Source organism: Cervus canadensis, chromosome 11 (assembly GCF_019320065.1).
Source record: "Cervus canadensis isolate Bull #8, Minnesota chromosome 11, ASM1932006v1, whole genome shotgun sequence".
Classification (NCBI taxonomy): domain Eukaryota; kingdom Metazoa; phylum Chordata; class Mammalia; order Artiodactyla; family Cervidae; genus Cervus; species Cervus canadensis.
Window position 1 is genome coordinate 42,873,144 of NC_057396.1, and position 139,624 is coordinate 43,012,767.

The 139,624-nt window shown below is 48.8% G+C and overlaps 6 protein-coding genes and 1 long non-coding RNA gene across 13 annotated transcripts; 4 read left to right on the top strand and 3 right to left on the bottom strand.

Moving 5' to 3' along the window:
* Positions 1–5,419: 5,419 nt before the first annotated feature.
* On the bottom strand, positions 5,420–6,387 carry TIMM10B (translocase of inner mitochondrial membrane 10B). The gene is made up of 3 exons (XM_043481773.1): positions 6,241–6,387; positions 5,947–6,042; positions 5,420–5,759 (listed from the first exon to the last, which is right to left on the bottom strand). Exons 1-3 carry the CDS (start codon positions 6,277–6,279, stop codon positions 5,547–5,549), a joined length of 348 nt encoding a protein of 115 aa, XP_043337708.1. The 5' UTR covers positions 6,280–6,387; the 3' UTR covers positions 5,420–5,546.
* Positions 6,388–6,433: 46 nt separating this feature from the next.
* On the top strand, positions 6,434–11,551 carry ARFIP2 (ADP ribosylation factor interacting protein 2). Its single transcript, XM_043481772.1, has 8 exons — positions 6,434–6,576; positions 7,382–7,522; positions 7,778–7,874; positions 8,842–8,960; positions 9,137–9,358; positions 9,896–10,053; positions 10,201–10,375; positions 10,814–11,551. Exons 2-8 carry the CDS (start codon positions 7,424–7,426, stop codon positions 10,967–10,969), a joined length of 1,026 nt encoding a protein of 341 aa, XP_043337707.1. The 5' UTR covers positions 6,434–6,576; positions 7,382–7,423; the 3' UTR covers positions 10,970–11,551.
* Positions 11,552–13,731: 2,180 nt separating this feature from the next.
* Positions 13,732–39,074, top strand: TRIM3 (tripartite motif containing 3). 2 transcript variants are annotated; one of them, XM_043481780.1, is made up of 12 exons: positions 13,732–13,917; positions 22,323–22,488; positions 29,010–29,241; positions 29,469–29,620; positions 29,828–30,008; positions 30,289–31,021; positions 31,158–31,261; positions 36,383–36,550; positions 36,735–36,903; positions 37,156–37,226; positions 38,233–38,373; positions 38,497–39,074. In XM_043481780.1, exons 2-12 carry the CDS (start codon positions 22,358–22,360, stop codon positions 38,647–38,649), a joined length of 2,235 nt encoding a protein of 744 aa, XP_043337715.1. In that variant the 5' UTR covers positions 13,732–13,917; positions 22,323–22,357; the 3' UTR covers positions 38,650–39,074. The 2 variants fall into 2 exon arrangements, with proteins under 2 accessions (XP_043337715.1, XP_043337716.1); XM_043481781.1 differs by lacking the exons at positions 13,732–13,917; positions 22,323–22,488 and having other exon boundaries at positions 29,010–29,236.
* Positions 39,075–45,778: 6,704 nt separating this feature from the next.
* Positions 45,779–55,339, top strand: HPX (hemopexin). Its single transcript, XM_043481379.1, has 10 exons — positions 45,779–45,936; positions 46,305–46,375; positions 46,467–46,538; positions 46,710–46,831; positions 48,706–48,856; positions 49,557–49,769; positions 50,032–50,139; positions 54,501–54,631; positions 54,713–54,875; positions 54,996–55,339. The coding sequence occupies exons 1-10, from the start codon at positions 45,860–45,862 to the stop codon at positions 55,265–55,267; spliced, it is 1,380 nt and encodes a 459-aa protein (XP_043337314.1). The 5' UTR covers positions 45,779–45,859; the 3' UTR covers positions 55,268–55,339.
* Positions 55,340–55,455: 116 nt separating this feature from the next.
* Positions 55,456–63,388, bottom strand: LOC122449598. The gene is made up of 3 exons (XR_006271977.1): positions 63,328–63,388; positions 56,555–56,856; positions 55,456–55,918 (listed from the first exon to the last, which is right to left on the bottom strand). It is a non-coding gene; the product is annotated as an uncharacterized LOC122449598 (long non-coding RNA).
* A 1,848-nt stretch (positions 63,389–65,236) lies between these two features.
* Positions 65,237–88,332, top strand: APBB1 (amyloid beta precursor protein binding family B member 1). 6 transcript variants are annotated; one of them, XM_043481383.1, is made up of 15 exons: positions 65,237–65,413; positions 72,176–72,907; positions 79,350–79,525; positions 79,624–79,680; positions 79,764–79,849; positions 79,946–80,009; positions 80,424–80,573; positions 80,934–81,061; positions 81,166–81,171; positions 81,450–81,564; positions 81,714–81,798; positions 82,230–82,313; positions 87,238–87,353; positions 87,498–87,674; positions 87,757–88,332. In XM_043481383.1, the coding sequence occupies exons 2-15, from the start codon at positions 72,190–72,192 to the stop codon at positions 87,922–87,924; spliced, it is 2,130 nt and encodes a 709-aa protein (XP_043337318.1). In that variant the 5' UTR covers positions 65,237–65,413; positions 72,176–72,189; the 3' UTR covers positions 87,925–88,332. The 6 variants fall into 6 exon arrangements, with proteins under 6 accessions (XP_043337318.1, XP_043337319.1, XP_043337315.1 ...); XM_043481380.1 differs by lacking the exon at positions 65,237–65,413 and adding an exon at positions 65,485–65,781; XM_043481384.1 differs by lacking the exon at positions 81,166–81,171.
* Positions 88,333–88,464: 132 nt separating this feature from the next.
* On the bottom strand, positions 88,465–93,010 carry SMPD1 (sphingomyelin phosphodiesterase 1). Its single transcript, XM_043481387.1, has 6 exons — positions 92,528–93,010; positions 90,851–91,623; positions 90,128–90,299; positions 89,739–89,815; positions 89,385–89,530; positions 88,465–89,232 (listed from the first exon to the last, which is right to left on the bottom strand). Exons 1-6 carry the CDS (start codon positions 92,825–92,827, stop codon positions 88,823–88,825), a joined length of 1,878 nt encoding a protein of 625 aa, XP_043337322.1. The 5' UTR covers positions 92,828–93,010; the 3' UTR covers positions 88,465–88,822.
* Positions 93,011–139,624: the final 46,614 nt, after the last annotated feature.

Below are 139,624 nucleotides of genomic sequence, written 5' to 3' on the forward strand. Positions count from 1 at the left end.
CCACGCTTCAGTAGTTGTGGCATGCAGGCTTAGTTGTCCTGTGGCATGTGGCATATTCCCAGACCAGGGGTCAAACTCATATCCCCTACATTGGCAGGCAGATTCTTCACCACTGAGCTACCAGGGAAGCCCCAGAACCTCCCACTTTTAACTGGGTAAATGACTAGTAAGATTAAAGATAACATTTCCCAGCCTCCCACATAATAAGATCTGAATAATTTGCTGCAGACAGAGGTTTTTGGGTGTTGACTTATCTCATTAAGGAAGGAAGATACAAAAAGTGAAATTTTGAATGAAAAAAACTTCAAAATCATTGGCAAAATGTCAAATTTTGCCAGACAGCAGATTCATTGCTGTCCCTTTTGATTAAAAGCCTTTCTCTTATTATATAAATAGTTGATTGAGCTAGGAAGAGACTGAAAGACACTCATTCAACAAATATTTATCAAGCACTTTTATGTGCCAGGCAAGGTGATAAGGATACAATGGTGAGCAATACAGACATGGACTCTGACCTCATGGGGTTTATAATTACCAAGTGTACAAGCGCTACAAGCCAAAAGCAGAAGCACTTATGGGAACTGGAGTCTGGGATGAGTTATCTGAGGAAAGTATTTGAACTAAGTACTCAAGAATGAGTAGAAATGAGGTGGGTAAAGGGGGAAAGCACTGCAAGTCAGGAAACAAGAGGTACAAAGGCAAAAGCACTGCAAGTCAGGAAAAAACAGGTACAAAGGAATCAGGTATGACAGGTTAGAGGAATTGAAAGGCCAGGGTGGTTAGAACACACAGAGAGTGAGGTGTGTGGTTCATTTCAATTCAGCTCAACTCAACAGTTATTAACTGCCCATTAACTTGACAAGATTAATGTGACTGACAAGATTAAGCTGAGGTAGGCAGGGGCTGGATCATGCAGGGCCTTGTAGGTCACATACAGAATGTGTTTTTATTCTAAAAATGGGGAACTATTGCAAGGTCTTAAGCATCAGTTTGTGTCCTCTGGCTAACGCATGGAGAATAGATTGGAGGGCTGCAAAAGTGAGTATGAGAAGCAGCAGGAATTGCAATAATCCTGGTGAGAGATTGTGATGATGAAGAGAAGCAGACAGAATCAGGGATTTTTAGAAATTTAATCTGATAGGACTTTGGCAGTTGAGTGAAGGGATGAGTGAGGTTTCTAGTTTCTGCAACTGGTTGAGTACCAGGCATAGGAGGAAAAGTTTATCAGAAAACATGTTGAATTGGGATGTTTTTGAAACACCTAAGTGGAGACATCAATCAAGTAGCTCAGAGGAGAGATATGAGTCATCAGTAACTAGGGCTCAGCATGAGGATGAAACAATCCCAGAAAAATGACTGAGAAAGAACAGGACCTAGAGAAACTTTTAGATTTAATGGGTGGAGGCAGGTAATCCTACAAAGGAGGCTAAGAAGTTGTGGCCACAGGTAGTAGTAAAACCATGAGTGGAATCACAGATACCAGTGAGAGTGTTGATGAAGAACTAGTCAACAGTACCAGATGCCACTGAGAAATGAAGTAAGCTGGGGAAATAGCCACTGGATTCAGGGCTATGAAGGTCACTTGGTGAGCTAGGGTGAGCTCACAAACTATTTCAATAAAGGCTGCTGTTCTGTGCTCAGTCGTGTCTGACTCTTTGCAACCCCATGGATTGTAGCCCACCAGGTTCCTCTGTCTATGGGGTTTCCCAGGTAAGAATACTGGAGTGGGTTGCCATTTTCTTTTCCTCAATAAAGGTTACAGAAGTCAAAATAGTGGGAGGAGGAGTGGGAATAGAGGGGACCTAAGTATTAATATCCAACTGTTCTGAGAAGTTCAGCTGTAAAGTGGAAAAAAGTACATGGTACCTGAGAGATAAGAGGGGTCTGTTTGTTTTAATGGGAGCCTTCAGCACGTTTAGACACTTATGATAAGAATTTAGTAAAGTGGGGAAAAGTCAGAGGTCTCCAAAGAAGGAAGGACTAGGATTCAGGGCCCAGGCATTGGCACTGGCCTTGAGAAGGGATGCCTGTCCTGTTTAAATGGGAGGGAAAGAGGAAAATGGTGCAGATGGAGATGGGTGACCAAGTTATGAGTTGCAAGATGTTATCAGAGCTCCTAATTGATAGCTTCCATTTTCGCCTGTGAAGTAAATATGAGGTTACTTGCAGAAAGCGAACAGAATGGTGGAGATAAGAGGGTTAAGAATATTGGTTTGAAATAGTCATTGCAGGGAACAGGAGAAATGACTGGAAAGATCTACTGGGATTACAGGGGCAGAGACTCCATTTGAAGTTAACCATGAGCTTCCCTGGTGGCTCAGACAGTAAGGAATCCACGTGCAGTGTGGGAGACCTGGGTTCAATCCCTGGGTTGGGAAGATCCCCTGGAGGAGGGCATGGCAACCCACTCCGGTATTCTTGCCTGGAGAATCCCCATGAACAGAGGAGTCTGGCAGGCCACCGTCCATGGGGTCACAAAGGGTTGGATGTGACTGAGCAACTAAGTACACACAGCACACATGGATTCAGTGATAAAAATTTGCTCTATAGTGATTTCCTTGGGCAGTTTTTTTTTAAGACTCATTCTTTTGACATGAACATTATCTCTGCAGTTTGTCCCCAGTCTCTGTGTGTCTGCTCTTTAGTATGAAGACAGAATCCCCTATAGGTGGTAGGTAGCACAGCTGGGGTTAGAGTGTATGGGCAGGGGGTGGGGAGGGGTGACCCCTTCCCGGAGCTTTTCATTTGGCTGAGCTGGGTCTCAGTCGCAGCACACAGAATCTTGGATCTTCACTGCACTATGTGGGATTTTTCAGCTGAGGCATGTGAACTCTCAGTTGTGGCATGTGGGATCTAGCTCTCCAACCAGGGATTGAACCTGGGCCCCCTGAATCAGGAACATCAAGTCCTAGCCACCAGACCACCAGGGAAGTCCCCCTTGGTCAGCTTTTAGATGTCCAAAGGCAGGCACAAATGTTTCATTTTTATCAAAGTCCAACAGCGATGAAAGGAAATTCAGCTTATTCGAAAAGAAGGACTAGAATGGAAAAAAAAAAAAATGGTAGAGGAATAGTTCATTAAACAAAGTGGAAGGAATAGTCAGTGAATAAGATGCAATAGTGTTTTGAAGATGGAGCAGTTTAGGGTGGTGACAATGGCCAGCATATAACTAAGCGTGGCTAAGACAGAGCAGAAATCATTGGAGATTGGGCCAAGGAACTAAGAGACAGAAACACAGAATGGACTGTCTGTGTAACATTTAAAGTACCAAGGGATGGATAGGAAGATGAAGGTCTAACTAGAGGAAAGTAGGAGAGTGGCAGTTATTAAGGATAAGTTCTAAGAGAGGGTGGTAGAGTTGAATAGGCCCAAAGGAATTAGACTTGACAAATGAGCAGGCAGTTAAGTTCTAAAGCCACAATGGCAAGAATAACCCTGTCTCAAGTATGTTTGTGAAAAAATGATAAGGCTTTATCAATGTTTATCATTGTGTTGTGCTTGAAATGTCACATTGCTTTCATTATACCAATGGCTAACACTTTTTATGCCAAGACCTGAGGGAGGCTTCAGTGACAATTGAAGATGGATAGTAGGAGTAAGGTTCTTTTCATAAGTACTGAACATATTTATACACAGAAGAGATTGAAAGGTTAAGGAACTAACTCATGGATCAGACTGAGAAACACTTATTTTTCCATGCCTAGGGACAGGATGACTGCAGATGAGCAAACAAATACACACTGGAAGTTCGAAGAATATAGACTTGGTAATTCCTTGGTTGTCTAGTAGTTATGGTCAGGGGTTCACTGCCTGGTTAGGAAACTAAGAACCCAGCAAAGGACAAAAAAAGAACATAGGCTTTAAGAGTCAGACAGATCTGTGTTGTTAACCCTTCTCCAGCAATTACTCAATTATGTGACATGGGAACACAGATAATTCACATTGGAAGTTTATTGCAACATTTATTATATAAATATTGATGTGGAAGAATCTTTCGACCATCACCACAGTACTCCAGGTCCCTGTTCCCGATATCTTTGGGACTTGGGAAATTCACAAGTGGTTTCACCTGCATGTATACTTTCCAAGAGACTTTATTGGGCAAACAGGCCACTCAGTAGGAAAGTTCCAGTCAACAACTTTTTTGTTAAGAAAGGTTCTTAATAAACCTGTACAAGATTTGTTCCGATAAAGAGAGCTACTTTTCTCCACAGGTAACTGTGTATAAGGTGGGCTTCTGGTACATACTAAATTCTTGCTTCTTCACCTGTTGAGTGAGGGTAATACCTACATCAGAACCTATACAAAATGGGTACTCAAAAGATATTTTGAAAGGCAGCCTGGTGGAGTAAAGAAAACATGGATTTTAAAGTCAGATCTGCATTTTCAGACATGGTCTGTTACTAGAGAATTTCAACATCCTGATATATACAGGGGTGAAAATATCTGCTTTGGGGGTGGTTGTACTTAAAAAATGGCTACCGTGGGAGCCAATGTCTAAGAACTATTTCCATTTTAAAAATAAAACATGGTCACCTGATACGGAGGAACAGAAGAAAAGTTAAAACAGCTAGAATGACACAAAAAGGACACAAGAATGGCAAGAAAACTCAGTGATGGAGTGATAGGTCATTCAGATGGTTGAATACAGAAGTAAATTCCACGGAGGGCAATAATAAGGAAAGAGCAGAGGGGCTGGAATTAGAAATCGCAGAACAGGCACAGTGGGAACACATAGCGGTGGAGGAAGAGATGGAATTAGGAGATTACAGGCAGGAAGTGAGACATAAGGTGACATTCAAGAAGTCCTGAAGATTTTACTTTCTTCCCTTTTCTTTCCATAAGCATCACCACCTACTTCTCCCTTAGGTTTTTATCCCTCAAGTCTGAGTGTATTGCAGAACATGGTTTCACAAGTTTTCCCCTTCCTGACTGCTTCTGAAGACAAGAACACAGATTTTCTTTATTTAAAGATTTAACTGCTCATCCTAAGAAGACAGAAAATATTAAGTGAGTAACATCTTGAGGAAGTGGTTGATGTTCCAGAACAGCCCTGAATTCTTACAGGTTTCATCTCTGTCTGAGGCTACTGACTTCCCAGGAGGTAATGCCTAAACTCCCTGTGGATTCTTAATCTGTTTTCCAAGATATTTCCAAGCAAGCCATTTAAGTCAGACAGATTTAAGGACAGCTAGATAGAGTTCCCATTTTCTATCATCGGGGCAACCAACTTGTTGCTATTGCCAGTCTTAAAATTGTACCCTCAGCTCTTGCTTTATCCAGATGCCTGGTTATAGGCTTTCCTTCTACATACAGAAGGCAATTTCTCTGCTTCCAGGGCTGAAGCACTAACTGACAGAATAATAAAGATGGTGCCAACAATGCGGGCGAAACTTCCTTGCCCAGAATATAAACCAAACAGAGGAAAAGTGGGTTTATTAGCTCCAGGAAAAGGAGCAACAGTACCCATCTCTCGGACAACTCCTCACTTGCTATACACAGGCTGCACCCAGCCCTAGGTCCACTGGCTCCTTCAACTTGAGGCTTCATCCAGCGCCTCCTTTCCCGAGGTTTGCGGATGGCGAGCTGCTAGATGGAGAGGTTTCTGGTTGTTCAGCAGCTGCATGTGGCACAGCTGAGGCAGCCTCGTAGTCTGCCATGCGGCGCTGTACCAGGGCAGGCATGAGCTGCACGTAGGCGGCCATGAGGCGGTGATTAGAATGGATCAGCTTCCCGGCACAGCTGTGCAGACAGGCCTCCTAGAAGGAAGACAGGATGGAAGCAGAAGTCAAAGGAGTCCTGTCAGGTCCTGCCGTAACTCCAGCCTAGGGGCGAGGGTCATAGAAAGGCCGGGGCCAGAGGTAGGGGAAGCGGCGAAAGACAGAAGCAGTATACTGTTAACTCTAAGGATCGAGGGTAATTCCCCTACTCAGTTCCCCACCTAACCTCCTCAGCATCCAGAGCTCGGTGGTGCAGGCTGGGCACGCAGCGCTGGAAGCAGAGTTCCGTCATCCGATTGTAGACCAAAAGGAAGTCCCGCAGCTGAGAGGAAGGGGGACAAGGAACTCAGCAAAGAGGGGCCACATTTTAATTCAAGACCGCGCCGCCCGAGCTTTCCCAGGACCGCGCCCCACGGCCCGACTTTCCCTGCCCTCAGATGCTTGGCTATTTGGGGTTCCCGATATGCAGACAAGATGCTAGTTGAACGCATGGCCCTAAAGCGACTTAGCTCCCACTCACGTTTCTCAATTGCTGCTGCTGCTGCTGTTGCTGCTCCATCACGCCACCAGCGTGAGCTCTAGGTTATTTCCTTTTCAGCCTCTCGGTAACGCCCCGGAAGTGACGTCTCGTAGCTCCCCAGGGACAGAAGGGTTGGCTCCAGGATCGCCCTGCCCCAGATGTTAACGTCACTTCCGCCCTCATAATCTGCGACGTGGCCGGCTTCTTCTGCCCGGGTGGGGACGTCACTTCCGCCGAGTCCCTGACCTGCTGCTAGGATCGCGACGGGAACTGGAGCCGGAGGTCCCCGCGCTGCCCGGGCCTGGCGCCCTGAGGGGAAGAGCGGCCCGGCCCGAGGTGAGAGGGACATGCATGGGCGAGTGCAAGTTGAATGCACGAACCTGACCAGAGGGCAAGATGCCTCTGAGCCCTGGGGAAGGATGAGGACACACCTGATGCCCAGGTGTATGTGGGGGAGGGCGGAGACTCACACACCTGGGGAAACTAAACTGACTTTGGAAGGGATCACCTACCTATGTCCTGGGAAAAAAGAGGTTTTTCCTAGAGGTCAAGAACTTAGACCAACTGATTCAACTAAGGCCTCGGGGGGCAGGGCCCGAGGAAGACGAGGTGCATGGGATGGAGGAGGGGAAGACCACCTGCTGGAAAGGGGAAGAAACACGAAAGGAGCGTGAACAGCCAAACAGTGGTGAACATAACTGAATGGCAGTAGACACCTGAGCTCGGGGAAAGGGGTTAATCTCCTGATGGGGAGAAACACCTGCATGGGGATGAGTTTCTTGAGAACACAAACTTTCTCTCTCTTGTTTGCTGCTGTATCTCCATCGTCTGAGATAGTGTGTGACACATAGTAGGCACTCATTAAATGTATGTGGAGTGATTGAATGCGTGAATAATCAGCGGAGTTCTGGTAGGGTGAGGGGTTCATGGGGACGTGACCTCAGGTCAGGCACACTTGAGGCCTGGGTTTGCCTGTGTACAAATATGCACCTTGGAGGGGAGAAATACACAGAGTTCAGGGAAGAATGGTGGCCAAACCCCAGAACCCTGAAGCCCTGGGACAACCTCTTAAATGGTAGGGGAGACCTTCCTCTTTGGAGTACTGGCCAGTTTCCAGAGCTGTCTGTGTTGGGCTTTACAGGGCGCTGGGGTGGAGACCTTGACTCCAGTCCCTTCGCTCGCCATGACGGACGGGATCCTAGGGAAGGCAGCCACAATGGAGATCCCCATCCATGGGAACGGTGAAGCTGGGCAGCTTCCTGAGGATGATGGGCTGGAGCAGGTGCTTCTGTTTGATTCTTCATATTGTTTCAATTGAGGAATCTCAACTCATAAACCCTGAACTCTCACCTCTGTTCCAGTAACCTTCCCCTAACGTACCTAACTCCCTTCAGTCTTTTTACAAATCTTTGTTCTGATTTTGTGCAGACTTCCCTTGTGTGCTCTTTCTATGATGCTTCAATCCAAGCTTGTTTTCACCCCCAAAATGCTTCAGCTGCCCCTATGTTCCTGAAGCCCCCTCTTCTCTGGCCTATAGGACCTCCAGCAGGTGATGGTGTCAGGACCCAACCTCAATGAAACCAGCATTGTGTCTGGTGGCTATGGGGGCTCTGGTGACGGACTCATCCCCACAGGTATGAATGATCAGAACAGGACAGGGTGCTTGAGCAGAGATGGGGAGAGGGATGGTTCCAGGGAGCATCAAAAGTTCAAAGTTCAAAGTGAAGTTGCTCAGTTGTGTCCGACTCTTTGAGACCCCATGGATTGTAGCCTGCCAGGCTCCTCTGTCCATGGGATTTTCCAAGCTTGAGTACTGGAGTGGGTTGCCATTTCCTTCTCCAGGGGATCTTCCTGACCCAGGGATCGAACCCAGGTCTCCCGCACTGCAGGCAGACTCTTTGCTGTCTGAGCCACCAGGGAAGCCCTAGATTATGGGAGCATAGACTATGTCTAAGAAGGCTTGCATTTTGTTTGGAGATCCTTGGAACCTCTCCTAGTATGAGCCTTATGGAATCTCAGCCCAAAGCCAGCTCTCAGAGTTGGCCTTCTGCTCCCAGTTGCAGTTTAGCCCCACTTGTACCTTCCACTGCTGTCAGTACCTAAGACAAGCAAAGAACTCTGTTTCACAGCTCTCCTTCCCCCTAATCTGCTCTAGAGCCTGAATCTGATTTGGAACTTTGTGAGGCTTCTCAGAGTTTTAATTTGACTCTTAACGTTTAGAAGAACAGTTGTGAATCTCACACTGACTAGAATCAACATGGGAATTGTCAACCGGGTTTTCTGTTTGCCTGACTCACCATCCATGATCAGTCACCCATGCTGGGCCTACTTCCTGCTGTTTCCTCTACCCCTGTACACATGCCACTCCCTCTTCCCCCCTTTTCCAACCCTCACTTTAAGAAGAGGGCAACGTGTATTGGGATTTGGGTCTCAGGGCACAACGTATAAGTTCCTTCTAGTGACCAAGAGAATCTAATTGTCTCTAGCTTCTGCTCCTTCAGGGAAGTCATTTTCATGTGCTGGGAGGGGAGTGTGGGAGGAACCACAGAGGTGTCTGATTGTATCTGAGAGAGACTGGTGTCAGAGAACTTGGTCCTTTAGGGTCTGGCCGCCATCCATCTCACAATGCTACTCCTGCTGGCCCTGGAGATGAGGTGGCTCGGGGCATCGCTGGAGAGAAGTTCGACATCGTCAAGAAATGGGGCATCAATACATATAAGGTGGGATTCAAACACCTCTCCCTTCCCCCGAACTGTCCTGGGTACCTTTTCCCCATCTTCCAGATCCTAATATCCCAGCTATGGCTGAGACTCGGAAGCCTGGGGATGCTGGGGTAGGTGCCTTTTGCGGGGGCAGCGTGCTAGGGTCTCTGACCTGCTCCCCCACTTCCCATTAGTGCACAAAGCAGCTGTTATCAGAGCGATTTGGCCGAGGCTCCCGGACTGTGGACCTGGAGCTGGAGCTGCAGATCGAGCTGCTGCGTGAGACGAAGCGCAAGTATGAGAGTGTCCTGCAGCTGGGCCGGGCACTGACAGCCCACCTCTACAGCCTGCTGCAGACCCAGCATGCACTGGGGGACGCCTTTGCTGACCTCAGCCAGAAGTCCCCAGAGCTCCAGGTGCCTCGGTCAGGCCAAAGAGGGTGGGGGGACTGGGCCCAGGCCCTCCCAGGCAGTCACCCCTCAGCCTCCCTCCCTCCCTCCCTCCTGCAGCCCAGAGGGAGAACCCCTCCAGGGTGGGCCCAGCCCCGCCCCCAGCAGCACTCACCTGTGGAGGCAGCCTAAGGGTTTGTACAGAGGTCCAGAAGTGGGCGGCGGTGGGGGAGGCGGCACACCAGGTGCCTCACGAGTAACCCTTCTCTGCGTTGACGAGAATGCCTTCTGTGCTCAGCCTAATCAGAGCCCCTCCCTTGCCTGCTGCACTGGCTTTCCCTATTCCAGTCCTGTGAACTTATCTGAGACCCCCCCCACTCCCACATTCCTGCCCCAGGGTGGCCCCACTAACTTTCTGGCAAAGAGAGCCTTGCTGGAGGCAGTCCTGACTTGTTCCAGTGTCATTGGCTGTTTCCTCCCGGGAGAGAAGGGGGAGGACGGGCCCTTTAGCTCCAGTCAGGTGGTGACTGTTACTCAAGGCCTGTCCCTTCCTTCTGCCCGCAGGAGGAATTTGGCTACAACGCAGAGACGCAGAAGCTGCTGTGCAAGAACGGAGAGACATTGCTAGGGGCTGTGAACTTCTTTGTCTCTAGCATCAACACATTGGTAACCAAGACCATGGAAGACACTCTCATGACTGTCAAACAGTATGAGGCTGCCAGGTGTGGGCACTGGCAGGGCCTAGGGTTCTGGGAGTTGGCTGGCATGGGTGAAGGTTTGAGCTTTAGGGGCAAGAGAATTGAGAAAAGTAGGAGAGTATGTGTGGAGGGCAAAGGGGTGGAGACCAGCCCATATCACCCCCTCCCCAGGCTGGAATATGATGCCTACCGGACAGACTTAGAGGAGCTGAGCCTAGGCCCCCGGGATGCAGGGACGCGTGGTCGACTCGAGAGTGCCCAGGCCACTTTCCAGGCCCATCGGGACAAATATGAGAAGCTGCGGGGAGATGTGGCCATCAAGCTCAAGTTCCTGGAAGAAAACAAGGTGCTAACCCCACCCCTTTGACCCAGCCCACCTTTCCATCTGTACCACTGACCTTCCCCTCAAACTCCCCATCACTGAATGGGGAAATGCATCCTGGCTAAGGAGTGGGAACATCCCCCAGCCCACTCAATCCCTGGACGTTTCCCTGTCACCCTCCCTCTAATCCCTGGCCCTTTTCTATTAGAGGATTTGGCTGCTGACCCCAGGAACACAACTGGGAAAAAACCACCCCTTGAGCTTAGGTGCCGGAACCACTGGCCCAGCCAGTCAAGTTAGGTTTCTCCTATTACAAGGCTTTTTATCCCTTGGTGGAGCTCAGCCCCCACTCCAAAAGCAGAATCAGAGCAGAGTCCATGTGCCCCTGGTCTGGGTTCAGGCTCATAGCCCCTCAGAAAGGGTGTCTGAGTCCAGTCTCAGCTGATCCTGCTGGACCCCCAGATCAAGGTGATGCACAAGCAGCTGCTGCTCTTCCACAATGCCGTGTCCGCCTACTTTGCTGGGAACCAGAAACAACTGGAACAGACCCTGCAGCAGTTCAACATCAAGCTGCGGCCTCCAGGCGCTGAGAAGCCCTCCTGGCTAGAGGAGCAGTGAGCCACTCCAGCCCAACCTGGCTATCAAGAAGGACATCGGGAGGGGTAGTCCCAGGGTGGGGGAGATTTGGACATGGGACATCCCTTGCCACCTGCACTCTGGCTTGGGTTCCCTTTCCCTGGCTGGGGCCTGACAGGGGGCCTGCAGGCCCAGCAGCTGCAGCCCTGTCCTTTATCTTCCTGGCCACTGGGCTTCATTCCCAGATCTTTTCCTTTCACTCCACAGCCAAAGGCTATGACAAAACCACTCCCTGGCCAATGGCATCACTCCTCAGGCCTATCCCCAGTTTCTGGGGTGTGCCCCCTGACCAATGGCAGAGCCTCAAAAGGCCCTGTCAGCCAATGGCAGCTCTTCTTGGGCTCCCCTGGGCCAATGATGTTGCCTCCAGTACCCTTTGTCCCTCCTCAATGCGTGCCCATTGCAGAGAAGGGGACTGGGACCAAAAGGGTGGGGATATGGGGAGCCCCATTTTTGGCCGTGCATCTGAATGGGTCTCCCCTCACCTGCCCACCCAGTTTAATTGTGCTTAGAGCCCTGGAAGATTGGGACCTAGCACTAGGAATAAACCTTTCATAAAAGCAGGCCCAGTGAGGTCAATTTGTGGGGGATTCTAGGAGGGTGGTCTGGGTGAATAAATGCTCAGTCTAATCATACATCAAAATCCTACCATTTCAGGAGAGCTGGGGCCAGATAGCTGAAGTCACAGGTTTCTGGAGAGCCTAGTCCCCTCCCCCAGCCCCAACAGGAGCCAAAGCTTTATTTGCCCTTTAGGCTCTTGCCAGGATAACAGTGTATCTTAAAACACAGGGCCCAGAGGGGGTTGGGCCTACTGACCTCCATCATCTGTTCATTCATACAGCAAATATTTACTGTACTGAATGCTTTTATTTGCCAGGCACTGCGCGAGACCCTGGGGAGACATCAGGGAATAAAACACGGTCCCTGCCCACAGTGCTTATGGCCTAGTGGGGGATAGAGGCAAGTAACCAGGCAACTACAATACAGTGATAAATACTAGGATACAGAAGTACCGGGAGCTATGGAAGCATAGAGGATGATGGTGGATGGAGCCTAGATGGATGGAGGTGGGGATGTCAACTTGAAAGCTGAGACCTGAGGGTAACTAAATGACAGCCAGGTAAAGAGTAAGGGGAAGAGCATCTTAGGCAAAGATGACAGTGTATGTGAAGGTCCTGAGTAGGAATTGGGAGGAATTAGCTTGGCAGACATGAAGGGGGAATGGCTAGAGGATGGCTACAGAGGCAAGGTAGCAGATCATGCTGAGCGTTTTCAGGCTGCCTAAGGACTGCCCTTTGAACAGAGAGCTGTTGAAGCCTTATCAGCAGAAATTTGATGGTATGGGGGACATTTAGGTTTGAGGAAAGAAGTCTGTGAGGCTTAAAATAGTGATCTACAGACCCAAGTCACCCTGTATAGGGTAGTCTCCTAGCCCTGGCCCCAAATTACAGAGCAATCATGAACCCTGAGGCTCATTCACGGGCACCAGAGCATCTGTGTGAGAACTGAGGCAGGTGAAGTCAAGGCACTTCACAGGGTCCCTGCTGCACCCAGGTGTTGAGCCCAAACCTGAACCTTGTGCGTTGCAAGAAAGCTCCCTAACAGCATTTTTGTTTAGTCAGGGTCCAGGTACCATTGCCCTATATCCCTTGGCCAAGGAATGCTCCAGAATTCAGCATTGTCCTCTACCTCAAAAGGTGCAGTCATCTGACAAGTTTGAGTATTGAGTGGGGTGGTCCACGTACAGGCCCCCCTCCAGCTTATGGGTCACTGGGATACTTCAACATGAAACGTTCTGAGGCTCCTAGTGACTGGAGCCAGGACCTACAAGCAGAACTCAAACCCTGTTTCCAGCCCTTTCTACCTGAGTGATCAGCGTTACTGTCTGGGGAGCCGAGGGCCCTCAGTTCTTTCCGTTGCAAAACACGGATAACAAAAGAAGCTACCTATTAAGATGATGAGTATTAAAGAAGATCATATATTTAAGCTGATGCCTTATGTGTCTGGCACATAATAAGCAGTCCCTGCTAACAGTTACACTTTTTATTATTTTCCACCGGGACTGGTTTTCCACAATGCGATGATTCTGAGAATCGCTCTGGTCTTGGATGGTGGAAGGGAGTCGCTAGATGGCCTGAACCATAATTTCCTCGCGAGAGGCTCCTGAGGGAGAGCCAGGCACCTTGAGCCAAATCAAGCCCCATCTTTCTCGGTCGTCAGCCCCTTCTCCCAGAGCTCTGGGTACTGCCCTTCCACTTTGGGGCTCTTCCGTCGCCCAGAGATCCGCGCCGAGGCACGGGTGATCCCTGTCTCCCCCCGCTCAGCAGAGACCACACTAGCATAGTCCGTAGGAGCCCCCCAAGACAGCCTGGAAGGGCACCTCCAGGAGGCAGCCCTTACCCGCTCCCAGAGTCTGAACACCCTGCTGCCCAGCCGTCTTTTCCTAATGGAGCGTCCGCCCAGTCCCTGAGACCGACTAGGCTGCCGTTTCCTGGAACCGTCGGGAGTCAGAGGCAGCTGGCGGGGATCGAGGATCCGGGATCCGGGATCCGGGATCTGGCTCAAGGGTTGCCCAGCCCGACCGCGAAGGCACCTCCTGCAGGAACCTCAGGGGAGTCGGGGGATCTGAGCGGGTGGGGTAGGGGCGGGCGGGGCCTCCGCGGCGGCGGGCGGGGCGTGGGTGGGTCTTCGGTCTCCGAGCCGACCCCTCCCCCGGCTGGTCTGCAGCCCCGCCCCGGCCCCTCCCTCCGGCCTGTGCGGCGGGTCCGGCGGCGGCGGCGGCGCCGGCGCGGGGACAGGCGGAGGCGCGGGACGTGGGGCGGCGCCGCGGGCACGGCCGGGCGGACGGGCGCTGGCAGCAGGGGCAGCGCCGCGGGCTCCTCGGAGTGGCCGCAGTCCGGGTCTTGGCCCTCCCATCCTGCCTGGCCGCGGTGAGTGCGACGGGCGGCCCCCAGGGGTGCGTTTGTGTTCCTGTCTGCCCGGGTCCCGGTCTGGATCGGAGCGGTGATGTGTCTGTCCGAGTGGCTGTGGGTGGGGGCATAGATGCTTTTCAAAAGCTGTGCCTGTCTCTGTCCACGTGAGGCGTGTCCCTGTCCGTGAGAGCCGTGGGGGGATTCTTCGGGCTGTGGCTGCTCACGTGAGGTCCATGTTTGAGGGGGGAGGCGCGGGTGGATGGGTGATGGTTCCTTGGAAGAGCGCAGGGTTTGGGAGCTTGTGTATGTTGGCGGAGGGTGTCGAACCGTGCGGCCGAGGATGATGGGGGGTGGGGGCGCGGGTGGGGTTGCTGAGTGGGGCTCTGGAATCTAGTGGCCCAGCTTGTCTGAGGGTTCCTTTCTCCCTGGTGCAGACACTTCCACCCCTTGCTACCCCCTCCGTCCTCAGGCACCTAGAGGCCCATCGGAGGGTATAGAGGACACCCTTTCCTCCTCTAGCCCTGGCCTCAGGACGGGCAGCCTCATCCGGAGGTTGTTTCTTGTAGGAAAGGACCCTTCTGTTTCCCATGCAGCCAGGGCCCCGCCTGGAGGACCCCAGGCTCCTCCCTGGTTCTGGCCTCTTCCCTTCTGGACTTGGCTTCAGATCATGGGCTGCAATCCTGCAGGGACAGATGGTTGCAGGTTGGAGGGGCAGGCTGCACCCCAGGGAGGTCAGTCCGCTAAAGGCCGGTCCTGAGCTTGTTCTTGTGCAAGGGTCTCTGATGTGGAAAGCATAAACCAGGACTGGCCCCTGAAGGAAGATGAGATCTGGGAGGCTGGAGCAGGTGCAGAGGTCTTTTTCACAGGTCTCTCCCTGCCTGTCTGTCCAGCTCATCAGTGCCCATTCATCCCTAAGCAGGGCTGTGATTTGCTGCAGAATTGGAATCAGCTGCAGGCCTGACAGGTGCCCTGCCTCCCTTGGCTTGCATGCCTCCAGTGACAGAGCACTTACTACCTTCTGCTATGGGGAAGCTTCTTTATGTTGAGTGGAGGTCTTTTTCCTTGGAACTTTGTTCCCTTGTCTTGTTATTGCCTTTGATTTTGCCTCTCTGTCTGGTGAGAGGGAACTGCAGTGATTTAAACATGGCTCTCTCGTCACCAACATATACTGAGCACCTCTGCCTGCCAGGTGCTGCCTCAGCCACTCAGGGGACAATGGCATCCTTGCTGAGAGAAAAGCCTGAGCGAAGGCCCATAGTTTGTATAGTACTTGTGTTCAGAAAAATAGAGCAAAATCATTTTGCTAGGCTAGGGTAGAGGGGGTTCAGAAGGAGTGTCATTGGTGACCTCAACTCAGCAAGAGAGGTAGACAACTACAACCACTGTCTAACACACCTAGCCTTGCTGTGAAAACCAGAAATCAAATACTCAAGGTTGTACAAGGTTGGATTTGATCATGGACACATATTACAATCTGTAGAGATCTTTGGCTGGACAGAGAACCTTGGGAATCTCAGATTTGGGGAAGAAAAAGATATGCCCCCGCTCCCACACAGAATTTGCAAGTAAGGGGATGGAGTAGGAACTTGTCCAGAGTCTTACCTTGCATTAGTGAGGTTAGTGAGAGTCAGGACTAGCCCTTGAATCTCCTGACTTTTAACCAAGACACATTTTAGGAACAGAAGCAAGGATATAGTCATAGCGTATATCTGAAAATTGAAGGATGAGAAGGAATTGAGATGACTCCCAGGATTCTGGCTGATGTAGCTAGATGGATGGTGGTGGCTTTTATTGAGATGAGAGATGCAGCAAGATGAATAGGTTAGGGGAAAGTGAAGTCAGTTTTAGACTAGTCTCTAGCATCATCCCTGTACAGATGTCCTAGGTACAGCTAGATATACAGGTCTGGGTTCAAAAAAGTTTTCTGCATAGGAGATAAGACTTTGGGAGTTGTTGGCAAGTGGATGGTAACTGAAACCATGGGAGATGGTGAGATCTCCCAGAGTATGAAAGTGAGGGGAGAAAAGGCCCTAGAACAAAGCCCTGAGGAACTAGACAGATAAGGAATGGACAGTGAAGGAGCAGCCAGAGAGGCAAGTAGAGAACTCACATCAAGTGGGTCGTGATAACATCAAGTACAGCCACTGCCTTTTTGAGTCTTGCTCTCTTGCCCAACTGGTCCATGCTTCTTAATTTTTCATGCTTCTGTTCCTTGACTCACTGTTTTCCCAATGTATTTATCCTGTTTGTACCCTAAGATCCAGTTCATATATCCCTTCTTCTGCAAGTTTTCTTTATTCTCCTCCCCTATCTTCAGAGTTAGATACTTCCTCCTCTTTACTGCCACTGTAGTTTGAATATGTTAATATCATGACACTTATCACATTGTAGGTTATATATTTACAAGTCTGATTCCCACCCTAGTCTGAGAACTTGTAAAGGACAGGGAGTGTGTCTGTTTCAGCATTGTGTCTCCAGTAACTGTTTTAAGGACCTTGTCCAGAGTGCCCAGGAAATTTGATTGCTTGATAGGTTGATCAGCTGATTGAATGGTTCATTCACCGCTCAGTCTGGCATTAGGGGGCGAGGAGAGTGGTACTGCAGATTTCATCACTTTCCTTCCTTGCCAATCTTTCTACAAGGGTTCCTTGGCTTTGAGGACTTTACCTCCTCCAAGGTTTCAACTGTTCCAGAGAAACCCCAGAGACAGTAACCTGCAGCATTTGTCATTTTGCTGAGGCTTCAAATGATCAAGTACACTTGGAGGCTAGTGAACAGGAGAAAGTCATTTTCAGAAGTGAGTGAACGTAACTGGCCTCTTGCAGCCACTGTTTAACAAAGCCTTGGTCACCCACCTTTACTCACAGCTGTGTAAGTAATGTATACTGGGACTCCCGTGAGGTTGTAGGGGGAAGTCCTAGAGGAAATTAGATGCTGCTTGAGAATTTGGAGAAACTGAAAAGCCTTGAAACACATCCTTTGCAGATGTCAGAGATCTAGTGGAATCAGCACTGGCTGCCCTCATTTGCTCACAATTGACTTCCTCTTCAGTCCCCTGGATCTGGCTTCCTTTCCTCCTGTCCTTAGAAACCACACTCCCTGGGGTTAATACCAGCTTCTTTAGGGCTTTAGATCATGGGAACTCTTTGCAGCATTTCACAGTGAAGACTATTCTCTTATCCATGAAGCTCTCTTTTCCCTTTGCTTTCAGGATATCTTTCCTGATTCTCCTGCTTCTTTGGCCACATCTTTTCAGCTTGTTTGCAGGCTCTGCTTCCTTAAATGTTGAAGTTCCTTGGGGCACAGTCACAGGCTCTCCTTTCTCATATACCCTCTCTGGATGATGTCATTCACTTCCATGGCTTCAGGCACCATGTCTACACCAAGGACTCCAAATTCATTATCTCCAGTCGAGACCTCTTTCCTAGGCTCCAGCTTATCTTTCCAATTGCCAGCTGGATCTCCACTCGAAAGTCCTGAAGGCACCTCAGATTCCTTTTGCTAAACACTGAGCCTATCACCCTCCCATTCAAACTGCTTGTCTTTCAGAGTTTTCAAGCTAGAAAACTATGAATCATCTCTAATTCTTTCTTCTCCCTCTATTCTTCATATCTAATAACTGGTCACCAAGTTCTGTGATTTCTTGCTATGAAATCCACTTCTGTCACCTCCCCTTTGCTACTCCACTAATCAAGGTCACTCTCATCTCTCCTCTAGAATATCATGGCAGTGTCTTAACTTTCAACTTGTAACACCCTTCATCTTGTTTCCACACTGCAGTCAAAAATTTACTCTCCTCTCTCCCTCACCCTGTACTTAAACCCTCTCCACCTCCCCACTCTGCCTCTAAAAGGTTTCCTTTGCTCTTTGGATAAAGGCTTAACCCCCTACCAGTGTAGGGTAAAGTCTAAATTCCTTAATAAGACCAACAGAACATGTGATCTAACTGCTGCTTACCACTCCATCTTATTTCTTAGCCCTCCCCGTCACAGTGCTTGATTCAGTCTCCTGTTGCAAAAGACATGCTCTCTGTAAGTCTTACCCATCCTGGAGCTCTTGAATGGCCTTTTCTTCTAGAGAATTCCCTTGACCTCCAACCTTTAGTACCCTCTTCCCCTGCCCAGGATTTAGGTTAGGTGACTCTTGGCAATCTGTCCTTCCCCATCATAGCCCTCACCGTATTGCACTGTAGTAATCTATTTATTGGGCTTCCCTGGAGGTTCAGACAGTAAAGAATCCACCTACAATGCTGGAGACCTGGGTTTGATCCCTGGGTTGGGAAGATCCGCTGGAGAAGGGAATGGCTACCTACTCTTACTTATTAGATTGTGAAATCCATGAAGGCTAAGCTGTGGCTATTTATCTTTGTATCCCCAGACCTGGCAGAGGTGCTGAATAAATGCTGAAAGAGGAAATCTCAATTAAAAGATGGGAAGGATAAGGGATGCAGGGATGGCAGTAGGCAGCCTGAGGAAGCAGGGTGAAATCTCAGCTCTGAGTTCAAGATCTTCTGAGTGTCTGCTGTGATAAACAGTTCATTTAAACCACGGCCTATAGAACCTTGGGGGCAGTGAGGTGGGAGTAGTGGAGTAGAAGCCTAGGAGAGGAAGGGAGCCTAGTGATTTAGGGCAGGGCGGGGGCTGGGGGTGCTGGGGAGTGGGTATGACCTAAGCAGCTGCGTGCCCAGCACGTCTGGGTGGGGAACTGAAGCAGGAAGGGGAAGGGAGGGAGGAGCTGTCAGTGCCTGGATGGAGCCCAATCCCCGCCCCTGTGTGACTGGCTGGGAGAGCCCCTTGGGCTTGGAGAGAGGCGGAGCCTGACTTCCAGCTGCCCGAGAAGGGCCCGGTGGACCACTCCTACTCTTCCTCCCAGCCCTCCCCTTTGCCAAACAGAAGCATCAGCTTGGCCCTGGCCCTGTCCCTTCCGCCAACCCTCAATCTGTCCTCTTCCTGCTGGGTTGTTGTCTTTGTATTAAGTCTCCAGATTCAGAGCCCATCGTATCTGGAGAAGGAACCTCAGAATCCCAGTGCCCACATCAGGGGAGGATGCTCACAGGGATGCCTTCCACCCTACCCATGCCCACCCTCACATAAACATGAGACACATGCAGCCAAGCCTCTCTCCTGCCCCTCCACAAACCTGGAGAGGGCTCTGGACTGGCCCCATTGCATTCACTCATTCTTCATTCACTGATTGTCTTTAGAGAGGCCCATGCTACATTGAGCTGGGCACAGAAAGGGATGGCCTGCTCCTCGTCACTGTCTGTTTTGAAGTAGTCTGATTATCTTTCTGCCTCCTTTCATGGCCATGTTTCTCTCTTAAATGGTTTACATCCACTGTGTTAATTTCTTCATCTCCAGTCATCCTTCCATCACTCTGACTTGGCTTCTGCCGGTTCCTTTCCACCACATCCAAATCTGTTGGATACTCTCGGTCTTTATTTTCTTTCACTGCTTCTTCTTTCTTGAGTCACCCTCTTTCCTGGATTTCCTTGATCCCATACACTCTTGCAACCCACTCCAGTACTCCTGCCTGGAAAAACCCATGGACGGAGGAGCCTGGTGGGCTGCTGTCTATGGGGTCGAACAGAATCGGACACGACTGAAGTGACTTAGTGGCAGCAGCAGCAGCATACACTCTTGATCTTCCTCCCATCCCTCTGGGTTCTCCTTCACTCTTCACTCTCTGTCTCTAGATGGTCCCGTCCATTATCATTGCCGTGCGTGCATACTGTCACTTCAGTTGTGTCTCTTTGCGACCCTATGGACTGTAGCCCACCAGGCTCCTCTGTCCATGGGATTCTCCAGGAAAGAATACTGGAGCAGGTTGCCATGCCCTTCTTCAGGGGATCTTCCCAACCCAGGGATCGAACCCGAGTCTCTGGCATCTCCTGCATTGCAGGCAGATTCTATACCCACTGAGCCACCTGGGAAGCCCCACCATTGCCTTAAGTATCATTAATATGCCAGTGCTTCCAAGTCCAAAACCAGTCCAGATGTCTCCCTTGAGCTCCTATATTCTATTCCTTTCTTGACAACTCTACCTGGGTTATCACATCTCAACATAGTGTGGCTAAAACAGAATGGCCCAAACCAGTTCCTCAGCTTCAGTGTCTCTGGGCACAGTCCACCATCTGCTCAGGGGAGAAATCTGTGAGTCCTTATTGCCTTATTCCTTTCCCCTCCACATCTGGTCAATTGTGATATCCTTTTGACTCAACCTTATGGTTACTTCTCAGCTCAGTATACCATTTTGCTTATAGGCTGGTGGCTCAGATGGTAAAAAGTCTGCCTGCAAACTGGGAGAACTGGGTTCGATCCCTGGGTCAGGAAGATCCCCTGGAGAAGGAAGTGGTAACCCACTCCAGTATTCTTGCCTGGAAAATCCCATGGATGGAGGAGCCCGGAGAGCTACAGTTCACGGGATCACAAAGAGTCAGACACAATTGAGCAACTAACACACTGCTGATACCCAGCATCAGCCTACGTAAAGAACTGGGGTAGCCTCCCAAGGGGTCTTCCTGCTTCCACCTGGCTCTTCTTCAATCCTTGTAGCCACCAGAATAGCTTTTTAATTTATTTTTATTTTTTTGTAAATTGCATCATTTCCCTCCCAATTTGGGATAAAACCCAGATTCTTAACATCAAGGTCCTTTGTCATCTCATTCCCAGAGTTATCTCCAGTCTTTTATTCCTTTGTTCTAACCATGTGGTCCTTTTGGGTTCTCAATGACCTTTTTGCCTAAGAACTTTCCTTCATGCTGTTCCTTCAGCCTGGAATAAATTCCCTCCCTCACTCGCTAATGCCTCTACCCTCATCCCTGCCATTTACCTTCTAGCCCTCAATCCTCTGCTTAAAAGTCACCTGCTTGGAAAGGCTTTCTTCAGTCACCCAACTGAAACCTTATAACTTTCTCATAGCATCCTTTTCTTCTGTATAGCACTCCCCTCCCCCAGTTAGTAGTTATGTGTGTGTGTGTATATATATATATATATATATATATATATATATATTCATTTATTTTTTAAATATCTGTCACCACCTCCCCACCACAAGGACAGTGACCACATCTGTTCTGTTTATCACTCTATCCCCAGTGCTGGTACAAAGTAGGCACTTGGTAAATAGTTATTGAATTACTGAATTTCTTCAATAAATACAAACCAATCCTGATATCAGACTCTGTGCTAAGTGCTAGGATTAAAAATGAATAAAATATAATACCTCTCTTCAAGAACTCTGCATATAGTGGAGGAAACCAAGAAACAACAAGAAAATTACAGTGTAGTGTATAAGGGCCAAGAAGGAGGAAATAACAGGGTGCAGAATGGAGCAAAGGTGGAGCACCTCATCCAGACCTCAGGAAATCAGGGAAGGCCTTCTGGAGGAAGTGACATTTACACACAGACCTGAAAGATAAGCGAGAAATTAGTCAGACAAAGTAGGGGTTAGAAGAGGATCTCAGGCAGAGGGAACAGAATGTGTGACTGCCCAGAAGCAAAAGAGAATGAGTTTTCCAGGAACTGGAAAGAAACCAGTGTGACTGCTCACAGAATCATGAGATGTGAGGTTGTAGAGGGAGGTATGGGCCAGACAAAGCTAAGCCTTGTTGGCCATTTTAAGGAGTTTGGACTTTGTCCTCTGGACAATGGAGAACCATTGAAAGAATTTAAACAGGGAGTTAGTGACAAGATGGAATCTGTGTTTAGAAGCTTCATTCTGGCTGCAAGGGGGATTGATGAGAAACGGGCGAGGAGACCAGGACACCAGTTAGGTTGTTGCTGTATCGTTGGAGAGAATGGGTGGCAGCGTGAATTGAGGGTGGTATCTGTGCATTTGGAGTAAAGGGGATACCTTGCTTGGGAAGCAGAATCCATGAGACCTGGATACTGATTGGATGTGGAGAAGAATGCAACCCTGGGCATTTGTGCTGGGAGGTGGGTCAGAGAACAGCTGGAAGGGCTGTGGGTGGCCAGAGGAGAGACACTATCAGAGAAGCCTCCTGGGGTAGGGTTTAGGGAACGCAAAGGAGATAAAGGTGGGTGTGTCAGTGAAAATGGACATCCCTGTACGTGCACTTGACGGACACAAGTGTGAATCCTCAAAACAACCATTTGAAGTAGGGATTAGTATTCCCATAACTGTAAGTTATGGAAACTGAAGCTCAAAGAGGATATATGAATTGTCCAAGGTCACATAGCTGGGAAGAGGCTGAGCTGGGTTTGAAGTCCCGTCTAATCTGATGCCTGTGCTTTTGACCAGAGCAGCAGGCTCGGAGGGCCCCCAGTCCACCTACTTCACCTTGCTCCATTCCTGGCAGGGAAGAGACGGGGCTAGTGCTTTTTAGGCACTGTGGGTGGTGGCGATCAGGGGGAGGAAGGGAGTGCTGGCTTCCCTGGTGCTGACCATCTCTCTGGGTACAGGCTGGTGTGAGTGGCAGGAGCCACCCGTGGGCACCATGGCGAAGAGGGAGGACAGCCCTGGCCCGGAGGTCCAGCCGATGGACAAGCAGTTCCTGGTGTGCAGCATCTGCCTGGATCGATACCGGTGCCCCAAGGTGCTGCCCTGTCTGCACACCTTCTGTGAAAGGTGAGGGGGTGTGTACCGGGGAGGGATAAGGACCTTGCACGCCCTCTGGAGAAGGGAGTGGCGTGTGTAAACCTGTAAGAGGTGAGGGAGATGTGTGCACACGTTGAGGGGAGTAGATGAACCCCGACCTACAGGAGATGAAGGTTTGGGCCTGCGAGAGGACCAGTGGTTTCCTAACACTGGGCCGCGCCTCCTGCCTAGAACGGGACCTTCTGTGCCCCTGCCCAAACCCTGAGGCAGCCTTCAACATCACCAGAGAAATCAAACAGAGCTGAGGCTCTCAACCAGCTCTGGCACTAGAAATTTCTGACCAGTGGGAGGATGTGCAAAGCTAGGTTTATCCTCCCTGCCCATCCTCGTTGTCGTCCTGAGGAACTGAGTGAAAGGCAGCCCCTCCCAGCCTCTGGGCTTCTGTCTATTATTCATTCACTCAACAAATATTTATTTATCAAGCAACTACTACAACCAGACCTGTCCCGGGTGCTGGGAAAGCAGCGATAAGCAAAAACAGATATGATCCTTGCTCTTAAAGGGCTGACAGTATAGTGAAGGAGGAAGATAGTCATCAAATCATCATACAGCCAGACTACAGATAAATGTAATATTGCAGATAAATGTAATATTGATACAGATAAATGTAATATTGCACCCTGAATGAGTGCTGCAAATAAAGTGCTCAGATGGGATCTGTTAGAATTTAGAGAATTGAGAAGGCTTCCCTGAGGTCTGATCCAGAGGCTGGATGGGAGCTAACTGAGTGAAGGGAGTGGTCAGAGCCTTCCAGGCAGAAGGCAGAACACGGGGAGGCCACGTGGCATGAGGAACTGCATCGGATGAGAGGCTCTAGAGGAAGCCCGGTGAGACTGGAGCATAGCGAGTGCAGTTGACAGTGGCCTGGGACAGAGTTGGAGCTCAGACCGAGAGGGGCTTTGCGGACCTCTTGGGGAATTTTGTTCTTACCCTGAGAGCCACGTGAAGCCTTTGAAGGGTTTCATGCATGATCACATCTGTATTTTGACAGTATTCTTTCTCCAGCCGCATCCCTTTTTGCTCTGCGGTAAGTTACCAGATCCCTGGGTCTTGTCTCCACCCAACCCCGCCCCCCCAACCCTTTCACTGAACCTGGCTCGGCCCCAGGGATGCTCTTCCCTTTCAGTCCTGCTCTTTCAGGTTCCAGCTCTACTGCTCTGTCTCCTCTTCATCAGCTGGAAACAGTCTCAGCCTTCCTGTCTGTTCTTACATCAGCCTGGCTGACTTCACTACCTACCTATGCCCCTTAGTTCTTGACTGTTTCTCCAGGGATGCTCTCCATACCACTTCAGTCAGACACCCTCCCAAAGACACCCTGGATCTTGCCATCATCCAAAATAATGCCACTTCTTCTGTGGCCACAAGCTCCAGCATCCCACTCTTGGCTCCCATCACTCCACTTTCAGTACACCACCTTTGACTGGATGTAGCTGTCTAATGCCTTTGACAGCTCCCTCTTCTCCCAATCACCCACTCCTTCCTGGACTCCCTGTCTTTTCTACCCATTCTGAATCCTATGCAGACCATAAACCTTTGTCCTCTTCCAAACCCATGTGGCAGAAGCCTAATCCTGGATCTGAGCTGTAATTAGATGTCTCCACACCTTCTCCTACACCCAGATCACTGAGCACTCCTGGAAGAAGATCAGTGCCTAAGAATTTATAACAATAGCTACCATGTATTGATTGCTCACTATTTGCCAGGGACTGGCTAAGTGATTTACATGTATTGATTTACTTAATCCTTTCAACAGATACTTTATTATCCCCATTTTTAGAGAAGAGGAAACTAGGGTTCAGAGTGCTTAAGTAATTAAGAAATATGTCCAAGGCTCTGTAGCAAGTTAAATAGTCAAGGTCTGAATCTAGGTTTGACTGCAGAGCCTTCTCTCCCAACTACCACTCATTCACTTATCCCTTGGTCCCTGCTCTCAAAGACTTATGCTCTAGTGAGAAGTGATGGACAGTAGGCAAGCAAATAATCAAATAGGAGAATCACAGTTTGGACTGTTTTCCAGGAAATAAATAGGGAGCAGGTGAAGGTGGTTGGGCCAGGGGCTAGTCTACGTAGAGTCATCAGGGAAGGCTTCCCCAAGGAAGTGACGTTTGATCCGAGACCTGAGGATGAGCAGGAAACAGGCATATGCAGGTTGTTCCAGGCATGGGGATCATCTTTGCACTGTTTCATCCAAAAGCCTTAAGGAAGGAGTAATTGGGGCATGTTCAGAGACCGGAGGAGAATGCATGAGTAAGGAGGAAAGTGGGGTGAAGTGAGGTAGGGAAGAGTCAGAACAGTTCATGGGGGAGCTTGGCAGTTTTAGGAAAGTGTTTGAAGTTTGTTCTAAAGGCAGTGGGAAACCCTGGAGGATTTTCTTTAGCAGGGAAATAATGTGACATAAATTGGGTTTTTCAAAGCTCATTCTGGCTGCTGTGGAAGAGTGGGTTCTACAGAAGCAAGAATGGAAACAGGAATCCAGTTAGGAAGCCATCGTAAGCCAAGCATGAGCAACACATAGGATGGGGTTCTTGATGAGTTCAAAGGTATTCTGCAGGGTAAACCCCAGATTCAGCGAGCTTGGGAGAGAGCTACAGGGGAAACTAAACGGAATGGTTGAAATGCAGACTTCAGAGTTGATGAGACATAGCTGGTACTGGGAACATGGGAGTAGATAGCTGAGGTTAAGTAGAGGAAAAAATCCTGGGGGTAAGGGGGTAAAGAGGCTTAGGAACTAAGAAATCTTTTTTTTTGTTTCTCACATCATGCATAATTATGTGATCTTAGTTCTCTGACCAGGGATTGAACTCATGCTCCCTACATTGGGAATGCAAAGTCATAACTGCTGGACCACCAGGGAAGTCCCTGGAACTAAGAAATCTTGATGGTGGGTGAGTTACTCTGTGGATGTCAGAGTCATTGAGAATAAGGGCAGGAGTGTGTGTTGGGGTGGGAGGGGAGTAATAGAAGAAGCGAGTGAGCCAGGAGAAAGACTTCAGCCAGTGGAGAAGCAACCATTAAGTCAGCAGAGACAACAGCAAGGTGGGGTGTTGTAGACAGAAGGCCTGAGCTTCCAAGGAGCTGAAGAAGGAGAATTTAGAAATGTTCCCGTTGGGGGTGGGGAGGACTCAACCCCACCTTCTGGCCCCGAGGAATGTGGAGTATGAGACCAAAACCACCCTCAACTTGAGAAGACTGAAGGGGAAACTAGGTCACAAATAAGTTAATATTTGTGAAGCACTTAGAACTGTGCCTGGCACATAGTGTTTGTTAAATAAATAAGATGATTAATTCAGATCAAGAGGTGTAGACAACATTAAGAGCGGAGATTGAGGATATGGGAAACTTTGCACCAGTCAGATCTTCTCTCCACAAATTGGTGGTCTCCAAACACGGTGGCTTTAGTGGTAAAGAGACTGCCTGCCAATGTAGGAGACTTAAAAGACACAGGTTCAATCCCTGGGTCAGGAAGATGCCCTGGAGGAGGATACTGCAACTCACTCCAGCATTCTTGCCTGGAGAATTCTATGGACAGAGGAGCCCGGCAGGCTATGGTCCATAGAGTCTCAAACAGTTGGAGACGACTAAAGTGACTTAGCACACAAAAAAATACAGCTGCTATAAGCCTGTTTCTAGTAAGACCCCTCCCCTCCTCCCTTCAGTGCTGAATCCTAGCCTCCTTGTCCTCCTGGACCAGCCTTCGCCCACTCATTTGTTTTCAGCCGTTAACCATACCTGAGGCAAGTTAGGCATCCTAATTTTGGCCCCTGGTGCTCAAGTACAGCCACCTCCATTTCCCTCTCCTCCATCCACCCACTCCTCCTCTTCAAGCCAACCTGAGCCACTCTCCCATCCCCAGACCTTGTCCCATGTCTTCTAGTCTCTTCCCTCCCTCCTCTGCTGGCTCGTCAATTTATAAACATGCTCAAGCCCCCCATTACAGATAAGAACTCCCCTTTGTCCCTCTGTCCTTCCCAGGTGCCATCCAACCCCTCAACCTCCTTTTTACTCAAACTTCCAACCTCCCATTCACTCTTCAGTTGGCAACATTTTCCCATCCTTGCCTTCCCTGACTCAGCTGCTTTTGACACTGCTGACTACTCATTCCCTGCTTCTGGAATTGCTCCTCTCACTTGGCTGCCCTGACACCATCTCTCCTATTTCTCTGCCCGTTCCTCTTTGCTCTCCTCATTCAGTATTTGCTGGGTCCTGCTCTTGGCACAGTAATCCCCTTCTTGGTGATCACATCCTCTGCCATGGCTACAGAAGCCATCTGAAGGTGGGTGGCCTCCCTCTCTAACCTGCCTTCTCCCCAGCTGTCTACGGATCCCCTCTGCCTGCATGTCCCAGTGTTACAGTAAACTCAATCAGGCCAAGGCTGAACCTCCCTGTAAACTAGGCCTCTTTCTGTGTTTCTCATCGTGGTGAATGGCACCACCATCCACTTAGTCATCTAAGCTAGGATCCTGGGAGTCAACCCAGGCTCATCTTTCACTCCCCATATCTAATCAGACAACACCTCCCACTGGCTGCACTTCTTAAACACTTCTTAAATTTGTTCCGTTTTAGTCTACATTGTTACTGTTCTGTTGCTCAGTCATGTCTGACCTTTGCGACCCTGTGGACTGCAGCATACCAGGCTTTCTGTCCTTCACCATCTCCCGGAGCTTGCTCAAACTCACGTCCATTGAGTTGGTGATGTCATCCAACCATCTCATCCTCTGTTGTCCTTTGGTCTACATTGCTCGTGCCTAAATCCAGGTCTTCCTCACCTCTTGCCTAGACTATTACAAGAGTATCTTGCATAAGCACATGCATTACCTTGGATCTGCCTCTCGTGTTCACTTGCTTTGTTATCTTGGAGCACTTAACCTTTCTGAGTCTGTTAACAAGCATCAAGTGTACCGTACGTGGCACATTGCACCTAATAAATGGTAACTGGGTGCTAAAGGGGAAGATGCTACCACCCCTTATCTGCTGTCTCATCATATTCACAGTCACCTTCCACACAGAGAGAGTGAAGAGGAGCTTGATAAAGTGTAAACCTGGCTTTGTCATGCTCTTGCAACTCCCTCCTGCTGTTGGGATACCTTCTAAGTTCCTTGGTGTGGCCCAGGAGCCCTCCATGAGCTGGCCCCTGCCCCTCTCTCCAGACTTCCCTTACCGTTTCTTGCCTTGGAGTCTTCTCCAGCCACCTCGAACTGCTTATAATGTCCTAGTCATACTATGCTGTTTCTGGTCACCTTCTGTATCTGGACCCCCCTTCCTCCTCTCCCTGCTTCCTCTGGTCAATGAACAATTATTTGTCCCTGAAGATTTTGCGTATGTCACCTCCTCTTCTGCCCTTCCTGGCTACCCGCTCTACCCTTGGCCAGATGCCCCTTCTGTGAATTTCTTTATTACTACATGTTCTGTGTTCCTTATGTTTATTTATTTGTTTTGACTGTGCTGGGTCTTTGGCACATGGGCTTCTCCAGTTGTGGCGTGCAGGCTTTAGACCATGCAGGTTCAGTAGCTGTAGTGCCCCTGTTTAGCTGCAGTATATGGGGTCTTAGTTCCCTTACTAGGGATTGAACCCTGACTCCCTACAGTGAGGGGGATTAACCACTGGACCACCAGGGAAGTCCCTGTGTTCCTTATATTAATGATCAGTAATACTAATACCCATACATGAATATGAGCAAACTCTGGGAGATAATGGAGGACAGAGAAGCTTGGTGTGATACAGTCAATGGGGACACAAAGAGTCGGGAACGACTTAGTGACTGAACAACAACAAATACTAATAGTCTACAATATATAGCACTTTCTGTGAGTCAGGCGTTGCCAGCACTTTACATTTAATCCTCCGTACTTTGTGAAGCCTGTCCAGTCTCCATCTTACAAAGGAGGGGTCCTTAGTACATAAAAAGTTAAGTAACTTGTCAGGGGTCACATAGCATAATAGGTGATGGACCTGGGAATTGAACCCAGGCAGCCTAACTTCAGGACCCATGCTTTTAATCATCACACTGTTTACTTCTACAAACTCTAATTTTGTTACTTTTTTTCCTCTATAAACTGGAAATGTTTTAGAGGTAGGCACTGTGCTTTATCTTTGTATTCCCAGAGCTTGGCACAAATTTGGCAAGAGTAGGCAGTCAATAAATGTTTAATGAATTAATGGCAGGGGGTGGGGACAGGCAGTTGCACATTTTCTGTGAGAAGGGTTTGTAAACACCTGTGAAAGGTGAGCCTGTGTTTGTGCACTCTGTGAGGAATGCGGATACGTCTACCCTTCTGAGAGACGTCAGGGGTGTGTTTCCACTCAGTTGTGAGAGGAGGCCTCTTACCCCTGCTGGCAGAACAGGATGCGTGTGCCAACCAGAGTGGTTTCCAAATGAATGTAACAGCACACCTGTGAGGAGAGGGACTGGCACCCCTAGCAGGTGAGAGGAGGGGTGTGCTGACACCACCTCACCCCTGCATTCCTCTGACGCCCCCTCCTCCCTGGCCAGATGCCTCCAGAACTACATCCCTGCCCAGAGCCTGACACTGTCCTGTCCCGTGTGCCGGCAGACGTCCATCCTCCCCGAGCAGGGCGTCTCCGCGTTGCAGAACAACTTCTTCATCAGCAGCCTCATGGAGGCCATGCAGCAGGCACCTGATGGGGCCCACGACCCCGAGGACCCCCACCCCCTCAGCGCAGTGGCTGGCCGCCCCCTCTCCTGCCCCAACCATGAAGGCAAGGTGGGCCCAAGCAGGCCCAGTGAGGCCAGGACTTGGGGTGGAGGGGCAGGAGAGGTCGGGGGAGGGGGCTGAGAGGCTGTGGGTGAGAGGGTATTTCTCTGGGTAAAGTGGTCCAGGTAAGGGGACGCACCTGGAAGGTGAGAGGCAAGGAGGGCAGGTGGGGGAGGGGAGGGGACAAAGAAGCCTGGTGTCTAGTGGATGCCTGACTGGAGCCCTTATGCCGCCAGACGATGGAGTTTTACTGTGAGGCCTGTGAGACGGCCATGTGCGGGGAGTGCCGCGCCGGCGAGCACCGGGAGCATGGCACGGTGCTGCTGCGCGACGTGGTGGAGCAGCACAAGGCGGCCCTGCAGCGCCAGCTCGAGGCGGTGCGCGGCCGGTAGGCGCCTCGCGGGAAGCGGGCTGGCGGAGCCATCTGGGGTGGTGCTTTCACAGGGGCAGGGAGAGACCCTGGGGAGGGTGGAGATACAGGGAGGTGGCAGGGAGGGGAATTCGCCCAGGGCAGCGGTAGGGTCCCCAGGGAGAAGGAATGGGTTGGCGCGGGCACCCTCAAGCAGCCCCAGTATGAGATGCTCCCCCTCCCCAGACTGCCACAGCTGTCCGCAGCTATCGCCTTAGTCGGGGGCATCAGCCAGCAGCTGCAGGAGCGCAAGGCAGAGGCCCTGGCCCAGATCAGCTCAGCCTTCGAGGACCTGGAGCAAGCATTGCAGCAACGCAAGCAGGCTCTGGTCAGCGACCTGGAGGCCATCTGTGGCGCCAAGCAGAAGGTGCGTCTGCTCACCGTTTCCCACCTCCGTCCACCCTGAGACGGCCTGCTGCCTTGCCCGCCTTTCCACACCTGTGCACACCTTCCCCTGGCCTCTGCTTGCCACCTCCTCACGTGGTCAGTAGGTGCTGCGGGCATCTGTCCTTTGTCCATACTCACCCTCTGGTATTTCTTTCATGCCATAGTACAAGTTCATCAGGAATCACAAGAAACACCCCCTCCCTAGCCGTCCTCCCTCCACACCAGTTTGCTCACCCAAACCTCCCGGAACCCCTCCCCAGGTGTTGCAGACCCAGCTAGACACACTGCGTCAGGGTCAGGAACACATCGGCAGCAGCTGCAGCTTCGCCGAGCAGGCACTGCGCCTGGGCTCGGCCCCGGAGGTGCTGCTGGTGCGCAAGCACATGCGAGAGCGGCTGGCGGCTTTGGCGGCGCAGGCCTTCCCGGAGCGGCCCCACGAGAACGCGCAGCTGGAACTAGTCCTCGAGGTCGACGGGCTGCGGAGATCGGTGCTCAATCTGGGCGCACTGCTCACTACCAGTGCCACTGCCCACGAGACGGTGGCCACGGGCGAGGGCTTGCGCCAGGCGCTGGTGGGCCAGCCCGCCTCGCTCACCGTCACTACCAAAGACAAGGATGGGCGGCTGGTGCGCACAGGCAGCGCCGAGCTGCGTGCGGAGATCACGGGCCCGGATGGCACGCGCCTGCCGGTGCCCGTGGTGGACCACAAGAATGGCACGTACGAGCTGGTGTACACGGCGCGTACGGAAGGCGAGCTGCTCCTCTCGGTGCTGCTCTACGGACAGCCGGTGCGCGGTAGCCCCTTCCGCGTGCGTGCCCTGCGCCCTGGGGACCTGCCACCTTCCCCGGACGACGTCAAGCGCCGCGTCAAGTCTCCTGGCGGCCCGGGCAGTCACGTGCGCCAGAAGGCTGTGCGAAGGCCCAGCTCCATGTACAGCACGGGCGGCAAACGGAAGGACAACCCCATCGAGGATGAGCTAGTCTTCCGAGTCGGTACAGCGGGGCCGAGGGCTGAGCCAGAAGGGGTGGGGCGGGGCGGACAGGGGGCGGGATGGGTGGGGCCACAGGCTCAAAATGACCTCAGTGAGAATTTTTGTCTGTTTGTTTCCATTTCATCTGTTCCCCACAGGGAGTCGTGGAAGGGAGAAGGGTGAATTCACCAATTTACAGGGTGTATCCGCAGCCAGCAGCGGCCGCATAGTGGTAGCAGACAGCAACAACCAATGTATCCAGGTAAGCTCTTCCCTAACCCCAAAATAGAGGTTCTCAGGCTATGGCCTACTCAAAAAAGAAACAGTATCTCCGGAAGGAAAGGTGAAACCCTGCAGATAGTACCTTTCCTTAATGAACAATGAATCATAGCACCACCTCTCACCCAGCCACTTGCCACCCCAACCTCACTGGCCACAACAGTAACCAGCAACTTTACAGTTAGGCACCAGGGTTTACTGAGCTGGCAGCCTCTACCTGCCAGGCTGTGGTCAGGCCAGACCGGCTCCTGGACCCCAAAGATCTGGCTCATTCTTCCTTCCCCTCTGCCTCCCCTTGAGTCTCTACTTGGCTGGCTTACATCCTGCCCTTTCCACCACCGTGTAGTCAGGATGCAGGCTCCGCACCTCCCCTACTATCTCAACGTGCCTGAGTGTCATCTGCGCTAGTCTCTGCAAATGTCCAGTTGACTAGACGGTCAAACAAGGGTAACTTGTGAAAGCGGTGCCTTCCAGTGTCTAGAACATAATGCATTTCATAGGTGGTCCTGCCCCTGGCCCTCCTAGTGCCTCACGCACCTGAGTGGACCATCCACCACTCAAGGGGACATGGTCTCTGCTGCACTCTGGTCTCCAGAAAGCTAGAAAATGTGGTTTTCTCTCTCTGTTCCTTGTAGTGAGCCTAGGAGCGGGCAGAGCCTAGTGGCAATCACCAGCGTGCTAGACGCAGCTCAGTTCAAAGCTCAAGGTCTGAAACCAGACATCTGGGCTTGAATCCTAGTTCTGCCACTTACTGACAAGTCATGTGACCCCTCTGAGCTTTGGTTAACTCATGTGTAAAATTAGGAAAAGAACACCTCAGAGGGCTGCCTGACATAATGTACTGTGCTTGACACTGAGTGAACCTTCTAACGTTAGCTGCTGTTAACAGTATCATTGTCCAGGTGGGGGCTGTAAACAAAAGCCAGGAGGTGGGAAGGTGCTGGAGGAGGCTGTTCAGGTAGCTGGAGGGAGGGGCTGGAGGGAGACTATATTAGGAGTGAAGTATATGAGGTCACGTTGTAAGTGGTTTGGGAGCAGAAGCTATGGGATTTTGATTTTGATACTGCAAAGGATTGCTTCTGACTACTATAAACTTTCAGTTCTTGGAAACATTTTGTCAGACAGCAAAACTTGTCCTTGAGCCTTACTTCACACCTGTGCATTTAAACTTCTTCCCGACCCTCTGCCTGAGTACCCCGTCACAGATAGGGCTCTCCCAAAGGTCTGTCACCTGAGGTTCAGCTGCACTTGGCCCTTGCTTTCCTCCTAGCAGACTGAAGGAGCTAGGGACTTTTGCATGAGTGGATTCCCCAGCCTGTCTAGCCTGCCTTTATTCCCACCCTGTTGCTAAGCACAGAGGAAAGGAGAGGCTCAGGTCAGCACAGGGAAGCATTTGGGTCCATCCTGCATAGCGTGGAGTAGAACAGGTGGATGAGGCCTACTGTCGTACCCTCCATCCTCCCACTCGGTTCCTCCTCCGTATGCCAAGGGTGCTTTTTGGCAGAAAAGTTGAGCTTGGGGAAACTTCTCCTGGGGTGGACACACATGTCACTTTGTCTCCCCAACAAGGGACTGTGCCTGTCCGTTGTTTCCAGATGGGAACTTAAGAGGGAGGGCCTAGTGCAGCCCCCTCCTCGCTCCAAATACTTCCCCTGCAGCAATCCTCCTGGCCCCTGCCTGCCCCAGCCACCTCATAGCTGCTAGGAGCCTGGCTTTCAGTTCTAAAGCTGGGTTTCTGCTGCTTTCACTCTAGGGTCCTCAGGTCTGGTATGGGCCAGGCTTCCAGATGGACTGTGACTCCCACCTTGGTTCATGAGGATTGGAGTCCTTGTGAACTTTTCCTCCTTTGGAGCTGGCTATGGTGGCAGCCAAGACAAATCTCCTTGTGTTGAATCTACATCAGCTGACAGAAGAGAAAAAACATTTTGTGATTTTTGAATGAAGGATTTGATTTGGCTGTATTACCTCCTTGTGTAATTAATTGTCTAAGTCCAGAAATTTTATCAGCTCTTTTGTGAAAGCACCCTCATTTCTTTCAGGCAGAATGTTAATCACATTGTCCTCTGAGCTCCCTCAGCCTTTTGCCATGGCCCTTTTCACTCTTTACTAGAATCACTTGCTTGTTTTGTTTTTAGTCTCTCACCCAAGTAGACTCAGGTCCTGAAGTTGCTTACTGCTACTGTGGCATAAGAGAGAGATGTTAAGGGTCAAATTAGGGCACTGGTAGATTCTAGAGATAAGGAAGCAAATATGGCAGGTTTTGATGAGCCATCAGATATCAAAGGAGAAGGAGGGATCAAGAATTGCAGCGCTTGGTGCCCTGGGTAGATGATGTTGATGTTAAGGAGCGGGCATGGGAATAAGTTGATGAATTCACACTTTCATGTGTGGTGAGTTTGAGACAACTGCAGTACCCGAGGAGAGGTGTCCAGTTCTGGTCTGGGAGTGAGCTGATGGATTCATTCATTTGTTGAATGTCTGCTGTGCGCCAGTTGCTATATCAGTGCTGCAATGCAGCAGCGAACAAAACAGACATGGTCCATGCCCCACCTAGGGCTTACATCCCTAGACGGGAACAAGGCTACTTAGCAGTTATTTAGTTACAGAAGTGACAGTTGTTATGAAAAGAGATAAAAAGTGTGTATCATGGAGACCTAACTTTTTATGTATATATTGATTCAGGTAGTCGAATTGATCTTTAAAAGCTTCTCTGAAGAAGTGACCTGGGAATTCTGAGAACTGGAAGATGAATTGGAGTTGGCCAGTTGTAAGGGGTAGGATAGGACAGGACGAGAAGAGTAAGACCCCCGTAAAGCCTCAGTGTTGAGATAGAAGTGAAGCTCGGAGGGAAGGACGCAGATGTGTTGCCTCACTGCTGATCTGGCTGTACCTTCTGCCTCTCTCGCAGCAGCTTTTCAGCCCATAGTGCCTGTCTTCTTGTGCTGCAAGTGCTATCCAAGCACAGGACCAGGGCAGAACCCAGCGGCTGTTCTGATCAGACAGGGAGGGCATGATGGAAGGTCCATCTCAGGAAGAAGTGATGTCCATAGGTGGGGCCAATTCCAACATCCCAGCAGGCCTGAAAAATGGCGATGACACAGGCTTGGGGACCTCAGTCCACTAAAGAGGGAAGAAGTCTGGATCAAGAGCAAGGCCAAGGCCTGTAACTTGAGTTCTGCAAGGCTGCTCTTGGCTCTGATTTACCTTGTGTCCCTAGAGTTATAACAGAGACTTAGGCAGAGAGAGATGTTTTGGCTGTGAGGAATAAGCAAGAGGCTTAGCTATAGAGAAGAGGAGCATTAAAGTAGTGTTTTAAGGATGGGGACACCTGACCATGTTGCTAAGGTGGGGGAAGTAGAAGCAGGGGTGAGAGGTTGAAAGGTTTATTCTGTCCAGATTACTTTATCAGCCGCATAACCTGGAGGGGCTAATCCTTGTCCCTTCCCCCAACCCTCACCTAACCCTTTCTTGTCTGCTACCAAGTCCTGTTGAGTCTTCCTCCGTATGTTTCTTGAGTCCATCTACTTCCCTCCAGCAAGTGCCCTGGCCCAAGCCAGCATTAGTTCTCCCCTGGATCACTGCAGCACCTCTGTCTAGGCAGCAGTTTCCAGTCTCGACTTCTCCCTGCAGCCAGAGTGCTCTTTTTTTTTTTTTTTTGACGCCTTTTAAAATAAATTTTTGGCCATACCATGTGGTGTATGAGATCTTAGTTCTCCAGTCGGGGATCAGACTCTCACCCCCTGCAGTGGAAGCACAGCATCTTAACCACTGGACTGTCAGGGAAATCACTCGTGTGCTCCTTCTTAAAAAGCTCCCATGGGCTTTTTCCAGCACTATTAGACAATTCTCCAATTCTCAATGGACACTGACCAGCGATCCTATGAATTTAACTCAATTCGGATACTACCTGAAGGTGGCATCACACCCCACAGGTTAAAGGCTCAGCCCCATGAGATGGCCCTCTTCGGAGGCTAATCGACAGTTCAGGTTGTTACCTATACTTTGACCCACCAGCTGTAAATTGGAAGTTCCTACATCCCACTCCTTGGGTTCAAATAATTAGACACAGCAGCTCACAGAATTTAGAGAAACATGAATTATGTTTATCAGATCCTTTATTAGTATAAAGGGTATTATAAAAGATATAGGTGAACAGACAGAGAAGAGGTACATAGGGTGAGGTCTCCTAGTGTAGGAGCTTTGGTCCCTGTGGAACTGGGGAACACACCTTCCTGGCACCAACCCAGAAGCTCATCGAATCTTGTTGTTCAAGAGGATTTATAGAGCTTACTGTGTGCTCCCCACCCCTTCTCCTTCCCAGAGGTTGGTGGGCAGAGCTGAAAGTTCTGACCCTTTAATCAGATGGTCTTTCTGGTGACCAGTCTCATCCCCAAGCTATCTAGGGGTCCCACTCTAAGTCCCTCGTTAGCATAAACTCACAAGGGGCTCCTTGTGAATGACAAAAGACACTGCTACTGATCAGGAAATTCTTTCAGGGTTTGAAGACCTCTGTGCCAGGCACTGGGGACAAAGACCCAAAAAAAAAAAAGACACCCAAATATATTTCATATTATAGCACAGAGTCAGATCTTGTCATTCTCCTGCCCAGAACTTTTCAGTGACTTCTCATCATATCCAGAATAAAGCCTTCTTCTGTTCTTTATGGAAATGCCCATTGCAGTCCAGCCACACTGGACAAGTAATGCCCATGCTGGACTCAAGTACTGCACATATTGCACTCTGCCTTTTACATACTGTTGACTCAGCTTAAACACCTTTCTTCCTCCTCCTTTACTCGCCAACTCTGGCTCATCTCTTGGCATCCTTATGAGGCTGTTAACACAGATTGCCCCTGCTCTTGGAGCCTGTCCTGACCACCTGTCACCCCGTTCACATCCTCACAATCCCAGTCACACCTCTGCTGCATGTCCCCTAAGGTCTGCCCTGTCTGATTCTGCCCCGTACCCCCAGCAGGGTGTCAGGAAGTGCTGGTTGAGTGATGAATGAATGGGGGGGGTCTCCTCCCTCAGGATCCTGCTCCCTTCCCTCTGTGCCCACAGTCTCTCCCCTCCTGCCCTCTCCCTCCCTCGCTCCTCTGCTCCAGGTTTTCTCCAATGAAGGCCAGTTCAAGTTCCGCTTCGGGGTCCGAGGGCGCTCGCCTGGGCAGCTGCAGCGCCCCACGGGTGTGGCCGTGGACACCAATGGAGACATTATCGTGGCAGACTATGACAACCGTTGGGTCAGCATCTTCTCCCCTGAGGGCAAGTTCAAGGTGAGAGGCCTACGGTCAGTCTACTCTGCAACCTTGGTGGCCAGCCGCGCTGACCTTTCTAGTGCCTCCTGGTGGTCAGGGCCTGGACTGGCCGATCCATCCTCAGCCTCAGATTCTGTTTTGGCACCAGGCCGGGACTGCTCTCTCCACCAGGCAGCCCCTAACGGGTAACCCCTTCCTCCAGACCAAGATAGGAGCTGGCCGCCTCATGGGCCCCAAGGGAGTGGCTGTAGACCGGAATGGACATATCATTGTGGTCGACAACAAGTCCTGCTGCGTCTTCACCTTCCAGCCCAATGGCAAGCTGGTGGGCCGTTTTGGGGGCCGCGGGGCCACTGACCGCCATTTTGCAGGTATTGGAGGAGGATTTAGAGACCTAGTTCCTGAAACTCCAGCCCCAGAGAACTCCCCTATATACCCCAGTTCTAAAGACCCCTTCTCCTATATTCTAGCCCTAGGGGACCCCGTCCCTGCACTGTACCCTAACACCATCACCCCAGAGACCCCACCATCTCCTCACAGCCCAGCTTTGTCATCACAGATGTTCTTCCCCACTCTGCTCAGTCTCCCGGCTTACTGCCAGAGAGCCCACTTTGTATTTTCAGGGCCCCATTTTGTGGCTGTGAACAACAAGAATGAGATTGTAGTGACGGATTTCCATAACCATTCAGTGAAGGTCAGTGTCCTCCCTCCCTCCATGACCACTGTCCCAGCATCCTTTCCTCCTCTGCAAGACCCCTTTCTCCCTCACCTCCCTGCTTTCTCCCCTGAGATCATTCCTTTGCTCAATAAACATTTGTGACGCGGCTGCATTGTCCCAGGACCTGTGCTCGAAGCTGGGAATAATCACTATGTTAAAGCAAATATGGTCCCTATCTTCTTGATTTTGGTCTAGTGGGGTTGAGAAAAAGGTGCCAGGATATTGTAATGTGATGTGACAGATGCTGCGCTACAGGAGTGCAGGGAGACTAGGTGAGGGCATCGCAGGAGCACGTGACTTAGTGAGACTGAAAATGACCTAAAGCACAAGTGGGAATTAACCAGAAGACGGGGACAGGAGAAGCCGAGGAGGTGGAAACTCTTACCAGGTAGTTCAGGTAGTTCAGGTGAGGTTTGAAGGGGGGGGAGTGGTGCCAGGTGAGAAACGAGGCTTGCTCACTCCCTGCAGGGGCTTGCTCTCTTCCTGAGAGTTATGGGGAGTCACTGAAGGATTGCAGGCAGGAACATGATGCAGTCTTGTGTGTCTTAGGAAGAGCGCTCTGGCTGGGGAGAGACTGGAGGCAGAAAGATCAGTCTTTTGCAGTAATCCAGCTGAGTACCATTGCAGTGGCAGTGTATGCATTGGGTACAGATTTGACACAGACTCAGCGGCTTATGGTAATTCACTGGAGGTCAGGCCCAGGAGAAGGCGGAGTTGAGAGTGACTTGTGGCCACCAGCGTGTTGCCAGTCACTGGGAAGGAGAATGAACTGCCTTCCCGGGGAAGATGAGCTGCCCAAGGGACGTCAGCGGGAGTGTCCAGTAGGCAGTGGGATGCGTGGGTGTGAAGCCTAGGGAGAGGAAACTGGTTTCCAGCTGCAGATCCGGGGGTCCTCAGCCCTGGGCCTTCACCCCGTCCCCCTCCGAGGCCCTGCCTCCTGCCTGAGGCGGGGTCCCCAGCCCCCAGGCCTTTCCTCTGCCAGGTTTACAGTGCCGACGGGGAGTTCCTCTTCAAGTTCGGCTCCCACGGCGAGGGCAACGGGCAGTTCAACGCTCCCACGGGGGTAGCCGTGGACTCCAATGGGAACATCATCGTGGCCGACTGGGGCAACAGCCGCATCCAGGTGAGGAAGGCCCAGGGGTCGCATGAGGCGGAGGTTTCCCGCTGGGCCCCGCGCAACCCCCTCCCCAAATGCCACTCATCTGCCTGATCTCGCCTCTCCCTCTGATCTCCACTCCCTCCCCAGGTATTCGACAGCTCTGGCTCCTTCCTGTCCTATATCAACACATCTGCAGAGCCACTGTATGGCCCCCAGGGCCTGGCACTGACCTCGGATGGCCATGTGGTGGTGGCTGACGCCGGCAACCACTGCTTTAAGGCCTATCGATACCTCCAGTAGCTGCACAGGGGCCCTGCCTGGCTCATGGAGAGACGGACATAGGGGTGATTGGACAAGATGGTCTGGCCGGGAGGTGGGCCAGACCTGGCAGCACTGAATGTGGGCTGCGGGCGTGGGTGCGCCCGGGGCCCTCCCTCTCCCCCCTCCCAGCCCCCCACGGTTGCACTTTATTTATTCGGTTCTTGCTTTGGTGACTGGGTGGGCCTGGACCGTGGTCCCAAGGATGTGTGCAGAGCTTCACCCTCCCCGCCCCACCTTACACACCTCCCCGTCTCCTCAGTCTGCTCCCCACCCCCCAGCCTGGGGCCACAACAGCCTCTTACTCCAGGGCGAAAGTCCCTCTGGTTGTCTCCCTACCACCCTATACACACTGACAGAGGCAGCAATACCCCACCCCCCATATTAAATAAATGTGTTCACCACGATGGTTTTGTTGCTTTCATGTGGGATGGGGCTTGGAAGAGGAGATGAGGGTACAACCAGCTCTTGATGAAAAGAGAGGCAAGCAGCTGGCTTAGGGGACCCAGATTCCAAATGAACCCTGATGTTTTGAAGCTTCAGGGGAAGAGAACAGAGAGGCAGAGCCCCTGGAACTCAGCCACCTCTAAATGCCTGTCCCCAGGCCCACATCTCCTGCAGAAGTAGGAAGGTCTTTGGTTCTCTGCTCTAGGGCTGAGAAAGGACCCTTACCCAAACACAACTAGCAGCTGTGGGGATAACAGTTGTAAGGATGACAGCAATCCTTGAGGCGCAGGCCTGGGTTAGGGACCTGGGGCGAGCTGAGGCTATGGGAAACTCTGGGCATTGGAAAACTCAGCCCCGAAGACTTTGAGCTCTGCTTCATCCTCCTTCTCTTCAAGCCAAGACTGCTGCCCTTTCCCTACAGTGGAACAAGGGTCCTAGCACCCCCTCCTGAGCTCTATTGTGCCAAGGTTTGGCTGCCAATTCCAAAGATAATTACCAGCAGCCCTCAGTGATTTGGGAAGTAGGGTCTATGATTTCTTCCCCTCTACAAAAGGCTGAAGCTTCTCTTTATTGCTAAGTTAGAGCAGAGCCCAGTCCTGAATCTGGAGCTGTCACACCCCTAACTGGTAAGTGGTAGCACCTCATTCATTCTTGGGCCCCTTGCACCCAGCATGGTAACTGGCAGAGAATGTGCACTCGGCAATGTTTGGGGAGTGATGGGCCTGGGAAGGTTGGGTAGAAGAGGTCACGGGGAAGCTCAAGACTTTGCCCTGGTGTAGCACCACTCTATGGCAGAAAGCGAAGAGGAACTAAAGAGCCTCTTGATGAAAGTCAAAGAGGAGAGTGAAAAAGCTGGCTTAAAACTCAACATTCAGAAAACTAAGATCACGGCATCCGGTCCCATCACTTCATGGCAAATAGATGGGGAAACAATGGAAAACAGTGACAGACTATTTTCTTGGGCTCCAAAATCACTGCAGATGGTGACTGCTTCAGCCATGAAATTAAAAGACGCTTGCTCCTTGGAAGAAAAGTTATGACAAACCTAGCGTATTGAAAAGCAGAGACATTACTTTGCAACAAAGGTCCATCTAGTCAAAGCTATGGTTTTTCCAGTAGTCACATGTGGATATGAGAGTTGGGCCATAAAGAAAGCTGACTGCTGAAGAATTGATGCTTTTGAACTGTGGTGTTAGAGAAGACTCTTGAGAGTCCTTTGGACTGCAAGGAGATCAAACCAGTCCATCCTAAAGGAGATCAGTACTGAATATTCATTGGAAGGACTGATGCTGAAGCTGAAGTTCCAAAACTTCGGCCACCTGAGCGGAGAACTGACTCACTGGAAAAGACCCTGATACTGGAAAGATTGAAGGCAGGAGGAGAAGAGGATGACAGAGGATGAGATGGTTGGATGACATCACCGACTCGATAGACATGAGTTTGAGCAATCTCCTGGAGCTGGTGATGGACAGGGAAGCCTGGCATGCTGTTGTCCATGGGGTCGCAAAGAGTCGGAGACGACTGAGCGACTGAACTGAACTGAACTGAGCACAATTCCTGGGTCTAGGGTGGGAGGGCCTGTTCATGGACCTCTGGAAGACAGTAGGGGCTTTTCAGAGATCAAAGGGACACCTTGTGGACTACAGGGAAGTCTCATGTATGATTTGATATAATCAAATTAAGTGTTTAGCACAATGCCGGGCACATACTTGTGCCCAATAAATACAAGCAAATTATTATAATTATTCATAGGGAGGGACCAGAGGTGGCTCAGTGGTAAAGAACCTGCCAGCCAATGCAAGAGACTTGTGTTTGATCCCTTGGTGGGGAAGATCCCCTGGAAGAGGAAATGGCAACCCACTCCAGTATACCTGCCTGGAAATCCCACGGACAGAGGAGCCTGGCGGGCTACAGTCCATTGTGTCGCAAAAATTGGATATGACTGAGCACACACAAAGACACAAATTCAGAGGGAAGTAAGAATGGACTGTGCAGGAAGGCCCGTTATAGACAGGGAAAATCTTGAAGGAGTTGGTTGAGAGCAGCGAGCACTTTGGGTACCTGGAGCTGCATCCCAATTCTTCTAAGTCCAGAGACGAGAGAGTCGCATCTCTGCTGCCTGGAATGCTCAGCACACGCAACATTTATGGAAGTGAGAAGTAACCGGGATGAGAGAACTCAGTGGCAGAGCAGGCTGCACACAGCCAGTCCAAGGGACAAGTAGGGCAGTGTCCAGCTTAACTGCAGCCCTTGGTGACACCAGAGGAAGCTCTCTCCATGAAGATGTTTGCAGGCACACATTCACACTCCCTTAGGGGGAAGTCAGAGAGCTGTTGGTCAGGAGGGTTGGGAAGAAAGACTACATGGTAAGTAGGATGGTTGGATAATTCTGGGCTTGAATTCCCCAAGAAATCAAGCAAGGGACCAAGGTCCCTACACCTGCTCGGGGCAGCGGAGATTTTCAGAGGGAGGGGACATGGCACTAGGGCCCCACAGCGAGGCTGAGAAGTGTGAAAGGGAAAAACTGCGGGGAGCTGGTTTCAGGGAGGAAATCTCTGGGGCTGTGGTTGCAGGGTGGGCATGCACTGATCCCCAAGGCCTCCAGGGGGCGCTCAGGCCCAAGTTTGGGCTTGCGCTTTGTCCACAGCCCAGGACACAGTGCTGGGAATAACTCAGGAAAAGCAGAAATGGCTAACATATCCACACCTGGGTTCTCAAGTGGCCTCTCAGCCCCTGCTCAGGAGGTGAACTCTCACGCGAGCTGCCTTCTGTGCAGAAGACTCTGCTGGCCTAGTCCCTGAGTGGTTGGGGGGGCGGGGAGGTTGAGGCGGTTGGGTCGAGGGTGGACGGGAGGAGAGGAAGGCTTCCAATAATGCCATCTAAACCACCTTCGAGTAGACAAACAAATTAGGAAACAATAGTGGAAAAGTGCCACAGATCAGTCTTCCGTGATAGGTAGACCCAGGGGTACTGTGATGGGGACCAGAGCTGTGTGGGAAAGAAGAGGCCAAGCTGGTATGTGCTTGGGTTGTGTGCTGTCTCCCAGCAGAGGGCCCTGCTCGGCCACAGGGGAGGCTGCTCCTGGGCCAGAAGGTCCACACAGGGCCCTGCCAGTACTAGTGAAGACCCTCATGGTGGCTTTTCCGGGGGGTGTTCCCGCTCAGTGTGAACACTTCAGTCTCCCCAGGCAGGCTCAGTGAAACCTGTAGGACACATGGACACAATTCTGGAGCTAGAGATGGCTGTTGAGGGGTTGGCGATGAAAGGTCCCTGGGTGCTCAAGGAGGGCTAATCTCAGGAAGGTTATATAAGATTTTAGAGGCTGAAGACAAGGAGAAGGGGAGTCTGGGAGTAGCAGCCCCCAGTGCCCAGCAGCTGGGAGGAAGCGGGCCCCAGAGGAAGGGTCAGAGATACCCTGCAGTGGGAGAAATGGGTGTCGGGTATCTGCTGAGGGAGTCGAGGTGCTACCCATGCTGCCAAGGGCCTGAGGAGTCCGGCTTTGTCCGCTAACCTCAGGGGAGGAACAGTGTTAACATGACAGGTTTTCATGGTAAGTCAGGAGAGGACGCGAAACCTGATGGCACAGGCCTGGTAACACGTTCCAGGGCTCCCAGAAATCTCTGTCTTCCTGTCAGGAGGAAGCTTTGCAGAGTAGATAAGGGATCTGAGGCCTTTGCTGAGGTTATTTAAGGGGCTGTCAAGGGCATCTGAGAGGGATCAGGGGCCCTTCAGGCTGGATTGGGGAACAGGGATCCTGGCACCGCAGCCTGGCCCAGAGCTGACTGTTCATATTTGTCTCCTGCAGCTATGTCTCCGATAGAAACAGGTAGACCCCAGTGAGTGCTGAAGATAGCAGATACTAGAGATAGCAGAGCTGAGAGGAGGAGAGGAATGTAGGGCTGGACACCGGAGAATGAAACAAGACCACAAGATGAAGGTCAGTGCCATGGAGACCTATGACCCCTAGATCGCAGTATGTCTCCAAAATAAAATACCGCCAATCCTGATATTCTCCTTACCTGGGAAGGAGAAAAACTGTCATAAATTTGGCAACATTAGTAACACTATTCAGTACTTGAAATTAATGTTTTTCATTCAATAAATATTTATTTAACATCTATTACATGCATACCAAGTTTATTGCACTTTGCTTTATTGCACTTCACAGATAGTACTTTTTTTGCTGTTGTTACGAATTGAAGGTTTCTTGCAACCCTGGGTTGAGCAAGTCTTTTAGCACATTTTTTCCAACAGCATTTGCTCAGTTCATGTTGCTGTGTCACATTTTGGTAATTCTTGAAATATTTCAAACTTTTTCAGTTTTATTATATTTGTTCCAGTAATCTATAATGTTACTATTGCAAAAAGATACAATCCCTTGAAGGCTCAGATGATGGCTAGCATTTTTAGCAATCAAGTGTTTTTAAATTAAGGTATAGAGGCTTCCCTGGTGGCTCAGTGGTAAAGAATCTACCTGCCAATGCAGGAGACACCGATTCTCAGACCCTGGTCTGAGAAAATCCCACATGCTGTGGAGCAACTAAGCCCTTGTACCACAACTATTGAGCCTGTGCTCTGGAGCCCACAACCCGCAACTACTGAGCCCTTGAACCGCAACTACTGAGCCCACACACTCTAGGGCCCGTGCTCCACAAGAGAGTAGCTCCTACTCTCTGCCACTAGAGAAAAACCCACACAGCAACAAAGACCCAGCACAGCCAAAGATAAATAAATTATTTTTAAAAATTAGGATATGTACTTTTTTTGATCTAATGCTATTACATACTTAATAGACTACAATATAGTGTCATTATAACTGAAACTCCAATTCTTTGGCCACCTGATGCGAAGAACTGACTCATTGGAAAAGACTCTGATTCTGGGAAAGATTGAAGGCAGGAGGAGAAGGGGACGCCAGAGGATGGCATCACCGACACGATGGACATGAGTTTGAGCAAGCTTCGGGAGTTGGTGATGGACAGGGAAGCCTAGCATGCTGCAGTCCATGGGGTTGCAAAGAGCCGGACACTACGAAGCGACTGAACTAAACTGAACTTTAAAAAAGCTAATTTACTTATTTTTAATTGCTCTGGGTCTTCATTGTAACACACTGGCTTTCCTTAGTTGTGGTGAATGGGGGCCACTCTCTAGGGGTGGTGTGCAGGCTTCTCATTGCAGTGACTTCTCTTTTATTTGCACTGAGAAACCAAAAAATGTGTGTTACTCATTTTATTGCAATATTCACTGTATTGCAAGGGTCTAGAAACAAACTCGAGGTATCTTTGAGGTATGCCTGTACATGCCCGGTACTAGTTTAGGTAGAGAAAATATAATGGTACAGGAATTTCCCTGCAGTCCAGTGGTTAAGACTCTACCCTTCCAATGTCTGGTCGGGGAACTAAGATCCTACACACTACATGGCGCAGCCAAAAAACATTTTAAAAATTAAAAAAATACATAATGGTACATAAGACAGGCAAATCAAAACTAGCAAAGAAAAAAAAACATAAACAAGCAGAAGCTAAAGCATAAACAAAAAAATAATTTTAAGTTTTATTAAGTAACATAAAGGAAACCAGCGAGATTCAGAAATAGCTAGATGAGGTGGACAGGAAAAGCTTCATTGAAAAGACAGCATTTAAGCAAGAATCAGCTATAAATACTGTGAAACCCCAGTACAGTTTTATTTATTCTGTGATAGGTAAACAAAGCACTTTCCCCTTAAGATAGAAACTATGAAGAAAGTCTAATTACTAGTAGGTCTCTCTGAAAGAGACACCTCCTCCAGCCCTTCCATCCCAGGTGATTTTTGCAAAGCCTGTGGGGGTGGGGGCGAGGGTGGAACTTGGACTTTCAGCAATGGTGAAATATTATTGACCAGCCAAGGGCAAAGATAAAGAGACTTGGGAACGCCCCCAACAGGTCCCTGATGGAGCTTGGAAGAACCTGTTCTCTGAGTAGTTCTAAGTTTGTTTGTATGTGTATGTGGTTATTAAGTATATGTACGTGTTAGTGTCTTTAAGAGTCTCAGAGCTGGGCTTGGCACAGTTCACAAAAATGTCACTTTCCTCTTCTCTCCTCCTGCGTTCTTCAGGTAAGTCCAACCACAGCCAGGTGGTCCTCAATCAATCTACCCCCTTCTTACCCTTTATGGGTACCCAGACCCATCAACAAGGTGAAGAGTTGAACATCAATGGCCTGCTCAAAAGTCACTGAAGGGCTTTGCTCTCGACATGAAACGATCACAACATTGTTAATTGGCTATGGTGAAAGTCGCTCAGTCGTGTCCGACTCTTTGTGACCCCATGGACTGTAGCCTACCAGGCTCTTCCTCCCTGGGATTTTCCAGGCAAGAATACTGGAGTGGGTTGCCATTTCCTTCTCCAGGAGATCTTCCCAACCCAGGGATTGAACCTTGGTCTCCTGCATTGTAGGCTTTACCGCTTTACCGTCTGAGCCATCAGGGAAGTTTTAACTGGCTATACTCCAATATAAAATAAAAAGTAAAAAAAAAAAAAACGTCACTGAAGGGGGATGGGGCCTCCTGCCGGGAAGAGTTAGTCTTGGACTCAGATTTCTGTTCAGACCCTGACCTTATTTGCACTGATGTAATCAGCCAATATTGGCATAGTCTTGAGAGATCTCGTTCCCAGCAAGCCTGGAGGTGGGGGTAGTGCTGCTGCCTTCTCTATATAGGGGGTTCAGCCAGGTGCCCAACACTGTCCTGGGGCCTCTCCAGCTCACCATGGCTCGGGCACAGGGAGCGCCAGTTGCACTGTGGCTGTTGGGCTTGTGCTGGTCTTTGGCTAAAGCCCACCCTCTGTGAGTGAAGCTGAGGCTGGGGAAGGAGGACCAGGGTTGGGGTTAGAGTGGGATAGGGCCAACTTTTAGGTCTGGCGTCTTGGGACTTCCCTGGTGGCTCAGACGGTAAAGCATCTGCCTAAAATGCAGAAGACCTGGGTTTGATCCCTGTGTTGGGAAGATCCTCTGGAGAAGGAAATGACAACCCACTCCAGTAGCCTTGCCTGGAAAATCCCATGGACAGAGGAGCCTGGTAGGCTACAGTCCATGGGGTTGCTGAGTCGGACACGACTGAGTGACTTCACTTCACTTCTTCAAGTCTGGGGTGAGGCGCTAAGGGAGAGCGGTTCGCTCCTGTGGAGCCAGACAGCTCCGTGTCTTCTCTCTAGGGCTAGAGCTCCTGAGCTGGGGCACGGAGTTGAAGGTGGGAATGTGGCCAAGCCGGATCCAGACGTGACGGGTGAGGCCCTGACTCTCTGCGTCTGTCTCTCTGCTTCTGCATTGTATCCCCTTACGGGTCTTTCACCTGCTGTCTCCCACCTCCTCCCCAGAACGCTGCTCAGATGGCTGGGGCTTTGATGCTAGCACCCTGGATGAGCATGGGAACATGCTGTTTTTAAAAGGTAGGAGGGGCTGGGATTGGGGCATTTGGGACCTCAGACTTGGTCCCTTTCACGAGGATGTATCCTGGTGGTCTTAGGAATTATTTAAGAGCATCACCCATGGCTTCCTTGTAACTATCTCAGTAGGCCCAAAGTTTGCTCTGGGTCCCTCAATGACTGTGTGTTTTGCAGGGGAGTTTGTGTGGAAGGGTCATGCCTGGGCCCGGCAGTTAATCTCAGAGAGGTGGAAGGATGCCCCCAGTCCCGTGGATGCTGCATTCCGCTATGATCAAAACAGTGTCCTTCTGATCAAGGTACGACTAGACCCAGGTCAGGGCCAGGCCAGGAGTGCTGGAGTCAACACAAGAAACCCTCCCCCAGGTGGCCCTTGCCAACAGGTTCCAGGTTTCCTCCTCCTGGGCCTTCCTTTCCTGAGAAAGGTCAGGCTAGGAGTGTGTGTGTGTGTGTGTGTGTGTGCATGCGGGCCTGACAAGCACCACATCCAGTGGCTCTTCTTCAGTCCTAATCTGCGTCCACACCTCTCTGCTACTCCTCAAGCTGTTGACCATCCTTTCCTTCCTAGAAATTCTTCCTTGGCTTCCATGACCCCGCATCTGGTCTCCTTCCTATGGTTGCCAGGTTGTTCACCGCACAACGGTACCTGGCCAAGGGGTGAGTGGAGGATGAAATCCAGCCTACTGTGCTCATCAGGTCCCATGTCCTGGCCCAGCTTGTGTCTGCTCCTTCTGGGCACCTTCTCCTGACTCACACAAAGATGCCGCGTGGCTGGGTGGCCCTCACTGCTGGCCTTGTTTTCCCTCCTGCCTCCTTTCCTGCTCTTCTCAGCTTCTCATCCTGGGCCACTTCCTGAATGTTCCTTGGGGATCCTTCCCAGACTTTCCATTCACCCTCCCTGGGTGATCTCAACCACTGCCATGGCTCTGAGACTCTCCACGTTGTGGACACCAGATATGGATCTCTCCCCAGAGCTCCAGACATTTCTTTGCAATTTCCTGGCTGACATCTTCAACTGAGATGTTCTGTAGACACCTCAAATGCAGCGCCCCCCAGGCAGAACGCAGTATCTTCTGTACAAATCCCTCTCCTCCCGAGTCCCCTGTTTCAGCAAATGGCACCACCACGCGCTGCATCCTGTAAGCCAGGTGCACATGGGTCACGAGACCTGGCCCTTGCTTATCTTTTCAGGTTGATCTCTTCCCCGGCCACATTCACTGTGTGCCAGCCAGATGAGTATACTGTGTACATGCTACTCCCTCTGCTAGGGAGGAGGGGCTGGGAGTGGGGCATTTGGGACCTCAGGCTTGGTCCCCTTCACCAGGATGTATCCTGGTGGTCTTAGGAATTATATAAGAGCATCACCCATGGCTTCTTTGTAACTATATCAGTAGGCCAAAAGTTTGCTCTGGATCCCTCAGTGACTGTGTGTTTTGCAGGGAAGTTTCCACACTTGTCTACCTGGAAAATTCCTGCTCAGTTTTGAACACCTGGCCCAAATCTTCTCTCCTCTGTGCAGCCTTCTAGGAATTCTCTAGGTTGACTTAGGCACCTCTCCTTTATTCCCAATGCACTTCACATGCCTCCACCTTGGGGCTCACATGGCTAGGACTCAGTAGGGGCTCACTTTCTGCTTTTATACAGTGAAAAAAAATGAAGTCCTTGAAGGCAGAGATAGAGTCTTGTCACCCCTTCATGACCAGTGCTTCTCACAATACCCGGCATATGGTAGTCATTCAGCAACTGTTTCTTGAGTGAATAAATGAACAAATGAATGTTTGAATGGGTGGATGATTGCAGGATGACTGTGGATGTGTTTGCCAAAACCAACTGTGTTGCAGATAATTGTACCATGGGAGTGCTAGTTGTACATAGTCAGATGTGTGTGTGTAGTAACAATGATTGGATTTGCACAAACTGAAGGTGTATATTTGTGCAAGGGGTCAGCACAGCTGATCAATTAGGGTTAGGGTTAGGGTTTAGGGTTAGGGTTAGGGTTAGGGTTAGCTGGGTTAGGGTCAGCACAACAACATCCATTGTTGTCCACAGATGGATTGAGAGTATGGGGGACTGCAGAAGAATATTATGTTAAGTGCAATAGATCAAAGGTGTCGTGTGAGCAGAGTGGCAGTGTCTGGCGTGCATATTAAAAATAGTGTGCTTTTGTGTGTAGGGGGACAAATTCTGGGTATATCCTCCCGAAGAGGGGCAGGAATACCCAAAGTTGCTCCAAGAGAAGTTTCCTGGAATCCCATTCCCACTGGATGCAGCTGTGGAATGTCACCGTGGAGAATGTGCTAATGAGAGTGTCTTCTTCTTCCAAGGTCAGTGCAGGCTGGAATAAGAGAGGGTGGAGTAGTGGTGGGGTGGTGGTGAGGGAGGTTGTGGTAGGGAGGGTGGTGCTGGTAGAACCATGATATGGTTTCCCAAGAAAGAGAAATAGAGAAGCTAATTAAGGTCTACACAGTTTAAGTTGGGGAAGTAAGAGGAAGTCATTCTGGGGAAGTTAACTGGATATAATTCTGCAAAAAGGCCCAATTGTCCTCCATGACCCTTAGGACAAATCTATGTTCTTTAGAATCATAGACAAGGTTCTTCATGACCTTACATAGAAGGTTCTCCAAGTCCCTCCAGCCTATTGACCCTCCAGCCTTTAGTCTCTCAATCCCTTCCCTTGAATATGAAGTCCCCCAAACTCTCTGCTATTCCCTAGACACCCAATTTGCTTCATGCTTTAGGCTTCCATCTCCCACTCTTATCTGCTTTGTAACTCCTTCAGATTTTAGTTTAAGTATCACTTTCTCTGGGAAGTTTTCCCAGACTCTCCCCACTGCCCTTGCTGAACTGATCATGTATACTTTGCTGCTGAATTTTGTCATATGACTACTTTCCTCAATTCTTTCCCTGCTGGGCTGTGATCTCCATGTGATGGGGACCACATCTGGTCCATCCTGGGGCCCAGTGCAAGCACAAGGGAGGGCACAGTCTCGCCTCACCAAATGCTTGTTGGTTGATTGAACAAAGGCAACCACACGTGGTTCTGGGACTTCTCTACAAGAACCATAAAGAAACGTCCCTGGCCGGCCGTTGGGAACTGCTCTTCGGCCATACGATGGCTCAACCGCTACTACTGCTTCCGGGGTAACAAATTCCTGCGCTTTGACCCCGTCAAGGGAGACGTGAATTCCAGTTATCCTCGGGATGTCCGAGATTACTTTATGCCCTGCCCTAATAGAGGTGAGAAAGCCCCAGCCCTGGGACCTCTGGAGACATGCCCACCTTTCCTGAGTCTGCAAATGCCATACACCCCAGCTCCTACCCTCACCTATGGAATGATACCTTGGCCCTTGCCCCAGCCCCACTTCCATTCTGGCTCTTCCCAACTGTCTTCATATGGGGAAGACCTGCACCCCCAATACACCCAGTGGTTTCTTCCACCTCAGACCTCATTCTGACCTCTTGCTTTCGTGTGTTCTCCCTTGCTTATTTCTCCCCCAAGGCCATGCACACAGGAATGCAACCCAGCATGTGGATAAGCGCTGTAGCCCACATCTAGTCTTGTCTGCATTGCTGTCTGACAACCATGGTGCCACCTATGCTTTCAGTGGTAAGAGATGCCCTCCAATCCCCCATCTCTGTCCTCCATACCTCCCAACTCTTTCCTGTGTGCCTCTCATCTCTGAGATATTTCCTCCATTTTCATCATTGTGCCCCATGTGAACGGCTCCCATCCTTTCACCCTAGCATGCTCCTTTTCACCACCTCTCATTCCCTCAGATGCATATGGTCCAACCTATCTCATTGTCCAGGCCTCTAACTTCTTCCACCTGTCTGCCTCTCAGTACTATCCATGCCGGGTCTGTCTTTCTGGACCCCCTGAGCCTATGACTCCTCATATTCCCTTTGCCCCTGCATGTCTCTGACCCTCTCCCCACCCCCCTACCTCAAGCTTATCCCCAGGAGCTCCATCTTTTTCCAGGTGCCTGGTTCCTATGTCCAGGCCTCTGGGCACAGCATTACCTGGAAATAAGATGTTCCCATTGCTGAGAATCAGCAAAAAAGCGTTCAGTTCCTTAGATATTTAAGCAATAGCTTCACTAGCTTGATGAGATTTCTCCCCTGAGTGACCAGGGGAGACCCATCTCCCCAGACCTGTGCCATTAATTAGTAAAAGCCACCTAATGCTACCTAAGGATAAGTCTTGATCTATACTTGAGGACAGCTCTAAGAGAAAGAGTGACCTACCACATTACACTCTGCCTAAGACATACGTATGACAGGATACAAGTGTGAAACCATGGTTTAGAATACAGCAGAGTGAAAAATCCTTCCTTACTCCTAACCCCTGAACAAATCTGATCAGATGTGACTACCAAGCTGTAATGAAAAATACACAACCACAAGCAGAGCATATCCCCATAACAAGGGGGATATATAACATAACAGCATATCCCCATGCTGTAATGAGAACATAGATCTGTGATGAAACACACACCCACAGTGAACAAGTAAACCTGTACTGAGAATACGTGCCAGAGTAAGAACACATACATATCAGGAGAATACGCAGCTATGGTGACAGCAAGGCACCACTGGGAGAACACACACACAAAGTGAGATCGATAGAAAGACATGGAGATAGAAACACTAAGAAAATAGGGCTACAGGGACCCCACAGAGATAGAGAGAGAACACTCACCCATGGCGAGATCGTGGAATCTCAAGGCCATGTGCGCATAAACAGAATGCAGCTGAAATCCTAAATCAAGAGTATTAGAGATGTTCCATAGCTGTTGAGAGAACACCGTCATGTTAAAAATACCCAGCCAGGGTGGGAACTCACTATGTCGGCAAAAACACCAGCCGTTTTTGACCCAGCCATTCAGCAAAGGGCCAGTTCTCCCCTCCATCTTATTGAAAAATCTCTTGTCTCTACCTCATGATTTCTAATCCATTCTTTCTGCTTTCCCAACTTTGGCTCACACATGGACCATCATGTCCTCTCAACTTTCTCTCTGGTTATGATCTTTTAGCCTCAGATACAACTGATAACTGCCCCGGTTGCTCTTTTTCCTACTGGTTTTCCAGAGAGAGAATGGGACTGGCCCAGCCCCATAGTTTTATTCCAGACCACATTAAAGTGGCTGCTGGTTGGCCTCTGCATTGGCCATTGATGGACTGGGGGTTCAGCACTTGTTTCCTTTGCCCAAAGAGCAGCATAGCTCTGATTCTCAAAATAGGAGCCATGAGCAGGGTAGATTCATCAGGAGGGAAAGGTGGACATGTGGTCACTGAGACTTGCCTGGTTAATACACACAAAGAGAGCTTGTGGCTGCATGGGGAACATCAGCTATTTATCAAGCACCTGATAGGCACTGGGTATTGTTCTAGCCACTGGGATACAGTGATCAACATGGCAGACAAGACAATTACCCGCATAGAGCCTGCTGGAGGGAGAGAAGATGATAAAAAAAAAAAGGGAGAAAATAAAACAGAATACTTTCAGGCAGTGTTAATAGCTGTGAAATGTCCTGGGAACATTAGAATATTTCTTATTCCCAAATACCATTTGAAGCTAGTATAAATGGATTTGTGAGTTGCTGATATTTTAAAATATAAAATAAAAAATGTTAAATGTCAAAAAGCTGTGAAGGAAATAGGACAGAATAATTGGATAGAGGTGAAGAGAATGATGGGCCCCTTCTCTGAGAGATGATTTTTAAAAAATATTTATTCTTTTTATTATTTGTCTGCACCAACCTTAGTTGCAGCATGTAAGATCTTGTTCCCTGACCAGGGATCGATTAAACCTGGGTTCCTGCATAGGCAGCATGGAGTCTTAGCCACCAGACCACCAGGGAAATCCTGAAGAGATGACTTTTGAGCTGAGATTTCAGTGATAAAGAGAAATTAGCCACATAAAGCAATGGAGGAGAAGCATTTTAGGGAAGGTGAACAGCAAATACTTTGAGGAGTCAAGAAAGGAGGCCAGTGTGACTCAAACGTTGGGAAAGAGCAGATGAGTGACTTGAAAAGAGGGAGAAAGGAGCCAGATCACATGGGTCTGGGAATTCCCTGGCTGTCCAGTGGTTAGGACTCTATGTGTTCACTGCTGAGGGACCAGGGTTCTGTCCTTGGTCAGAGAACTAAGATCCTGCAAGCTGTGCATGGACCAACCAAAAAGTAAAAAGATTATATCATGGGCCTGGTAAGGATTTTCAACTGTAAAAGGAAGCCAGGAGGGGATCTTGAGCTGGGCCATGATCTGTTCTTAGTTTTTTAAAAGATCATCCTGGTTTCTTGTGGAATATAAGTCACAGAGCTGTAATTGTATAAGCAGGGAATCAGGCGAAGAGTTTTCGTAGCTGTCTGGATTAGAGGTTATGACAACTTGGACTGGGATAACAGCACAGAGGTGGTAAGCAGTCATCATGATGTATTTTGGAAGTCGAGTCCATAGCATTAACCAATGCCTTGGATATTGGTCAGAGTGGGGAAGGGAAAAGAGAGGTTTCAAGAATGACTTAGCTTTGGGGGACTGGGAAACTAGGTGACAAGTGGTTCCTTTTACTAAGATTAGAAAAGACTAGGGCAGAAGGTGTGTGTTTGGTGGGAGCAGAAATGAGTTTGGACACATTAGGGTATTGGTATCTAGTAGCCTCAAATGGACATGTCAGGTAGGCAGCTGAGTTTGAGACTGACACTCAAAAAAAGGTCCATCAGAAGTGAAGAGAACAGATCAAAAGTCTTCAGTATGCAGATGTGGTTTAAAACCCTGGACTAGGTAAAATCACCTAGAGAGTGAGGGCAGATAGAGTGGAGGCCCAAACTAGGGGATTCTAATGTGAGATGCCAGGCTGAAGAGGCATCAAAAAGGAAGAGTCTGGAATAACAGGAGCCAAAATTAAAAAAAAAAATTAAAGGAGGGAGCTGTGAGCAGTCAAATGCTGCTAAGAGGTAGAGTAAGAAGAAGACATTAGATTTGGCAAGTTGGAGGATACTTAACCCTGAAGAGAGAAATATGGCAGAGGGAAACAGGAATGTAAGTGAAGTGGACTGAGGAAGGAAAGGTAAATAAAAGTTTAGACAATTTCTTTAGGAAGTTGTTATGAAAAGGGGAGAGGAAAATTAGGGGGCTGGTCTGGCTACTCCCTCTGTCTCCGGCCATCTCCAGGGATTAGAGAACAGAGCCCGTGTGAGAACACCCAGGGGGAGCTTGCTGGGGTCTTCCCCTTTTTTTTCAAACTTTTTATTTTGTATTGGGGTTTAGATTCTATGTTGTGATAGATTCAGGTGAACAGTGAAGGGACTCAGCCATACATATCCATGTATCCATTCTCCCCCAAACCTCCCCTCCCATCCAGGCTGCCACATAACATTGAGCAGAGTTCCATGTGCTATACAATAGGTCCTTGTTGGTTATCTACTTTAAATATAGCAGTGTTTTAGGTTATAGGTCCTTGTTGGTTATCCATTTTAAATACAGCATTTCTAAAAAGAAATGACTCAAATGAACTTACTTACAAAACAGAAAGAGACTCACGGACATAGAAAATGGACTTATGGTTGCCAGGGGGAAGGGACAGTTAATGAGTCTGGGATGGTCACACACGCTGCTTCCCTTTTAATTTCTGGCCACCGTCTCACTGTAGCACCTCCTCACATGGACATCTGAGATGCATAAGGAGCCCCCACCAAACCTCATAATGTTGGCCTGATCTAGCAACCTGGCCACTCTTCTCCAAGCTTGCCCTTCCATCAGGCCCCTGCTGCCTCCAGTTTCATCAGGTCACAATGCTTAACTTTTCCAACCACTTGTTTGCTCTACTTTCTCACCTAGCCTCTTCCCTCTTGGCCTCTGGATGCACTCTCTCCTCCCTCTTGGGACTCACCCCTGCATCTGTCACTTGCCTCTGCATGGCCTGACCTTTTATCACCAGCACTAGAGCTCCCTCTGCTACCCCACAGAGAACCACTACTGGCGTCTGGACAGCAGCCGGGACGGGTGGCATAGCTGGCTCATTGAGCATCTGTGGCCCCAAGGTCCCTCAACAGTGGATGCTGCCTTTCTCTGGGATAATAAGCTCTATCTGATCCAGGTGTGTGATGGGAGAGAGGCCTGAGGTGGAGACTGGGGAGAATACCCTGCTCTGTGTTGATTAATGTCCTTTGTCCTCCAGGGTACCCAGGTATATATCTTCCTGACAAGGGCAGGCTACACTCTCGTACAAGATTATCCAAAGAAGCTGGAGAAGGAATTCGGGAGCCCTCACGGGGTCAGCCTTCATTCCGTGGATGCAGCCTTTACCTGTCCTGGATCTTCTCGGCTCCACATCATGGCAGGTGAGGGGCGTCGGGTGCTGAGGGGTGGTTGGTTCTGTGCTTCTCCATCAGGGCGTGAGAAAGGCCAGGTGCAGATCCCTGTGACGTGGAAGCCATGTTACATCCGGTTTCTCTTCCCAGGCCAGAAGCTGTGGTGGTTGGATCTGAATTTAGGAGCTCAAGCCACATGGACAGAGCTTCCTTGGCCCCATACGAAGGTCGATGGGGCCCTGTGTACGGAGAAGTCTCTGGGCCCCCACTCGTGTTCCGCCAATGGTCTGGGCTTGTACCTTGTCCAAGGCCCCAATCTGTACTGCTACAAAGACGTGGAGGAACTGAGCAAGACCAAGGACCTTCCCCAGGCCCAGAGGATGAACAGCCTCCTGGGCTGCGCTCCCCCCCAGCACTCCTGATGCGAGTCTGGCCCGGCTCCTCCTCCCCATCTCCTCACAGTAAAGCCACAGTGCTTCTTCACTTGAATCAAAGGGCCCTGGTTGTGGAACAATCTCACTTCTTTGAGTTGAGAAGCTTTTAACCTCTCTTTTTGAGGCTCTTAAAGCTACAGGAGGTAAGGGAGGGGAGGGCTGAAGGACAAACCTCATTTCTTTACAGGTGATTCCTGAATCCCAGTCATAAACTGGCTCCAGACTATCATCACAGACAGGGGAACAGAGGGGAGGGAGATGTCAGAGGGAGGGGATATATACAGGTATATATATATCATTATGACTGATTCATGTTGTTGCACAGCAGAAAACACAACATTGTAAAGCAATTATCCTCCAATTGAAAAACAATATTAGAAAAAAAAGAGAGGGGAACAGAGAAAAAATGTAGAGAAAGGAACCCCTGTGTTTGCACAGCAAGTAAGAAGCAGAGCAGGGACTCTGCCCTGCTAATAACGGACCACACCTTGGCCCCAATGACATCAGGAAAATAGGGCTGGAAGTGGCTACGCTTGCACCAAGTGGGCTGGCCCAGCGCTGCCGTGAAGGGCTGTGAGTCCTCAAACTGTAGATCCAGGGGATTCAGGCAGCATCACAGTAGAAGATGAGGCTTGGTTGCTGTGAGTCAGGCACAACAAATGGAATGAAAAATGAATGTTTTCACCTGCCTGAAGCAAGCTGGGAAAATGCAAGAAGGACTGACTCCGGGACCTGGCACTATGGAACACATTTTCAGAATGTCACACAGCCTCATGGGCATCCTGTTGGCTACCTATCAGTCCCCTGGGTGTTTGCACCATCTAGGCCAGCAGTGTCATCTGGGTGGAGGTTACAGTGGTTTGTTCTTTTCTGGTCATAAGCTGACCAAGACTTTAGGGTCCAAACTTACTGACAACCATTTGATTGGGGATTGGCCTGGACTATAGGGTCTCGAGGTGAGACCATTTTCTTCCTCTACCTTTCCAAGTCACCTGAGGTTGAAAACTTGTTTTAGGCCCCCCAAAAATAGCCTCAGACTCTAGCAAGGGGACCTCACTCTGAGCTTCCATATGCTAGCCTCAGTGACCTCTTCCATTAAATGGGCACAATACTAGACACTTCCCTGTGACAATGAGTATGGACTCAAATCCACCTCTTGGATTCACTCCAGAGGATCCTTGGAAGGACAACCACACTCTGGTCCATGGTCCCTCCTGACCTGGTGGCCCCATCCTCTGTGGGGATTTGGAGTCTAAGAAGAGAAGACAGACAAACCTGGCACTGGGAGGCCAGGCCATAGCGTGGTTCCCAACAGGCACCAGGCCCTTGTTGTTCAGGAGAACTGCCTCAGGTTCCTTTCCCAGGCTCAGTGGCTGGGAAGAGAAGCAGGTGATGAACCCAGGCCCATTAGATCATGGTCCATCCAGGACTTGAGTTTGGCTAGGACTGGAAACAGAGATAGGGGCCAGGCACCAGGGCGGCAGGATCCACTTCCAAGAAGTGTCTTGAGTTTTCCCTTTGATCCTTGAAGATGTCTGGATGGTTCTCCTCATGGGGTTGGCTTCTTCTCCTTCAGCCTGAGGGGTGAAGACAAGGCCAGAGTCTTAGTTCTGGGTCTCATCCAGTCCATGTGCCACATCTGGGGCCAACACTGCATCATGCCAGGATGCCTAGAGGTGTTATAAACAGTTATCCAGCAACTCTGGTATTGGAGGCTAACTTCCTCCTCTACTGAAAAAGGAGGACTAAGTCTCCTCTTTCTTCTCTTCTCCCATCTGCTTTGTTGAAGGGAAGCCTCTAAGCTTGTGTCCAAGGAACTTTCAGAAAAGGTCAACTCATGATTCTTCCATCCACCCTCTTGGCACCTCCTATGCTCAGGGCATTGTGTCAGGCAGTAGAAAAAAAGATGGGATGGACAGTTCCTGCTCCCAAGGTCTGCCACTCTACACAGTTGGGGCAGGTGGGGGAGGTTGAGGGGGAACACAGACAAGGCATCAGATAAATGCAATAGAGTGAGACAGAAATTAAGATGGAAGACAATATATGACAATGAAATAAGAGCCAGCAATACCTGGATGGGGAGCAAGTTAGGAAAGCCTTTATAGCTGAATTTTAAAAGATGAGTAGAACGTATGCAGTCCTTTCAGTTCAGTTTAGTTCAGTCGCTCAGTCGTGTCTGACTCTGTGACTCCATGAATCACAGCACGCCAGACCTCCCTGTCCATCACAAACTCCCGGAGTTTACTCAGACTCATGCCCATCGAGTCGGTGATGCCATCCAGCCATCTCATCCTCTGTCGTCCCCTTCTCCTCCTGCCCCAATCCCTCCCAGCGTCAGGGTCTTTTCCAACGAGTCAACTCTTCGCATGAGGTGGCCAAAGTATTGGAGTTTCAGCTTCAGCATCAGTCCTTCCAATGAACACCCAGGACTGATCTCCTTTAGGATGCACTGGTTGGATCTCCTTGTAGTCCAAGGGACTCTCAAGAGTCTTCTCCAACACCACAGTTCAAAAGTGTCAATTCTTCAGTGCTCAACTCTCTTTATAATCCAACTCTCACATCCATACATGACCACTGGAAAAAACATAGCCTTGACTAGATGGACCTTTGTTGGCAAAGAAATGTCTCTGCTTTTTAATATGCTATCTAGGTTGGTCATAACTTTCCTTCCAAGGAGTAAGCGTCTTTTAATTTCATGGCTGCAGTCACCATCTGGCAAATATATATTCACTGCCTGCTATGCACTACCATGCCTGGTGCATTACAGACAGAAGAGGCAACACAAGCAAAGAAGAGCCAGGAGTGGGAACCACAACTACTCAGCAGGGCTGAGTACAGGGGATGAGTGAGAGACTAGTTGGAGGTGAGGAGGCTGGAGAAGGAGCCAGGGGCTTCTCAGCTCATAGGGGGCTTGCCTGTCAGGCTAGGAAGCTTGGATTTTGTCTATCTTTGGGGCAATGGAGACCTACTGAGGGATTTTAGACCAAGGAGTCCCCATACTTGATGAGATTTACATTTTAGAAAGATGACTCTGACTGTTGCAGAGTGGATTCTAGGTGAAAGGAGATCGCTGTGGCTGTGAGAAAGTCACTGAGGAGGTCAGTGCTGAGGTCCAGGTATAAATCATGGAGGCCCAGACACTGGTGCAATGGAGACGAAGAGAAGCAGGCAGATTAAAAACCATTTAGGGGATTTCCCTGATGGACCACTGGCTGAGACTCCACATTCCCAAGGCAGGGGGACTGAGTTCGATCCCTGGTCAGGGAGGTAGATTCCACATGCTACAACTAAGAGTTCGGATGCAACTAAGTCCAACTAACACCTGGTGCAGCCAAATAAATTACTTAATTAAAAAGAAGACATTCTGTAGGACTTGCTGATAGACAGGATAGGAGGGTGACAGAGTGAGAATTTCACTGCCAAACTCCTCCAGGGCCCCTTTTCCTGCTCATCATTGTGCCTCTTCTTCCCAAACTTTCCACGGTGCCCTCTCAAATGCACATTCCATGGTCAATAAGCTTCTCTATATTCTTTACACACTCTGTGGTTAATATGCTTCTCTCTTTCTCTCCAACAAAGAGATCGAGCTCTGCCCCAGGGACTTCTTCCTTCCCCTGGAGCTGTCCCAGTGGAAGGGAAGCAGCTCAGGATTGGCAAGACTCCCATACACACCTATGCTATTTTCTTCCTCTTTCTATGCATGTTAAATTCTTTTCTTTGGCATCAAGCAAATGAGCCATAGTATCCTTATGGCTCTCATCTACTAACCTCCTGACTATGTCCTCACTTACTGAAGACCCTACTTCAGTCACCCAAACTCAGACCCTAGTCCTCATTCACAACTGCTCCACCTGTGAAGAAATTCCTTAAATTCCAGCACCCTCCTACCTTTATCCTTCTTCATTCTCTCTCACTGCTCTCTGACTTTTTTCCCATCCAAATTGAACATCAAGGTTGACCAACTGAACAATTTTCTTAACAATGGCTTTATTTCTCTGTTCCCTTTAACTTCTATTTAATCTAACCATGGAAAAGAAAACAACAACAACAACAACAAAAGCCAACTTTAGGGCAGAGAAAGAGTGTGAGCTTGAGTCAAACACGTTTGAACTCCAGTCCCAGTTGGCCCACTTCCTAACTCTGTAGATTTGAGAAACTCAGCCTTTCTGAGCCTTGTGTGTGGTGTATATGTGTATGCAAAATAGGAAAATATGTATCAATCACTGTTTCATAAGGATAGAGAGAGCACTCTAGATATTCAAGTAGAAGAGGATTCTTTTTTTTTGCATTTAAAAAATTACTTATTTTTAATTGGAGGATAATTGTTTTACAATGTTGTGCTGGTTTCTGCCACACATCAACCTTAGAGGAGGATTTAACAGCAAGAAATTTGTAACAAAATTGTGAGGGAGGTCTGAAGAAGCATAAAAAGGAAAACAGAGTTACCCAGAGACCAGGAAACTACCACTGGTCTTGACTTAAAGGAACAAAAGGCAGAAAAGGTATTGCCCAAAGAACAAGGAGGTGGAACCCACAAATCTGCACTGGGTGCTAATGCAGCTAGAGTCTGTATTGCTGATGCTGCTGTTAACAGCCTCCCTGTTTGCTAGGGTGGAGCCACTGCTCCTGAATTTCCTCCTGAAGAGGCCCTGCCAAAAGCAGAGTGACTCTTTCCTTCCTCCCACCTTCTTCAAGCGAGGGTTCCCACTGGCACAATCTAACTGGAACAAAGTGACAAAGGAACCTGAGAAATGTGGTTTTCAGATCTCCAGCCTTGTTGGTACAAGGGAGATTACAGAACAATGGATGTAGGGCTGAGTACCAATAGGCAATATTGACCTCATATATGTGTCATAACTCTTGGTTGCAAGCTATAAAACCTGCCTCAAAGTGGTGTAAACAAAAAATATTGATCAACTTATGTGACTTCAGGAAAAGGTAAACAAAGGTGTTAAATGGAAGTTATCAAGCATCTGTCTCTCTCCATCCTTTAGCTCTGTTTTTTTTACATTGGCTTCATTCTCAGGCAGGCTTATCCCTTTTGGTGGCAAGACAAGGACCAGGCTTATATTCTACCAGCACCACTAGCTCAAAAGTTGAAGGAAAATTCCTGGAACTGAGTTTAACTGGTTCAGATTAGTCATGTGCCTATCTCTGAATTGATCATTTTGACTTGATCCTGGATAACAGCCCAGCACTGAAATGGGTTGTCAAGTTCAAATGATTCCCATCTGAACCCCACAGATTAAGACTGGGGAGGAGATGGGTCCTCAAAGAAAACTGATGTGCTGTTACCAATTAGAGGAGGAAAAGATGTTGCACTGGTAACAACAAAGGCAACAATAACTCGTTTGTGACAGGATAATACTTATAAGGTTTTCCATATTCTCCATCCAATCCTCCTTCCCTTCCTCAGCTAGAGACTTCAGAAATATTGATATCACTAGGTGTGAAATGCCTTAATCTCTTGCCTGGCTCCCACCTTATTAATTATCCTATCTACCCTCTATCCTCACCCCAACCCTTCAGCCTATAAAGCTCAGGTGTCCAATTCTATCTGAGCCCTTGATCCCACCTCCTCTCATCACCTCCAGGATCTCAATCTATCTTTTATTTTTTTTCCTTTCCTTTCAGATCTATCTTCTCTCCTTGGTATCCTTCTGTAGTTTATACCTAGGTGGCACTAGTGGTAAACAACGCTGCCAATGTAGGAAATATAAGAGATGCAGGCTTGATCCCTGGGTTGGGAAGATCCTCTGGAAAAGGGCATGGTAACCCACTCCAGCATTCTTGCCTGGAGAATCCCATGCACAGAGGAGCCTGGCAGGCTATAATACATAGGGTCACAAAGAGTTGGACACGACTGAAGCGACTTAGTATATATGCAGGCACACAGACCATATTCAAGTCTCTGTCATCTTTAAGGGAAAAAAAAAGATAAAACCAGAATCTTCAACTTTGTACCACTTTTCAGCTACTGTCTATTCTTTCTTCCAACTTTCTTAAAGAGGGGTCTGCACTTACTTATCCTACTTCCTCATTTTCACTTGCTTAAGTACTATTGTGGCATTGTGGCTTCTGCGTCTATTTTCTGCTAATATAGATCATACAGGGATCCATGACCTCCATATTGCCAAATTCAAAGTATGCATTTTTTGACCTTGACCTGCTGGAAATCTTTGCTGCATTTGATGCTGTTGATCACGTCTTCCTCCTTGAAAATCTTTCCTCCCTTGGATTTCTTCCATGATATTGCTGCTGCTAAGTCGCTTCAGTCATGTCCGACTCTGTGCGACCCCACAGACGGCAGCCCACTAGGCTCCTCTGTCCCTGGGATTCTTCAGGCAAGAATACCAGAGTGGGTTGCCATTTCCTTCTCCAATGCATGAAAGTGAAAAGAAAAAGTGAAGTCACTCAGTCATGTCCGACTCTTCGCAACCCCATGGACGGCAGCCCACCAGGCTCCTCTGCCCATCTCTCCTAATCTTCTCTTATTCTCTGTTTCTTCTCCGCTTTCCTCGAGCCTTCTTTTCCTCTGCTGGCTTCCAAATACTAGCATTCCCAGAGTTCAGTCCTCCATCCTTTTCTCATTCTCTACTTGGTCTTCCTAGGAATGTACTAGAACAGTCCTGTCGAAGAATGGTGTTGAGGAAGTCCTTTCTAGACCTAGCAATTGACTTTTGAGATCCACTGCATATAATATGTAGTAAGATTTTATTCATGGATTTCCCAAATGATAACAACCAATCTGAAGAAAGAGGGTTTATTGTATCAACTACAAGAAAAATTACAATATCAAAGCAATATTTACATGTATTAGTAGAAAAGGTCATCTTTGCTCCAAAAGTGTCTTTGCTGCTAATAGGGTTGCAAGCTCTATTCTTCCCTATAGGTGACTTGGTTGCCAAGTCGCCTATAGGTGATACAGATGTTCACCAGGCTGATCTATTTAACCAAACAGCATAAAGTCAGTACTCCTGGTAAATGAGTCTGGGTGGATTTGCTTCTAATTAGTTTTTCCTGGTAAGTTCAAGGTAATAATTTGAAAAATTTGCTGCCTCAGAGGGACCAACATTGGTCAAAAGCACACAGAGTATCTGAGATGGCTCATAAGCTACTGGTTGTTCTGGAAACCATCAGAAGGGGGATGAGATACAACATAGAAAGGATGGATGAAGGGTACAGGTTGACTCCCCACCAATCAGGAGGCTTTGCAGAAGTAGAAGAGTAGGGTTTCAGGAAAACTGTGTGTGGATCAAACTGCACTGTATGTATATCTTTTTTTTTTTTTTAACAGCTTGGTTACAGCTCAAAGTTTTATTCAATAAACAAAGGATAGTACACCTCCTAGGTGTGAGGGTGAAGAGGGTGGAGATCCCAAAGGAGAGGCCCATATGTACATCTTAACTGCACTGTATGTTTGCATCTTAACTAATTAGATGCCTCTCCCCATCTTCACCATCTACCTGTGACTACCTGAAGAGACATCCCTGGATATTACAGCCATCCTGCTTACTGGGATTGGCAAGACAAGTATTCTAGTGGGCTGTCTGTAAATGGGTGCTATTTCTGGTCTTTTTCATTTGCTCAAGCAGAAATTTGGAAGTCATCCTTTCCTTCATTCCACCTTAGCCAATCAATCAATTAATCACTAATTGTTGAGTTCTTTCTCCTGAATATTTATTATGCAATCCTCTCCATCCCTAATCCCACCACTATAGTCATCTCCTAGACTACATCAATTGCTTTCTAGCTGGTCCTCATCCTGCCAATTTTGCTCTCTTCCTATCTATTCTCTACTTAGCAGCCAGAAGTGATCTTCTGAAATGCAAGGGTGGAACTTCCCTAGCAGTTCAGTGGTTACAACTTTGCCTTCCAATGCAGGGGGTGCAGGTTTGATCCCTGGTTGGGGAGTTAAGATCCCACATGCCTCACAGCTTATATACATATATATATATATATATATATAAAACAGAAGCACTATTGTAACAAATTTAATAAAGACTTTAAAAATGGTTCACATAAAAAAAATCTATTAAAAAATTTACCTCTTAAAAAAAGAGGATTGACGCTGAAGCTGAAGCTCCAATACTTCTGCCACCTGAGGCTGGGAAAGATTGAAGGCAAAAGAAGCGGGCAGCAAAAGGATGAGATGGTTAGACAGCATCACCAACTCAATGGACATGAATGTGAGCAAACTCCAGGAGATAGTGAAGGACAGGGAAGCCTGGTGTGCTGCAGTCCATGGGGTTGCAGAGAATCGGATACAACTGAGTGCCTGAACAATGACAACGATGTAAAAAAAAAAAAAAAATGCAAAGGTGAATGAACATGTCCCTCCCCTGCCCCAAACCTTTTGATGATTTCCCACTGTCCTAAATTAAAGTCCCAAACCCTAAGCCTAACACCATGGTTCTCCTTGATTTGGCACCTGTCTACCTTTCCAGCTCACCTCATGCCATTCTTCTACATTATCACACCCATCCTGGCCTTCTTGTACTTCTCCTTTGACTTAGAATCATTTTCTCTTCTCCTGGATGACCTCTCTCTTTTTCACCCTTTCCCCTCACCTAAGTGCCACTTCCTTGTTAAAGTCTTTCCAAATGTCCCCAGGTAAAATTTAGTCCACTCACATAGTATTCTGTAGATTTCCTTCAAAACACTCATCACAATTCTAATCATATATTTAGTATCACTTTCCTTTGTTATTCAAGCTTCATGAGGGCAGGGACTGAATCTTGTCTCTTGACAAGTTCCTAGCACCAAGGACAGTGCCTCCCACACTATAATTATTTATTGAGAGAGAATTATCAAATGAATGAGGACATCTTTCTTCTTTTGAGTAACTCTTACTCATCTTTCAAAGATAAAAGTCATATGTTATACCCTCCAAGTTGGGTGACAGTCAAATCTGATTCATCTTTGGGACCCTAGGACCTAGCCTGAGGCTTGGTACGTGGTTGGTATATAGAAGTTTGTCAAATCATAATAAACTCTTGGCCAGGAGTTGATAATTTCCGAAGTCAAATGATGGGTATATGAGAGTTCATTATACTATTCTGTTATCTTTCTGTATATATTTGAAAATCTCCATAACAAAACGTTAAAAACATTTATATTCACCTCAAGTCAAGTGAAAGTGTAGTCAAATATGATCTTGAGACTTCTGGCTTAGGCAAGCAGTAGATGGTGATGCCACTCACTGGGATGGATGAAGTGGGGCTGCGTCTAGTCGTGTGTGTGTGTGTGTGTGTGTGTGTGTGTGTGTGTGTTCTCAGATACATGTACTGGAAAGGATTCTTTTTCATCCCAGTGAAACTTCTTAAAAGGCAAAAAAATAAAGGGGGGGGGTTGTGAGACAATGAGTTTAGATTTTGACATTTTTAGTTTTAGGCACCCCAAAGGCATCTTCAGTCAGTTGCTCAGTAGTTCGCAGGTACAATAAATTAAACCTCTGCCTTAGAGGAATGAGTCAGGGGTGGGTTTCTGCATGGTGACACTCCCTCTCACTGGCTTTGATGGCCTCTGGGCCACTGACCTGACCAGTGGGACTACCCCACTATCCAGGGAGTCTGCAGTGTTGAGCTCCACCATTCCTTCCTTCACACTTCTCATGTGCATTCTCCCCTTCTTCTGGCCCTCCTGGGAATTTCTGCCAGGGAGCTATTCGTTCTTCACGTCTGCAAGGCCTTGGAGTCACAGTCTCACGTCCAGCCGCAGGGGTAGGGTGTGAAGAAACATCCGGGCTCCAGTTTGTTTCCCCCACTTACCTGTGACCGCAGACAAGTCGCTTTACCTTTCTGAACCTCAGCATCTTGTCTGCAAACTGAGGATAATCAGAGCGGCGACTTCACAGGGCTGGTGTGAGCACGAATGCGTACAAAGGGTTTAACACAGAGCCTGGCACCGTGAAAGCGGTCAATAAATACGAGCTATTATTATCACCAACGCTGTGTCCTCATCGCTTACCACCAGGACGTCAGGGAGTGTTGCCGCAAGAGCCGAGCAGGCGGCCTCCTCCAGCCCCTCCCCACGCGGCCGCGGCCCGGGCACCGCCACCGCCGCTCCCGCTCCAACCTCGTCTGAGCGTCGCCCGGCGGCGGTGCGGGGCCAGGGCCCTGCGGGGCGCGCAGGGTGAGTCCGGGGTCCCCTGGCGGAGGGCGGTGCCGGGCTGGGCGGGGGTCGGCCGATGCTGGGGCCGCCCTCTGGGACCTGGGGACCCACCCGGGCGCAGGGACGGCGGCCGGCGAGGGGGCTGGGGGCGCGGGGCTCCCCGAGGCCACAGGGCGCAGTAGGGAGGGATCCTCTGCTCGGCCGCCGAGGGGCCCAAGATGGCGCCCCTCCCCCACCCCTGCCCCGCGCGCGCCTCCGCCGCTCCGGGCGCGGCCCCGCGGCCCGCGCGCTCCTGGGCGGGGGATGTTGTGATGGAGAAGCTGCCGCCGAGCCCGAGCCCCGCAGCCTGAGCCACCTCCGCCACCTGGGCCTGGGGCCTCCCCGCGCAGGTAGGAGCTGCCCCTGACGGCGCCCAACCTGGGCTGTCGGATCCCTGTCCCCCGCGGCCCGCGGATCCTGCCGCCCGAACCTCGCGGCGGCCTGCGTCCCCCCGGCCAGGCCCCATCCCTGCGGGCGGCCCTCCCACCGCGTATTCCGACCGCCCTCCTGTCCCCTCCTTCCAAGGTCCGACTCTGCTAAGGTCCTCACGCCGTTCCCTCCCCGACCTTTACCTGCTGCCCCTCCGGAATGAATAGGGAGCGATAAAAAGGAACGGACAGCTGGGGGCGGTGGGGGATGGGGGAGGGGAATTAGGGGATGGGGGAGGGGTGGTCGAGGACTGGGAAGGGGACTGGGGCGAGGTGGGCCAGCAGGCCGCATGAATTCCTGCAGGGACCCAGGCCTGAAATCTGTCAAGCCGCATTCTGTTGCCCTCGGCGACCGAGGGGTGTGCCCTGGGGCCGGCTGGCCCCAGCTCAGCCTGGAGGCCTAGCGCTGGCTGGAGCACTCATTAGAAGCAGTTTTCCCATTGTCGATTCAGAGGATATTTCCAATCTATTTTGAACCTGCCTGTGTGTTTCTTGCTTTCCCAGCCCCTCGGAGCCCCAGCTGGCTACACTCCTTAAAGCCAGAACCTCCTCTACGCTTTGGTATCTTTATTTCCTCGCTTCCCATTCATTCTTAAAACCACTTCACTCCATCTTCTGTCTCTGGCATCTATGGAAACTGCTCAAGCCAAGGTCACTGGAGATGTCCATGTGGCCAAATCTAATGGCCACTTTTCCTGCACCTCCTTGCCATTTCTTGGTGTCAGTGGTGTGGGTCGACTCTTCCTGAAACATTTTCTGGGTTTCTCTCCTGCAGCCTTGTCTGCTCCTTCTCAGTCTCGTTTGCTACCTCCTCCCCTTTCTTTAGTTGCTGGTGACGCTCTTGGTTCTTTCCTAGACTGTCTCCTCTCATTCTGCACTTCCTTCTCATATTTTATTCACTCTCAAGTCTCCAAATTTCAACTCTCAGAAATGGATACTTTCCAATCAGCTACCCAAGCTGGAATCCTGGGCAACATTCTAGATTAATCTCTGTCTCTCACCCTATATCTTATGTCAACAAGTTCTGCCACATCCCCTACCTAAGTATTTTTCAAATTCATTCATTTCACTCCATCTCACCCACTGCTGCCAAACTTAATCTAGGCCACACACCCCCTTTTTTCCTTGATTGCCTTGATAACATACCCTCTTGCTTACTTCCCCTTAATACTCTAACATAATTTTTCTTTACTAAAAGAAAATCTATCCAATCATTTATTTATTCAGCAAGTGTGCTTTGAGCACCTAGTATATACCAGGTATTGTTAGGCACTGAAGATTAATGATGAGCAAAATACACTATGCCCTTGTTCCCATGGAGCTGATGGTCTAAGGGGAAAGTCAGATAAGAATAAAATTACAGATATAATAAATACCACGAAGGGAAAGGTGAATGGTGTCTTGAGAACACACAGGAGCACAAGCTAAACTGTACTGGAGGGTAGCGAGAGAGGACTGAGGAAGGCTAAGAGCATGACATTTGAACTAAGCGGTAAAGGATGAGTAGGAGTTAAGCTGGGAGGGTAGGGAAAGGGAGTTCTGGGCAGATGGGGAATCGTGTGTAAATACCTTATGGAAGGAGAGAGCATGATGTCTTCAAGGAATCAAAAGAAGACCAGTGATGCTGGATGGCAAAGTGCCAAACGTGGAAGGAAGGTGGAGGCCAGGCTGAGATGGATAATTTAGGGCATGTTAAGAATTTTGATCATAAAGCCTTTGTCCTTGGTGTGGACTATTGATGGTAGTAGATGTAGAACGTCAATCAAATCCAAAAATTTTTCTTGGATAAAAGATCGTCGGTACTTGGGGATAGATTGAATATGGGGAGAGATGGAGAAGGTGGTGTCAAGGATGGAATTCCTACTTCTGGTTTATAGAACAGGTTGGATGGTCATGTTATTCCATGAGCCAGGATCCTGAAAGAGGACCAGTTAGGGTGTGGGAGAGAAACATGAGTGAGTATGTTGGTTTGAGAGGCCTTTGAGACATCCAGCTAGAAATATTGAGTAGAAAGTTGAATGTATCTGTCTGGAGCTCAGATGAATGTTCCGAAATGGAGGTATACTTTTGGAAATCATCAGTTTGTAGGGGGCAACTGAAGTTATGGGCATGAATGAATACTTGTATTGAATATTGGGTGAGAATGAGAAAACAGCATGAGAATAAGCCATGAGAAACTCCAGCAGAGGAAGATGAGCCAGCAAAGGAGTGTAAGAAACCATCAGACAGTATCAAGAGTGTAGGAAGAAAACCAGGAGATATGGTGTGTGGAAGCCTTGGCCAAAAGCTGGATGAGAGGCCACGGTGTCAGATGCTGCTGAAAGTACAACCAGGATGAGGACTCCAAGTGTCTGTTGGAGTAAATGACACTGGGGTCATGTTGACCTTGGAAGGAGCTGTTACTGAGGTGTGTTGGGAGTGGAAGCAGGACTGGAAAGAGTTGAAGAGTGAGACCCAGGTGAGGAAATGGCAACTGTGAGAAAAGACGGCTCTTTCACAAAGTTCATGGTGTCAGGTCAGGAAAGATTCTGTGTTTAAGTTGGGAGAGAGTGGATCTCATTGAGGAACCACTGACTACATGGAAGAAAAAATGGATCAACAGTGGTTAAAAAAAGATTCCTAGAAAGGCATGAAAGGAATTTAAATGACAGGTGAAGCAATTGGTTTTGGAGAAAAGGAGAGAAATGAATAGATGCTGAGTCAGTACGTTTTTGGGTCTGAGGATGTTCTCTGGCTGATGGCTCCCATTTCCTCAATGAATTAGGAGTGGGGGAGGGCGGCGTTATCCTCTGAGAGGGAGGGGTGGTGAAGGGGTTGGTCCAAGGAGAGCTGTGTTCTTGTCTCAGGCAGGTCTTCACTGATGTCTTGGCTAAAGTAAACCTTGGCATCCTGTAGTACCCATACAATAAGCAGTCAGGCTAAAAAACCATTGACCTTGAGCAGGATTCACCCCCTACCCCCGTGGTCTCCTGTCAGCCCGTTCAGGTTTAGTGGCCACTCATATTTCCTCCCCTGAGGAGCCTGCCTGCTCCCTGCCTTGAGCCAGAATCCATGTGGCTCCTTCCATCCTTGGAGAGGTCCCAGGTGTGAGTAGCACCAGTAGGAGGGAAGAGGTTGGGTTGTGCCCCCTCTTGAAGATACTGAGCAACTGGTCATTCTTTGACCTTAAGAAATGAAGTGAAGGTGATGGCGCTTTCTTGGGACAGGCACTCAGGCTTCAGCCGTCACAGCAGAACACCCGCTTCCCTCCCCCAGTGCTTTCTGCCCCCGTGAGCAGATGGGCAGGGCTGTCCTGAAGTCACCCTGACTCCTCGGAGTCCCAGCCTCACAGGACACGTGCCCTTCTTAGACCACACCTCCAGATGCCAAGGAGGTCGGTGCCGAGTGCTGAGAAACCCGGCTCCACACACTCCTGCTTTAGAGGAGGGCCCGTCATCCCTGTGATGCTCCGAGCGTGGCGCAGTCATGGGGTCTTTCATCTCCTGAAACTCAGAGGAACAGCCTTTGAGCCAGGATGTCAGTTTAAGCCAACCTCCCCCCTTTTCCCCTAGATCTCAGACCTTGCTTGCCTGGGACCCCATACTACTTCCTTCTCAGGGACCCTTCAGCATTCTCCAGCACCCTCCCTGATTCTCCTTCCCCGGCCCATGTGACCACACAAGCCTGTCTCAGTATCTATTCCCAGTTAGTTCTGAGCTACCTAGTTCTTTGTTCCTCTTACCCCTCCATCCTGACCAGGGGCCCACCCTGCAGATGCCCGACACACACTCTTTGGTCATGGAGTGTGAAGTTGAGTAAGACACAGTCTCAGATGTTCCATTGGAATGCGGTGGTGCTGGGCATGGTGAGATGCAGAGGAGGGAATGGGCACCTGAGGAGGGGAGAGGGGACCAACCAGGAAAGACTTACTGCTTAGGAGCTGCGTTGGCTAAGCCAGTTTTGAAACCTGATCAGAGGTCCTCACAAAGGGAGACAGGATTCCAAGCCGAGGGATCAGTGTAAACAGAGCCTGGGTTCGGTGGGTGTGACACGTTCTAGAGTCCACCATTCTTCCTGTGGCTGGGGCATAAGCTGAGGAGGAGGCAGGATGGGGAGGGGGTTTGAGGGGTCCCAAGGATTGGCTCAAGGAGGCTCTTGGTGATCTGCTAACGAGCGCAGACTTTATCCTAAAGGCAGCGGTGAGCCATCTAATTTTTTGAGCTGGAGGGTGACACAATCTGGTTTCCATTTTTGGAAGATTACTGTAGTTCTGGATAGAGGCAGAGCCGTTTATTTTTCTCATTGGTGCCAGTGGCCATGAAATTTTTCATCGCCCAGGGGAAGCCATACTGAGCAGACCAGCAGTCAGTTACGTGGGAGGCAGACACGTGGACAGGAACCATTTCTCATTTCTTTCACAGATGTGTGCATGGCATCATGCTAGGGTCTGAGGAGCTAGAAATGACGGAGAGGTGAGCTATGGCACCCGCCTCACAAGCGGGGCACTGCACCCAGGAGATGACCAAGCCTTGCCAGGCAGCCTAAACACCCCCCTACAGTCAGTGCTCAGGGTTGAGGGCTCTGCCAAGGAGGCAGGAAGAACTGAGGCCGTGGGTTCAGGGAGACAAAGAGCTCAGGGTGAACAGGGAGCTGAGAACTCTCAGGTGAGAAATTGAGGAGAAAGAACTGTGCAGTGAGAATCACAGAGGAAGGCATGCATTGGGGGCAAACAGTGGGGTCAGCTGCCTGTTGGGGGAGGTCAGGTAGGAAGAGAGAACTCTGAGTGAGGCCATCAGGGAGGGGAGGAGAGTGTGATGGGGCCATCTAAGAGGGTCAGGATGCGAGAAAATTGAGTAGTTTGGTGAGGGAGGACAAATTGTGAGGGGGGCATCCAGGGAGTGAGCACATTATAGTGGGGGTCAGAGCAAGGGAGAAGCCTCGAGTGGAAGGTCAGGGAGATAGGGAGGGTGGAATGGGGCTCTGAGGGTGGGATCAATCATTAGGGTGATGGGGTGGGAAGCCTGATAGGTGGAGAAGGTGATCCACAAAGGGCTTCTGAGGATGCAGGAGGGGGTTCAGGGGGCCAGGAGGGGTGGACTGTCACTGAGGAACAGGTGAGCCCCTCACCAGAAGGGCCAGTGGAGTTTGGTTGTGGCACCGTGGGCAGTGGCTGACACATGGTAACGTGACCACTGTGTGTTTTCTGAAACTGGCAGAGGGGATGCTCAATGGGGCCAGAGGAGATGGGAGGGCAGATTCATACATTGATTCAACAAGTATTTATTGAGTTCTTGCTTTGTGTCAGCACTGAGCTAAGCTGTAGGCATACTGCATTGAATAAAAAAAGGCAAATTCCTCACCACCATGGAACTCAAATTAGAGTCATGAGAAGACAGTCATTAAACCAAGTAAATAATAAATTAGCTTGTTAGACAGTACTGGTGCTGGGGAGTTTGGGGACGGCTGGGAGGGGGCATGGTGGCCTACAGTTTTAGGGTATTCAGGGAAGGCCTCCCTGAAAAGGTGACATTTAGGCAAAGACCTAAGGGGCTGATGGTCCAGATCAAAGGCTCTTGCAGTGACCCAGAAGCACTATAGGTGCTGGCAGAGGAACTGGTACCCGAGGTGAGATACGTTATAGAAACAGTCCCCAAAATGCAGCTTCAACGGGTCGAAGGAGCCATGAATTGGAGCTCGAGGCCCTTGTTTTGTGACCTGAGGGCTCAGGACCTTGCCCTTGGGGTCTTGGTCTGCAGTTCGTTCTCTCTTGTCTTCCCAGTCCCTCGTACGGGGTGGACTTGGGGCCCATTTGGGCCCAGTGATTTATGATGAGAGCAACGGAGCCCGGGGAGCTCACAGTGTTGGGGCTGTGGGTAGCAGTGTGGCAGGAGGCAGGGAGCAGGCAGTGTCTAGTGTCTAGAACACAGGAGCTAGCTCCTCACCAGCCGCACTCCTGGTACAATAAGCCCCAGTTGGATGAGTTGGGGGTGGGGATGCACAGAGAGCCATTGTTATGGAGTCTCTGCCATTGGGAGCGAGGGCAAAGCAGGGGCTGGCTGTGCTAGCCCTGGAAGCTCGGGGCTGGGGGTTTAGGGAGGGGGTGGACCTGGCCTGGGCCTGGCTGCTGCAGGTGGTGGTGGAGTGGGTGTGGTGGGGATGACGGACAAGGTGGAGCCCAGTTACTCTCCTGGGATGACAGCTCACAGGACACAGTGGTATGTGCTGGCCTGCTGAGGGCAGGGAGGTGAGGAGGTGCAGGGCACAGGCCTGGGGCTGAAGCAGGGGTGTTGCTCTGCTGACCTGGAGGCTCAGCGTGGTCTCCTCTTCCCACTTGCAGGATCTGCTGAGGCCATGTCTGTTCCATCATCCCTGAGCCAGTCGGCCATTAATGCCAACAGCCACGGAGGCCCCGCACTGAGCCTGCCCCTGCCCCTGCACGCTGCCCACAACCAGCTGCTCAACGCCAAGCTGCAGGCCACGGCCGTGGGACCCAAGGATCTGCGCAGCGCCATGGGGGAGGGTGGTGGGCCTGAGCCGGGCCCCGCCAATGCCAAGTGGCTAAAGGAGGGCCAGAACCAGCTCCGGCGGGCCGCCACAGCCCACCGCGACCAGAACCGCAATGTGACCTTGACCCTGGCTGAGGAGGCCAGCCAGGAACCCGAGATGGCACCCCTGGGCCCCAAAGGCCTGATGCACCTGTACTCTGAGCTGGAGCTCTCCGCCCACAATGCGGCCAACAGAGGGCCGCGAGGACCCGGCCTGATCATCAGCACCCAAGAGCAGGGCCCGGACGAGGGAGAGGAGAAGGCGGCGGGGGAGGCCGAGGAGGATGATGAGGAAGAGGAGGAGGAAGAGGAGGAGGACTTATCTTCTCCCCCAGGGCTGCCAGAGCCCCTGGAGAGTGCGGAGGTGCCCCCTGGGCCCCAGGCCCTGGCAGACGGCCCCCGAGAGCACAGCAAGAGTGCCAGCCTCCTGTTTGGCATGCGGAACAGCGCAGCCAGCGACGAGGACTCGAGCTGGGCCACCTTATCCCAGGGCAGCCCCTCTTATGGCTCTCCGGAGGACACAGGTATCTTGTGCAGCTTGACGTGGGGAACATGGGAGGGGGAGAGGGCAGAAGGTGGGTCCCTCCGTACAGAGGCCGGGGTGCGCCTGGGTGGGGGTCACCGAGCCCGTGTCCTCAGTCCTCAGCAGGCCATGCCCTGCTTTTCCGGCAAGAAATGTCCCTACATACTGAGAGTGCTTGAACAAGTGGATAGACCTTTCCGTCACACACCCCCGATGAATGATGGACTGGTCTGTTTATGAGGCACTTACCAAGTACTGGCTCTCTGCTCAGTATTATGGTATTAAATCTGCACGCCAATAGGAGGTAGATATCATTAGTATGCCCATAGTACAGGTGACAAAAAATGGGCCTGGAGAGATTTAGTCCTCTCCCAAGGTCACACATGGGCTTCCCTGGTGGTTCAGATGGTAAAGAATCCTCCTGCAATGCGGAAGACCTGGGTTCCATCCCTGGGTTGGGAAGATTCCCTGGAGAAGGGAATGGCTACCCACTCCAGTATTACGGCCTGGAGAATTCCATAGACAGAGGAGCCTGGCAGGCTACAGTCCATGGGTTGCAAAGCGACGGACACGACCGAGCGACTTCCACTTTCAAGGTCACCCACAGTCTGAGGTCACAGTAGAACTGGGATCGAAACCAGGTCTAAGTGCAGACCCGAACTCTTGGCCCTTATGCTGTCACCGATGCCTACAGCCTGACAAACCTAGGTGCCCTCCAGGCAGTTTTCAACAGCGGCAGCTCCCCACAGAGGTCTATTTGGAAGGATTGGAGTGTTATGTACAGAGCACCACACTGGATGTTGCAAGAGTAATGTTTTGTCAGGAAGAGGATATTGACTAAAAGGAAACGAAGAATAAGAGAATGCTTTGTTGGGATGGGGGGATAGATATTAGGACTCCAAGGATTGATCCTTCAGTGGGTCCCATTTAAAGAAGTTGAGTCTCTGCATTTGCTAGTGTCACATGGAGATGCAGATAGAGCTGAGGAGCAAAGGGCAGAGATAATGGGCTGCAGCCACAAGCCTGTGCTGGATGGTAGTGTAAGGAAAGACTCTTCCCACTCCAGGCAGCAGGCACCTTACCCCAGACTGGAGAACCTTGGCAGGGAGCAGGCAGTTCAGATGAGCGAAGGGCAGCATGCCATCCCCTTTCAAAAAACTTACTATGGACATTTTCAGACATATACGAAAATAACAGAATAATGAACCTGACTTATTACTCATGACCCGGTTTCAACAATTATCAACACATGGCTACCCTTGTTGCATCCATACCCCCACCTACTACTCCTGGGCCCCAACCTAGGCTATTTTGAAGCAAATAGATCTGTAAATGTTCACTCATGCATTTCTTTAAAAAAAAAAAAATCTTGATTGATTGATTTTTGGCTGCACTTGGTCCTAGCTGCTGCGGTGGGCGTTCTCTAGTTGAGGCAAGTGGGGGCTACTGTCTTGTTACGGTGCTCCGTCTTCTCATTGCTGTGGCCTCTTTTGTTGTGGAACACGGGCTCTTGGACGCTCGGGCTTTAGTAGTTGTGGCACATGGGCCTAGTTGCCCTGTGGTGTGTGGAATCTTCTCAGACCAGGGATCGAACCCGTGTCCCCTGCAGTGGCTGGCGGATTCTTAACCACTGGACCACCAGAGAAGTCTCCCAACTCGTGCATGTCTAAAATATGAAACACTTTTTAAAAATCCAGGGACTTCTGGTGGTGCAGTGGTTAAGGCTCTGTGTTTCCATTCCAGGGGGGCACAGTTTCCATCCCTAGTTGGGAACTAAGATCCTACATGCATGCTCCTGCCCGCCGCCCCACCCCCGTCAAAAAAAATCCAAACTACTAAAATCACGCGCACAGAAATTTAACAGTACTTCCTCAATATCACTGAATATCTAGTCAGTGTTGACATTTCCCAGTTGTCTAATGAATGTGCTCCCTGCCCTTTTAAAATTTGATTCATTTCATCAGTATCCAAATAGGAACAGACCTTTTGATGGTTGGTACGTCTCACAGTTTCTTTTGATCTGTACCTTATCCCTCCATTTCTATTTTTGCTCGAAGTTTTGTTGTTTCAATTGAAGCCACTGTGTTGTGTTGCCCTGGGTTTTCCCTGTTCTGGATTTGAACAAGTTCCACTTCCCCTGGATTTCCCATAAACTGGCAGTGAGTTCTGGAGCCTTCATCAAATTCAGAGTTTTTGTTTGTGTTTGTATTTTGTTTGAAAGGACACTTCACAGGTGGTATTGAGTACTTCTACCAAAGACAAAATCTAATTGCCTGTCTTTGGAGGGATGTTAGCGACCGTCAGTGATCTTTGCCCAGATACCCTTTATAGGGAACTGCTGCTACTCCACTCCAGCTGGTTACTCATAGGGTTAGGTGTGGGGAAATGTCGTCTCAGTGGAGCCAGTTCTTCAAGGGAAACTGAAAACTAGATATTGATGTGAAACATCCCAATTTCTAAATGTTAGCAACCAAGTTTGTTTTTTAAAAAAGTACCACACAGGCCAAACAAAATCTATCTGAGGCTTACACCAGTCTGCACGCAGCTTGTTTGCAATCTCTGCCTTAGGGGGTGTCAATCAGGGGCCAAACAATGGAGATCCTGGTTGCTCTGGGGTCCCTGGATGGTCACTATGGTGGTGGCTCCTATGAGCCTTCTGAGAGTGGGAGGACAGAACTACTCAAGGGCTGGGAAGAGTGTGCTGGGTGTGGGCAGTGACCTCAGCAAGGGAGCTGGTGTGGGAGAGGATGGGCAAGGATCAAGGTCTGCTGGAGGCAGTGGAGATCGAGAATCTAAGAATAGGCTGCGTCACTGCCTACTCTTCTTATGACTGTTGCTATGACCAGGAAGACCACAGAGGAAGTCTGGTCTCCTGTAGGAATGTGGTAGAACTGAGCAAACATTATTTTCTCTTTCCCACCCTAGAATCTCCACAAGGTTGTTAATTGAATGCCGAAGTATATGAATGAATGGATGGATGGATGAATGATGAGCGAATGATGAATGAATGAACTTTCCTACCTGCGTTGGGTTCATACTCAGTGCCAGGTCTTGTCCTAAATGCTGAGAATACATACTACAAGACAGATATTCCTGCCCTCATAGCACTCAGTCTAGTATTTTGACAGAAGTAAATAGGTAGTTTGAGCCCTGGGGTTGGGGAGGTACAGGAAGAGCATGGTAATAGACAGGAGGTGGGTCAGTTTTAAGAAGGGACCTTTACACTGATGCCCAGTAGGTGGTGCCAGATGAAGTTTGAGGGAATGGAGGCTGGGATCAGAGAGGATAAGGGGCATGTCCCAGGCAGGGGGAGAGACCAGGGGTGTGGGGAGTGGTCAGAGGTAAGGCTGAGGCAGGCAAATAGGGGCTCATAAAGTCCTACAAACTTGGTGGAGGAATTGGGTTCTGTCCTGGGGGCAAAGAGAAAACAATTAGAGTATTCAACTGGAGAAGGTTGTTAGCATTTTGGAACAATCATTTGGGCTGTAGCATGCAGTTCAGATTCAGTTTAGTTCAGTTCAGTCTCTCAGTCGTGTCCGACTCTTTGCAACCCCATGAATCGCACCACGCCAGGCCTCCCTGTCCATCACAAACTCCCAGAGTTTACTCAAACTCATGCCCATCGAGTCGGTGATGCCATCCAGCCATCTCATCCTCTGTCATCCCCTTCTCCTCCTGCCCACAATCCCTCCCAGCATCAGGGTTTTTTCCGGTGAGTCAACTCTTCGCATGAGGTGGCCAAAGTATTGGAGCTTCAGCTTCAGCATCAGTCCTTCCAATGAACACCCAGGACTTATCTCCTTCAGGATGGACTGGTTGGATCTCCTTGCAATCCAAGGGACTCTCAAGAGTCTTCTCCAACACCACATTTCAAAAGCATCAATTTTTCGGCGCTCAGCTTTCTTCACAGTCCAACTCTCACATCCATACATGACCACTGCATTTCAGTGCATTGGAAAGGGCTAAATAGGAAGAGGGAGGCCAACTTGGGAGGCTGTTGCAGTGACCTAGCTGGACTTCGGGAGTGAGTAGGGGTGGGGAAAGGGAGAGCAGGTGACTACATCTGGCTTAGCCAAGGAGGCCTGTGTGGGTGAGTGAATGATACATGAACCTTTGAGTGCGTGGGGGGAGCGCCTGAATGAACTGGTGCAGGAGTGAAAGTGTGCATTTCTAAATAAATGTGTGTTTGTGGAAGCAAGGACCGGGGTGGGGCTGTGCTCAGAGGGAGATGTGCCAAGCTCCAGAAGGGCCTCCCAGATGGTCCGGGGGGAGAGCGGCCCCTCCAGGACAGATCGGAAGGATGAAGCTCTTTGAGGCAGGAAGGTGCCGACTGACAGGGATGGCAGATGGATTGGTGTGTGTGTGACTCAGTCAGGAGATGGTGACCTGGTCCTCAGATTCAGGGGTATAAGACCCTTCAGGAAGAAGGGTGTGGCTCTGGGGGACACAGTTGCCCTGGGTGTGGTGTTCCTGGAAGGTTTGGCGGGAAAGCCCTGAAGATGGTGGAGGGTCTCCAGGGAAAAGCGGGCATTCTAATTCCCTAGGGCCTGAGGGGAGAGGAGGCTGGGGGGTGGGAGGCAGTAACGGGTACCTGGAGGCTGCATGGGCAAGAAGAGCCCCTCCTCTGTGAGGCCACTTCATTGGAAGCTGAGGGCGGTGAGGCGCCTTGCCAGAGTGACTCTCCCATCAGGTACGCAGTCACCTTGGTGTGGCCACGCCCACTTCCAGCCCTCCTCGCCTGGTTGCCCAGCAGCCTGGGTCTGGGGACTGACTGCCTGTCCCTCAGTGCTGCCTCTTGGACCAGTCAGGATTCCTGGTTTCCCTGGTAACGGGAAGCACGTCAGCAGTCTGGGCGCTCCCAGCCGGTCCTGGTGCTGCGGTTGCCGAGGAGACGCTGCAGCCTAGCTGGGCCCTGGCAGGTGAGGGGGGTTGGTTCTGGGAAACCCCAAGCCCAGCCTCAAGCTTGCTGGGGCCCAGCCCCTGAAGCCCACTCTCCCACTTGAACTGCTTGGCAGATTCTGGGCAGGGGCGGGATCCCTGGGAGCCTGGAAGCCACACCCTGTTCGCACAGAGAGCTCTAGGCTTTGCAGGGCCCCAGGTGGCCGGGGTGTTCCCACGAGGTTGAGCCTCCTGTCATCCCTAAGGCCGGGCTTGACTGTGGCGCTGAGGTGACTGCTGCGGGGGGGTGGGATGGAGATTCAGGATTGGGGGAGGGGATCTAGGATCAGAAAGAAGAGGTGTGAGCAGGGACAGCTGGGGTCTCACGAGCCGCACCCTCCATCCCCACTCCAAGGGGATTCCCTCCCCTTGTGGTCCTGGCCCCTCCATGGAGAGCTCCAGGTGGGGGAGGATCCTGCCTGGCAGGCGCTCTGCCCTGGTGAGAAGTGGGCGGGATGAGCTGCTCTCTGCAGCCCAGCACCAGGCTGTGAGCCCAGCTGGCTGGACTGGAGGGGCTGTGAGGAGGCAGGGTGGAGCAGGAGGGGCTGGGAAGGAGCGCCATGTTCTCCCAGGACTTTTTCCTGGCAATCCTCCTGCAGGACAGTAGCCCAGGTGAGGGATAGCACCATGTGGGGCGGGGCTGACCGGGAGCACGGACGTGGTGGAGGCGGGAGCTGGGCTGCGGGGCTGGAATGGTGTGGCTCTGCTTGGGGCAGGGAGGGTATGTCACAGGTGTGTGGTGTACACGTGTGCATGAAATGTCTGCACGTGTGTGTGGCAAGGGTCAAGGTGTCTGTGGTATCTGCACACATGTGGCAGAGGTTGACATATGTTGCGTGTCTGAACGTGCATTCACTGTGGGTGTGGTACCCACATATGTTTTGGGGGGCATCTTGGATGTGGTCTTTGCACACGTGTGTGGCAGGGGCTGGAATATACATCTGTGTGTGCGCACGCCTTTGTGGATGGTGGCTGCATTAGTGGGTGGATGGAGTTGGCGTGTGTGTGTGTGTGTGTGTGTCCCTGCACATGTGTGTGCACCTGAACGCAATCCCGGCCATCTGTGTGGGTGTCTCCTGTGTGTGCACACCCTTGTGTTTGTGGGGGCTACACAGGTGTGTAGCAGAGCTTGTATATGTTGTGTGTCTGTGTGCATGTGTGTGCAGGCGCTGGTAAGTGTGTGCACTTGAGATATGGATATGTATGACAGGTCATTTGGGGTCACTCAACCTCCTTGCCCTCTCTCCGCCTCCCTCCTTCCCTCTGTATGGCCACATTAGCCAGGAGCAGGGCCCAGGAGGAGACCTGAGTCACATCCCCTGCTGGTGGCCCCCCCATGCTGTGACTCCAGACTTCAGGCTCTAGGTAGAAGCAGGAATCTTGCACTGGAGCCCTTCCCTCACCCCTTCTCCACCACTGGGTCTCAGGAGGGGACTGGGCATAGCACCCACGATTTTCTTGTTAGGTAGGCAGACCCTCACCAAGACCCCCCCCCCATCCGGCAGATTCCTTTTGGAACCCCAACGCCTTCGAGACGGATTCCGACCTGCCGGCTGGATGGATGAGGGTCCAGGACACCTCAGGGACCTACTACTGGCACATCCCAACGGGGACCACTCAGTGGGAGCCCCCGGGCCGGGCCTCACCATCACAGGGGAGCAGCCCCCGAGAGGAGTCCCAGGTGAAGCCCACAGGCCTGATGGTTCTGACCTGGGGTGGAGGGGGGTGCTGCTGGAGCAAGATGAGCCAGCCACTCCTTGCTCCCATCCCTGTTCCTAGCTCACCTGGACCGGCTTCACTCACGGAGAACGCTTTGAGGATGGAGAATTTTGGAAAGTGAGTGAGGGGACCTCCTTCATGATGGGGGAGCTGGAGACGGGTCATCGTTTGGGTCCTGATTTCTCTCTCCCCTTCCTCAGGACGAGCCCAGTGAGGAGGCCCCGATGGATTTGGGGCTGAAGGACCCCGAGGAGGGGATGTTGCCTTTCCCAGCTCAGAGCCTCAGGTGAGTGGGCTGGCAGTGGGATGGGTCTGCTTGGAAGGGGGCTTGGGACAGCTCCCTCTTCGGGGGCCTGTACCAAGTGTTACCATCTGCCTGCAGCCCGGAGCCATTGCCCCAAGAGGAGGAGAAGCTGCCCCCACGGAATGCCAACCCAGGGATCAAGGTGTGTTCAAGGCAATGCCTCTTCCCAAGTTGGGCCCCCGTGAACAGGAGAGCCCTCTGGTCAGGTTCTGGGGTCTCTCTGGTCTTACAGCTCCCCAGGCCCTGAGCTCTTGTGTCAGCACAGACCCTTGTGTCTGAGTAGGAGGCACTTCAGTTTATAACTCAGGCAGCCCTGTGGCTTGGCAGGGGGTCCTTCCTGGCTGGGCTCAGGTGCCTCCTGCCTAGGGGTCTCCTCTGAGACCATCAGCCCTCCTGCCATTCTGTCCTGTTTGTAGAGCCTCTAATGTCCTCCCACCTGCTGTGCTCTGAGTTGGGAACTCCTCTGGTCTCAGCAGAGTGCCCTGTGTCCTGGCTGGGGGCTCTTCTGGGTTTAGACCAGACCCTTTATCTCCCACCCCTCTTTTGTGTCTGGCAGTGTTTCGCCGTGCGCTCCCTAGGCTGGGTGGAGATGACCGAGGAGGAGCTGGCCCCTGGCCGCAGCAGCGTGGCAGTCAACAATTGCATCCGTCAGCTCTCCTACCACAAAAATAATCTGCACGACCCCATGTCTGGGGGCTGGGGGGAGGTGAGCTGGCAGGGTGGCAGGGCGGCGGTGAAGTGCAGAAACTGGGAGAGCTGGGAGAACCAAGCTGCCCCTCTGCCAGGGCTGGGGAGGGAGGTGTAGACTCACCAGGCAACAGTCTGTGAGATGGAAGTGTGACTCTTGATTGGGAGATGGTTATCTAACAGCGATGGGGTTGATAAAAGGAGTCACGTTGGACATGAGAGATGTGAGCTTTGTTAGAGTGAAGCCTGCAGGGTAGCTGGTCCGACACCAAAGCGAGGGCCCCAGACCAGTGGCTCACCTGCCTCGAGCTGGAAGTGGCAAAGATCAGCCAGCTTCCCGGCTGGGGCACCGCTAAGCATCTGCTTCCTGGGCCTTCAGGGAAAGGACCTGCTGCTGCAGCTGGAGGATGAGACGCTGAAGCTGGTGGAGCCGCACAGTCAGGCCCTGCTGCACGCCCAGCCCATCGTCAGCATCCGCGTGTGGGGCGTCGGGCGGGACAGCGGAAGGTGGGAGCAGGGCCGGGGCTCCGGGGTGGGGGCTCAGCCAGCAGTCAGAGCGAGGCTCTCCTCCCTAACTCTGTTGTTTGACTCTCTTGTGCTGCCGGACCCAGAGAGAGGTACTATGCCTAATTTACCCTGACTGTTCCTCTCCCCACCCCTGGGCCAGATGCAGCAAAGCGCCCAAGTCTCCCTAGTCCGCCCCGCCCCTCCCTGCGTGCTGTGCTCGCCCACCCTCCCCGACCTCGGCATGCTCGCTTGTCTATCCTCCGGCCAGAGGGCAGTGCCCGCAGGACAGCGACCCGAGGGCACATGGATGCAGAGGGCGTGGGTGGGCGGGAGTGAGGCTCTGGACTGAAAGTCACTGGGAGACACTGAGGCGCCCCTACCCCAACAGGGACTTTGCCTACGTAGCTCGCGATAAGCTGACCCAGATGCTCAAGTGCCACGTGTTTCGCTGTGAGGCACCCGCCAAGAACATCGCCACCAGCCTGCATGAGATCTGCTCTAAGGCACGGCCCCCTTCGCACCCTGGAGTAGCTGCCACCTTTGCTCTACAAGGACGTGGGTGGGGTCTTTGAGTGGGGAGAGGGTGGGCTCCGGGGCTACGAAGCCCTGACTGACCCGCCCTCCCCCTTCCCCCATCCCCTCCCTTCCTCAGATCATGGCCGAAAGGCGCAATGCCCGCTGCTTGGTAAACGGACTCTCCCTGGACCACTCGAAACTTGTGGACGTCCCTTTCCAAGGTCAGTGTCACAACCCCGCCACATCTGTCTCAGTTTTGTTGGCAAAGTTGGGGGGACACAAGAAGAGGCACAAGTTCCTGGGCAGAGTAAAAATAGTTCCTGGGCAGAGTCTCCATAGTAAAATGGAGACTCAGCACTTAACCTGGTGGTCCAGGGGTTAAGACTTAATACTTGTAATGAGGGGGGTGTGAATGAGACCCCTGGTCAGGGAACTAAGATCCCTCATGCCATGCAGAGTGGCCAAAAGAAAAAAGAAAAGTGGAGATTCAATTCTTGGAGTCAAATAAGTGGAGGGACTTTGGTTAAAGGGAGGCAGGGGAGGGGTGGAGGTAGGGCCTTGGCTGGGTCAGTGTTCAGCTTATGTCCTGGTGGTGGGGACTGGGAGAAGCAAGATCTGTCCCTGTGATTGATCCTCTTCTTTCCTCCTGCAGTGGAATTCCCAGCACCTAAGAATGAATTGGTACAAAAGTTCCAAGTCTATTACCTGGGGAACGTGCCTGTTGCTAAACCTGTTGGTATGTGTGTGCTTTGTCACCCAGGGGCCACCACCTTGATCTCAAAGCCCTTCCCACCCTCCGCCTCCCAGTACCTCTTACCAGACCTTCCTCGTGCTTGATGTCACCCTGCTCTTCAGAGCGCATCCCACCTTCTGTGCCTCTGTCCCAGCTTCACGCTGTGTCCTGGCTTCCCTGAGTGTGAACCAGTGAACCAGGCATATAGGGAGACCCATTCTTGAATCCCCTGGTAAAGCTTTGGTTAGGTTGGGAAGTAGGTCTTCAGTGACTAAAACGCCGGAGCAGCCAGGAGCTGTGTTTGGTACTACAGCACCAACTATGGACTGTGATCATCTAGAAAGGAAGCAGTGAGCATATTTATCAACATGCTTTGTGTTGGTAAAGTACTGCCTTACATGTCATTTAGTTCTTGAGGGTCCTGAGTTTTGGATTATGATGATAGCCATTTTATAGTTAAGGAAACTGAGGGTAGAGACTGTTAGGTTCACTCTGATATTTCTAGTACTTTCACAGTACCTGTTATTTACTTGTTCATCCACTTAGCAAATAACTATGAGGCCTACCATCTACCTGAGAGAACAATGGCCCCAGCCCTGCTTTCATGGAGGTTAGAGGAGATTACGGTAGGAAAAAAGAGGATTAAATCAAACAGTCACACAAATAAATGTATAATTACAATTTGAGTCATTTTACTGAAAGAAAGTAGCAAGATGCTGTGGAACTATGTAACAGAGGAGCTTCGTTTAGTCTGGGAAGTCAGAAAAGATTTGAGAAAGTGACATTTGAACTGAGATCAAAAAATAAATAAGATCTAATGTGCCCAAATGGGATGGAGACAGGAATAAAGTGGGGAAAGATCATTCCAGGCAGAGTGAAGATTGGGTGTGAAGATCCATCATGAAAGACACGTTAGTGTTTCAAAGGCATTGAGAAAAGCGATGCCAGGTGAGGCCAGGAGCTCGGCAGCGGTCAGACCCTGCAGGACCCCATAGGCCATGTTTATGATTTGTTCTTCATCCTCAAGTGTTAAGAAGCTATCAGAGAGTTTTCTGGAGTGCACTTGGAATAGTCATTTTAATTTTGTAAGGGCTTCCCTGGTGGCTCAGCTGGCAAAGAACTCTCCAGCCAAGGCGGGAGATGCTGGAGATATAGGTTTGATCCCTAGGTTGGGAAGATCCCCTGGAGAAGGAAATGGCAACCCACTCCAGTATTCTGGCCTGGAAAATTCCATGGGTTGAGGAGCCTGGTGGCTACAGTCCCTGGGGTCATAGAGTTGGATACGACTAAGCACACATGCACGCACCTTGGTGACACCATGGAGAAGGATGTTCAGCAGGTGGAGGCGGATGTGGGGGCCTCAGGAGGACCTTGCAGTAGCTGTGGCTGGTGTTGAGAGTATCTTGCACTGTACTGGGGCTGAAGAGGAGTGTGTGGATTCAAAAGGTTATTAGATGATTGAAGTCAACATGCCTTGGTTGGATGTGGGGTGAGGGACAGAGGCCTTAAGGTTGACCCCTGGCTTCCTGGCTTTTGGCACTAACTGGATAGTGGTGCCATTCTCTAAAGGTAGTAGGTACTGGAAGAGGCCAGTTTTGGTTTGGAGATTTGAATTCAATTTTAGGCATGCTCAGTTTGGTGTGTCTTTGGGAAGGTGCGTAGCAAACTCAAATTGGCAGCTGGATTCATAGAGAAGAGGACTGGGCTAGAGATACAAATGTGGGCATCGTTGGGTTAGAGAGGTAATCAAAGCCATGAGTCTGAAGATTGACCCTGGAACACAGGCAGCCACTGTGAGAAGGGATATTAGGCTAGGCCTGGCTGTGAGTGCCTCCAACATTTAGTGGACAGGGGAGGAGCAGGTGTGAGGTCAGGGGAAAAGAGATGGCTTCAAGAAATGGTCAGGTATCCTGCCAAAAGACACTCGGGAAGAACTCAACAGTATTTGGTGAAAGTATAAACAAACACACAAACGAAAGAATGCTCAGGTGAGAGCCCAAGAGATGCTGGACTGAGGACTCTAACCCTGGTCATCTTCAGTTCTCTGCTCTTCCCCTTACACCATGCTGACCGATGATCAGCACCATTACATTCAGTGAGGGAACCCTTCTTAGGGTGGGTATTGAGCTGGGGTGGAAGGAAGGCCTGGATTTGCAGAGAGGAGTAGACTGGATTCAGAGGCACTGCCACAGCTGTGGAGCTGGAGGTGAGAAGATGTGCGTGGGAGAGCAGGAAGGCCTTGTGACTCCGCCCTCCCCTTTGTGCTGCTTCCTCCTCCCTTTCACCCTCAAGTTCATGACTCTTCCAGTTATTGCATCACTCCCCTATCTACCTGCCATTCACGTAGCCTCTCAGTACGGTAAAGAAATTGTCTGCAGCCCCTGATGGATCCTCTGCTGTCCATCAGCTTAGTAAGTCTGCTCTGTAGAAACCAAGAGTTTCACACGGTAGTCCCTAAACTCACTTTATCATGCTTTATTTATGCTCCATTTTTAACCTGTGCAAGTTTAACATTGACCCCTCCTGAAGCTGCAATATTCACTCGTTAATCATCCATCCATCAATAAATGACTACCCAGTGCTTGATTTGTGCCAGGCACTGGTCTAGGTTCTTGGTATATGTTAATGAACAAAACTGCTTTTAAACCAAGATTCCTGCCTTTAAGTAGCTGACATTCTATTCAGAATAGATGGGCAATAAGTAAATTATATAGTATGTTGGAAGGCTACAGTTGAGATATGAAGCAAAGAGCCTACTCATCAGAAAAGACCATGATGCTGGGAAAGATTGAGGGCAGCAGGAGAAGGAGGCAACAGAGGATGAGATGGTTGGATAGCATCACCAACTCAATGGACATCAATTTGAGCAAACTCCGGGAGATAGTGAAGGACTTAGCAACTGAACAAGGATAACGGGGCTTGGGAGTTTGGGGCTGGGATCAGGGTGTAGGTTTCAGTCCTGAGCTGTTACCAAATACTACAGACTCTTTCCAGGTCACCTAGTTCCACTGTTGGCCCTGCCTCCATGGTGATCCTCCCTACTCTGGGGCCAGGTGCCACCCCAACAGCTCCATCTGCTTATTAGGCAGTCTGACTTTGATGTCTGGTCTCCATATGACTGGCATCAGTGTCATTCACATCTGAACCCTCTGCGGGCTGCCCTCACCCACCCACTCCTTCTTGTGTCATCACCCTCTACAGCTTCCGGGTTGCTGGGTTATTATACCAGTTTGGGTACATTTGCCCATTTGCCTTTCTCAGACATCTGGAATTCCTTCAGTCGATAAGGCCTGTGCTAGGACTGGGGACACAAACAATGAAGCTTGATTTCTGTCTTTGAGATGGCCATAGCCTGGTGTAAAGAAGTTCCTAGCAGTTACAAGATGTGCCAAGAGTTGTCTCAGCAGCTCCCTGTCTGCCTGCAGCAGGGAAGGCTTCCCAGACAGGAGGGCCTACGTGAACCCTGATGCATGAGAACTGGGAGTTTTGCAGACAGTCAAGAGGGGAGGAGCCCTCTGGAGGGAGGCTTTCCCTCAGTTACAGTCTGTCCCTCGAGGGCATTCTCTTCTTTTACTTTGTATTTCCCATCTGCCTAGCTGGGCATTAGCCAAGATTAGATGTTAATAATGCTACATAAATCATTTGACGCTCAGGGGGCAGTAAAATATGAAGCTTGACAGGTCAGATGAGGCCAGTTTTTGGAGGACTTCATGCCTAGGAGAGAAGTTTGGCTTTGATCCAGTCAGAGGTAAGATGAGCAAGGCCAAGGTGAGGGAGGACTTTGGGGGAAGGCATGTTTTCTGCCCTCAAAGGGTCCACGTGTTCTGTTCCTGGTGAGAGCCCAGAGGCACTGACGAGGCAAGCGGGCCTGAGAGCGGACCACCGTGTGTGCTTCTGCATTGGCATCAGTCACTCCAATGTCTTCACTGCAACCATACACAGATGACACAGCCAGCTCATGAACAGTGCAGGGAGCAGAACCTGTGCCCCATGCCGTGTGCTCCTGCCCTGGTTCTCTGCTGAGTACCAGCGGCAGTGGGATGCGTGGATGCATGGGTGGAAATGTTATAGGTGGAAGTGTTTAGTGGAAGTTAACATTGGGAGGTAACGGAAACATTGTTACAAGGGCAAGTTGATTGATCTAAAAGCCAGGAACCTTGGATTCCTTGGCTTTTGCATAAATCATAGAAATTACTGAGTGGGGAAAGATTTTGACAGTCCCTCTGGTTCTGAGACTAGGACTGTAGACAAGGGGCAGGGGAAAGGCCTGGCTAAGAACCCAGGCTCTGGAATCAGACTGCCTGTCTTCAGATCCTCATTTCTCAGTTGTGACCTAAGGTCAATTATCTGATTTCTCAATATAAGCTTCAGTTTCCTTGGCTGTAAAATGGTGATAAAGGGATCTGTTGTGAGATTGTGTATGACAGGGCACGCTAATGTCATAACATGGTGTGACACCTGAGACAACATTGCTCAAATGGAAATCTTAAAAAAAAAAATAAAACAAAGCCAAAAGCAAAGCTTGCATCTTGGGGTCTTAAGGACTGGCGAGAACTGGCCTATAGGAGCTGATTTAGGAGTCGTATAAAGCACTGCAATGTGTGAATGTGGAGAGCAAGGTATAGGGAGGATAGAGCTTTGGGGGCCAGTCTGCTTAGAAGGCTGGAGGAAGAGACAGAGTCAGTGAAGCAAAGCAAGCTTAGGATTCAAGATGGAAAAGACTAGAAATGTGCCAGGTCACTGAAACCGTGGAGGAGTGCACCAAAGAAGGGTATCTGTGCCACCTAGTCCAGGGCTGTGGGCAGGTGAAGTAGGGGATGGGGCAGAGACCCCGGGCTTGGCTGGGCAGAGCTGGACAGTCTAGCGTAGAGCTGGGGTGTCCTCTGTCCACCACTAGTAGTGCCATGTTCATGTCCTTATCTTTCAGGGGTAGACGTGATAAATGGGGCCCTGGAATCCGTCCTGTCCTCCAGTAGCCGTGAGCAGTGGACCCCAAGTCACGTCAGCGTGGCCCCTGCCACCCTCACCATCTTGCACCAGCAGGTAAAGATGTGGGTGGAGCAGGTATGGCAGGGCCCTGCCATGGAGGGGAAGGCCGGCAATGAGGGGAAGGGCCGCCAGGAAGATGGACGCACCCAGTGGAAGAGGGTCCTGCCATCCCTTTCTAACTGGTGCCCCTCCCCGCAGACAGAGGCAGTGCTGGGGGAGTGCCGGGTGCGCTTCCTGTCCTTCCTGGCCGTGGGCAGAGACATCCACACGTTTGCATTCATCATGGCTGCCGGCCCAGCCTCCTTCTGCTGCCACATGTTCTGGTGCGAGCCCAATGCTGCCAGCCTCTCGGAGGCCGTGCAGGCTGCGTGCATGGTAAGTGGGGAGGGTGGTGGAGCGGTGGCGCCCAGCCCACTTGGGGCAGGCTGCGGCATGACTGCACCTCCTGCCTCTGCAGCTCCGCTACCAGAAGTGTCTGGACGCCCGCTCCCAAGCCTCCACCTCCTGCCTCCCAGCGCCCCCAGCCGAGTCCGTTGCCCGGCGTGTGGGGTGGACTGTCCGCCGGGGCGTTCAGTCGCTGTGGGGCTCCCTCAAGCCTAAACGGCTGGGGGCCCACACCCCCTGAAGCCGTCCATGCTCCCTCCACCTGCTTGCATTGGGCCCCAGGGAACTCAAGGGTGTGGGGTGGGGAGGGGCCCTGCAGGCTATTATTGGACTTCAGGTCCCCCACCCAAGAGCTGCCCTCCCCAGTAGCTGGGGTTCCTCACCTGGGGGCTGGGAAGGGAGATCTAATTCTGCAAGTGACAATATTGGATTGAGAGAAGAGGAGCAGGAAGAGGAAGCAAGGCCAGCCCCAGCTCTCCATCCCCACGTTTCAGGTGGAGCAGGAGGAACTGGTCGAGGCCAGGCCCCATCTTCATAGGATCCTGCTGGGGCAGAAGGGAGGGGGGTTGGTCCAGGCATGGGTCCTCTCCCCTCTGCCCTGTGGGCACCTCTGCTGTACTGATATCACTAATAAAGTCTGCCCTGCTGAGCTGTGTGCTTTTTTGTGCCCGCAACACACCATCACTCCAAGAACCCTCCTCCTTCCGTTAGGATCTTGTTCCTGGGGCTCCCTTGCCCTCCCCACCTCAAAAAAAGAAACTGGGACAGTCACAGCAGGGTCTCGAGTCCAAGTCCCTGGTATTTATTTTAACAGCCTGGCAGCCAGGCAGCAGCAGCAGTACAGGGTTCCCGGCTGACCAGCACAGGCCTGGAGCGACAGCTTCTGTCCGCTCTGCCCGGGTCAGTGCCAGCTTAGACCCCTGCTCCCTGGCCGCAGAAGGACAGCAGCCTCAGAGCAGCCAACCCCCCTCCCGTATTTTGCTGACCAGCTCCAGGAAAGGAGGTCTTGTTTTCGAGGTGTGCTTGGGCCCAGAGATGGGCCCTTCCACCAGACGTTCTTCTCCTCGCAGTGGTCCCCCGGGGTTTTCACTTCTTTCCTTCCACAAGCACTCTCCCGCTTCTGGGCCCCAGGCGGGGTGTTAGCACAGCAGGGGCCTGGACCACAGGCCCTGGACATCGGGGAGGCTCGCATCCGGCACCAGGTGGCGACACAGGGCAGGGCTGTCTGCGCGGGCGGAGAGCTGCGCGCACAGGGTGGCGAGGCGGCAGGGCGCGCCGCAGGGCTCCGAGGGCGGGTGGCCCTTATGGTAGAGAAACCAGAAGGTCTGGAAGAGCTGTGTGTCCCTCCGCATGCGGTACACCAGGTCGTGCCAGGCGGTGGGCAGCGCGTTGGGCAGCCCGTAGGTTTCCCGAGCCCGATAGAGGAGGTGCCAGTGCGGCATGGCTCCGGGCTCGTTGGCCTCCGTCAGGTTCAGGATGTAGGTCTCGTGGTCCAGGACCACGTGAGAACTCCCGGAGTAGTTGCCGTCTATTTGGTAGACGCGGTACCCTGCAAGGAGGGAGGGCTGACTGGACACGGAGACGGCAAGGCCACTCCAGCAGGGAGGCGCAGCCTGTCCCCCGGGGGGCCCTGGCTCCAGCTCGCCTTCCTCTCTCCCGACCACCTCTTTCATCCCAACAGTTTGCTTCCGCCTCACTCACCAGGATTCAGGCCGATGTAGGTGGTGGCACTGGGCGCCAGGAAGGCTACAGACAGCGGCCGGCTGAGGGTCTCTTCGTCATAGAAGACCTCAAACTCATCCACGTGGGTGTGACCGAAGAACTGACCAGCCAAGGTGTTCTCATACCTGGCCAGAAGACACGAATCACATTCACAAGATTCTAGTGAGGGGGAGAAGAGGATCTGACAGGAGAGGGTGCTTTCTTTGTCCATCCAGTTCAAGGATGTAGCCTCCCCACCCCATGGGGCAGTGGGGGATGGTGAGATGCCCGAGGGAATTTCTGACCTTTAGACTCTTGAAAACCACTCCTGCCTGTAACACACCTCCCTCCTACCTCTCCACAATTCTGTAATAATTCCAGCTCCAGCTCTTCAGGCAGTGCCCTGGGGGAATGTGGCCAATTATGTGCACCTGTGGGGAGGGTTAAGGAAGGTTTTCAGGAGAAGAGGGGTCCAGGCAGCTCTAGCTAGGATAGCAGGTGTTCATGTCTCCAACAAGGGCTGGCATTCCTGGCCAGAGAGAGGGGGAGCAAGTGAAAGGACTTTCTAAGGGTGACAGTTGAGCTGAATCCCCAGGGACCACTGTTGTTGTGAGTGCCAGAAAAACAGAGCTTCTCTGCCTGCTAGTACTCCAGCACCAGACAGGAGTCTGCTTGGGAAGGGCCTGCTCTTCCCTCCCACCCCCGGCACCTGCCCACCTGCTGGGTTCCCACCACCCTCTCACTTTGTCTCCCCGGTCCTCAGCGGCCTGAAGCTCCCCCACCAGCCACTGGAGCTGTCCAGCAGGATCTGTGGAGTTGATCAAGAGCCAGAAGTTCTCACGGGAACAAAAATTCATGTTGAGAGAGATGAGGCGGAGGCCAGGGCGTGGGGAAAGGGCATAGAACCCTCCAATTCTGAAACAAAGTGAATACGGGTCAGCATGCATTCATATGGCCCTATGTGCCTAGTCCTGTGCAAGGAACCTGGGTGAAGGAAAGAGGCACCCAGGATGATCCCTACTCTCATGCTCACATTCTGGCTGAAGGTCAGACAGCACTGACTAGAGGGCCCGTGAGACCGGAGAGTGGCTCAGAGGACTAGAGGCTCTAGGAGCTCAGAGGAGACAGAAAGTGGGCTAGAACAGGAAGTCAAGGTCGTCCAGAGAGAAGAGGGCCCAGACCTACCTAGGTGAGCTGGAAAAATTGGGATGTTAAAGGGGGAAGGCATCTTAGAGAGGGCCAACATGAGCAAACACATAGACTGCCATGCAGAAGGGGAGCTGCTAGCCCTGTGAAGGAGGGTGCCTGGAGATAAGGGTGGAAATGGAAAGTGGGGTCAGACTGGGAGGGGAGTGAAGCAAGCTGAGGGCTCAGGCAGAGCACTCACGCATAATGCCAGTTCCCCACTCCCTTCGCTTTCATGCATCTTTCTCCTCCCTCCCTGGGTTTCTGTGGGTCTCAAATACCTGAGGGTGTAAAGGGCTTCAGCCGGCAGCCAGGGCTCCCACGCCTTGGCCATTGCCTCATAGAGCCATTGGGAAGACTGGTTGCCCTTTATGAAGGGGGGAGGGAAGCCGTTGACGGGTGTGCTCTCGTGGTTGCCCACAGCAGGGTACACCGGCACAGGCCCCAGGAACTTCTTCACAAGGGCTGTGATGGTGGTCAGCGCCCGCAGCTGGTCCTGACGAGACTGCTGCCAGACGTTGTGAGCAGGGATGTCGCCTGTCCAGTACACCATATCAAAAGGGCCGGCGGGGCCCAGCCCAGCCAACAGGCTCTCCAGGGTTCGCAGGGGCAGGTCACACTTGCTGTACTCGCCCCAGTACCCAGCACCGGGCTGGGAGGCAGGCGGTGGGCCAGAATCCTGGCGGCAACACAGTGGGTTCTCACAGTTGGGGTCTGTGCCCTCCAGGTAGTCGTGATCCCAGTGCAGGTCAGTGAGGAAGAGGACGCGGCTGACAGGGGTGCCTGGGGCTGGGGGCTTGGGTGGCTGGGGGGGCGGCTTTGGCACGGCCGGCAGAGAGATGTTCCAAGAGGAGAAGATGTCCCAGTGCCCGCAGGAAGAGCCCAGCAGCAGACCACAGGCCTCCGACGGGCTCAGCACTGAGTGTGTCCACACCTCCACCATGTCGTCCTCGAAGAGATGGACAGCTGACTGGCACACAGCAGGCGGCGCGATCTTCAGCAGTATGCACAGCTTGATGGCCACGGAGCCCACCCAGGCCACACTGCCCTGAGTCTGCCATGGGAAAACCAGTGGTGAGGAGTCAGAGACAGAGTTGAGGGAACAGGCCAACCCTGGATATGAAAGACCCTTTGGGCTTCCATACCCACGGTGGGGCTGGAACAGACTTCACCATGGTGAAGAGATAGCAGTTCACACCTGCCTCCCACAGACATTGCCCTGTGACTCAAGCAGCACCAGGCCAGCACTTCCTTTTAAGCTCAGTGGCAGTTCAGGCCTTTGCTTGCCCGGCTGACTTTCTCAGACACTGTCTGCTGAGGGCCCTGAAATTTGGACTGGACAGAATGACAGACTGACTAGGATTTGGGGACACATGTGAGGATAGGACCTTGATTTCCCAAGGAAAACTCCCCCCCCTCCCCCCCACCAACCAGCGCTCATCATAACCCTATGAGGGACAGTCAAGGCAGCCCAGACCCAACCAGTCCCACATCTCTGGATACTCCTTTATTCAGGTTCCCTTTTGGGTAATAGCTAGCCCTAGGCATGGTGGTGCTAGGTGTAAGGTGGAAGGGATTCAGTCAGGCACACCAAACTGGGAGGCCCGCCCTCACCAGCTGCTGGCCCTCCTACAAGTGACTTCAGCTCTGGGGCCTCTATTCATTTGTAAAGCAGAGAGAACAGTAATGAAACCACCTAGCAGGCGACATTTAACCTGTATAAAAGGGCTAGCACAGTGCCCAGCATTAAACTTGCACTGTTTCCTTACTTCACAAGGTCACAGTGGAGGTGGAGGCGGTGGTGTGCAGCCAAAGCGTAAATTCAGCAAAGTCTTGTGGAAGACAGCCTCTCCGTCAGGGGTGCTCTTGGAAACCCCAGAGCACCGGCCTTAGCCCCAGCCCCTAACCCCCAGCTACGCCTTTCTGGCCTGTCTCCCAGCAGCCCCTGTAGCGCTCACCCTCAGCCCGAAGTCGATGGCGGTGAACAGTCCTTTGCAGGTTGGGCAGGTGAGGTTCCACCAGCCAAAGGCCTCCCGGAGCTGGGGCGCTATGCGAATGAACTTGGCGGGATGGCCTTGGGCAGGAAGAGGGTGGGCCTCCACAGGGGACCAGAGGACCAGGGAGTCGGGCAGCGCCAGCGCCAGCGCCAAGGCCAACCACAGGAAACTCAGGCAGGGGGCCCCCAAGGACCTGTCCGATGCCCGCTCCCGGCCCGACTTGGGGCGGCCCTGGCCGGGAGACACTCCAGGGCGGGGCATCGCCCGGCTTCTTAGATCAGGCTGGTTCGCCTGCCCGGCCCCGGCTAGAGTAGGCCCCAGTAGGCTCTCGGGATCCCAGGCGGTGCCAGGGACACCGATTACCCCCCCGCGCAGTCGGCTGACTGCTCGGAGAAGAGCCACAAAGCAGCTCCACCCCTTCCTCTTTCTGGGTTCCGCAGCAGCTGATCGCGGTGGCTGGAAGCCAGGGCGCAGCTAGGGAGGCGGAGTAGACGCGGAGTGGGCGGGGCGCGCCTGGGACCTGCCCAGGCTCCCGCCTGCGATCGCACCCCGGCCCGGTCTGCGGCGGGAGGCCGCTGTCGCCACCCAGCCGTTGAAGGAGCCCATCTAGTGTGGATGCTGAGAGGCTCCTCCGAGGCCCCTTAGGCAACTCCTCTCACTCAAATTCCTGGAATAGCTAACTGCCAGGCCCACCGGGCTTTAAACTCGAAGCGGAGAGGGCAAGAGCTGGTGTTGGTGGCGGGGAGCACAGTGAGGCAGGGATGCTTACACTGTGTCTGTTATCCCTCTGCCCAGAAGGTGCCAATCCTCAATTTCCTGTGTTCTGCCACTAGTCCCTGCACCCGTGAGTCTCCCTGTCTTTAGTCGCCCTATCTCAGACTTCTCTAAGTGGAAGGGACCCTAGGCTTACCCATGCCTTCATTATATGTTTGAGGAAACGCAGGCTCAGAGATGGTAAAGTGGCTAGTTGAGTTGAGTTGAGTTCAGTCGCTCAGTCGTGTCCGACTCATTTTCAGTAACATGGATGCATCTAGAGATTATTATACTAAATGAAGTAGCTCAGAAAGACACGACAATCTGTGGCTAAGAACAGATTAAAGACCATACACCTAGGAACATGAATTAGAACTTGGGTCTTCCACTTTCCTGTATCCTACATGGTGAAAGCTATCATTTACCGAGTGCTATAGGATGTCCCAGGCACTGAAACAGGCATTTTATAATGATTAATCCTCAGTTCTAGCAACAACTGTAAAAAGTTAGTATAATACTGTTATTATCTCCATTTTACAGATGGGGAAACTGAGGCACGGGGTAGTTAAGTGGCAGAATAGTGATTAAAACGTGAACTGTATCTCAGTGCTTCTCCAGATCCACAGAACTATCGAGTTCCTGTCAGTTCTTGCCTTTGAGAAATTTTTCTTTAAAAAAAAAAATCATTTATTTTTATTTTTGGTTGTGCTGGGCTTTATTTAGTTGTGGCAAGTTGGGGCTACTCTTTGATGTGGTGCTCAGGCTCTAGGCCCACTGGCTTCAGCAGTTGCAGCACACAGATTCAGTAGTTTTGGCTCATGGACTCTAGAGAGTAGGTTTGGTAGTTGTGGCCCTTTAGCCCAGTTGCTCTGCTGCATGTGGAATCCTTCTGGACCAGAGATTGAACACGTGTCCCCTGCATTAGCAGGTGGATTCCTATCTACTGTACCACCAGTGAAGTCTTGAGAATTTTTTTCCAAGTGACCCTTACCCCCAAGTTCTATGAGCATCATATCAGATAGAGTAATTATAGTAGGAAATATATTTGGTCTTGTGTCCAGTTTCTGGCACAGAGCTCCTGAAACTTTTTGAATTTTCTGATAGGAGTCTCTTTTGTTATTTTTACAAGCCCTTTTCAATCACACCTGAATTTATGTTAATAGGTGAATTAAGGTGGGGCCCCTAATTAGCCTCAGGATGGGGCTGATCACTGGGACGAACTAGTGATCAGAGTGAGATGTTTTGGTCTCACTCTCAGTCTCCAGGTTGGGGAAGAGGGCTGGGGGTTGAGCTCTATAAAAACTCTCAGAGCGCTTCTGGGTTGGTGAACATCGAGGTGTTGAGAGGATGGTATACCTGCAGAGGGCACGGAAGTTCTGTGGCGGTCCCCCTCACATGCTTTGCCCTGTGCGTCTCTTTCATTTGGCCACTCCTCCATTGTACCCTCAGTATTAATCAGAACATGTAAGAAGGTATTTTGCTGAGTTCTGGAAACTGTTCTAGCAAATTATCAAACCTGAGTAGAGGGTCATAGAATCCTAGAATTCACAGCTGGTTGGTCATAAGTATAAATGGCAATCTGAGACATTTTGTAAGCAGGTAGGGAAGAGGGTCCCCAGAAGCAAAGAATCAGATGTAGCTTTTAGACGTAAGAGAAGCCATTTTAGGCCTAAGCCATTTTCTGCTCTAGTCTCACACAACGTCTGCCCCTGAACAGGGCTTGTGCTGTGTGCTAAGTTGTGCGCAACTGTTTGTGACCCCATGGACTGTAGTCCACCAGGCTCCTCTGTCCATAGAGATTCTCCAGGCAAGAACACTGGAGTGGCTTGCCATTTCCTTCTCCAGGGGATCTTCTTGACCCAGGGATTGACTGCATGTCTCCTGCATTGACAGGTGGATTCTTTACCTGCCGAGCCACCTGGGAAGTCTCCAATAAAGATCTTAAGGGAAAAAAAAAACACCAGACTTCAAGCAAGAGAAGTAACCAAAGCAAGGGTAATAAATCAGTTGTAAAGACTTCCAGTTCTGTTTCAATGGTAAATGTTAGCCTGAAGCACTTTCTTGAGCTGTTTTTTAGAATTTAAACCCTTTCTCTGAGTGAGTACCCAATTCCTAGATGAACTGGAACCTAAAGGATGCTCCTGCTGACTTTTTCTGACCCTTGGGACTTCAATCAACTAAAGCTGGAACTGTCATGCTCTGCTTCTATTCCCTGCAGAATTCTCCTGCTCAAGCCCCTTCTTGTATATGTATGCATCCTTAGCTTAAAACTTCCCCAATTTTGCTGTTTAGGGAGATACTACTTTGGGAATGATTCCTGATGTTCATCTTACTTGTTACAAGTAATAATTTTTTTTCTCCTAATCTCTGCCTCCTTTGCATCTTTTGGCTTGACACCCACAAAGAGCTGAACTGAGTTTTCTGGTAACATTGTGACTGGCTATGTTGCAGGAAGGGCTTGAGAGTGGGCTCTTGTCTAACACTTTGAAAAGAACTGTTGGAGGAAACACAGGTACTGACAAAACAAGAAGGGGTGGGAAGGGGTGGGAAGGGGTGGAGAGCAGCAGGATAAGGGAACTCAGGAGAACTGCTCTGCCACGTGGCCCACCATCTCACTTTATGGTAATTGGGTTACTTTCCAGGTTGTCTCTGCCCAATCATTCTCACTCAGGGTCTTTTCTGGTGGCATGCGCATCCCTGAGCCAAGATGGATTCCATTGAGAAGAATTCTGGGAGATTGGTAGGACATTTGGACTGGAGTCTCTTCTCTCCCTTTGACCTTTCTTGAATTCTAATTGGTGGTAGCTTGTTAGTTCTTCTTTCCTTACCAGGACCTCCTGTTGTTAAGATAACTCATGCAAGGGGCTACTACCTTGCCTGGCCAGGGCAGGTGATTTCAGTCAGTGTTTCCCTAACATCTGGAGTGGGGACAACCTTCTGGGACTGACCTGTTTAATTTGTGGGCTCTGATCCTAACTCCAGGTAGATAGTATTATAATTCAGTTGAATTGTTGTAAAATTAGTTGGTGTTGGAGAATTAGTTGGTGTCAGAGAAAACTCTTCCAGAATTGGTGTCAGAAGTACAATTTGCTAGCTTGGCTCTAGCTCATGGAATCTTGTGATCCAGGAAGAGATAGAATGGAAGAGCAGGGGATGAGGAACCTTAGATTTCTGAGTGGCCACATAGTCACTCATGGTATGTGATCACAGCAGCTGTGCTGTAATCAATTACCAAAGGTAAATTCTACCAATGACATTTAGAGAGACATCCAACTCCTGGGGCATTGATCACTAGAATCTCGAGGAAATGGGAACTAGTAAGAAAAAAGCAAACTACACAATCTCTTGTTTATTGATATCTGTAGTAGCTAAAATGAAATAAGAGAGAGTGCTGGATTGGACCTTGATTGATTTGAGCTTCAGCAACTGCCCCAAAGCTACCAGCAAAGGGAAAATATTATGTGGGGACAACAGAGAGTAAGACTCTGGTCACCAAGAAGATAGTCTGTGTTGGGAGAAGACAAAACCAAGAAACTACTAAAACCAGGGGATATAATGTGAAGGAGTTGTTTTATTTTAAAGATTAGTATCATCAGCTTCTTAAATAGCCTTCAATGAAATGCATTGTGAGAAAGACTAATTTGGGGATAGTATTCTTTAAATGCTACAGAATGGAAGAGCATGTTTAGGTTGATACAGGACCTATAGCTTACTATGGAACAATCACCAGTGGTTATACATGATCCAGACACACAGAAAGTTGTTCCTGAGGAAATGGCCAGTCTGCTGGATTGGATAAAAGCCACTGTAATGTTTGTTTATCCTGGTAAGGTTAACTATTCAGCAACCCCCATTAAATGTCAAATAGAATACTTCAGATAAAGAAGTATTTATCTGATCTGCTTTATGTGCAGGCCATGTGGAATGGATTTTACGATGACCAGGATATTCACTCCCTTGATCTTGAGTGACCTCGGCCTGCAGCAGCCTAAAGTGGGCCTTTGGTTCCCAGCCAGAGATTGAGGTCGGGTCGCAGTGGTAAGAGCACTGAATCGTAACCGCTAGACCAGTGATCAGTGACAAGGCCCTGGCTCTTCAGCTTTGCAGAGAAGAATTCCCACAAAAATGGAAAGTAGTGAAACCAGTAAAGTATTTATTGGGGGGGGGAAGTACAGTACATGAGGATAGACACCTGAGAGGACTTGCAGAGTCTCTGAGTTGCACCCTCGTGACAGTTTGAATTACTTTTATGGGGCATTTCTTCTGGGTTTCCTTTGGCCAGTCATTTCAATTTGACTGGTTCTGAGTCCGTATTTGGTTTACCTCAGGAGTCTCCCATATGTGCATGTTCATCTCTTAGCCAAGGTGGATTCTAGTAAAGAGACTAATGGGTAATTGGCATTACTTACTATGAAGTGATGTCCCCTCCCTTTTTGACCTCCAAGGAGCCTTTCTGTGCATATGTAGTTGGGGAGGTCTCCTTGACTTCGAGAATGAGAAATATGTGGTCTTTTATCTCTTACCTGGGCAGGGCCCAGATTCCTCCATCATCCTGTTTTCATGGAGTTTCTGTCCATAGAAGGTAAAGTATTCAGCCAGCAGCCCATCCATGCCCTGCCTCACCCTGACTACACCCAGTACCCAGGACACGGTAAATGCTAAGGTTAAGCAGGCTCCTTTTGCATGGACACCACTGTTGCATTGACTTTGACCCATGTAACTTTACTGCTACATAATCAATCACCAGTCCAAGAATTCTTATTGGATCCGTTGTCTTCCCTTCTCACCCATCTTACAGATGCTAATAAAAACATTATATTAATTAACAGGAGAATGGGGAGATGCGGATGGGAGAATCGAGGGACTCATCCCAACGGGTGGATATCTTTAGATGGTTATCAAGAAAGGGAGTTCAAGTAGCCCCATTTCTCCTTACCTGTTTCTGCTCTGAGTCTCTGTCCTTACTTACAGAGGACACTGATGACCCTTAAGGCCCACATTCTATGTGTTCTCCAAGACCTTATTTTCTAAGGTCTTATAAGCAAAAAATTATATATATATATATCATTCCAGATCTACAAGGTTCATGTATCACAGTTGCCTGCATAGTTAAGAAGCAGATCTAAAGAATAATTTCAATGATTCCAGATTCTTGCATCTTCCCATACATGGAAAAGAGTGAAAGTAACTTGAAATACCTGTTCTTTGTGATTAGCAGCAACTTTCGATGTTCAACCAAATGTTTGTTTTCCCAGCAAGAACCTCATATGTTTTCTTATTCCTCCCTAACCTCTTTGGAGCAGTTCCTCAGAATTATTTGAGACTCTGACTCCTGCGCTATAGCTCTCAGTTTAGTCAGTTCAGTCCCTCAGTCGTGTCCGACTCTTTGCGACCCCATGGACTGCAGCACACCAGGCTTCCCTGTCCATCACCAACTCCCGGAGCTTACTCAAACTCATGTCCATCTAATCAGTGATGCCATCCAACCATCTCATCCTCTGTCTCCCCCGTCTCCTCCTGCCTTCAGTCTTTCCCAGCATCAGGGTCTTTTCCTGTGAGTCAGTTCTTCGAATCAGATGGCCAAAGTATTGGAGTTTCAGCTTCAACATCAGTCCTTCCAATGAACACCTAGGACTGATCTCCTTTAGGATGGACTGGTTGGATCTCCTTGCAGACCAAGGGACTCTCAAGAGTATTCTCCCACACCTCAGTTCAAAAGCATCAATTCTTTGGTGCTCAGCTTTCTTTATAGTCCAACTCTCACATCCATACATGACCACTGGCAAAACCATAGCCTTGACTAGATGGACCTTTGTTGGCAAAGTAATGTCTCTGCTTTTTAATACGCTGTCTAGGTTGGTCATAGCCTTTTTTCTAAGGAGCAAGCATCTTTTAATTTCATGGCTGCAGTCACCATCTGCAGTGATTTTGGAGCTCAAAAAAATAGTCTCTCACTGTTTCCATTGTTTCCCGTCTATTTGCCATGAAGTAATTGGACCGGATGCCATGATCTTAGTTTTCTGAAAGTTGAGTTTTAAGCCAAATTTTTCACTTTTTCAGTTTCATCAAGAGGCTCTTTAGTTCTCAGAAAGATCCCCAATTAAACTTAACTCACAAATTTATATTGTGTGTTTTTCTTTCAGTTGACAATCTTATCTTTCACTTGTGTCTCATCTCCTTAATAACATCATTTTTGATCACTCCCTCCTTTTTCATTTGCCCAGTCCCCTTTTTCACAATGATTTCACATATATTGTTGCTTTTGATAGAACCATCACTTGCTACATATTTAACATCCTTATTCTTATGGACACGTGATCAAAAACCTCTGTTCCCCTGATATGGATGACATTGTTCTCCAGAAATCAAATTCGGAGGAAGAGATTAACATGTAAGAGATTTGGGAATTCCCTGGTCATCCAAGGGTTAAGATTCTGCCCTTTCACTGTTGTGGGCCTGGGTTGAGTCCCCGGTGGGGGAAAGAAGATCCCACAGCAAAAACAAAAACAAAAATGAAACAAACAATCCAAATAATGCAAGAGGCTTATTAGGAGATGCTCTGTGGAAAGAAAGGAAAGGTAGCAGCATTGGGCAGAGGGACAAGTTGAACTGTGATGCTGTTTCCATAGAGGCTTCAGTGGATTTCATGGGAGTTTTGAAGCTGAGATGACCCTTCAGAGTTGTTCTGAAATAGGGCGAGGGGCTTGCTTAATTTGGGGAAATCCCAGTAACTGATCCCAGAATAGCAACTGATACCCATCATTTTCCTCTTCTATACCTTCTAGATTTCCTTCACCCCTAGCTAGCACCTCTGTTGATTTCAGTGGCTTACCTGATGGTGTGACCCAGACTTTTCTCTTCAGGAATCTGAGCCCCAGTATCCATGCTGTCCTAAGACAGAGCTGCTGCACTTGTCATGACCATCAAAATAGAGCAAAGCAGCAGAGTATCAAGAGGCTCCCAAATGAATCAGCTGGTGCCAAACATATCCCCCTATGTCTCCTTTGGTAACAGCTATCCAATCTCCCTTTATTTATTTATGACCACACTGCACAGCTTACAGGATCTTAGCTCCCCAACCAGGGATTGAACCTGTACTCGCTGCGATGAAAGCACAGAGCCCTAACCACTGGACAGCCAGGAAATTGCCCCTTCCATCCTGCCTCCCCTTGCTGTGATCAGGATTCGAGTTGAGAATTTTAAGTTTTTTTTTTTTTAAATGCTATTTATTTACTTATTTTTGGCAATGCTGTGCCTTTGTTGCTGCATACAAGCTTCCTCTAGCTGCAGTGAGCAGGGACTACTCTCTAGATGAGGTTCACAGGCTTCTCATTGTGGAGCACGGGCTCTGGGGCAACCCCTCAGTAGTTGTGGTGCATAGGACTAGTCTGTGCTGCCCCCCACCCCCACCCCATACCGGTCCCTGGCATGTGAGATCTTCCCTGACCAGGGATCAAACCCATGTCCCCTGCCTTGACAGGTAGATTCACTGGACCACCAGGGTAGTTGGGGTTCCAGTTTTGAACAGTGATTGGCAGAGGGATAATATGGGTTGGGACTGTGAACTTCCTAGTTAATTTGGGAAGTCTGATCCAATTTGGGGTACCTATGTGCCATTGTGTTAGGAAACTTATTCAAATTCTGTACAGATAACTAGAAATAATAATTCTTGGGCTACCTGTGAAACTGGAAATTAAATCTGTTGTCAGCAACCAAGAACTGATGGGGAAAGGTCTCCCTCTTGTGGAATTTCTAGAAAGTACATGAGACCTTGAACAAATGGCATCTTCTGACAGGCAGTTCCAACCAGGTGTGCACAGACCCCTCCAGGGCTAAGGGGTGGGTATTAGAATCAGCTTCCTGTGTTAGAATCCTCGCTCTGCCACTCGCTAACTGTGTGACCCTGCAAAGCATGTCACCTTCTAAACTTCCATTTCTTCCTTCCTGTGTGACATGGAAATAATAGTACAGAATTTTGGTAAAGATTCAATGAGATAAAGCATTGTTGTTCGGTTGCTCAGTCACGTCCAACTTTCTGCGACCCCACAGACTGCAGCACACCAGGCTTCCCTGTCCATCACCAAATCCTGGAGCTTGCTCAAATTCATGTCCATCGAGTCGGTGATGCCATCCGACCATCTCATCCTCTGTTGTCTCCTTCTTCTCCTGCCTTCAATCCTTCCCAGCATCAGGGTCTTTTCTAATGAGTCAGCTCTTCGCATCAGGTGGCCGAAGTGTTGGGGTTTCAGCTTCAGCATCAGTCCTTCCAATGAATATTCAGGACTGATTTCCTTTAGGATTGACTGGTTGGATCTCCTTGCAGTCCAAGGGACTCTCAAGAGTCTTCTCCAACACCACAGTTCAAAAGCATAAATTCTTAGGCACTCAACCTTCTTTAAACCCACGCCAGTACTCTTGCCTGGAAAATCCCATGGACAGAGGAGCCTGGTGGGCTGCAGTCCATGGGGTTGCTAAGAGTCAGATGCGACTGAGCGGCTTCACTTTCATTTTTCACTTTCATGCATTGGAGAAGGAAATGACAACCCACTCCAGTGTTCTTGCCTGGAGAATCCCAGGGACGGGGGAGCCTGGTGGGCTGCCATCTATGGGGTCGCACAGAGTCAGACACGACTGAAGCAACTTAGCAGCAGCAGCCGCAGCAACCTTCTTTACGGTCCAAACCTCACATCCGTGCATGACCACTGGAAAAACCATAGCTTTGACTAGATGGACCTTTGTTGGCAAAGCGATGTCTCTGCTTTTTAATATGTTGTCTAGGTTTGTCAGTACTAAACAAACTAGAGATAAAGAGTAGTTGGAATAATATGTAGTGTCTGCATCTGCCATTTATTCATACTGGCGATCCTTGATGTAATTTAATGAGGTCTGACTCCTGTCCTCCCTGGCTTTCCACACCCTATTCACGGTGTTCACTGTCAGGGGAAAGGAACTCTGGTTGCAGTGAGGTGAAGGCCAGAAGAAAGAATGCGGGAAACAAATGCCCGCCCCCGCTGAGATATAGGTAGCATTTATTTAACAGACAGTAACAAACAGCTCCTTTTATTGTCAGGCAGTCATACATTCATTCACTCAAAACACACACACACACTGATTTGTCAAAACAAAACCCTCATTGAATTCAGCCTCCCTAGAAAAGCCTTACTGTATAGTCATCTATTGTTATTCATACAGCTTCCTGGGGCCTCAATCTCCCCAGCCCTGAACTTCTCATCAAAGGATTCAGTCAATACAAACAATTCTCCTCTGAAAGGAGAGGGATAAATTCTGCATCTAAGACAAATATAATTAGAAAATTTTATATATTGTTATACTATTGTCTGTTGGTATCCACAGGGGATTGGTTTGGTAGAAACCAAAATCCACAGATGCTTAAAATCCCTTATTTAAAATGGCATCCCACAAAGAGTACAGTTGGCCCTCCTCTCCTCGGATTTGTCATCTGTGGATTCAACCAACCTCTCAGTTGATTGAATCCATGAATGTTCAACTCGCAGATAGGGAGGGCCGACTGTGTTCAGTTCAGTTCAGTCTTTCAGTCATGTTCAACTCTTTGTGACCCCATGGACCGCAGCACTCCAGGCCTCCCTGTCCATCACCAACTCCTGGAGTCCACCCAAACCCATGTCCATTGAGGTGGTGATGCCATCCAACCATCTCATCCTCTGTTATCCCCTTCTCCTCCTGCCCTCGATCTTTCCCAGCATCAGGGTCTTTTCCAATGAGTCAGCTCTTCACATGAGGTGGCCAAAGTATTGGAGTTTCAGCTTCAACATCAGTCCTTCCAATGAACACCCAGGACTGATCTCCTTTAGGATGGACTGGTAGGATCTCCTTGAAGTCCAAGGGACTCTCAAGAGTCTTCTCTACCACCACAGTTCAAAAGCATCAATTCTTCAGTGCTCAGCTTTCTTTATAATCCAACTCTCACATCCATGCATGACCACTGGAAAAACCATAGCCTTGACTGTTAGAAAACGCCGCGGGAGAAAAAAAGCCGCCTCTAAGGACTGGTGGTAAAGGCCTTTTATTAAGCGTCGCTCTTGGGCAGAACTCCCAGGGGCTGGTGAGTGAGGAGACAAAGGGAATCTGCAAGGTATGAGGGGTGGGGAGGGGTTTTATAGTCCGGGCCGGGCGTCCAGGCCAGGTCTTTTCATATAAGGAAGAAAGCGCGGGCTACAGCGGTGGTCAGTGTCCGAGGGCTCTATGTTGGTACCTGATTGGACCAGGCTGCAGGGGGCCAGCCCCTGGAAGTTTAGCCAGCCTCCAGAATTTGCCTTGCAGCACTTTCCCGGGGGCATGCCCCGACCTTTCATTGACTAGGTGGACCTTTGTTGGCAAAGTAATGTCTCTGCTTTTTAATGGGCTGTCTAGGGTGGTCATAACTTTCCTTCCAAGGAGTAGGCGTCTTTTAATTTCATGGCTGCAGTCACCATCTGCAGTGATTTTGGAGCGTGTAACCGAGCAATCATAATCAATCACATGAGCGCTTCAGCTGCTGAGAGGAGTCGTGGGAGCATAGAGGAGAGTCACCTGCCCTCATGGAGAAAGAGATTTGTTTGCCTAGATGTAGGAGGACCGATGCCCCCGCACAGGGAACTTCTTGCACAGTCCTCTGGCGGGAGAGGGCTGGGCAGGTTTGGAAACTGAGAGAGAGGATGGGAGCCCTGAGCGGGAGTCGGAGTTGGAGAGTGCCAAGAGCTGAAGCTGCAGAGGCTGGCACCAGCAGGACTAGGAGGATCACGTTAAAGAGTTTAGTGTTAATCCTCAAAGGACTGGGTGTATTTATTATTAATTCTCTTCCTTCATTCATCCAGCCAGCCCGTCATTAAGGTAATAAACACTTTCAGAAGTCTGCTCTGTGCTGGGTGTTGTGCCAGGAACCATGAAACCCAGAGATGACTAGGACGTCAGCATCTCCCTCAGACAGCTCCTGGGTCTGTGGGAAGAAACAGACATGAAAGCACAGGCCTTACAGTAAAGATATTTCAATGAAACTTCATGGTCCAGTAGAGGTCAAAGGAGGAAGTGATTCCTGTTGACTAGACAGTAAGGGTTGGTGGGGATGAGAACTGTTTTTTTCCAGAAGAGGTCAGTCTTGAAATAAGAGTATTTGTCTGGAGGACACGATTGGCAAGTGGTTTCCCCTTTCCTCTCAGTGCTTGAGATGCAGTACCTTACAGAGCTTACACAACACGCTCTCAGCTTTCTCAGGGCCTCTGCGTGTGCTGTTCTCTCTGCCTAAAAGGATCTTCTCTCTCCTTTCACTTAGTTAACTTCAACTCATTCTTTAGCAGAATTGTGATTTCCTTGGGGACATTTCTCCTGGTCTAGTTTTTCTCTTTTCCTTCTTTTTCCTTCTCTTCCCTCTCCTTTCTCTCCTTCTTTTCTTTTTCCTCTACCATAGGTCCCATTACAGCTATAAATTTATGTTTATTTATGTGCTTTTTTTGATTCACGCCTGTCTTCTCCTGTAGACTGTAAGCTTCATGAGGGCGGGGACTGTGTCTGACTTTGTGAGCTTCCCTGGTGTCTCAGATGGTTAAGAATCTGTCTGCAATGTGGGAGACCTGGGTTTGATCCCTGGGTCAGGAAGATCCCCTGGAGAACGGAATGGCAACCTACTCCAGCATTCTTGCCTGGAGAATTCCAAGGGCAAAGGAGCCTGGCAGGCCACACAGTCCACGGGGTCGTAAAGATCTGGACACGACTGAGCCACTACCACTAACACATATCCCCAGTACTCACCACGGAGTCTGGCAATGTCTCTATAAGAATGGTTGCTTAAATAAATTAGAAGTGAGAGTATAACAAAAAGACCAAAGGTATGAAATATTATATAATGAGGGGAATTTTTTCAAAAGCTTAGGTGAAGAGTAGATGAAATTTGAGAGGAGATGCAAGAGAGGTGGGTGGGCAGGGAGATCTTGAAGAATTTAGTTACCATCTAAACAACTGAGTCATTAAAAAGATTTTTTAATGGGGTATGGAGATGCAATGAGGTAGGGCCAGGGAGATCAGCTGGCAAAGAATGGTGATAGGGGGACTTCTGTGGTGGTCCGGTGGTTGAGAGTCTGCCTGCCAATGCAGAGGACATTGTTTCGACCCTTGGTCCAGGACGATCCCACATGCCTGTGGACAATCCCACATGCCTCGGAGAATCTAAGCCCATGTGGGCCACAACTGTTGAGCCCACATGCCACAACAATAGAAGCTCCCAGCTTGCTTTGTGAGAAAGCCCACACCCAAAATACTATGTAAATAAATAAATAAATAATTGGAAAAATAAATAATGGTGCTAGATCAAGTTAGAGATGATGAATTTTGAAAAGTGGGATGGAAGTGGGGTGTTCCTCAGAGCATATGGAGAGAAGAGATATTTGGAAAGCGGCCTAAAAAGAAATAACTGTAGGCTGTGGGGAGAGGACTCTTGACACCATCCAAGTAGCCACCTCAGAGCCACAAGAAAACAAGTGAAAACAGTGAATAGTCGAAGACACCAGGGTTTCTGGCTTGGGAGATAGGCGGATGGAGCATAAGTGAAAGTGTCAGGCTGGGACAAGAAAAGAGATACAGCTTTCTCTGAGGCTGAAGGTGGTATACTTCAAACTCACGTAGGGGGAGGAGGAGGAGAGAAAGGGAAGGGATTTCAAAGTCCCTGTGATCTCTGTCAGCTAGGAATTGAGGTCACACAGGTCTTGGTCTATACTGCCTCCTTCCTCATCTGTCTAACAGCTTATCCTTCAAGTTTCGGCTCAGCCACTCCAACACTCACTGGGCACCCCTCCCCATGCTCCTCCCATAACACACCCATCAGACACCCAATTACCAGATGTCTGCCCTTCTAGAGCAAAGTGTGGTCGTCAGGGGAGCTTACGTTTCGCCACTTTGTCCCCACTTCCTGGAATGGCACTCACTGTTCATTTGTTTCCCAGAAAGGAGTGGGACTGGGACTGGGGTATGGAGGAGACTGTTGACAAAGAGATGAGCAGAATGACAAAGAATTTAAGGAGAAACAACCAACCTTCTTGACAAGCAAGACTGGAAATTCAGGTCAAAAGGTACAAACTTCCAATCATAAGATAAAGTACTGAGGATGTCATGTACAGCATGATAAGTGTAGCTAACACTGCTGTCTGGGATATTTGGTGTTGTTAAGAGTAGATCCTAAGAGTTCTCACTGCAAGGGGAAAAACTTTTTTTTTATTTCTCTTTTTTAGTATCTCTATGAGTTGATGGATGTTAACTAAACTTATTTTGGTACTCATTTCACAGTATATGTAAGTCAAGTCATTATGCTGTACATCTTAAACTTACGCAGAGATATACACAGAGCTATATTTCAATTATATTTCAATAAAACTGAAAAAAAAAAAAAAGACAAATGATCTAAAACCTGAGAAAACATGAAATTTTATACTACTGCACAGATAGATAACCAAGTCAAACCGCCCGGATAGACTAAATGGGAACGAACTTTGTTGTTTGATCAGATCAATCTGATTGACAGTCCCTTTTAGAAAGTTAGAATTTAACCATCCCAGTTGCCCATTAGTCTTGTGATGAGCCAAATGATTTTTAATCAAACATATTTTTTCTTGCATCTTATCTAATAATTTTATCAATATTCTTCATTTTGCTCCAAAGAAAAAAAAATTTTTTCAACCTGGTTTCTTGGAAGCCTAGATCCCTTGAAATAAAACTTTGACCCTTCCTTAAAATTAGCTTGTTTGAGAAGTTGCTTTAACAAAGCCATTGCTTGGCTTTGTGTAATACCACCCACACTTTTCTGTTACACCATTGTAGGGACCACACCCCAGTAAGGTGTTTCAGAGATTGTCTTGGAGATGAAAGAGTGAATAGAGAAGATTTCAATGTTTTCAAAGCCCAGTTTTTTTAAAAAGTGAAAAGGTAATATGAACACACGTTAAAAATTGTTTTCAAGTACCTTAAAGGGTGTACTTTTAAGAAAAAGGTTGCTTTCTTCCTACCCCATACTCTTGAGCCTTTCTCTGGAGAGAACCATGACTACATCTCTGTGTGTGGGTAGAATGTTTCTATCATAATATGTGTATGTGTGTCTGCGTGGGTGACAGAAAGTTGAAAGTGACTTCTGATATCTCAGTATTTTGACAAATGCCCTAGCCTTAGAAAATACACATACCCAAAGGATTACTTAAAAGTTACCTGAACAGATCTTTTGACCCTTACTCTAATATCCACTTTCAGCCTATATAAAAGTAGTCTGAAATTCTATGAAAGTTAAAGCATAAGGCACCAGTGCTATCAGATGCAGGGTGGGGGTGGGGGAGATGTTTCAAGAAAACCACTCAGAATGATTGGGAACCTGGTACCTTTCTTGGAGAAAAAGACTTGGGAGAGTTGCAGAAACATATAGCCAGGGCAATCCCAATGAAGTTACCAGGGCAAAGTATGGTGAAACAGTTCTTGGAAGAGCTTGATATGTGACACAGTGTCTGCTGCCTTCTTTCCAGCTATGCTTTTCAAACAGGGAGGCTGGTGGAGTGACCCTCAATGTTAGAGTAAGGAGGAGGCAGCAGCGCAGTAGTCTGCATGCTCATAGCTTGTTGTGGTGAAGTCAAGTGGATGCCGTGGAAGAGAATGAAATGTGAAGGAGCTTTGTCCAAAGGGGTACTTGGTACTGGCATTAAGAGAATGTAGATTGTGAAGAGGAACTGAGATGAGGACTCAGAAGATCATCTGGATAGCCTACTTCCTGCCTGTTTTTTCTGCCACATCCTAGGCCAGGGAACAGTACAGGGTTGATATCCCTACTGGGCCTCTGAAATCGGCAAATGTCCCCAGGAGAGAGCCAGATATCTACGCAGAAGATATGAAGAGCTCAGTTACAACAGGCTAGTGCTACATGAAAAAACTCATGACCAAACACACTCTGGAGGAGCCAGCCGGAGGTGAAGCAGGTGGATGGAGTATGAAAGAGCTATTCACATCTCTTTTATCCTACAAGTTCCCAGGACACAGAACTGGTCTGAGCTGGAAGTGCAAGGTTAATGAGGAAAGCTCTGAATTAGAAATGTTATGGATTTTGATTTAGGCAGAACAGAATCATTTTAATACATCAAAGTGAGTTTAAGTTGCCAATCTGAGACATTTTCTATCTGAAGGTAACCAGAACTCTATGAGATCTACTTGAGACATCATGGGGAGGGTAGTGTGAAAGGGCATTCAGGACAGCATGTTTGAAGGCTGTGGTTGGAAAGAAAGCGGAGACTTGACTGTATTCCACTGAATTTGTAACTGAAAGGGGTCTAGCTGCTAATTGCTCAAAAGCCAATAAAGAGGCAAGGTTGGTGGAAAGTAAAGTTTGCTTTTTTTTGGATGCCTGCAACCTAGGGTGAGAGGGGGCAGACTTCTGTCCAAAGGCTGACTCTCTCCCACCGACAACCAGTGGGCAAGAGGTTTTATAGACAGAGAGAAGGGGCTACATGCAGAAACAGCACAGTCAGCTCTGACAGTCATTTAGAAATTGGTCACTGATGGTCTGAAATTGGTCACTGATGGTCTGACCAGCATCATCTTGATTGTTTTAGGTACAGTTAGTCTTCAGTTCCAGGTTCAGTGTGTTCCCACTTCCTTGAGGCCAATTCTCTGTAATTGTGTCAGCTTATTACATGGGCTTCCCTGGTGGCTCAGCTGGTAAAGTGTCTGCCTGCAATGTGGGAGAGCCGGGTTCAATCCCTGGGTTGGGAAGATCCCCTGGAGGAGGAAATGGCAACCCACTCCAGTACTCCTGCCTGGAAATTTTCCATGGACTGAGGAGCCTGGTAGGCTATAGTCCATGGGGTCGCAAGGAGTTGGACACGACTGAGTGACTTAACTTTCTATTACATGGCCACAGATTGGTCATCTTGTAGTTAATTTCTTCCACCTGGTGGGGATTTCAGTACCTACAAGACAGCTCACAGGATATGACTCAGAATATTATCTATAGCACTTGAGAAGGAACCAGAGGTCCTTGACTTTGGTCAATGAATAAACCATTATTGTTTGGTCTCCTTTGACTGCTTTCCTTTGGACCGCCTGTCAGCAGTCACATGATGACCCCACGTCACTAATGTTGACTGATGTTCCCCCAGTCATTCTTGGGAGGAGGCTCTCTATCCACTGTGTTTACTTGTTACTAATGATGAAGGTTACTTGTGTGTGTCCTGAGACAGGGCTGCACCCCAATCACATTGCACGATGGAGATATTCTGAACTCCACTGAAGCATGTGATCAGGCCTTTGACACCATGGGTGGAGTGCAATGCCAGAGGGATCATCATGTACTGGTGTGGCGTTGAATAGGGGTGGAATCCACCGCACAAGCAGTGGATCATTTACATTTATTAGCATCTCTACTATCCATAGAAGTAAAGCACTGGTGGCACTTTTCAGCCAGAAAACAGGAATTTACCTAGAAAATCAACAGGTATAGTTGTGAAGACATGTGCACGTGAGTGGTGAGCCTGGATGCACCCTTTTCTCCATCCCCACCACTGCAATGACTCTCTGACTTCACCAATACCTTAAACCTGTCACTTTTTCTCTCCCTTTTATCCACCTGTCCTGGCTTCACATCCTTTCTATATCATATTCTGTAATCTAACACTATAATGATTCTCCACAGATACCTGTAGCTCCCTTGCTCCTCTTTCCTCTGTCATTTTCATCTGGCTTTTCTAATGCTGAATCCTAGCGGCTGAAATTGTTACAGAAAATTCTATAGGTGAGAAGATATATATGATGATAAATTCATAATCCACAGCTTCACATAAGCTGTCAGTGCTGCCTGGCAATTTTTCTGTTTTTCTCTAGTCGGCTTGTCCTAATTTTTCTATAATAACTGTTTCATAACTTTGTTACTCTTTTTTAAAAAATTCAAGTATGGTTGATTTAGCAATATTGTGTTAGACTCTGGTGTACAGCAAAATGATTCAGTTACATATATATTTTGTTTCATGTAGATTATTACAAGATTTTGAATATAGTTCAATATACTATAAGATTTTGAATATAGCTCAGTATATTCTCTGTGCTATATAGTAGGTCCTTGTTGTTTATCTATTTAATATATAGTAGTTTGTACTTGCTAACGCCAAATTCCTAGTTTGTCCATCTCCCCTCTTTTCCTCTTTGGTAACTATAAGTTTGTTTTCTATGTCTCTGAGTCTGTTTCTGTCTTATAAGGCATTTGAATCACACTTTAGATTCCACATATAAGTAATATCATATGGTATTTATCTTTCTCTTTCTGACTTACTTCACTTAGTATGATTATCTCTGGGTCCATCCGTGTTGCTGCAAATGCCATTGTTTCATTCTTTTTTATGGCTTAGTGGTATTCCATTGTATATATACACCACGTCTTCTTTATCCATTCATCTGTTGATGGGAATTTAGGTTGTTTCCATGTCTTGGCTACTGTGAATTGTGCTGCTATGAACATAGGGGTGCATGTATTAATATTTTTATGAATTACAGTTTTGTCTGGATATATGCCCAAGAGTGGGATTGCTGGATCATACGGTAACTCTACTTTTAGTTTTCTGAGGAAATTCTATACTATTCTCCATAGTGGCTGAACCCACTTATATTCCTACTGACAGTATAGGAGAGTTCCCTTTTTTCCACATCCTCTCCACATCCTCTCCAGAATTTATTGTTTGTGGGCTTTAATCTTCTCATATCTCTGATTCCTCTGCCCCCATATCACAAAGTTGCATTTAAGAATTTTGCCTTCTATTTAACAAATAATTTAGGAGCAGCCACAAGGAAACACCCTTGTTTTTGATGTAACAAATGAGGTCTACTCACATCTGTAGCCATCCTCTCCCTCTGCCTTCTGTTGTGTCCTAACAACCACAGCAAATATTTATGTAGCACTTACTGTGTGCATCTACTTTTACACTATTTTAGAGATGATGAAACTTGGGTGCAGGGAGGTTAAGGAACTTGTCTAAGATCATACAGCAAGCAAGTGATAGAGCCCAATTCTGAAGAGAGGAAGTGTTTCTCCTTCTAACACAGGCCAGTGCTTTTTCTAATGGTTCTGAGGCTTTTGAACCAGGGATTAAATTGCCAACATCCACTGGATGATCAAAAAAGCAAGAGAGTTCCAGAAAAACATCTACTTCTGCTTTATTGACTATGCCAAGGCCTTTGGCTGTGTAGATCACAACAAACTGTGGAAAACTGTTAAAGAGATGGGAATACCAGACCACCTTACCTGCCTCCTGAGAAATCTGTATATAGGTCAAGAAGCAACAGTTAGAACTGGACATGGAACAACAGACTGGCTCCAAATAGGGAAAGAGTGTGTCAAGGTTGTATATTGTCACCTTGCTTATTTAACTTGCATGCAGAGTAGAAATGCTGGACTGGATGAAGCACAAGCTGGAATCAAGATTGTTGGGAGAAATATCAATAACCTCAGATACACAGATGACACCACCCTGATGGCAGAAAGCAAAGAAGAACTAAAGAGCCTCTTAATGAAATTGAAAGAGGAGAGTGAAAATGTTGGCTTAAAACTCAACATTCAGAAAACTAAGATCATGGTATCTGGTTCGATCATTTCATGTCAAATAGATGGGGAAACAATGGAAACAGTGACAGACTTTATTTTCTTGGGCTCCAGAATCACTGCAACCATAAAATTAAAAGATGCTTGCTCCTTGGAAGAAAAGCTATGACCAACCTAGGCAGCATATTAAAAAGCAGAGACATTACTTTGCCAACAAAGGTCTGTCTAGTCAAAGCTATGGTTTTTCCAGTAGTCATGTAAGGGATATGAGAGTTGGACTATAAAGAAAGCTGAGTGCTGAAGAATTGATGCTTTTGAACTGTGGTGTTGGAGAAGACTCTTGAGAGTCCCTTGGACTGCAAGGAGATCCAACCAGTCAATGCTAAAGGAAACCAGTCCTGAATATTCATTGGAAGGACTGATGCTGAAGCTGAAACTCAATACTTTGGCCACCTGATGTGAAGAACAGACTCACTAGAAAAGACCCTGATGCTGGGAAAGATTGAAGGCAGGAGGAGAAGGGGATGACAGAGGATGAGATGGTTGGATGGCATCACTGACTTGATGGACATGAGTTTGAGCAAGCTCCAGGAGTTGGTGATGGACAGGGAAGCCTGGTGTGCTACAGTCCATGGGGTTGCAAAGAGTCGGATATGACTGAGTGACTGAACTGAACTGAAATCTAATCCTATCTATAGACTTAACCACCACAGACTATGGGAGAGTGGTTCAGAGGACAATAACAGTTTCAGCCACACTCTCGTGCTCTTCCTGTTTTTGAACCCAGGTTTATGTTCCAGACAAACAGTGAGGCAAAACAAACTGAAATGTTGGATTTTAGAGCATAGAAAGGTTTATTGTAAGGGCTAAGCAAGGAGAACCATGGTTCATGTTCAAAAAGTCTGAACTCCTCATGGGTTTCAGGGAAGAAGTTTTATTTACTTATTTTTTTATCTATTTATTTAGATCTTTAGTTGTGGCATATGGGATCTATTTCTCTGATTAGGAGTTGAATCTGGGCCCCCTGTATTAGAAGCGTGGTGTCTTAGCCACAGGACCACAGGGAAGTCCCAGGAGGAAGTTATTATAGGCACAATTTGGGGGAAGAGCTGCAGGGTTTGTAATCCTCCCCTGGTTGACTGCTGTGAAGTAACTGCGTGGTGTTCCAGGAATCTCAGTCATCAGCCTTCTGGTTCCAACCATCTGGAGTCCATGAGCTTGAGCTCAACCTGAAGTTACCATCCTCCCTTGGGGGCAGGGGCACTTATTCCTTCAGATGAATTCGGAGATGTGCATCAGGTTGCTATGCACACCCTCTGAAGAGCAGCCAGGACCAGGCCCCACTGCACTGCTACTGTTTTTTTCTGCATTCCCCCACTCTCCTAATTAGTAACTGCTTGAATCTCTCCTTTGGAAGGCCTAGGAGGCTAAAGTCTGCTTGCTACACATAAGAAACCGGGAACACAGAAAGGCTTTTGTGCCTGGGAGGTCCCCACAGAGTCTAGCTCGCTGTCAATCCTCCCTTTTCTTTGATTCTCCTCAATCTTGCAGAAACAGGTGTTGGACAAGAAAGGGAATGACATTTTGGATAGAGAGGTTAATCATAAACTTGGCAGAGGAACTAGGTTTTAGGGGGACTCTGTTTCATTCCCTCTCTGACATCTTCAACTCCTTCTCCTGAAAGCCCAACTGATGCTCCCATCTTTAAAAATTAAAATGATGCAAACCCAGACAAAACAAACGCAGTCCCTTTCTGGACCTAACCTGATCTCTGGCCTTCCTTATTCTGATTTCTCAAACAGGGAGCATCTCAAGAGAACGCACCGTGTGTGCTGTCTCCACTTTCTCACTTATTTGTCCTTCAAGACACTCCAATCTCATTTAGACCCCACCAGTCTACCAAAACAGTTAATACATGTGACCTCCACATTAACAGAGCTAATGGATACTTTCAGTCCTTCTTTTCTGGATCTGCCAGCAGAATTGGACACTTTTTTTTGGGGGGGGGGCACATGATGTGTGGGATCTTAGTAACTTGACCAGGGATTGAACCCATGCCCCTTGCATTGGGAACACGGAGTCTTAACCACTGAACTGCCAAGGAAGTCCCATAATTGGTCACATTTGAGCCCTCTGTCTTCAAGGACTATCTTCTCTCTTCCTCCGTCACCGCAGTTTTCACTTTCTTCCTTTTCCCCTCCTTGTCTGATCCTTCTCAGCCCCTTGCTGTTGCTTCTCCTCTCACCCCTTCCCGAGCCCTCACGACTCTGACTTCTTGTTCTTGCACAAGAAGCTGGTTGAACAGAAAGATCTACAAACACAAGGTGACACGTGCTCTTCACCCATATTCGGATTTTACCTGAGGGGTCAAAGGACCTTGGTTTTACAAGCTCCTTGCTAATCCAGCCTAGCATCAGTGGAGGCTTAAAGATATGAGAAAAGTAACCTGGGCTGATGTCAAAATCATGGTTCTGCTCCCAGCTTCAAATAGAACTAAAAACTTTAGATCTTATTTTGACACTTGGTCCCCTGTCTTACCCTTCTCTAGGATGACCCTGTTGGCTTTATGGGGGTTCCTTGATGGCTCAGACAGTAAAGAATCTGATTGTAATCGGGAGACCTGGGTTCGATCCCTGAGTTGGAAAGGTCCCCTGGAGAAGGGAATGGCTGCCCGCTCCAGTATTCTTGCCTGGAGAATCCCTTGGACAGAGAAGCCTGGTGAACTACAGTCAATGGGATCACAATGAGTTGAACACTTTCACTTTCACACTTCCTGGCTTTGTACTCTTTCTCCTTAGACCACCAAATTCTGACAAAACCAACCTTCAATACAGTTGCTTTTTGCCTTGAGGGGTGGCAGGGGACACTTTCTCTTGAGCAAGGCAGTTAATTTCAGCCTCTGTCACCTAGAAGTATAAGAAAGTCCACTGTCTAACGTAAGGACACATCCTATACCAGGGTATTTTGCCTGCCTACCTCAGAACTGTACCTCTTGGTATTTACCTTATCTTTCTTGAATCCAAGCCAAGAAGGTAGTAAACTATTCCCTGTTTTCTTCCTTTTCAGTTCTTTCTTTAAAAAATATCTTTTATCTATTCCTCCTTGTGACACTGAGAGGTTCCCAGGAGCCAATAATTGACTTTCTTTTGCTTTTTACCTGCTGCAGAACTCCAGCGAAAAGCAGGCTTCCTGCTTTAACTTTCCTTTGTTAAAGCAGACACCTTAACATGATTCACACAAAGATACTTGGGAGTCGCTGTGGCCAAAAACCTGTGGGCCCCACCTCAGTACAGAGCTGGCTGCTTGCCCAGACCTAGGCAGCCGTGCAGTGTGGACAGCACAGGTGACCTTCTAGAACTTGTCAGGCCTGTGACATTCTTTCTGTTGAAATCCAGTTTATCCCTCTCACCATTTCTTTGGATGCACAATGGTGGAGCTCTAATTTTTGTTTGCTTCATTCAGAAATTTAATATACAAAACCTGGAGGGGATTGCAAATTCACATTCTAGAGCCGGGCTCTACAATCTTTAAAAAAAATTTTGTTTTTAATTAAAGTATAGTTGCTTTGGGCTTCTCAGGTGGCACTAGTAAAGAGCCTGCCTGCTAATGCAGGAGACTTAAAGAGAGAGAGACGCAGATTCCATCCCTGGATCTGAAAGATCCCCTGGAGGAAGGCACGGCAACCACTCCAGTATTCTGACCAGGAGAATCCTATGGACAGAGGAGCCTGGTGGGCTATGGTCCATAAGGTGGCAAAGAGTCGGACATGACTGAAGCTGCTTAGGACACACACACACAGAGTTGCTTTACAATGTTGCGTTAGGATCTGCTAACACAGTGAATAGCAAAGTGAGTCAGCTATATGTATACATATATCCCCTCTTTGGATTTCCTTCCCATTTAGGTCACCATAGAATGCTGAGCAGAGCTCCTGGTGCTATATAGCAGGTCCTCATCAGTTATCTGTTTTATTTGTAGTAGTGTATATGTCAGTCCCAATCTCCCAATTCATCCCATCCCCTCCTCTCCCCCTGGGTTGTTGTTTAGTCACTCAGTCACGTCCGACACTTTTGTGACCCCATGAACTGCAGCCCATCAGGCTTCTCTGTCCATGGGATTCTCTAGGGCAAGAATACTGGGGTGGGTTGCCATTTCCTTCTGCAGGGGATCTTCCTGACTCAGAGACTGAACCTGCGTCTCCTGCATTGGCTGGTTGGTTCTTTACCAATGAGCCACCAGGGAAGCCCTTCCCCCTTGGTAACCACACGTTTCTTCTCGATGTCTGTCTGATTCCTTAGCTCAAGGATGGGGCTTTGCTTCTCTCTCTTTGGCCAGGCAGATTTCTATCATTGTAGTATGAAGACATAAATGAAGAGCATGTGGATGGGAAGTCAATGATTTGAGGCAAGTTAAAAAAAAATAATGCTGTGGAACACTGTGATTCAGGAAGCACAGTAATGTGCTTCTATTTCTGTCCTCGTATATTAGTCAGGATAAGTAACGCTATGTGCTTTAAGAAACAATCCTAAAATATCAGTGACAACGCAGGTTGTCATTGTCCAGTGTGGGTCTGAGGTAAAAGAGATGTGAGGTGGACCCAGGTAGATAGAGGTTCAATCATATTCAACTCATGACTCCTGAAGTTGCTGTAAATGCTGAAATCCAGACATCAAATGGGGTGGGGAGGGGTGGCAGGGTGGGCGTGGGGGCAGGGGAGAGGATCACGCAGAGGATCCAGGCTTGGAGGTGGTTTTCATGCACCAAGTCTGGAAATAGTACCCACCTTTACTGCCCAGATTCCCTTGGCAGTAAGAGGGACACGGAGGCTGGGGGAATCTAGCTTGGCTGCGGGCCAAGGAAGGAGAGAACAGGGCTCTTGGCGAGCACGATGTGGAGCTCCTCCGTGTCAGGTCTGATTAAACTTATCTGGATAGTCCCTCTGCGCTCACCCACCTGCGAAGTGTCTGGCCCACATAACCTCAGAGAATTGTCTGAATTTTTGAATTTGAGAGCTTGAGCTTAGATAAGGATTCAAGCTTCCTGTGTTTAACTACTTGTACTTACCTGATCCAGACTGTGTAAGTCTGGTCACTGTGTGCAGGGGAGGGGGAGGTCAGTGTGGGCTAAGTGATCAAGAAAGGCTTCAGGGGGAATCTTCCCTGGTACTGCAGTGGTTAAGACTGCCTGCTTCCAACACAGGGGACGAGGGTTTGATCTCTGATCGTGAGATCCTTCTCGCCACTTGGCGTGGTTAGAAAAAAAAGACTTCGGAGGAAAGCAGTACCTGAACTGGGTCTTACGGGATTTGGATAGACCAAGCGGAGGCTCCACTGTGTTTACCTCCCTGGTTGCTCAGAGGGTAAAGAACCTGCCTGCAATGTGGGAGACCCGGGTTTGATCCCTGGGGTGGGAAGTTCTCCTGGAGAAGGAAATGGCAACCCACTCCAGTATTCTTGCCTCGAGAATCCCATGGACAGAGGAGCCTGGTGGGCTATAGTCCATGGGGTCGCAAAGAGTTGGACACGACTGAGTGACCAACACACACAAACAGAGGGTCAGCACCCTCCAAGCAAGTTTGCAAACCTAGATTTGGACTCAGATAGTGACTGTATTTATTTACTGCAACTTATATTTTAAAAGACATTCACTTATCTATCTATTTGGCTGTGCTGGATCTTAGCTGTGGCATGCAGGATCTTCATCTTCACTGGGGCATGAAGGATCTTCAGTTATGACATGTGGGATTTATTTCCTTGACCAGGGATTGAACCCAGGCCCCCTGCATTGACAGCACTGAACCACTGGGTAAGTCCCTATATTTTTTACTAATTAAAATAATTTTTATTAATTTTTAAAAAGGTAACACATTCACACAGTTAAAAATTCAAAAGGGACAAAAGGATACAGAGTTAAAAAAAAATAAATCTTCTCCCTATTCTGTTCTCTTTCCCAGAGGCAAACATTATTACCAGTTTCTTTGTTATCTTTCCAGAGATTATCTTCAAATATAAAAACAAATATCTGGGACTGTCCATCTTTTAACAATTTCACCATAACAAAGCCTTACTTTTGCTAATCTGATTGGATAAAAAATATTTCAGAGTTGTTTTAATTTGTACTTTGTACTTTTATGAGTAAAATTGAGCATCTTTTTGTATTTAGGGCCAGTTGTATACTCTTTTATCTGAACACTTTTCCTTTGCCCATTTTCCTGTTGGATTATTACTACTACTCTGTTAGTATTATTTATTTCTTGGAAATTCTTCTATATTGGAGAAATGAAGCCTTTGTCACCATTAAAAGTTTTGATTTTTTCCAGTTTGATTTTTTTGTCTTTTTTCTTTTGCTTACAGTGGTTTTTTGCAAGAGTTTCTGTTTTACATTGTGAAAACTTTAATCTTTTCTTTTAGGTATGATTTTTGGGACCTACCTAGAAAGATCTTTCATACCCCAGGATTCATTTTAGAAAAATCCTGTGCTTTTTTCTGAAGGGAGAAAATAGGGATTGTAGCACAGAGATCCTGATACAGGTTTGGGGTGACTCAAAGTGTTAGCCAGCCTCAGGCACCAGAGGAGACAGCAAACTTTGGGCAAGGCCCTCCAAAGCAGGGATCCCCCAAGTCGTGGGGTTGGGGCAGGGACCTTGTTTGTAGGAATCTAAAGGTCATTGTCTAAAGACCCCGATGCTAGCAAAGGTTGAGGGCAAAAGGAGAAGGGGGCGGCAGAGAATGAGATGGTTGGCTGGCATCATCAACTCAACGGACATGAGTCTGAGCAAGCTCCAGGAGAGAGTGAAGGACAGAGGAGCCTGGTGTGCTGCAGTCCACGGGGTCACAAAGAGTCGGACACCACTGAGCTACTGAACAACAACAATAACAACAACCAAGGCCATATTAGAAAGCAGAGATTCACTTCTGATCAAGAAAACAATGAAGATACGGGGAATCAAACTGTCCACAAAGTGATGAGGAAGATCTGCTGCCAATTTGGGATTCTTCTTTTGGTCAACCTGACCCAGTGCAAGACAGTCCAGCATCCCCCGAGGGCCAGGTGATTTCTGCCACATCTTCGGCCTCACAGTTTTTCTCTGTTGATTCCAGATTTACATATCCAGTTTCTACTGCTGAGCTCAGACACCTCTAACTTAACTATGTCTAAGATAGAACTTCTGATCTTGTTTCCTGCATTTGGCTGTGCTCCAGTCTTCATTATTTATAACGAAGAAGAAACTTGAGTCATCTTTGGCTTCTTATCTCCCTTTATCTCTAACTTTTATTCATCACCAAGTCATGTCTATTTCTCCTCCAAAGTCTGTCCTAAAACCTGCTGCAGCTAAGTACCTCTGCAGCTCCTCTCTTAGCCAAAGCCACTACCATCTCTTGCTTAGATTTCTTCAAGCTATCCTAACAAGTGGCCCCACTTCCACCCCTGCCCCCAACCTCAGGTTTCCCACAGGCTGTTTTCTCCCAGTCTTTCTACTCCCTTCTGCCTGTTTCCACTTCGTGCTCAGCTGCAGGACTGTGGAGCACTCAGAACACCCCCTGGCCATTTCTGTGCATTTGTACCTGCACAGAGGTACCTGGGCTCAAATACCTTCATGTCTTTTGACCTTTAGGCAAACTCCTACGTGTGCTTCAAATCTCAGCCCAAATGCCTCTTCTGTGCTGCTGTCCACTGCACCCCAGCTCCCTAACCCTCCTTATGTGATGCCATGTAGAAGTTCCTTTAATGTTTGTTTGAATAAATATGTGGACCTGAGTAGTATGAGGACTGAGGAGAGGAGGGCCTGAATTGTGCTGGAGTCTGGAAGGGAGATGGGGAGAAACAGGAAGACAGAGGTACAGCCATTTTGAGAAAGAACTGGGGAATAGCTTCGGGCAAAACAGGCCTTATGAGCTAAAGAACAAAGGCTCTGGGGGCTGGAGCCCCAGAGACAAAAGCCAGGCTTGCAGCAGTAAAAGATTAACTTTGTCTCTGTTACACGAGTATACCTTGTTGCCACAAGACAAGAAGCTCAACTATAAATTTTAACCTTATCTTCCCTGTGCTTTTTGTAGAAAATGGTCATACAATTCTTTCCCCTCACAGAAGCACTCCTTATTCCCAATAGCCGCCATTGAGTCCCCTGCTGCTGATGGAACAAATTGACAATTTCTGGAAATTATCAGTGATCACAAGACAAATCTTCCCTTTTTTGGAAAAAAAGTAAAAAAAAATTTTTTTAAGTGTTTTTTTTTTTTTTTTTGATGTGGACGTTTTTTAAAGTCTTTATTGAATCTGTTACAATATTGCTTCTGTTTTATGTTTTGAGTTTTTGGCCTTGAGACATGTGGAATCTTAGCTCCCTGACCAGGGGTTGAACCCACACTCCACTGCACTGAAAGGCAATGTCTTAACCATCGGACCACCAGAGAAGTCCCCAAACCTTCTCTTTAATTGTAAAGGCAACTTGCCCTTTCAACTTGGGGAGCTGGCATTTTTTTTCCCCCCACCATTTTTTTCTGGTGCACAAGCGATCTAGTTTAGTAAAAAGACTTGCTTGCTAAGAATCTTGTGGAAGTGCTACTTATTTCTATGGCATTTCTGTCCAAGAGTCTGAGAAGGCCAAGTGACACCAGGGCCCGGGGTGGGTGTCAGGCCTGGTGGGAGGCTGGGTCTGAGGAGTGCTCAGCCCTTGTGTGACAGGACTGCAATGGGACAGACGCCCTGTTTGTGAGGGAGATGGACTGAGGGAACTCAGAGAGTGACCTAGTGTTGGAGGGTGAGCGGTTCTGAGCCCCCGGTGGGGCAAAGTGGGCTGCCCTGCTCTGGACAGAATCTGGTCTTCTCAGGTCAGGGTTTCTGGGATGGGATCAAATGCCTCAGCAAAGCCTACTGTCCTCATGAGACCCGGGCATGGCCATGGCCATGTCTGATGTAGGGACCCAGAAGCACAGGCAGAACAAGATGGAAAGCCCTGGTGACCAGAGGCCTCTGTCTCAGCCTCTCTGGAGACTAGTGGGAGGCGGAAGGTAGATGAGGGAACCAGACGGGACATGCTCGGCTCTTGGGGGGCCAAGAGCCCCCAGTACCACTCTATATCCCCACTGGAAGATTCCCCTGGAGGAGGGCATGGCAACCCACTCCAGTATTCTTGCCTGGAGAATCCCATGGACAGAGGAGCCTGGTGGGCTACAGTCCATAGGGTCACTCAGATTCAGACACGACTGAAGCGATGTAGTAATAGTAGTATATGCCCACTGGGCTCTGAGTAAGGGTCTCTAGTTACTGAGGGGCAGAGGGCCCTGAATGAGGGGACTCAAGGTCACTGACAGGCCCTGGTCACTGGGGCTTGACAGGGGGCCCCTGGCCTCTGGGAGTCATAAGCTGTAGGTCCTGGTCATTAAGTGGACTGAGAGGGAGGCTTTAGTAACTATGGGGCTTGAGTGAAGGGTTCTGACCATTGAGGCCCAAATGAAGGTTTCCGGTCATTATGGGGCCTGAGAAGGAGGCCCTGGTCACTGCGGGGGGCGGGGGGCAGGATTGGGGGCTGAGTGAGGGGCCTGATCTCTGAGGATTTGTACTGGTGCTATGGCCACTAAAGGACCTGGGCGGGGAGCCTCTGATGACTAAAGTCTGAGGGAGGGGTCCTGGTCATTGGGGGCTTAAGGGGGAGGCCACTCTATTAATCCTGAGCTGAGGTGCATGGGGGAGGCTTCCAGATGCCCCTAATCTGTCCAGCATGTTCCTGGCCTGACCAGCATGGCTTGCAACAGCCAGCAGATGGCACTGCGGCCTCACGTGTGGCCTGAATTCAACCCTGTGGGGGCCTGCGCAGGCATTCCTTGCGGGCGGGGCGTGGGGGGGCAGGGGGGAGAAGCTCGGGGAGACGGGCTCAGGTGCAGCCTCCTCCACCAGCTTGAGGAGCTGTGGGGGGTGAGCGGGGGAGGCGGGGAGTCAGGTGAACTCTGGCCAGCCTCCCTGGGGTGATGGCCCAAGGCATATTCCCTGGAAGCCGAGATTCTGTGCTGTGGGTTAGGAGTTCTGGGTCTGTTTCATACAGGAGCCAGGACAGGTTTGACCAACAGCTCTGGAGCTCAGAACAAACGCTACTCCAAATCTGGCTGCACACGTTCCCCTCTAGATTGGTTCAGCCGTCCAGTCCGCAGATCCAAGACACACCAAGATCCAACCTGAACACTAGAGAGGTTGTTTCCTAGGGCATTTGGTGTCCTGTGAAACCCAGACAGAAATAGAGCCTGCACCTTGTCATGGTCAGAACTTGTCAGAGCCCAGAACTCATTGATACCATACCTCACAGGGCCGGGTCACCTTCCAGAACCGAGTCACACTCCAGGGCCTTGTCATACCCCAGATACAGTCACAGAGCAGGGCTCTGCCACCTCACAGATAAAGGCACCTCCCAGGGCCCTGTCACCCTTCAGGCATAGAACAACCTGGGGCCCGAGGCATCAGTCTCTTCCCAAGGGCCTGGCACAGCCCGTGCTTGGCCCTGAGGTGTGGTAGTATCTGCCATGTGACAGCTGAGCTGTGACATATGGGGAACATGACCAAACTCTGAAATGTGCCTGGAGTTGAGTGATGACAGGGCCCTGGGCTGTGACTTTACTCAGAGGGTGCAGAAACTGGTTTCAAAAGCTGCACCTGTGCGTCTGGCTGTCATCACCAAGAATTCATGATTAGCATCTGTAACTGTCATGGCGACAGCTGCTGAGGAGGATACGGAATGTCTGAAGCACTGCTTCACCAACTATCTATGACAGAAGACCACTTTCATTTTTTAAATTTCCCTTTTGAATCCATTGCAAACTGACACTTTTGTAAAGTACAATTATATTGCTAGAAAAATGAAATAGAAAAAAGTCATACAAAGAGAGTTACATTATGCTTTCCCACTGTATTTCTGACATAATGCCTGGGTGATATTGGAATCCGTACTCATATATCATGTAAATAATATGAAACTGTATATTTTTCAAAGTTTTATTTTAGCTTTGGGGAATCTTTTGTTAAGATGTTAAAGGAATAAAAAAGCTGGAAAAGAAGAAAAATCATATAAAATATAAGCTCATATTAAAAAAAAGACATTTTATTTTGGAATAATTGTAGATCTATAGAAAAGTTGCAAAGAGAATAGAGCAACTTGCTGTATAGTCCTCACTCAGTTTCCCCAATGCTAACATCTTAGATAACTGAAGCATATTTGTGAAAACTAACAAATTCACATTGCACCGTAACTAAACTATGGACTCTCTTTGGAGTTCAGCAGTTTTCTGGCTAATGTACTTTTTCTGTTTCAGGATCCAACCCAGGATATCACAGTGTATTTAGCATACTTTTTATGATTAGGTTCAAATGACCTATAATTATTCTGTCAAATTGCTATGTTTCTAAGCACTTGCTCTTTTCTCTCTCTCTTTTTTTTTAACTTTTTCTTTTATACTGGAACATAGCTAATTAACAATGTGATGGTTCCAGGTGCGCAGCAGAGTGGCTCAGCCATGCGTACACATGTATCCATTCTCCTCCAAACTCCTGTCCCATGCAGGCTGCCACATAACATTGAGCGGAGTTCCCTGTCTAAGCCTTTACTCTGAATCTCATCATGGACTGGTAACAATCTGTGGCTTGGCACTGGGGTGTTGGCCACATCTTGAGTAGCTCTGAAATAAGGAATGTGTGTGCATGTGTGCTGAGTCACTTCAGTAGTGTCTGACTATTTGCGACCCTATGGACCATAGCCCACCAGGTTCCTCTGTCCATGGGATTATCCAGGCAGGAATACTGGAGTGGGTGGCCATGCTCTCCTCCAGGAGATCTTCCTGACCCAAGGATTGAGCCTACATCTCTTGCATCTCCCGCATTGCCAGATAGTTCTTTACCACTAGCACCACCTGGAAAGCCCCAGGTATAAAGAATAGTTGCATATTTATTGTGATGCATCAGGGGAGTGAGAGGATGGGAGGCAACTGGCATGAACAACTAGAGTACGGGGTACAGAGGAAGGAAGGATGGCAGCCAGATGGGTGGGCCTTGGGCATGACTTGTGTGGAACAAATAGGAATGGGAAGATTTGGGGAAAGAAGTCTCAAAAGATACCCAGGAAGGCTGTGATCCTGCATTTGTGTGCACTGTTTGGAACTTCAGAGTGAATATTGGCAATAAGCCTTTGGTTCTGATGAGTATTTTAGCTTGTTGAGCTCTACCAGTGTCTGGATAGTGAATTTAGGACTTGAAAAGACAGCGCTGTGTATGGGCTCAGAGATTCCAAGGGCTGATCTAGGCCCCTGCCAGTCTGAGGACCCAGCATAGCCTGAGGATGACTTAGATCTAGGATTGCATGACAGGACTCCAAGACACACAAAGGGGCAAGGATGGCAAGGTTTCCCCAGCCAAGGAGAAGGAAACCAAGAGAAGGAGATTCATGTTCCAGGGCCTCCCTTCATCCTGACCTTGTTGTGATCCAGGCTCTCAGCAAGTGAGTAATGTAAACACTCCAGGCCTTAGTCTCCCATGTATGCAGTGGGATAAATAACATATCAGCTCAAGGAGGAGTCTGAGGATGAAAGAAGAATCGTATGGAAGTATTGTCATGATACCTAGTGTGGAACAGGAGCTTCCTTCTCCTGCTCATGACAGCCCAGCTAGAATCTTTGGTTTCCCCATCTTCACCTGTTTCTTTTCCTCTAGGAAGCCAGAATCAAGGTTCTGGGAGGGGTTTCCTGGCCTAGGTCCCATCTCATTGCAGATTCTCCAGCCTCCTCCTCTTTGTATTAGAGCCCGCTCATCCCTCAGGTCTCAAAGGAAGCCTCCAGGGCCCTTCCCTTCATCACCTCTGAGAAGCACAGCTTGCCACTCAACACTTTCTACTCTTGATCATCAATGCTTAATCAATCACAAGTAAATAATGGCAGAAACTTGATCCTACCTTATCCTCTGCTCTATTTCTAGCACCAAAAAGTGCCTGGGCCGTATTTGACATTTTATAAATATTTGTTGAATGAATAATTTGGGAGGAAAATATGTGATTTTTTTCCTTTAAACAACTTTGAGCATAGTTAACAGAGTGTACAGAATGTACCATTAAGTGACAAAAGTGTCGTTGTTTGGAACCGAATAGGTTGCCTGGAAAAAGAAGATGGTCCTGGTAGAAATGAATTCAATATACCATAAAGTTGGAATCAGAAATTATTGGTAAAGGCAGAAATTTATTTTGTACATGGTCTGGAAAAATTGGCTAGCATCAAAGAAAAATAATCTATATCTTTTTCTCATATTGTACACCAGAACTTTCCAGATGGACTAAAGAGCTTTAAAAACTTTGGAAACACCAACCTATTTATCAAATCTCTGGAAAGAGCAAATTTTCCATCTTAGAAGCAATAGAAGCAGTCATAAAGGGAAAGGTTAACTGATGATTATCGAAGTATTTTAAACTTTTACAAGTTAAAAAAATAAAAGGTAACCCAAGTAAAAAGGCAAACACACTGGGGAAATATTTGAAGTCAGCTGCAGCAAGAACTTTCATAAATTGATTTTAAAAGTATACACAGAGGCCCCAGTGAATAAATTAAGTATGTGACCAGATGTTTTTCCAAAAAGGAAAGACATGCAATGATGCTCAATCTTAATAAAGAAAGATAACTCCAGGAAGCAGAGGTCCGTGGTGGCCTAAAGAGTTGGGGAGATTTCGCTGGTGAGGTAGAGTGTGAGCATGTTTGAGGATGTAGACTTTATGGAGATGGAGAGGAGATGGCATACTCTTGGCAGGCATTTCCTGCTCACTAGGCTCTCCTGGCTCCCTTCTGACTTTGCAGGGTTTCTGAGGCTGAGAACTGGACAGTCTCCGTAGTGTTGGTCTGACCACTGTTATCCATTAGTAACGGAAAGGACTTTACTCACGAAAACAAACCACCATGGAAACTCAGGCAGGCCTAGCACAGGGATGTTCTCAAGGGAGAATTCTGTAGTTGTGGGCTTAGGGAGATGGGCAAGGACCCCAACTTTCCCCATCTCATCTACCATAGCAACCTTGGAGTTTTCTGACTTAAAAATCAGTTGCCTGGGACTTCCTTGGTGGCCCAGTGGCTAAGACTCTGTGCTTCCAATGCAGGAGGTCCAGGTTTGATCCCTGGTTAGGGGATGTCTGGTCAGGGAATGCCTGACCATGCCACAGCTAAGACTTGGTGCAGCCAAATGAATGAATGAATAAATAAATAGATATTTAAGAAAAACAGCTGCCTGTCTACCCTTGCCCCCAACACCCAACCGGGTTCGTTTTTCACAGCTCTCCTGGGAATGTGAACAAAAGTGTCATTCACTGCTCTGAAACACACCTCAAACTGGCATTTTCACTTTAAAGTCTTTCTTTCTACGACTTTTAATAAATATCTTTAAAAAATTAAGCAAGCAATACATATTCATTGGAGAAAGCACACATATAGCTGGCATTTCTGAAAGTTTTTCTGAAGAACTGAGAGAATGAGAAAAAATTGAACATATGAATAATTCACCAATAGTCATACTTCTAAGCACAGCAAGCAATTCCCACAGTAAGGAGACCCTCCCCTCCAGCTAGACTTTCTGAGCCTGTGGGCTGGCTTCCTCTCCAAGTACCAGACCTGATTAGATATGAGAACCTTGATTCCTTCCCCACTGGAGAGGTCTCCTGACATCTTTGCTGCCTCCAGGCTGCAAAACCCAGATTCATACTTGCAGCTCCCTTCCGCTCGGCCTCCCACTCAGCTCCCTTTCTGGTCTAAGAACGTGATTCATCCTCAGTTGCAGGCAACAGCCATTCTCAATCATATCTCTGCCCACCACAAGAGATGGATGACATCCATATTCACACACACTCTCAAAGGTCGAACCCAATTTTATCTAAACCTGGGAAGATTTTTGCAGGAAATGAAAGCCAATGGTAAAAATAACCATTACATCTCCATGCAATATGATGATTTGAAATCGGCACGACCGTTGGTGCGTTAGTGATTGCCCACTGTTGTCTGCTGCACACGGAGCACAGGCTTTGGAGAAGCCATTCCTGAGTGCTGGCTCTGATGCTGCCTCTTCCTCGCCCAAATTAGTGGGGGTGACATTATTATTACAGGGATAACCTTAGTAGTGGTCACCACTCAGTCTCCTGCATATATTTTGAGAGCAATTATTGTGTTTAGTTATATGTCTATTTTCCCAACTAAACTTATGTGCTAGTAGCTGTATCCTCAGTGCTCAGCACAGTGCCCGACATTGATCAGTGGACAATAATTGCATGAATGAGTGAATCAGCCCCTTTTGCTGTAAAGTCTGTCTGCATCTTGCTCTGATTCTAAAAAACCCACCCTCCTTTAACTCCTGTCTCTTAGGTTTTTGCTTTGCTGCTATGTTTGCTAAACTGAGTTTGCTTTCCTGGTGACCTGTTTGTGCTCATCTAGCCTGCCAGGCCTGCCATCTTGGTCCTGCTTCTTAGGCTCCTTTATCCTAAGATAAATGAGCAAAAAAAAGTCTCAATTTTCTCCAGTCATCAGGAGTCTGAGATATTCTCAAGAGCTTTATTTAGAGTGAGAGATTTGTCCAACACTCTCCTCTCCTCAACAGGAGTTCTAAGTTGGCTCTGCATCTAGATTCTGACTCTTTGACAGTAATTTATGTCTTATCCACTTTTATGTTATCCAGAGAATGTAGTACAGGCCTAGGTCAGATTAGGCCCATCTCCTTTGCAGCATGGATGTGATTTTTAAGAAACTAACCATGTAGTTTGTCTAACATCTGTGTCTCCCATTTGGAAGTAAATTCCACAAGGTCAGGGACTCTATTTAATTCACTGCTCAATCCCCAGCATCTATCACAGAACCCAATACAGAGCATATCTTAATAAAGATGTGTGGTAAGAATAAATGAATGAATGAGTGAATACAGGAATTGGTAGACTGAATGAATCACCAGTTATGACTTTGATAAGCAGGGGATGATTTTGTTTCTCTGAAAGTAAGCCTTAGATGCTGAAGTCTCTGTTTGTGAAAGGGAAAAGCAGGCCTTGGGGCAGCTGGAGACGAAAGCATTGGTTAATGCTTAAAGGAATCCCATGGGTAGCCTGGTTAAGGGCAGAGGAGCCCAGCATGGGTCAAAATAGAGGGGATAAATGGCTCTGGGAGGGCTGAGAACGAGAGTGGGAGTTTGAGACACAGTTTCCTACCCACCAGTTTCTCCCATAATTGTATTTACTTTGGACCCTAAGCTATGTTCTCAGAGGATTTGGAGTCAAAGTGGAAGTTGGTTTGTTTGTTACATGGTTCACGTGGATTAGTGTGTGGTAGCAACATTTCAAAGAGGATTATTGCTAATCACTCCTGATGCAGGTGGGCTGGGGGGAGGGTGGCCAAAGTTGGCCTTTTGGGGGACAGTCCTTGGGACTGCACCAATTAGCCCAGCAGGCCCACACCTTCTTCTGAGACTTGGGCTCAGCTGTGGCCCTTGTCTGAACAAGGGGCCCAGGGAATGCAGGAGGCAGAAGTCCTGGAGACAAGAGGCTTTGGAAGCTTCTCCAGGGACCAGAGGGAAGCAGAAGGTGGACGAGTGACCTTAAGGGACCCACTAAGCTCTTGTTATGTCACCAGACCTTAATTAAACCCCTTCAACCACAAAGCCCTGAGAGTGGGCACTCGGCCCCTAAGGGCATGGGGCTGGATCAAGAAAGTTAAAGGTCTAAACATCTTAAAAATTATGATTGGTCTTCATATGTCATTCACTGTAAAAACAGTTAAGCCACAAAATAAGTGCAAAGGTCACTACAGTTTTTTATCCCATGATGGTCCCGTTGATGCTTTTCTGCATATGTTGAATTCTTTAAAATAAAGTTTTGGTTTTGTTTTTGCTTTAGTAATGCCATAAGGTCTTTCTTGTGGGTCTGTTGAAGAATCTGAGGGAGGGGCCTGGCCAGTGAGATCTGAGTGAAAACTGGAGAGATCTGAATGAGGGGCCTTGGCTCACTGAGGGGCTGAGAGAAGGGTCCAGCTGCTAAGGGAACAGAGACAAGAGCTCTGATAACTGAGGGATCTTGGTGAGGGTCCTGGTCACTGACAGTGCTGAGTCTGGGCTCTGCTCACTGAGGACCTGAGGAAAGGTCCCCATCTCTGAGACATCTGAGTCAGTGGCCCTATTTACTGAGGGGCTTGGCAGAGGCATCTGGTCACCAACACCTGAAGGAGAGGCTCTGGTCACAAACTCTTGAGTGTGGTCAGTGGGTCCAAGTGAGAGGCTCTACTCTCTGAGAGGACCAGGGAGGGATTTTGGGTTCCGGGGTTAGGGCTACTAGCTTCTGGGAGGACTGAGTGTGGGGGTACCAGTTTCAAGGTTTGAAGAAAGGGCTCTGACCACCGAGACATGCCTGAGAGTTTTTGGTCAATGAGAAATATAAATAAGAGGCTACCTCCATCAAGTCTGGGCTCACATAGGTGGATAAACCTGCCCAGTGTGGGGTTTAGTAGCTGAGATTCCATATTCAAATTAAACCGTAGGGGCCCTTAATGCCCTTCTTCCTTCTTCAGCCTGACCTGCAGGTCTTACAGTCACCAGTAGATGGCACTGCAGCTTCACATGAAGAGGGGGCCGCAGGCTTGGGTCCTAAGGTGGGGTCCAGGTGCAAGCGGGTGACACATGGGAGAGAGAAGAGATTAGTGCCCCTCTCCTCCCTAGACTCCCTGGAGGCAGGGAGGAGCCGAGTTTTGATGGCCAAGGGAGACCCCCAAAACACAGGCCACCTAGAGGCTGAGTCCTGTAAGCACCAAACCAAGTAGTTCCAAACACAGGATGACTTTTATGTTTGATTCATTCATGCATTCACTTGCTCAGCGAGTGTAGTCCAATACAGAAAGAATGAATGCTAGGCACTGAGGGTACAAGGGTGATGAAACAAGGCCACTGCTGTTGAGAAATCCATAGTCTTGGAGGTGAAAAGTTAATACAAACATAGTAAATTAATATAAATGTGTGTGCATGTGTGCTTAGTCGCTCAGTTGTGTCCAACTCTTTGCGACCCCGTGGACTGTAGCCCGCCAGCCTCTTCTGTCCATGGGATTTCCCAGGCAAGAAAACTGGAGTGGGTTCCATTTCCTCCTCCAGGGGATCTTCCTGACCCAGGGACTGAACCCACATCTTCTGAATTTGCAGGTGGATTCTTTACCACAGAACCACCTGGGAAGCCCTAATATAAATGTGATAAGGATTGTAACACACAGATGTAGACAGTAATATGGGAGTTCAGGGAAGGAATGAATATAGAATTTGGGGAGGTTGTGAATATGAGAGAAGAAAGAGGTGACATTGAAATAGAGTCTCAGAATAGGGGCTGGGATTTGTGGCAATAAGGGATGGTGTCTTGGGACAGGAGCAAAAGTGTGAGTAAAGATGTGGGGTGGCAGGAATCTCCTGGTGGTTCCGTGGTTAGCCCTTCCACTGCAGGGGGTATGGGGTGGATGCCTGGTCTGGGAATGAAGATCCTGCATATTGTGTGGCATGAAACTGCCAACTCCCCAAAAAGAGAGACGTGAGGTGAATGACACAGGCTGGGTGTTGAGGGATAGTGCAGCCCAAATGCCTAGGGTATAGGCAGTAGGGTGGGGTGGGCTGGCAGGATGGTGAGTAGGAATGAGGAAGATCACTAGGAACCTTGTAATCCATATTTAGGGATCTGTTCATGATCCTTTAATGCATGAAGAATCAGGAGGGGTTTCAAGTAGGCAGGTAATGCATTCAGGTTTCTGTTTAATTACTCTGGTAGCCAAGGTGTGGGGGGAGGGGTTAGAGGAGGAACAGATTGCATTCAGGAACCTATTTTGGTAGCCAAATTAGAATTTATGAGAGTTATGGAGGGAGATAGGCAGAAAAACATATATTTGAGGGGTATTTAGGAAGGAAGGTGAATAGGATTTTGTGCCAAAGTAGATGTGAAAGATGAGGAGAATAAAGAATTTTGGAAAATAATAAATGCTGGTATTTACTAAGCATTAACATTTATGGTAGTGTATATCACTAATCATAACAGAACTCTAAATGGTAGAAATTATTACCCCCATTTTCAGCTGAAGGAGCTAGAGCTCAGAGAGGCTATTCCCTCAGAGCTATACCTCAGAGCTCAGGTAGTTCTGTTCCCTACCTGGTTTTCCTATCTTCAGTTTTATCCTTCCCAGACCATGCTCCATGTGGCCACCAGACTGAGCTTTAGAAAATCCTTCCTCAACATCTTTCAATGGCTCTCTAATGTGTATAGGATAAAACGAAGCCCAAGGATTTCACCAGATCAAACCAGTAAATGCTAAAGGAAATCAACCTAGAATATTCAATGGAAGGACTGATGCTGAAGCTGAAGCTCCAATACTGAGGACACCTGATGAGAAGAGCCTATTCATTGGAAAAGACCCTGATGCTGGGAAAGATTAAGGGCAGAAAAAGGGGCAACAGAGGTTAAGATGGTTAGATGGCATCATCAACACATCGGACAGGAGTTTGAGCAAACTCCAGGAGGTAGTGAAAGGTCAGGAAAGCCTGGAGTTCCACAGTTCATGTGGTCGCAGAGTCAGACACAACTTCGTGACTGAATAACAACGAAGCATTTCACAGCTGTGCCCAAAGTTCTTGGCCATCCAATCCCTGATGCCCTCAGCCCTTCCTTACCCCACTCTAAAGATCAGGGAGACAGGGTGCTGGCAGCTTGCTTTCTTGCTGGCCACCCTTTCTTTTTTAAAGGGCGCCTCTTTCTGGCCTGTTATTCACTTGTATATGTGGTGCCCTGGTGCTGTATACCCCACCCAGAGACCTCAAACACACATTGCACCCATCACATGTACCTATCTCCAGCCCCCTGTGTGACCAACTCCTACTCATTCTTCAAGTCAGCCTAAATGTCACTTCCTTAGGGCAGCACTTTGTGACTAACCCTCAATGCCAGGAGGTTAGGTCTTCCTATAATATATTGTCACTACATCTAGCACTTTTGTTTCAAAGCATTTATCACAGTTTCAATTAATTATTTTCATAATTAGTGACTACTTATTATTATAGTCCAGTCTTTTCTACTGGACTACAAGCTCCTCGGGATCAGGGTCCTACCTAAGGATACTCATTGGAGCTATTTTGTAACAACAAAAATACCAGGAATGGAGAATTGGTTCAAGACAATGTGATGGAATACTATGTAGTCTTTAAAATGAATGAAGCTCATGCCACCCTCCTTCAAGTCCCACACAGGACCTGTTGACAGAGGATGAGAAAGCTTAAGGTTGATTTGCAGAAGGCTCTGCACAGAATGCAGCCACGAGGCAGAATGGGCAGGAGGAACAAAAACCCATCCTTCCCACTGCCTGGTGATGGGAATGTCATTACTCATCATTATACTTTAATAATCATTCTCCAAATGTTAGCTTCCTGACACCAGGGCTCTTGTACTACCCAAATCAAGACTATTTCCATTAGGGGATTTTAATGGTTGCACTAGATTGGAAACTGGTCATTTACATTTCTCATAACACACAGCAGAAAGCAGACAAAAAGATATCCTGGTGTCATTTAAGATGATTAATCATGACTCTTATTGGAGAAAAGTGCTTTCCCCCACTCAACAGTTTATTTTATATGGTGGGAGATTCTCCAGAGTAATACTCTTGGCCTCTCTCCCCAGAAGTTAATAACTTAGTGGACTCACAAATCTGACAAGAATAAACTGAACATTAGCTCAGCATCTCCATTTCTCCTTTTGGGAGTTAGGTGACCCACAGAAGCATGCATTCTGTAGGCTGTTTTAAAGGGACTTGTCCCAGTGGGGAGACTTCAGTTTTCTAGCATGACCTATGACGGGGGAAGCCTCTATGTCTGGGGTTCACTATTGGAAACTTCATTTATCCAATAATGTGAGCCCCCTTCTTCAATTTTAACTTAAAGTAATAAAAAGTAATATTGACTTCTACTTTTTAATTGGCCTTAAACTCAGGGCAGGGAAAGAGGGGGCTATTTATTGAGGATCCATAGAACTTCAACATCTGATTCACTGAACCAGGAGCCTTAAGAAATAAACAGGGAGTAGAATCTGGGGACCCAGCTAACACGTGAAGAGGCTTTGGTGAGGCCAGGGTCTGTAGCTTATGTCTGGACTTTAGTAAACATGTGTTTGTGGCTGCAATGGTCTGTGGACACTCATACTTAGCCATGTGGCTGGATTTTTTTTCTGATGGAGTTGTTTTTATCCTTTGTAACTGGGCAAGAAACTTCAGGTTTTAAATGTTAGATATGTGGGATTTTCTCCTTGGTAGGTCGTCGCAAGTCTCAGAGTTTGAGCCACAGGTGAGGATCTGTTTTTATAGAGACAGGGCTATGGATTAGCTATAAGCGTACAGAGGATGGGTCTTTCCTGCCTTCAGCCAAAAAGCTTCTGTCAAAGGTCATGTAGGTGACCTCAACATTTACAACGACAGGGCTTAGCCAGACATGACCCTGGGAGGTGGGGAGGGGCACTTAGCAGGGAGTGGCTCAGTTGACACTGGCCTTGGCAGGGGCCTGCTACACAGGATCCAACAAGCACAGGTTGGTCACACTGCTCTTAGGAGAGATACAACCACAGCAAAAGTGAGAGCTTTGGGTGTAGGGTGTTACAGTTCATCCTTGAACCACTCAGGTATTAAACTTAACATATGTGCATGGGCCATGTGGGGGCCACAGAGATGCTGAGGGGCTGCAGTGACTTAAACTGGAGGAACTGCAGCAAGCCTTCAGTCATGGAGAAAAGAGAGTCCTTGTGTATGTGAGCCTTTTAGATGGGAGAAGGGTGCAGAACAACTAGGTATTAGCTGTATCATTCATCAGTACAGACAGTCTGCTTCAAATATGATTCAGAAGAGTGTTGTTTTGAAATGACTTCATCCAAGAAAGGGAGTTATGGAGGGACTAACTTCCTCTTACCTGGGATGACTGAAATGGATGAATAAAAAAGGCAAAAGGAGAAGCATCTAGATCTAAGTGCTCTTAGAGAGGATACCAGAACACAGTGATGTGTCTGTTATTAGCTCAGAAACAGTGACTATGTCCTAGATAATTTTAGCAAGGTTAAAAAAAATATAGATTTCAGAGATGACTGGAATGACTCCTTCTAAAAGGATCCAAACTTAGGAAACTATTAAGAGGTAATTTCTCTTCTCAAAATGAGAAAGAGAGATATCACAGAATGAATAAATTAGAGATAAAGTTATAATTTACTTTTTTTGTGTGTCAGAAGTATTTTATTGATGTTATCAGTTTATCTGCTGAGTTTGGTAAGCAGGAACATTCTGATTCACCTCTACCATGTTTTGACTACAGTACCTTCAACTGTATGGGAATTAAAGACACTTGAAAAAAAAACACCACAATACCATTATGATGCTCAAAACTTATTTCATTAATATTATTGAATATTCAATTAACATTCAAATTTTCCAAGTTATCACATAATTTCTTTCAACTCGTTTTTGGAATCAGAACCCAAATAAAACACAATCATTAATATTAGTTTATAGATTTCTTAGATGTCTTTTAATCTATATTATTTTCCTTTCATCACTTTTTTTTTTCTTTGAAATTTATTGGCTGTGGAACTTGGGTCTTTTATCTTGTAGAACATCCCACAGTATGCATAAGTTGCTCTGTTATCTTTAGAGATGTTTCCCTGCCTCAGGTATTGCTGGTGAATTGGTAATTAGACCTGGAGACTTGATAAGATTCAGATTCGACTTTTGACTTGATCCTTCTGTGGCTGGGGGCTTCCCTGGTGGCTCAGAGGTTAAAGCATCTGCCTCCAATGAGGGAGACGGGGTTCGATTCCTGGGTCGGGAAGATCCCTTGGAGAAGGAAGTGGCAACCCACTCCAGTATTCCTGCCTGGAGAATCCCATGGATGGAGGAGCCTGGTGGGCTACAGTCCATGGGGTCACAAACAGTCGGACACGACTGAGCGTCTTAATTATGTAACTAACTATCTTTCTGTGGCAGAGGGGTCACTTCTCTGGCAAATTTGGGACGAATGAGTTGGGCATGCTCCACACAACACCTCTCTCTTTAGCCAGGCTCCCCAGGGGACACAAACTATGCTTTCCTCCTCCTATGAAGTAAAATTAGAAGGGAGACCGGGTCGGGGAGAGGGAGAGCTAGCATTTTCTTGCCCAGAGCAGGTAGGTTAGTTTTCCTAATCCTGGAGTTCAGGATCAAGAAGCCGATTGCTACTAAATGATACAGACACATTTGCCAATATCAAGTTCTTCAGTAGTACTATTGTTATCTTGGTCTCTCATTAGCCTTGTTCTTTTGCATCATTTCTCAGTTAGTTCAGAACTTTGGCAGAGAATGGAGGGCTATTATTTACAGGTGCCCCTAAACTCTATAACAACCATCAAGGATGCATAGACTTACTACTTCTATCAGACAAGCTGCTGTGCCTGCCCGGCCCACAGACCTTGTGGCCTTGTTTACCACATTCATCTCATTCCTGCACTGCTGGGCAGCAGCTGACTGGGCCTGACCCAAGGCTACTGGTTAGATGCTCATTCCCTCAACTCTCAGGAAATTCAACTAAGACACGATGGCTGTAATATTTCACAGTAGGCACTTGAGCTGGATTGAGATGGCCTTTTTCTCACCCTGTGCACCGCTGACAAGAAGGTGCAGAGAGCCAGCGTCCAGGCACGTGGTGCAGGCATGTGGACAGGGGTGGAGCTGAGCGGTCAGGAAACTTCTGAGAATCAGAGGGCGAAACCTGGCTCTCTGACCTGCTTGTTCCAGGCCCTCAGGTTTTTCTTGTCTTTAGATGCTGGGAGATGGTCACTTGACCCTGTGTTTGTGAGATGGAGGGAATTATGTTCATTGGACTTGCTGAAGAAAACACTAATATTTTGGAAGAACTTTTCATAACAAGCTCATCGGAGGTAGAAGCTGAGAAGGCAAGGGGTCTGAGTATGGGTAACACCTCTGCAGGGGACAGGGACAGCCTTTGCTGGTCACTGTGGAGAGAAAGGGGAGGAAGAGTCAGTGACACTGATGTGACACTCTCTAGGACCAACTCTCCAAAGTACTCTTCAGACTACATATCTCTTGAAATGAGAAATTTTCAGCTTTCTTAGTGAAAATTGTTGAAAGGGCTGTGTTTGACATCCAGATTCATGTGAAAGAATCGAGACAGCAGGAAGGAATGTGGGCCCGTGAGTGATTGAGTGTGATAGCAGTGTATCAGAGCCTGTAGAACTTTGGACTTGAATGGGTTTAGAACTAATTGTTGCTGTTTAGTCACTAAGTCCTGTTTGACTCTTTGTGACCCCATGGACTATAGCCCATCAACTCCTCTGTCCATGAAATTTTCCTGACAAGAACACTGCCATTTCCTTCTCCAGGTTCAGTTCAGTTCAGTTCAGCTGCTCAGTCCTGTCCGACTCTCTGCAACCCCATGAGCCGCAGCATGCCAGGCCTCCCTGTCCATCACCAACTCTCGGAGTCCACCCAAATCCATGTCCATTGAGTCAGTGATGCCACCCAACCATCTCATCCTCTGTCGTCCCCTTCTTCTCCTGCCCTCAATCTTTCCCAGCATCAGGGTCTTTTCAAATGAGTCAGCTCTTTGCATCAGATGGCCAAAGTATTCGTGGTTCAGCTTCAGCATCAGTCCTTCCAATGAACACCCAGGACTGATCTCCTTTAGGATGGACTGGTTGGATCTCCTTGTAGTCCAAGGGACTCTCAAGAGTCTTCTCCAACACCACAGTTCAAAAGCATCAATTCTTCGGCGCTCAGCTTCTCCAGGGGATCTTCCTGACCCAAAGATCAAGTCCAAGTCTCCTGCATTGGCAGGCAGATTCTTTACCACTGAGCTACAGGGGAAGCCCCCAGCTTAGACCTAACTGTAACCAGGTGAAGTCTAGTCACTTTGAATGCCTCATTTACTTCCTCTTCTATAGGGCAGCATCTAACCTATATGAAGACCCCAAAGTTTCAGTCTTATGGCCTCTGGAATTTGTTACCTCTGCAGTGCTGTCTTGTCATTAAGGGTATTTTTTCTCTGCTCTCCATTTGGTCTGTCACTGCCGAGAGCTCCACATTGTACCCCCATTCAATGTTTCCTTCCATTAGTCAAATGTTGGGCAGATCTTTCTTCCCCTTACTGTTCTCTCCCTCTCATCTCTCCAAAGTTACCAACAGCCTGGGTGGATATCCAGGTTCTTCACTGAAGAGATAAAGCAATTTCAGAAGGAAGTTCAAAGTCAAAGAGAGCAGGATATAACTCCCCTAATGTAGACCTTTATTCTCAGAGGGAGGGATGATCCCTACAGATCTGGGTCCTTCACAAGCTCCCTGACTTTTAGGTGTAAACCTCCCCTTCTCCATGGGCCCCCTTTGAGGGGGTGGTTTTATTTAAAACCACCAACTTCCACACCCATCACAGGAAGGGATCTCACTTCTTGGGTTACCCACTTGGGTCCTTGGATTCTTTAATCAACAGAAATTGATAAGGGGCCAGATGAGGAATTCAAGCAAGGTTTTATTGGGACTTGTGGTGCAGCAAGAGTAAAAGCAAGTAACAGTTTCCCTTGCTTGCTCGCTGAGGGGGGCTGGTTCCTTACATGGGGTGAGGGTAGGGGCAGATTGATGAGTTGGGCCTGAGGGGTGTCTTGGAGGGTGCCCACCAACCCTGGTGATGCTGTGTGCATGGATCGTGGGCAGTACCCTGCTTCTGCTCTGGCAACTCAGAAGTGGCGGTTGGGTTTTGGTCTTTTTGTACCTTATTGTTCATAATTTGCCCCATCTGCACATAGATGCAGTTAGTTTTAGTCCCTTATAGCTTCTTTGTATTGCGTTACTCCAGAGGATGTTTGTCCAGGTACAAGCACTGCAGCAAATGGTCTCAGGTCCTAGGTCCCAGGCTGTCTCTCTTGGATCTCTTTCTCTCTCTCTGAATTCACCACTTTTATCCTACCCTGAAGTCCCAAATCTGAGTGTGCCAATTGGAGGCAGGTCCTCAGAACTTTAGCCAGAAGGGCACCTATTATCACTCAAATTTTGCAGACTTGTGTGCACAAGAGTAGAGATGGGAGTGGGAGAGGAAGGTGAAGAGCCTCCAAGTATGTGGTAGTCGTGGATTTAGCTCTTCCTGGCTGGATTTCCTTTTCAATATTCTTACACATGTGAGTGGAAATCATGTCAGTTCATTTGATTAATAGAATTGTTATACAAGCTCATCCACCGCTCCCAGGAACAGACATCAATTTTTAGAGAGTACAATCCAAACCCATATTAAAAAAGGATATATTTCTTCAATTAGAAGGGCGTCTCGCCTCTTTCCAAGTTAGCAGGCCCCATTATTGTGCATAAAAGAGGTCTGGTTTCTTTCCTGCTCCTCCTGAGAAGCTATTGAAATAATAAATAAACCGTATTATCCTTTAATGGCCCCTCCCTTTTGTTAATTCAGGAAGAGCTCCAGACTCAATAAATTGTTTTAACAGCCTACTTTGGGGGCTGAGGTAGCTGCCAATTCTTTTATAATAAAGCCACCTTCATTTAAGTTAACCGAGATAGTTTTTGTCCCTTGTAACCAACCGATACTTGTCTAGAAGAGAAATGGATGCTGGCAGGTAGGTTTGCAAGCAATAGACCTCAGTGGAGTGTGAATGTTGTTCCCAGCATCACTGCATGATGCTGAATGGTGAAGATTTGCTTATCCTGGGAAGACCAGTTTGGTGAGGCCTAGACAGCTTGAGGGTGCTTCCCAGGTGGCTCAGTGATAAAGAATCCGCCTGCCAATGCAGGAGTTGTGGGTTCGATCTCTGGGTCGGGAAGATCCCCTGGTAAAGGAAATGACAACTCACTCCAGTATTCTTGTCTGGAAAATTCCAAGGACAGAGGAACCTGGTGGGCAAAAGAATCAGACACAATTTAGCGACTAAACAACAACAAGACAGCTTGAGTGAGTTTTTGTTTGTTGCAAAAAAGTGATGCCTGAGTAGGATCCACTATAATAAAGGCCTGGAGAAATATGGAGAGAATGTGAGGGACCCCGGCATGATGCCTCATTCTGCCATGTTTTGTGGTAAAGATTAATGAAAGTGAAAAGTAAAAGTGTTAGTAGCCCAGTCATGTCTGACTCTTTGCAAACTCATGAACTGCAGCCTGTCTGGCTCCTCTGTCTATGAAGTTCTCCAGGCAAGAATACTGGAGTGGGCGGCCATTCACTTTTCCAGGGGATCTTCCAGACCCAAGGATGGAACCCAGGTCTCCTGCATTGCAGGAAGATTATTTACCATCTGAGCCAAACACTGGCACAATTCTAGGCTAGTTCACCAAAGGTTCAGACTCTTCTGGTATGAGAGTTTGGGTCAGAAACCCTGGTAAATCCTGACCTGTGTAGGTATTGGTTAAAAGCATGGGCACATGACATGAGTTATAGAGGACAGACAAAATAAAAGCCAGCTTTACTTCTTAAACTCAGTTGTCAATGTCTCATCCAATTTGCTTTGGTCTTTATTTGAATTTAAATTTAACTTAATTTTATATTATTTTGTATATATTTAACCCAATCTATTTTCTGAGATTTTGCCTCTAGACTTAACCTACTCCCCTCTTCCCTCTTTCTCATAATATACGTTTTAAAAATTAATTAATTTATTTTAATTGGAGGTTAATTACTTTACAGTATTGTGGTGGTTTTTGCCATACATTCACATGAATCAGCCATGGATG

Coding starts and splice junctions, on each gene's coding strand:
- HPX (XM_043481379.1), top strand. CDS start 45,860: ATGGCTCGGGCACAGGGAGCGCCAGTTGCACTGTGGCTGTTGGGCTTG. Junction 48,857..49,556: donor GAGTGTCTTCTTCTTCCAAG/GTCAGTGCAGGC, acceptor GATTGAACAAAG/GCAACCACACGTGGTTCTGG. Junction 49,770..50,031: donor TATGCCCTGCCCTAATAGAG/GTGAGAAAGCCC, acceptor TTCTCCCCCAAG/GCCATGCACACAGGAATGCA.
- ARFIP2 (XM_043481772.1), top strand. CDS start 7,424: ATGACGGACGGGATCCTAGGGAAGGCAGCCACAATGGAGATCCCCATC. Junction 8,961..9,136: donor GGGGCATCAATACATATAAG/GTGGGATTCAAA, acceptor ACTTCCCATTAG/TGCACAAAGCAGCTGTTATC. Junction 10,054..10,200: donor AAACAGTATGAGGCTGCCAG/GTGTGGGCACTG, acceptor CCCCCTCCCCAG/GCTGGAATATGATGCCTACC.
- SMPD1 (XM_043481387.1), bottom strand. CDS start 92,827: ATGCCCCGCCCTGGAGTGTCTCCCGGCCAGGGCCGCCCCAAGTCGGGC. Junction 90,300..90,850: donor GAAGCCCTTTACACCCTCAG/GTATTTGAGACC, acceptor ACTTTGTTTCAG/AATTGGAGGGTTCTATGCCC. Junction 89,531..89,738: donor TATTACAGAATTGTGGAGAG/GTAGGAGGGAGG, acceptor TCTTCTGGCCAG/GTATGAGAACACCTTGGCTG.
- TRIM3 (XM_043481780.1), top strand. CDS start 22,358: ATGGCGAAGAGGGAGGACAGCCCTGGCCCGGAGGTCCAGCCGATGGAC. Junction 29,242..29,468: donor GCCCCAACCATGAAGGCAAG/GTGGGCCCAAGC, acceptor TTATGCCGCCAG/ACGATGGAGTTTTACTGTGA. Junction 31,022..31,157: donor TGAGCTAGTCTTCCGAGTCG/GTACAGCGGGGC, acceptor TGTTCCCCACAG/GGAGTCGTGGAAGGGAGAAG.
- APBB1 (XM_043481383.1), top strand. CDS start 72,190: ATGTCTGTTCCATCATCCCTGAGCCAGTCGGCCATTAATGCCAACAGC. Junction 81,565..81,713: donor TGCATGAGATCTGCTCTAAG/GCACGGCCCCCT, acceptor TCCCTTCCTCAG/ATCATGGCCGAAAGGCGCAA. Junction 87,675..87,756: donor CCGTGCAGGCTGCGTGCATG/GTAAGTGGGGAG, acceptor CTGCCTCTGCAG/CTCCGCTACCAGAAGTGTCT.
- TIMM10B (XM_043481773.1), bottom strand. CDS start 6,279: ATGGAGCAGCAACAGCAGCAGCAGCAGCAATTGAGAAAC. Junction 6,043..6,240: donor AGCAGCAGCAATTGAGAAAC/GTGAGTGGGAGC, acceptor CCTTCCTCTCAG/CTGCGGGACTTCCTTTTGGT. Junction 5,760..5,946: donor GAGCTCTGGATGCTGAGGAG/GTTAGGTGGGGA, acceptor TCTTCCTTCTAG/GAGGCCTGTCTGCACAGCTG.